At 45.8% G+C, this 143,402-nt stretch overlaps 2 protein-coding genes, 1 long non-coding RNA gene and 2 other non-coding genes across 7 annotated transcripts; 4 read left to right on the top strand and 1 right to left on the bottom strand.

Annotated features, from left to right (window-relative positions):
* The first annotated feature begins 54,242 nt into the window (after positions 1 to 54,242).
* On the top strand, positions 54,243 to 131,516 carry CLMP (CXADR like membrane protein). The gene is made up of 7 exons (XM_031443469.2): positions 54,243 to 54,631; positions 112,960 to 113,117; positions 125,340 to 125,541; positions 126,244 to 126,411; positions 126,890 to 127,012; positions 127,819 to 127,960; positions 128,501 to 131,516. The coding sequence occupies exons 1-7, from the start codon at positions 54,604 to 54,606 to the stop codon at positions 128,799 to 128,801; spliced, it is 1,122 nt and encodes a 373-aa protein (XP_031299329.2). The 5' UTR covers positions 54,243 to 54,603; the 3' UTR covers positions 128,802 to 131,516.
* LOC116150185 (uncharacterized) lies at positions 115,535 to 127,912 on the bottom strand. 3 transcript variants are annotated; one of them, XR_004133859.2, is made up of 4 exons: positions 127,792 to 127,900; positions 118,531 to 118,603; positions 117,300 to 117,433; positions 115,535 to 117,137 (listed from the first exon to the last, which is right to left on the bottom strand). It is a non-coding gene; the product is annotated as an uncharacterized LOC116150185 (long non-coding RNA). The 3 variants fall into 3 exon arrangements; XR_010378940.1 differs by lacking the exon at positions 118,531 to 118,603 and having other exon boundaries at positions 127,792 to 127,903; XR_010378939.1 differs by lacking the exons at positions 115,535 to 117,137; positions 117,300 to 117,433; positions 118,531 to 118,603 and adding an exon at positions 122,545 to 125,482 and having other exon boundaries at positions 127,792 to 127,912.
* A 2,892-nt stretch (positions 131,517 to 134,408) lies between the features above and the next one.
* Positions 134,409 to 138,937, top strand: HSPA8 (heat shock protein family A (Hsp70) member 8). Its single transcript, XM_010986554.3, has 9 exons — positions 134,409 to 134,548; positions 135,210 to 135,419; positions 135,737 to 135,942; positions 136,178 to 136,330; positions 136,413 to 136,968; positions 137,174 to 137,376; positions 137,611 to 137,809; positions 137,990 to 138,222; positions 138,502 to 138,937. The coding sequence occupies exons 2-9, from the start codon at positions 135,215 to 135,217 to the stop codon at positions 138,697 to 138,699; spliced, it is 1,953 nt and encodes a 650-aa protein (XP_010984856.2). The 5' UTR covers positions 134,409 to 134,548; positions 135,210 to 135,214; the 3' UTR covers positions 138,700 to 138,937.
* LOC116150259 (small nucleolar RNA SNORD14) lies at positions 137,014 to 137,100 on the top strand. The gene has a single exon (XR_004133975.2). It is a non-coding gene; the product is annotated as a small nucleolar RNA SNORD14 (small nucleolar RNA).
* LOC116150260 (small nucleolar RNA SNORD14) lies at positions 138,300 to 138,384 on the top strand. The gene has a single exon (XR_004133976.1). It is a non-coding gene; the product is annotated as a small nucleolar RNA SNORD14 (small nucleolar RNA).
* Positions 138,938 to 143,402: the final 4,465 nt, after the last annotated feature.

Below are 143,402 nucleotides of genomic sequence, written 5' to 3'. Positions count from 1 at the left end.
TTTCCTTTAAACACGGAGGTGAGGGTAGTCCTGTAACATTTTTTTTTCCCCTGGAAATATTTAAATATTCTTCTAAGACCTGAGGACCTTCTCCTATGTAACTATATTAAAATGATCACTTTTAAGAAATTTATATTGATAAAATGCTATGATTGAATATAAAGTCTATAGTCAAAATTTTTCAATTGTCCTAATAATGTACTTTCTTCCTTTTTGAGTCCAAAATCCAGTCTAGAATCACACATTTAGTGGTCATGTCTCTGGTTTTTTTTCACCTGGAAAGTTCCTCAGCTTCCTTGTGTCTTTCGTGACAGTGATGTTTTGATGTTTTTGAAGCACTTAGTCTAGTTGCTTTGTACAGTGTCCCTTGGTTTGGATTTGTCTGGCTGCTTCCTCATGATACATTCAGGTTAAACACTTCTAACAGGAACACTGTATATGGGATCCTGTGTTCTCACGGCTCACAGCGGGAGTCAGATGATGCTCTTTGTCTTGTTATTGGTGATGTTAAGTTGAATCATTTGGTTAAAGCAGCGTCTGCCAGACTCATCCACATCAAAAACATCCTTTCTTTTCTCTTTGTACTTAACACTCTGTGATGTGATTCTCTGAGACCGTGTGAGTATCCTGTTCCTCCTCTCAATGATTTTAGTATCCACTGATGACTCTTGCCTAAATCAAGTATTATTGTGATGGTTACAAAGTAATGTAACACTTTTAGAACTAAAATATCTTACCTGGTTGGCAAACAGTCATTGTGGAATCTCTGTAATTAGAAATTCTACCTATTCTAAAGTCATCATAATGATATGTCTCATAGAATGTCTCCTTAGAAGTACAACTCTGAACTGGAAATGCTTCACCAAACTGGAGAGTTACCTTTCAAAGTTTTTATTGAATGAGCTGGAGATGAGAAATAGAAACCCATGCTATTCCTGAGGTCAAACCAGAATTAGGCTCTAGTCAAAACAGGATCGAAGAACTCCGCATGTTAGGCCTCAGATGTGAATGTGGCGAGACTGGGAAGACACCCAGGAGTGCTTGGACCATCCGTTACCTAAGATAGATGAAAAAGCTGGTTAGTAGAAGTGTGGATGAGGAGACAAGTGTTCTCACCTCAGTTTTCTTCCTAATTTAATTTTTTTCTGATTACAACAGTAATCATTGTATAAATTTCAAACAACAAAGGCATGAATGCTGTAGAAAGTAAAGCAAAAACAAAAACAAAAACAAAAACCCACTGAGCTTTCAACTGTTAACATCATGGAGGTATATTCAGCCTGACTTCTGCTTTTTCTGATTATCTGCCAATCTATGTATTTACCTATCTATATACATGAATATCCATGTTTACACATTTCAAAGGGTTTGTATCACATGTACTCATACATATGTATAACAGATGAACAATGTGGTATGTAAGTAAACATAAAGACCGGCTGCCTTGTTAATTCAGCATTTTTAAGTTAATTATATTTTAAATTAATTATTTTGGTTTTAACTTAAAATTCTAACATTTTAATCAATAACTCGTGGCTTAAAAAGTCAAATTGTTCTCCAAGGCTTGTGATGGAAACCAGCAGCGCCCTGCGTCTCTTCCCCCTACTGCCCAGGTCCTGCTTCCCAAAGCCATTCACTTTAGGTTCTTTCAGCTCTGTTTCCATTTTTCTAGACAACTTCTTTGCACTATTGTTTTTTGATTTTTTGGCTTTAGATATTTTCTGTTGACTTCCCACAGTGGAAATGAGTACTTGGCAGTCTCCCCCCGCCCACCGCACACACACATACATGCATGCATGCTTCCTTTCTCTTTGTTCTATAGTTACGCAAAATATGCTTATCATCTTGGTTAGATTACAATATAATGTTCATGCTGTCATGACTCTGCAATTATTGCTCACAAGGCTGTGCAGGGGACTATGCTTTCCTTTCTTTTCTTGTACTTTTTTGTTTTGCTCAGTCTCAGTGCTCTTGTTTTTTCCTTTACATGGTTTTCTAGCTACCTTGCACTAATTCATCCCCAGACTCTCAGCCAGCAGTTTAAATCTCTTCTTATTCTATTCATTTGTGTTACATAATGCATCAGTTTCCTGGACCTCTTGGCGATGTACCTCCTGGCCCCTCCACCCTCCTGGTTGTTCTCTAGACCTGCAGCATGGCCTGGGTAATGGAATCTAAAATTTCCTTTCACCACAATCCTGAAAACACCCTTCCCCTCTCTCTGTTGTATCCCCTGTTCACTAGATTCCATATCTGTTTCTTTCTTTGTTTATTCCCTTACTTTGATGGAGAACATCCTCTGGTATAACTTTCCAAGAGAAATGCACATGTTATAAATTTTTAGTGATCTTGCACAACTGGAACTATCGCATAGCTGTTTTCAGCCTCCACCTCCATAATGTGATTGACAGTTTTCCTAAATATAGAATTTTAATTGGAAATATTTTTTCTCTTTTATTTTTAAAGCATGGCCCTAGTGTCTTCTTTCTTCCAGTGCTACTGTTGAGAATTCCCATACCAGTCTGATTTCTTATCCTTTTTATGTGGCCTATTTTTTCCATCAGAGAACTTTTACAATGTTCTCTTTGTCCCCAGTGTTCTGAAAATTTACTCCGCTCTACACTGGTGTGAGTCTTTCTTCACTGATTGTGCCAGGCACTCCGTGGGCCGTCTCAATATAGAAACTCATGGCCTGCATTTCTGGAGAATTTTCTTGACTTAGTCCTTTGTTCCTTTCCCTCAGTTTTTTCTTTCTACAATGCCTGTTATTTGAATATTGTACCTCTAGAACAAATTTTCTGTTATTTCCCCTGTCTTTTCACTGCTATTTTCTACGTTTTGGTTTATTTTTACTGATATTCTACTCTCTGAGGCTGTTCTTCAAGTTGATCTTCTAACCCTTCTACTAAACTGTTCATTTCTGCCGTCATATTCTTAATTTCCAGTAGCTCTTTTTTCTTTGGACACGTTTTATTTTTAAGTCTCTGGGGTACATCTTTTTCTTATTCCTTGGAGGATAATAACCAGCTTTTTTCGAATTTTCTTCTGCTCCTGCCTTATTTCTGTTTCCTCCAAGTCCTTTCTCTTCTTGCTAATATCCACGAGCTATTAGCACCAAAATGCCACATAAAGGATCATTCCCAGACTCACTGGTATATAGCAGTAAGTGTTTATTTCTCATTTATAAGTTCTTCTGTGGCAGGCCAGTGGGTTGGCTGGTATGTCTCTGCTGTATGTGCTTCTCACTTTTCTAGGACCAACCAGCTACCCAGCATATGACCTCCCATTGATGGCAAATTTCACTCCTTTGCTCATGTCACATCCACAAACATCTCATTGGTCCAAGAAAATCACATGACCAAATCCATCACATTTGTCTTCAGTGGAAAGGAGAAAGGGTAAATCTTTGCTGAACAAGGAACCAAACTTTTACATTAATCTTCCGAGTTTGTTTTGGTTTCTGCCTTTCATGTTAGAAGCTTTCCTAAAATGTTTGGTGAGCCTTGCCAGGGCTGCTCGTACTTAAAAATGAAGCACAGAAAAACTGATTGAGAAGCATTATGGGATGGGCTGGTCTTGCTGACTGTGTTGGGTAATTTGGCTGGGCTGTTTCACCACCAGTGAGCACCTGGGTCTTGTGGGTCTTGGCCCTTGAGCAGCTCAGTTTCTGAGAGAAAACTCTTCTAATATCCTGCCTGGACGGCTGACACCAGCTTTCAGCAGTCTGGAATTGAGTGAAAGAGGAGGCTGTGGAATCTCACTGTGTTGGTAAATCCCTACTTTCAGGGTGATTCCCCTGCCCTATGCCTGGTATCCCTGATTCTAGAATGCCTCTGGTTCAGCCTCTTCAGAAGGTATACCTTTAGGCTTTTGCTGATTGGTAGGTGGGAAGTCACCTGCAGAGTCAAGTTGAGGTGGGAATCTGGGGTCTTCTGATTCTTATATAGACTGTGAACAAATGCTCTGCTTTCTAGATCACCCTGGACACTCACCCTCTGAGGCACCATGTACCACCCATTTCTGAACTATTCCGGAACTCCATAGCATGAATGTTCTGACTTCTGGGCTTCTCCTACTACAAATTTAAGATTTAGCTTGACCTGGTATATGAAACTGGCCATCAGCTTTCCAGTCTCCAAAATTTTATTCTGTCATTTCTTTCCTATTCTTTTTCATACTGTAGTTTTGTGCATTTTTATACTTTGATACAGTGGCACTAACACAAGTGTTTCATCTACCATATTTTATCAGAAGTCTCCCAACCTGTTATTTTTCAACCAACCTGTATGTCTAGAATAACTTTCCTTAGCAGTGTGGGGATGATTGTTTGCTTATTTTTATTATTGTTGCATATAACTCATTTAATCAATCCCCTATTTATGGACATTTATATCATTTTGCTCTAAAAATAATGCATGTGAACATTGGTGGACATTTATGAACAGTAGGTCTGAGCGGTGTAATTGCTGGGTGTACATTTCAAGGCTCCCTGCTTTCAGACGTGTGCAACGAGCCTCAGGTGCCTGGGCTCTTGCAGGTGCTGCCTGCAGAGATCTGCTGTCCTAAGGGTTTGTCCAGCCGGTTCTCACTGAAACCCGATGCTGAGAAATAGCAGCCTTTTATTCACAATGCAGATGGAGTCCTGAGGTCATTTTTAGAGCAGAGTATTGATCCCAGGTTTGTGCTCAGATCAGTCAGTGATACACAGCTGAAGGTGAGGCAGAGTCTGCACAGCAGGAGTTTAACATCTTTTGTGCTGCTGAGAGAAACAGTGGCACTGAAGATGAACCAGCTGTACTTTCCTTTTCCCTGCAGTTGGGCACCAGGAGGGAGATCATGTGACAACGTTTGTTCTGACTGTCTTTGTCGGCACCTCTGAACAGACTTCTCACAGAATGAATGGAGAGAAGAGAGCCCTGATGAAGCTACGACTGCCCAGGTCTCAGGTTTGGTGACAACCCCCTGGTTGTCAGAAATGTTGGCCAGTCTCCTTCCTTGCCCAGTGGCACACATGGCAGTCATCTGGTTCACAAAGAGTCCCTTCCTGGTCTGTACCCTCTCCTGCCCTCCCTGCTACTTGTGCATTTTTTTAAAATATTGAGGTAATCAATTCATAATATATTTAAAATAGAAATCACCCGTATAATAGACATCATTTATTGGGCGTTTTCGAGAGCCAAGAGCTTTATGTGCATCACCTCATTTGGATGCTCTTATCCTCGTGGGTGTTTTTATTATACCCATTTGTTTACCCTCTTTTGCAGATAAGGAAGTGAAGCTAAGAGAACGCAAAGATATTACCCAAGGTGTCATAGGCTAGTAAATCACGGGGTTTGAGCCCAGCATTCTGACCCCAGGCCCAGACTATTTACTGCAATATTGCTTTCATTTCTTCCAGTTACCTTCCAGTCTCTATCCACATGCACACGCATATTCACAGTTAAATTGTACAAAATGCTCTGTACTCTGCTCTCTGCTCCCACTTATCACAGCAAATGTGTTTACATGCTTCCCCCATCAGTATAATAATTTGCATCTTAATGGGCTCATGATATTTCATTGAATCATCATAGCATCATTTACCAAACTATTTCCTTCCATAGGAGTTTTCTGTTTTCAATATTTTTGATTAGCATAGACAACACTGTAATGAACTTCTCTGGGCTCTCAGCTTCTGCCTTAAAAACTTGCATTTCCTTAGGATAAATTCCTAGCAGTGGGATTTGCCACATATCCTGTTGCTTTCCAAAGTGTTGTATTAACTCACAGTACTACCAAGAGTGAATTAGTAGACCAGTTCCACTGTATCCTTCATAAAATTAGCCTAATGGAGCACTTTCAAACAGGAATATAAAATAAATGGAGTACTATTATGATTATGGTTGCAACAAAAATTATTCCCAGTAATCAAAACATCCTTGGAGCCTTTATCCCTCATTTCTCTGTGGTCCCCCCCCCCCCCCCCCGCGCTGCTGTAATGTCTTCATCTGAAGTCACAAGTGATGACTTTGGCTCCACTACAGGACACCAGCAACATGGATACAAACTGAAAAAGGAAATCCGTTATTCAGACACCAACACCGGCACTGACATTGCTCCTTCTCCTGCCTTCCCTATCCATCTCCCTCTCATTTATGGGAACAAAAAAATTAGGAACATTTTGATTCCTACCTCCCCATTCTCTCGCCAGTTTCCATAACTTAAACAGTCCCGCTTCCAATGTTGACTGCCCCCCATTCGCACAGCCACTGGGCTGGTGCTGATCTTCGTCATCACTTACCTGGACACCATGTCGTCACAGGGCTCCCTTCTTACCCGAACCGACCTATATACTGCTCCCCTTTAATCCTCCTGAAGCCCAGCCTCTGATCAAGTCATTTCTGTGCCTCAGAGTCGCCTCAGGAGTGGTGTCCAGCCTGTGCCTCTTATGTGCTCCAGAATGTGCACCCTCCCCCGGCCCAGTCTGCTTCCCTCCCCATCTTCCTTCAGTCCCCTGGGTGTGTCATCAGTTCTTCGAATGTGGTCCTTGCAGGTCTAACAAGGCACCTCAACTGCCCAGGAGCTTGAGGTAGTCCTCCCACCTACATTTATTTATGTCAACTGTTTTGAATTACAGTTGGGCTGGAGGGGATCTAGGAAGGGCTCTCATGCATCTTGAAAGTCACCAATGAGTGTTATGACACAGCCTTCAAACAGCCTTTCTGCCTGAAATCTCGCCAGCTCCCTTTCCCCATCTACCCGTGACGCAGCTGCTAGAGTGATCGATCTAACTGTGGCTGGGTCACCTTCCTCCCCTAGTCTTGGTAGGGTGTCATCTCAGGCCTTTGGGAGCTGGCCCTCTCTGTCCTTGTGGGCTTGTCGTCCCAGAGCGCCATCCTCCTTACCCTGTCTCCATCGCTCAGTCCCGGCCTTACACACCTCCTCAGAGATCTTAACAGAGGTGTTCTTGTGTACTTCCGGGCCATCCACAGGCAGTGGCTTCTGCCTGGAGGGCCTCTCATTCCTGCGGTCTCCTGGCAGACTTCTATTTCATGGCTCAAGTCAAATGCCATCTCCTCTGGAAAGTCTTCTGAGACCTACACAGACAGTTAGGCATTAGTGATTCCGTGATGTTTATGTTCATGTTACGATACACTGATTGAATCTCTCCCAGTTAGATGTGGACTCCTCCAGGGAAGGGACCACATTTGATTTGTTTTGACGTTCCTGATGCCTGGTATTATTTCTGGCACAGGTAGTTGCTTCTGGATAAGAGTATAGCTAGAGCCCTGCCTCCCCTGAATGGAGTGGCTACATCTCTGTCCTAGTGATCTCAGAGGAGAGTCCACTATGTACGCTGGGAACATCGAGTTTGGAACGGAAGTGGACTCTATAACTCCTGTATCCCCTCTCCCCTGAGCCCATTACGGAAAGGAATAGAGATGTCTCCAGGAGCCTGTTGGTTCTGGATGGAAAAAAGAGGACAGGGAACAGAGGCTGCCCCGATCCCGTCCTTGTTTGCTCAGTGTTCCTCCCAGTATCACTGCAGCTGTGCTGCTTCAGTTTCAGAAGCAGCTGGTTCCAGTTCCCAGGGGTCTTCCACTCTCCCCGAACCAGCCTCATGGAGCTCCCGAGGTGCCAGCACCTACTGGGCAGTGCAGCCTTTGTGGGAGGTCGAGGGGCCCCTCTCCCCAAAGTTCCTCCGTCTGGGTTCCAGTAGCCTCAATCTCTTTTCCCTCCAGCCTGAAGGGCAGTAGTTGCTTCCTGCAGTATCTGTGTCTGTATTACCTTATTGCTCCCTTTTGCTTTTCCAGTCTTCCAATTCCTGTAACCAATTTCTCATATTAAAGCACCTCTGTTAAAATAGCTGGTCTCTGTTTTCCCGGTTTGACCCTGACCGGTATAGGGGGAACGACAGCTGAGAGGCTGCTACTAAAGTCTAGCTCAGTGACAACTTCAGAGTCACCTCTGACCAGGGTGAGTTATAATAATAATGGTCACCATTTACTGACTCTTTGCATATCATACATCATGCAAGAGGCTTTAAATGCGTTATGAGAGATGGAATGCCCAGGACAATGGCCAGACCACATGGGACAGCTGGACTCTGACCCACAACCTCTGCAGCAGCTAGCACAGAAATCCAAACCACAGCCTCTGCAGTGATGGACCCTCATGGGCAGGACTTAGTCATTGACTGCCAGCTTCCCTAACTTTTGCCTCTGCTTCCAACTCAGGACCAATCTGAGAAAGCGAAATATGCTCCCCAAACCAACCACATAAGATGCCCTCTGCTTCCAGGTGGCCCGCCTCCATCTTCCCTATGCCAACAACCTCCAATCAGAGCACACCCTTCCTTCATGGTGAAGCTCTCCCACTCCCCTGCCTGCCTGTGAGTCTCCACAAACTCAGTGATGGTGGCTGGCCCCCTTGCTGGAGCAAGCTCTGTTCTCATTCGGGGGACCTTCATTTATTTCCACAAGAAGGTTTATTTCTTACTCTGTCTAGCAAAGCAGACATAATTATGTCCATTTTATGGAGGGGAAAACTGACACTCAGGCTAAATAATTTCCCCAAGTATGTAATAATTAATTGACAGATCCAGGATTCAAATCCAAGTAAATCTGACTCCAAATCCTGAACCAGCCCTATTATACCTCTATCATGGTGTCTACTGCCTCCTACAGTCATTATCTCTTAACAAGGCTGTCTCCCTGACCAGCCTGTGCCTTCCCCAGTTAGGAAGTGTAACTGACAGACTTCGTATTCTCAGTGCTTACTCAAGGCATGACACGTGGTTGATGCCCCTAAACATTATTCAGGAATAGTGTGGAGGAAACGTCTCTGACTTTCCTTCCCCAGGCAGGTGGCTGAGAAACACCATGAGACGGAAATCAAATCAATTGCGTGAAGGGTCTGGGATATACTGAACTCTCTCATTTTCTTCCTGGGCTGTGGTGTAGACTGTGGACATGAATATGGAGACGGTTCCGCCACCTGCACGTTGATGGGACTTACACTCAGGTGTCAGTGGGACCAGGAATCAGAGACTGAAAGAAGCAAGGGCCAATGCATTCCTGTGCTCTACCTGCATGAGGTCAGAACTCACATAACTGTCCACGTCCAAGAACCAGTCATCACAGTCACTTAGAATTTTGCAGTTATGTATGTAGGTGGTTGCCTCATTCGTCCCCTCCCCCCACAGTCTCCCTTGTGCTATTGTGAAAACACCTCTGGAGAAGGCAGAGACCAAAAGTCCTACCCAACCATGAGTCTAAAATACAGGGGGACCTGCAGATACCTAGACTGGCCACCAGGTGGCACCAGTGCTGAGCTAATGCGGAGTCTGGCCTTCTGCCCTGCCGGAGAGGCCGCCACATTGATCAACAGAAGCCAGTAATAGGGGTAAAATAAAAAACTGGAGCTGGACGTAGGGCTGCTGTTATAATCCCACAGCGAGCCTTTTATGTGATTGCATCTTTTATCATTAATAGGGCATTTGTTCTGCACCAGAGGCCTGAATTAGCAGTGGTTTAAGAGCTGAAACCAGGCTAATGTTGAGACTACACAAAGCAAGGTCACAAAGGCTTTCAGAGAAATGACCTGAGCAACCTCCCAGCAGGATTAACATAAATGAAGCTTTCTCAAAGAAAATGAGCTTCGTTCTGCTGCCCTGGGCTTTCAAAATTACATGTTTTCTGAGAATCACAGTTTAATCACCTAATTGTACAAAAATAATCCTTAATAAAGTAGCAAGCAAGCAAAAATGATGGCAACATTTTCCAAGTGATTGCCAGCTACTGGAGGCAGCCTGGTCTAGGCAAAAGAGTGGGTCTTGGAATTGATGTTCGTTCCAGTCATAGCCTTACGTCTTCCTAACTGTCTATCTTTGGGCGAGTTTGTTAATCTCTTAGAGCCTGTTTCTCTGCTAAGTTAGGATGGTAAGGTATACGTCCTAGACTTGGAAGGAGTAAATGATGAGCAGCATCTGTAGATGCCTAGTACAGTGCATGGCACGGGGAAGTAGTAAACGAAAACCCCTTCCCCAGCTCACCGAGCAGCAGAGCTTTGCATTGATAATTAAAGTGGATACGCTGCCCTTTTGCAGCCTGCGTGCTCCGGATTTTATTCCTTTGAAATGACTTTCCATTCTCCATTCCATTTTGTCTTGCAGGTTTGGGAACACAGCTGCCTAGGGCAGGGAGCTGTGTGGGATGGAGGGTTTTGTTTAAATGCAGGCCTCCACAGTCGGTCTGCACCAGCGCCTCCTGCGTGGCTTGCTGCCCTGCGCTGTGCTGAAGACCAGCTCTCTGCTGAGGCAGGAGGGGGTCGGGGCAATTGCCTGCATACTTCCTGCTTTAGCTTTGTCACCTTGGAAACATGAAAGTTGAATTGTGGATTTGGTCTGGTTTCAGGTGGGCAAAACAAAAGGACAGGAGATGGTTTTGAAATATCTGTGGCCTCTCAAGGTCTTTAGGAGGTCAGAATATATCACAATTTCTCTCTCTCCCAAAAGCACAGCCAGAAAGCCAGGTGGAGAGCCAGGTGCCGGGGGTCTGGTGTAGGGGAAAGCATTTGACCTGGATTCCGCAGACGTGGGATCAAGACCAGGCTCCGCTACTGTTATATAATAAAGAACTTGTCTCTTCTTTGTCCCAGGTTCCTGGGACCGAGCTTCTAAAACCCCTGAAATTTCCTGAATGGTAGGAGTGTCTATTGTTCACGAGCCCCTTGGTTCACACCTGAGTTTATGGTAATGAGATGGCTCTGGATGGAGACAGGTCATGAGAAGGACCAACCGTGTAACTAGAGGGTTGGGGCTTTGAGCCTGGCCTGGGGAAGAGTGGGCGCCGGAGATGGAGTTATCAGTCATGCCTCTGTGATGAAACCCCAGTGAAGGCTCTCGATGCTGAGGCTCAAAGAACTAGCTTCCTGGCTGGTAAGCACACTGCAGTGCCAGGAGGGTGCTGTGCTCTGATTCCATGGGGGAGGACACAGAAGCTCTGCATTCGGGACCCTCCCAGACCTCACCCCGTGTGTCTCTTTGGTTGGTCCTGATTCACATCCTTCCGAATAAAACTGTAATTAGGAGCATAGAATTGTCTTGAGTTTTTAGAGTCATCCTAACAAGCTATCAAACCCGAGGGAGGGAGTGGGAATCCCTCAGGCTTGTCACTGGTGTGGGTGGTCAGGACCCCGACTTGCAGCTGACATCTGAGTAAGGGCAGTCTTGCTGACGACCATGCCTTTAACTTGGAGGGTCTGTGCTAACGAGTGGTTAATGCACAACTGAATTGCAGTTCACCAGAAGGTGTCAGAATGGCCATTTACAGTTACCTGGCCTCTAGCAAGCCATGCACCTCTGAGGTTCAGTTTCTTCATCTATAAAGTGAAGTTGTCCATGGCAACTGCTGTAACCACTCACAAGGGGACGGTATCAGGGAAGGCGCTTGGTAGTCTGCCTGGTGCTATACATCCTGTCCCTGTTCCTCCTGACTCACTTGGTCGCCTGAGGCAGTCCAGCCTCCCTGGGCCTCAGTTTTCACATCAGGAGGACGGGCTGCTCTGTTCCTATACCTCATAGAGTTTTTACAGGGTCAAACTGGGATCATCAGTGTAGGAAGGCTTTGGTAAATAGTCCATGTTATTTTCAAAATAAAGTTTCTACCTTTTTTTCCTAATTTCTAAATGCATCACACAAAACTACCTGAATTCATTTTTCCTGATTTTGGAGAGTGGCTGGGATAGTCAGACTTAAGATCGGCCACAAGGTGGTAAAGGAAATTCACTCCAGAAAGCTCATGGGATGCCTCAAGGAGCTACGTGGTCATCTTCCTGAAACACAGAAACTAAAGAACATGGGAGGCCTTAGCAAGTGCCACCCGCAGGGCACCACTGTCACTGAGATGTCACCTTGGGGAAAATAAACAGGGGTTTTGACATGAGCCCCAAGAGGGGCAGACAGTTAAAAATGACAAGCGTTGATTTGCAGTAGACTTGTTTTTCACATAATGGTTCACGCTTCTTTCCAGGACCTCTGGGTAGGCCAGCTAGGAGGTGGGTGTGACTATAACCTAGTTACAGATGCAGAGAGACAGGTGAGAGAGATCTAGATGAGATGCCTCTGGTCTGCCAGGATAGGGGTTAGGGACGTGCCTCTCTTCAGTTCAGGATGAAAAAGCAGATTGAAATAGGCTGGTTTGTCCCAAGATCTGTGTTGGGACCTTAGCATGTACAACGTGGAAATCCTCTTCTAACCCCCACCAACCTGCTCGTCCTGTGGGAACTTGGCTAAGTTCCCAGTCTTAGTGGGGTCTTCATGGAACCCACTACCCATGCTGTTGCCTCATGAGAAAGCTGGGGGGCGCTCTCTTCCTCATCCCCCTACTTCCAATTATTAAGTTCAGCTTATTATGCCTCTTAAAGATACTTGTCAAACCCATTCTTCCCCAACTCTTCGGCTCTGAACATTGATCAGGTCAAGGCAGGCCAGAGTCTGTGAGTAAGCTCCAGCTAGATGCAGATTTGTTCAGGGAATTGAAGGGCTGAGACTGCAGTTGGGCAGGAGGCATCAGTGACTTCAGCTTGAAGGGGTGAGGAAAGCAGAAGCTACCAACATCCCTGACTCTTTGCCAAACATGTCTTGGTAAAGTGTGAGGCTATCATGAAGTCTTGCACGAGCTCGATTTTGTGTCAGTGTTATGCAGAACGTATCACCTTTGCTTTATATCCAGCTATCTCTAAATCCCCTTCAAAGAATGTCACCACTCCCTAGACTTTGAAGGCCTGAAGCCATGAAAGAATAGGACACTGACAAACTGGAAATAGTTCAGAAAATATGAGAGTGGAGAGTGGCCAGGAACCCTGCCCCATGGATGCCTGGAGGGAAGTTAAGAAGCAAAAGGGGAAAGGAGATTGAAACCTGGAGATGGGATTGATAATAAAGAAGAGGTCAAAAAAGCAGGAGGTTGCGCTGTTGGCTTAGGTGGTGGTAAATGACCAGGCTGAACAAGGAGGGGGGTGTCCCAGTTCATGATGATCCGCCCCAGTGCGGAGAGTCCGAGGCATGGATCAACATTGTTTGCTTCCCGTCCTTGTCTCATCTTCCCTCCACGCTTCTCTCTGTTTTCTTGTTCCTGGAAGAAATGAGTAGAATCAAAGAGGGCCCCGGGAAGAGGACGAAGAAGTCGGGGTGTCGAGGAGGACAGGTGTGTGGAATGACACACAGCACAACTTATCTGGTGAGTGATAGAAGTGAGAGTGGGAATTTCAATTTTTCTAAAGCAAACCTAGATAATTTTTTAAATTAAAAAAAATATTTTTTAAGGTATGAATGTTAAAATGTATATTAAAAGAACCTCGATGGGAAGTACAGCATACGTATTTGCAGCAACCCACGAGTTGTGCCAAATGTCACACATCCAGGGCAGTGAGCAACTGATTCGCACCGCTGCAGCGGGTCCCTCTGGTGGTAACGGCTTTGCCTCTGCAAATCAGCTTGGGGTCGATGAGAAGTCAAGTGGCCGCTGACGCTCAGGGCAGGAGAAAGGAGTAGGAATAGAAAGGCAAGTCTTAGAAGGTTCACCTAAGTGACCCTAAGGAATCAAGTTACAGGCTTCCAGCTTCCAGGATGCAGGGAGACGGGTTGCCCCCAAGGGGGCAGAATCAGTGGATTGCACAGCTGTGGGACCCGAGCATCACTTCGAGGGAGACCGTCAGAGACAGATCTCTAGCCACTGGTTAGTCATATACACTAACCCATTTGCACTCATTTTGCACTCATTTTGACCCAAAATTCTGAAAGGTAAGCACCAGTGCCCGTTTTCAGAAGCCGCTTCTCATATGAGACTAATAACCACATTTAGTGTCAACTCTGATGATCTCTTCGCCCATCACACACAAAACCCAAATTAGGCCTTATTTCAGAGCCACAGGAAGATGGAGAAACGACCTGTATTAAAAAAAAAAAAATTCACCTGAATAGGGGGTGGCCTTCCAGTCCTAGTGACATCTCAGCCCCACGTCCCTGCTCCAAAAGGAAGAGAGGCCCCCCTCACCCCACCCCGCCAAGATGAAGGTGCCCATCTGAAGGCAGCAGAGCTGTGACTTCTGAGGCCAGGGTTCAGGACAATGTCAATTCTCAGATCTCAACAGGACACATGAATCAAACTCTGTTTACTCCTAAATCCCTGATCCCCAAGACTTAGCCTGACAAAGAAAGAGAACAAATAATGTGACCAGACACTGGAGACCAAATCTAAATAATTTAGTTACTCTCCAGCTCCACCCCCGTGGCTTCTTTCCTTTAGCTGTACTTGCGAGTAATGAAGATTGACACACCAGCACCACACACTAGCAGGGACATGTACCCACCTTTTCCCTGGTTGTAAAACCACCAGCACACCATGCCGGCCTTTACCTAGAATCAGAGGTTCTCAGATGTCAGCGTGCATCACAATCACCTGGGCGGTTGTGACAGCACAGACTGCTGGGCCCCACCCTGGAGTTTCTGATTTAGTAGGACTGAGGTGGACGTTGCTGATGTGTGGTTGGGGGACCACGCTTTGAGAGCCACTGTTGCCCTTAACACAGCGCAACAGAACTTGTGTCTCCCTCTGTTCACTACATCATCTTAAAGTGCTGGGATTTCAGGAACAAGTACCGCCAAATAAGGAAAAGAAACTAAAGTTTACTGAGGTCACCGTGTGCCGGAAGCTTTGCCTACATTATCTCAGTTTATTCGGTCTGCACAAATCCTCGGAAAGTAAGGATTATCACCCCCACGTTCACATGAGAAAACAAAGGCTCCAGAGGTATTTGATCCAAGTCATGGACCTACCAAGTGGTAGAGCCCGGATGCAGTCAGGCTTTCAAGTTCATGCTGAATGTTCCGTCTCCCGTGTGAAAAGTGCGATCTAAAATGAACAAAAATGTAAAAATATGCAGGTTTTAACAGAAGTAGAAAAGGAGACCGTGTAGGAAAGTTTTGCAGTCACAGTGAGCATCTGCAGCAGATACGGGGTTGCCCCAGTGCCCCATGAGATACACAGCCCTGGGGACAGAAGGCCAGACCAAGCAGAGAGCTGGCTGCCGGAGAGACGACGGCGGGGGGGGGGGGGGGGGGCCTCCAGCCGTAACTGCCTCACAGAGCAGAACACCATACATTATTCAGAACAGAAAGTCGTTTCTATTTTTGCATTCTGAAGAGAAGCGAGATTCATATAAAAGGGTGTTGGGGATGTTTGTTAAAAAGCTTTTTACAGATCAGACATCCCCAAGCTGGAGGCTTGATGGATTTAAAAAGGGGAAAAACAAAATATGATGAAATGCTTAAATGCCCAAGAAACTGATTAATGCCGTTCACAGCTTTTAGGTTTCTGCCACAAATGGAAGTGTTTGCTTCCTTAAGCATTTTCTTTCTGTTTTATTAAACAAATAGTAAGCATTTTGATTCTGAGTCTTTTGATTGTGTGTGGGGGTGAGGGAGGAGTTTCTATTCAAAGTAATATGCTGTCAGGAGATAGTAGCTTTTGCATCAAGTAATCTTGATATCCAAACAGACTTATAGTTGGTATGTCTGAGAAGACAGCTAAACAGGTTTTCATTAATAGTAATAATCAGTGTGGAAAAAAATCTGATTTCAGTATATTAGGTCAAACACAATTTAATTCAACCAACAGAGCCCCCTCTGCATACAAGGCATTACCTTCCAGAAAGTTGCAATTGAATCAGTAGTATTATAGATACATTAATAATTATGGTAATGTTTATGGACTGAATGTCTACATCCCTTCCAAATTCACACGTTGAAATTCTGACCCCTCGTTGTGGTGGTGTGGCCCTTGAGGGGGAATTAGGTCCTGAGGTTACAGTCCTTATGAATGGGATTAGTGTCCTTATAAGAAGAAACACAGGAGAAATGATTCTTCTCCCAGCCGTGTGCGGAGACCAGGCAAAGACAGCTGTCTGCAAATCAGGAAGCGTGTCCTCACCAGACACCAGATCTATTGGCACCTTGAGCTTGGACTTCCCAGGCTTCAGAACAGTGAGAAATAAATGTTTGGTGTTTAAGGCCCCCCATCTATGGTATCTTGTTATTACAGCTCGAACTAAGACAGTAACCACAATCCAACCGGGAAGGAAGCCAGCACAAGGACTGCCTCTTTCTTCCTAACTCCTCTCACGTGCCTTTTTCTAGTCCCGTCCCAGCTCATTCTCTGCCAGCTGCCATCTAAACGATTCTGACTCTCCTATGGCCTTGTCGCCCCTGACTCTGGCTTACGCAACACACCAGGTTTACTTTCCTTCCTGCAAAGCTGAAATGATCCCGGCTATCAAAGTCCCCCACAATTCAGCTGCAAACCCCATGCCAACACTATTCCCTCCAACCCTCTCTGAGCCGCCAGCTCCAGTCAGACTGATACATAATCTCTGTCCTTGAACGCGCGGCCAAACTTCCCACTCAAAACCCAGTGGCGCTGACTCATCCAGCGTTTGCACGTGCTGCCCTGGGATAACATTTGCTTCCATGTTTCTGTCTTATGGTTTGTCACAACTCCTAAAAGTAGGAATTGGGTACAATTTGTCTCCATATCATCGGCACTCAGCACAGGCTAGGTATACAGCAGGCCCTCAATAGGGCCTTGACTATTTGACTCAGCTTTGACTGGGGTTTTCATTAAAGATATCAAGCCTTGTTTACATGATCCACACTGAAGTCCACACTGACTGTACAGTCATCTCAGAATCTCTTGAAGTGATGTAAAACGATAGTCGAGATTTAAGACCCCATAGACTTTTCAAGTGGACACATCTGTTGTCCTCTGATTGGATAATGCACTGTTCCTTTCAAAGTCAATATTAAGTGTCACACAGCAGTATTGCAGCTCGGTAAGCACTCCTTCGTCTACTTACATTTATCGCTTAGGTTGGGAAGGCCTGACCTTCTGTGAAAGGGACCGAGCTGGGAGTCATAGGACCTTGACAGTAGGATGTCTGAAAGAGTTCTGACCACCTGGGTGTGAAAAGCCTTCTGATGACTCTGCTCGGCTCTTCAGACTAATTAGCGGTTTTTCAACCCAGACCTCAAGTCAGATGTGCCTTCTGATTATACGGCATATTTCTCCTCCTCTGCCACTTGGTCTTCATGCTGTTTGGGCCAAATGGCTCCTTTTTTCTAACTTGAACAAAGGTAAAATAAGACCTTTAATTTCCCCTGATTGATAAACATAGTGTGAGGTTGCTGTTTAAGATTAATAACAATAAGTTAAAATAGAATGCATATATATTGTAAAATCCTTCTCTCATTCCTCTTCCTCACCACCCCTCCATTCACCAAAATGGCTTATCAGCTGTTCAGTTCTGTTCAGAGAATGATTACATGTACCTGTTACTCTGAGAACAACAGCCACACAGCCCTGGCAAAGTGTCCAGGCAGGTCCTACCAGCTCACCAACAATAGATATATACAAACAATATATAGAAAATTTTTTTGTTGTTGTTTAAGAGCTTATGAGCCAGAGAAAACTTCAGCTGTTAATCAGTACTTTTGCCTAGAACCGATTTACAACTTGGCAAAATTAGAGAATCACTCTCATGCCGGGTTTCTGGAATGCAAAACAGTTGAATGATTCAGAGAGGAATTGCTCAGACTTGCTGGCTCTTGAGAGTGCTGGAGAGATCCTCATGGATTTTCAGTGTTTTAAATTTAGTGTTTCAGATTCAGATTATTTTAGATTTTGGGATTTTAGTATTTCAGGATTTTCTTATTTTAGAAAACTTGCTTTTACATAAGCATTTCTCAAATTGTTGGAGACAAAAACCTCACTCACATGGGCATAATGACTGGAGTCAGAGACTCAGCCCTCTCCTGCACCCACCACTTCCGGTGCCTCTGAGTGTGCACTTTCCAAATTAGGAACTTGCAAAATCTGCTTAAAAAATTGTCTCTGCTGCCCTGTACATCCCAGCCTACTGCATAAAGCCCTAACCCCTATGCAGACATCTAAGACCTCAGACAGGTGACTTACAGGGAAACTAGCGCCCCCTCATCATGTCCCATCCCTCCCTCTGTGTCCCAATTAGAGGGTCCTGTCTCCTGTCCCACACACTTGCTTTGATCACTTTGGACGGTTGCTATAAAGCTAACAGGCAATTACTGATCACCTATTGTGGGTCAGACACTACAACAGACATCTTCATACTTGAACGATTTAATCCTCATAGCAGTGCCATGGGTCTTTTTCAAGTAAGGAATGAGATTCCCAAACCTGTGGTGTAATAGTAAGTACTGGATTATCTGTGACTCTGACACTTCAGGTCTTCTCAGTACAGATTGTCCCCCTGTTCCTGGTGTATCTTCCCTGTTCAATTTCACCGTTGCAAATGCTACTTATGCGCAAGGCCCGGAACTAATGTGCCTCCTCCTGAAAACCTCCCTACTCCTTAGAGACATCGCCCTCCTTGGAACTCACAGCACATGCTGATCCCTTAGTGTTGTACATAGGGTCTTGAATTATATATGTATTTCACACATGGCTGTAGGATTTCTCCAGCTAGACTGAAAGCTCCTGAGAGAGTCACGAATTGCCAGACATGTTTACTGGGTGCAGTGCACAGAGTAGGTGCTGTATAATTACCCTTTCAGGAACATGACACTACTGGGTGTGTCTGATACTGTGCTTGCTGCAGTCTGTCTCCTGCACTTGAACTAATTCAGGAAAACACCTAACTAGCTTAAGAGAAAGCAGACAGATTCCTAACAAACAAAAGGAGTCTTTGGGGAAGGATAAAGGAAAAGAGTCAAGGTTTGGAGATGTCCAGGAGCCTTAACCCATATTTGGCAATGATTATAAAGGACAGAAAGTAAAAAGAGATCCGTGATTTTCATCAAACATGACATGAGATTTGGGCATGAGCAGTGTGGCCATAAGATTGGTCAAGTCCTCTGCGAAAAGTGCCCATAAAAACAACTCTCTGAGAGCATCTGTCTCTCTTGCCTACGAACACATACTTAGCACCTACTCTGTACGGGACACCACTGGGGCTACAAAGTGGCATTACAATCTGCTCGAAAACCATCTACAACGTAGCTGGCAAGAGAGGACAAACATCTACAGAGAAGAGCAAAAAACACCAGGATATGTGTACCAGCTACCGAGTTAAGTACATTGAGAAAACTCCAAGCACGTGAGCTTCAAGTCGTGGGGGAGACTGGAATTCCTAGCGAAGGCACAGCGACATAGGAAGGGGCCAGGTCCCAGAACATCCGTGCTAGGCTGCTTAAGTCTGACACATGTGACATCTACCTAATCCTGTCACCTTTTACGGTATTAGACAAAGGCAACACAAAAAAGCCAAACAAACAAACAAACAGGTTCGTGGGTTACTACTTTGAGAGAACAGATCAGTGGGAATCAGTTGATGTGTGTCCAGCTTGATACAAGTGACCACAGAGAAAAAACAGGACAAATTTAAAACGTGGCCCTTCCTCTCAGAAAGCTAAATACCTACTTTGAAAGTGAGACCAACTCATATGGAAATGTATAAATATACCTTAAGAACCAGTATAATCAGTGCTAAATTATACTCTTCTGACTATATAACACAGAAGTATTTTGGAGACTAAAAATATTAGGATGGACATAGGTGGTCATAGAGGTGAAGTTAAAGTAAATTCTCTGAGACGGCCCATCAAGATGCGGACTTCCGTTTATGCTGGGTTTGCCGCAATATCTTCTCTCACAATCAGGCTTTTTCCAGCCACTGAGAATCTCTTGCGAGAGTTTGGAAGTGTTCACCTCTAACCTGAAGCCTTTACAAAGGAGAACAATTTCAAGGCCAGGCAAGAGCCATCTGACTTGGCAGCTTGGGAGGTGGGAGAACCTGGTGACACCCCTCTCCTACCAGATTCCACTTCTGGGGAGATCCACCAAGTGAGAGACACCCGGCCAATCTGTGGGATATTAAAAGTGACAGACACCGTCACCCTGTGAGGGGTGTTGCAACTCCTAGAATTGAGTCAGTGGATTATTCATGAGGCAGCTTCTAATTTTTTACAGTTATAAAACCCACAAACCCAGCCCACTGCAGAAGCAGCTGTTTAATGCTGCCATTTAGAAGTCTGTCGGAAGTTGTACATGTGTCTTATTTTAACAGTTCCCAAAATGTTACAGCAACACCGAATCCAGCCCTTGAGCTTGCTCAAAGCTCCTCCCACAAGGTCTCTTCCTTGTCCCTGTGATCCATAGGGATCCAACAGCCCAGCCAGCGTCTCCAGGATGAGTCAGGCGCGTAGGAGCAAGACTGCCTCCCCCTGGGAGCACAGCGTATCCCTGGCAGCAAGTTGACCGTCAGCTCCAGTGACCTCTGGAGGAGGAAGCAATTATCTCTTCCAGTGGCTGAAGGGAGTGCAGGGCCAGCCACAGAAGCAAAATGAAGTCAACCACCTCGGGGAGTCAGTGGGCCGATGACGTACGTTGCTCACTTCCTGTGTGAGTACAGCAGCTGCGGGTGAGTAATGAATTAGTGAATAAACGAAGTCACACTTCTCTACAAACTGGGTGCCGGGTTGAGATGGTGAAAGAGGCAGCCATAGTAACAAAGGTACCGTCGCTGAGGATTGTGATGGGCCAGCCACTCTTCCAAGCACTTGTCCTGTGTTATCTTATTCCGCCCTCCTAAGGCCCTGGAGGATGTGCCATTTTATCCTCACTGTACCGAGAAATAGATGAATTACCTTTCTTGGCTTGACCTAGTAAGAGGCAATGGTAGGACTGAAGCAGAGGTATTCTCACTCCATCGTTCAAGCTCTCTAACTCGTGCTCTGCAGACAGGTTTACAAAACGTTTAGGACACATGCAGAGAAAGGAAACAGCATACTCATGGATGGTCCCTTGAGGGCAGGGAACACAAGATGGCTTGGATGGAGTGGGGGCCGCCCAGCAGCTGTGCCATGACCGTGTCACAGTGTGAGGAGAGCTGTGAGAGCTGTCAGCCCCGATTCAATGGGAGGACAGAGGAGGGGTTAGATAAAGCTTCCTGGAGAAAGTACCGCTCGACTAAGTTTTGCAGCATACATGTACATTAGACTTGGAGAAGGAACCTGTGACAAATTGATTGTGAAAACACCCACAACTTTTCACTCCTCCCTGCATCCTCTCCGCTTGCATTACCTTTGCCGCTTTTCTCATGAGAAGTAAAGTCTGTTGTTCATGCCTTGAATCTGGGAACTTGCTTTGGCCAATAAAGTGCGGCAGAAGTGATGTGCCAGTTCTGAGCCTTGACCCCAAGAGGCCTCACACGTTTTCTCCCTCTCTCGCTCACTCACTTTGCCACCAACATGTGAAAAGCCTGGGCTAGCCCCCTGGATGATGACATACCACGTGGTCCAGTCTCTCATCATCCCAGCCAACAGCCCACCAACCATCAGACATAAGAGTGAACCCATCCTAAACCAGCCAGCTCCCAGCCAAACCACCAGCTGACTCCGGAGACCTGGATGAGCTCATCAAGGTCACCCAGGCCAGGCCCAGACGAACAGAACTGCCCAGCTGACCTCCAGTCTCGTGAGCAAAAGTCAGAGTGTGTTGTGTTACGTCGCTGAGGTTCTGTGGTTGTTTTTCACACAGCAGGATTATTATAATAGAGGTAAGCAGGTCCTCTTTTACAAGACTAAAACCAGCGTGGTACACACTGAGCTGTAACCCTGCCACACTTTGCTTGTTTTAGAGAAGAATGTAAGAGTTGACCCAGGACTGGGTTTCTCAAACTTGACAGTATTGGCATTTAGGACCCAATCATTCCTGGGCGCGGGGGGGACTGTCCTCTGCATCCTAGTATGTTTAGCAGCATCCACGGCTTCTACCCACTAGATTCCAGGAGCACCTCCAGTTGTGACAACTGAAGTATCTCCGAATTGCCGAATGTCCTCTAGGGGGCAAAATCGCTCCCCGTTGAGAAACATTGGTCCAGAAACCGATGCAAAGAATTTCAGTTACCAAATACCCAAAGTCCTCCGAACTGGGCAGTCTTTTCTACAGGATGATTCCAGTGGTAGATCAAGTTCAGGCCCCATGTGAACACAAGTGCCTCTGTGGGAACGTGTTTATTGGAGTGTCCAGAGCCAGGTGGAGCTCAACACAGAGGCCTCTCTGAGCTGCTCCAGCTCAGGGTAAAGCTTGCTCTGGGCAGGGCAGGTGCTGACTCAGCACAGTGTGCTACACACACAGTGAAGTTGAAAAGAAAAGAAAAATTTAAATTCAGGACAAGAGGCAGGGCCTACTAGTCACCACGTAGATCAGACCACTTGTGTCCAGGGATTTCTTCCAGTTCCCCTCTGACTTAAACTCTTGTTTCTAGTGCATTGTCTTTCATTCTTAGACCATTGTGGAAAAGAGCACTTCATCACTGCATTCCCATTCGTACTTGGGAATTCTACACGAGGGTTCGTGTATTATCAGAGAGTTTCTTAGTTTGGAGTTAAGAAAAATGGTTTGCATTTCTCTCTTACTCCAAAGCTAAAGTTTAAATCAACCTCTCTACTCATAATTCCACTTCCCAGGAGCTAATTCTACCTCATGAGAGAATGCCAGGTCCAAGTCTGGGAAGAACTTGGCTTTTCTTAACACCACACAGTTTAATGAGACTATTCACTGGTTCCGGAAGATGAAAGACTGTGAAAGAAGAAGGCTGAGCATTTGCTGACTTCAAGCTCACTATTGGCCCACCCGTTTCATTGATAAACATATTTCATTGATAAACAAACTTGTGGTTTTGGGGGCCCCAAGCAAATTGCTTAACTTCTCTGGGCTCCTATTTTCCTATAATAATGATGATGATGATGATGATGATGATAAATGTTTTCTTACTTTACAGGAAAAACTGGTAGATTCAATCATAAATGATACGTATTTTACAAATCCGTGAAAACTAAAGAGAACATCCATTAAGAAAAAGAGGGCAATTCGAAGTTGGAGCTATCTTGAATTCTAAATTCTCAGCATCCCAAAGCAACCCTGTCTTCCTGATTTATTTAGTTTCCCAGTGGATCTGTGCCCAGTCGTGCATTTTAAGAATGTGTCAGGAAAAAAAAGGTGAAGTCATAGATTCTTGGCATCTCAGTGTTGGACGCAGCTAGACTATGAAAATGGACTATTAATCACTTTCTGCATAACTCAATTGTTATTTTTCCTGCAGGGGTTTGTGGTGATGGTTCAGCTTTGTGAACACATGAGTCTATTGGGGTGGAGAAGACAGAAGAGGGTTTGAGAGTTCGGGTGAGGTTCCCCTAAGATTATTTTTGGAAATTTGCATTGAATCTAGATGTTAGAAATGACCAACTAACCATAGATTTCAACAAGCGTGACTCTTCTGGCAGAACAAGAAATGCAAAGCTTGTTTCCGCAGGCCACGGACACAGGATGCTGCAGACATCATCAGAGGCAGCCAAGCATCTGCAAGGCTGGGTCACAGCTCCAAAGTGTGCCCTCCCACACGGGTCCACCAGGGTCCAGCAGGTGCTGCTCCAGAGCACGTGACACCCAGCCAGGCCCACGGCCCACGCCCCACGCCCCACGTCCGTACAGAAGCTGCGACATTAAATTGGAAAGAGGAGGTAAAGCTTCGGCCCATGATGCTCACAGCCCCAAAGCCTGCTTCTCTGTCTCTGCAAACCTAATCAATCCACTAAGGACAAATGGCCATTTCCACGGATATTGTGCCTTGCAGAATTCATAGCACTTTTCCATGAATGACCGTGTGTGACCCTCAAAGCCTCGGACTGTACATAGGAGAGTGATCATAACCCGGATTTTTTAAATGAGGAAACTGAGGACACTGAAGAACTGGCCCCTGATCAGAGGGAGGAATGAGGATTGGAGTCCGTTTTTTTCTGACTCCAGACCTTGAACTCTGCCACCACGTTTGCTTCTCCAGGCAGATCTGGAACATTTGGAAACAGAGCTTCCGGGGGAGGTTTCGCTGACCCCAGACTCTCTGCTTGTACAACATCCCCCAAACACACACTTATTCCCAAACCAGCCCTAAGGAACGCAGCATCCGTGGCTGTGATCGTCTCAGGAATTGATAACAGGTGAGGCAACAATGTTCCTTTTGTTGTTGATAACTTTGTTACCCACCCCGAGTCAGCCCAACAAGGGTCCTCCAGCCCGGTGTCCTAGGAGTCAATAGAACGAGACTGAGTTGGGTTCAGAAGCAAAGGAAAGCTTTACTCTTTGATCAGAGAATGGAGAGGTGCGAGCTCTAAAGCACAGGCCCTCCCCGCACCCGCGGGCGGGGCTCCTGCACAGGATCTCCCAGCGGGAGGCGCGCAGGTGTGTGGCTTTGGCTCCAGGTCGCAGTACGAGGCGGGGTCTCTGCTCACAGCCCCCAGCTGAGGTGTCGGAGCAGCCATTTCCCACGAGGAACTCGCTTCTGAAGCGCTGGTGCGAGGCCTCCGCACGCGGCTCCCTGTGAGCAAGCGGAAGTAGACTAAGCAAAGGTGGGACTTGATCTCACTACCCAGGTTCTATTTTTACTTCCCAGGAATTGTGAAGGGGCTCTGCCGGTGACAGTATGAAATCTTCAGTCCTTTTAGGCTCCTCTGTTTCCCTGGGTATTGATGAATGTACGGAAAATAGCCCTGACAACAGTTAACAAGCAGTGGCTGATGAAATGTGGTAAGTAACACGGGTAACAGTTCTCACATCCTAACTGGTCCGGCCGGTCAGCTGTGCGTGTGGGGGCGGGGGCCGCTGGGGGCAAGGCGGCCTTGTAGTCCAGTCTCCCCCCGAGCCGGCCCCGCCTGACACAGGGTGTGTTCACCTGGGGAGGCGCACGGTTTTACAACCCTGTACACCCATCCCCCAGGCCCCCGAAAGGCAGCATCACTAGGAGGGGCCTCTTCCTCATTCACACCGGGCGTCCAGTGAATGCCTACACCTGTGCTGTTTCACACGTACCAAGACCCCAGGGGTAGAGAACATTCTGATTGTCACCTCACAGATGGCACAAGCAAAGCTTCAGGAGGTTAAGTGATTTGATGGAGGCCTTATGGCTGGAGCCACCTGCTGGGTCCCAGGAGGGTGACCACGCACTTGTGCTGGGGTCCTCAGGATGCCCAGTCTGCCTCCTCTCACCTCCGAAGGGTCAGGACTGTGCCCCCATGGCCAAGGGGACATTGTGAGTGAGCTTCAGAAACTTAATTCAGGGAGGCAACCACAAGATAATCATCAGAAAAAAACTATTTAAAATGCCTTATGCTTGCAGATCTGAGCCAAGATCCTCAGGCGACAATTTTTCATAGATGATAGGCATTCACACTGTTCACACTTGAGCATCCTATTTCCCAGGAACACTAGAGAAACAAAACTGGTGCCAGTTTTCAATGCCATAAGGAGGTTTGACTTTAAAAGATTTTATTTAAAAAATTAAAAGAACTTGGAGAGGCGGAACAAGAGTGTTTCTTGATTTGAAGCATTGATAAAGCCAGGAACGCCCAACTCTTCCCCCTAGACCCTGTGGTCCCCTTTGTCCCCACTCCATAATTAAATACTCTTCCTCCTCAGCTGTTGTCACAGTAACAGCCTGAGTCACGTGGCCATCAGTTTACAATCAGCTTATGAAACGGCCTGTAATTCTCACTCCAAGGCATGGTGACAGCTCATTTGGAATCAATCAAACGTTTATTAATAGAGAGAGAACCAAAGGGTACAGTCTCTTGATTGAAATTCTCTGGCTTCTTGGCAAGGGCAAGGGCAGGGGGGAAATAACTCATGGGTGGGGGATGGGGGCTCTGCATTGTGTCAGGGAAAGGGTCCACTCGTGGACGTCAGACAGAGGAAGGCTCAAAGCCCAGCTCAGCTGCTTTTTAGCTGTGAGTTCTAGGCAAGTAATGAGACCCAGCTGAGCCTCCATTTCTTTCAAGAGGTTGTTGTGAGGCTTAAAGACAATGAAAATAAAAGGCCCGACTCCCAGGAAGGACTTAAACCAGCAGCCGTTCCATATGAGAGGATTACAAAGATGGAAAGTGGAGAGACACCAAAGGAGAGTCACGACTTAAGGCTGCTAACGAAGTGCGATTATTTAACCTGGCACCTACTTTCAAGCAGAGGTACTTGTAAGCGCAGAGAGGATGGGTGGTACCAGAAGAAAACAGAGAAAGGCGGAATGGCAGAGCTGTGGGGAGGGGCTTGGTTCAGTAAGCTTTGTTTTCTGGTTTTTGTTTGTTTCACTTTGTGTTTTGTTTTGTTACCAGAAACGTAACCAGGGAAATATCTTGCAGTGTCTTCTCCAGTCTTTTGTCCAGTGGGTGATCTCATCTTTATGGCATAGGTGACCCTGCCAGGAGCCCAACCCCATAGCCTGTCTGGTGCCTGGTGTATCACAAGCCCCTGTTAAATAGTTGCTGAATGAAAGAAAGAAAAGTAAGTTATGTAACAGACCTAATGATTTCATAAGAACACTTAGGGTTTATGAAAAAGGGAGAGATTGATGCTAACACCCTATTTCTTCCCTCTGTGTCCTACTTTCTTCCATCTCAATGTGTTAAACATTCTTCCTGGCAAAGGCATTTAGAAAAAACAAAAACAAAAACAAGCCCAGAAATACCCAGATGGATCTGACATGGGTGACTATCCCCAGAAGTGAAAAAGCTCCAAGATTGATGAACTGACCTCTTCCCTCCAAACCGAGCCAGTAGAGTCTCATCCAACATTTGAATTGTTTGCAGCCAGAAAGATGAAACCGACTGCAGTCCTGCAGCCTCCGTCTCCGCTCGGCCAGCTCGGGCGCCTCGGGCAGCGTGGGGCATGGCCACCGCAGGCAGAACTCGTCCTTCTCTGATCTGCCCCATATTTTTTCTTTTTCATCTCTTCTCTCCAGCACCTTCCTCTTTTTCTCCCTTTTCCCTCTCTTTCCTTATTCCTTCATTTTCCTTTTCTTTCTCATCTTTCTTTACCTGTGCTCAGGGATTGTAATTCGACATCAGTGTTACTCAGGGCCAAAGAACGTGCTGCTTTTTTGCTGAAATAAGAGCACTTTGTCACCTTGGGTCCCTGAAGACTCTGACTGTCCATGTTCAAGATCTTAGCATAACTAATCCATTTAAACTCCACAGCAGTGAGAGCCGGCAGTCCTTACGTGTATCTCCCTCCTCCTGAGAATGTATCCTGTCATCCTGTCCTCCCCCGCCTACCTCAAGATGACTCCAATCTCTCTCTTCCAAGACTTTTATTAGAGATTAGTGTTATGAATGCAGTCAGAGCAGCTGTGTAGAATGATTTCAGGGATGCCTGCTTCAAAATCCATCTCTGAAATTTGTATCCATCTTTTCTCTGAGTTGTCCCTACTGGTAACTTTTTCCACATCTTGCCCGATAGAAATTTAGGTTCTTAAACCTTCACTTCTCTGCTCAAAACCTCTGAAGGTTTCCATAGGATAGAATCCAAATGCTCTGTCACTTGGAAACTTAAAAATCCTGGCCCCAGTTTCCCTTTTCAGTAGTGTCTTTACCCAGATAAAGCTTTCTCCTTTCTACTGCCTCAACATGCATCGCACCTTCCTGCCTCCTGGTCTTTGCTGTCCTCTTATATGGCTTTTTCCTTTCCCCATCTCAGCCTATCAAACTGGGGACACTCTTTCTAAGCCCTACTTAGATACTCTTCCTTAGCAATCCTGCTGCAATACCCCAACACGAAATAATTACGTGTTCTCTTGCTATCCTGTAGATCCAGTGTGCTTGCCATATACTGCCCACTTTACAGACAGCAGCTAGCACCCGTCGGGCACCTGCCCTGGGCTCTGGACTGCTCCAGAGACCTCATGCAAATGATCTTCCCTCCTCACAACAATCCCATTTGACAGAAGAAGTAACAGAGAGTCTGCCCAAGGTCACAGGGCTGGGAATTGAACCCAGGTATAGTGGACTTCGGATCTTTCTCTCTTACCTCAGGCTGTCACACAAGAGATCAGGCCTGGGCACTCTTATTTACACTGATTTATTCAGAAGCATTTCTGTGTGTAGATCAGGCACCAAGCACGATGCTGAGTCCAGTGTGGGAGGCAGACAAATAATGCAAGGCTTAGGTGAGACCCCTGGCAGCAGGTATGAATTACTGTCTTCAGCAACATTTACTTCTCTCATCTATGAGATTATGAACTTTTTTAATGTATGTGTGTCTGTGTGTCTCACAACTTACTTTTTACTATATGAGCAAATTTTATTCCCTTTAAAGAAATGGACTTAAGTTTATGGAGACACTTCCTGGGTTTCAGACATTATCTTCTCTGAGACCATCTCATTCTTCTTAACAGCTCTGGAGAGGGTAAGCCGTCTGCCTGGAATCACCCAGCGAGTGAAACAGTGGCAGGGCCAGGATGAGAAGGCAGGTCCTGGACGCTGGTGGGGCTGTTTTCCACTTGCCCAGAGTAGAGGCAAAGACCCGCCTCCCTTGGCTACCGTCACGCTGAGGCATTTTACGTGCTTTCTCTCCCTGAGTTCGTTGTCAACATTTAGTTCTGCATTGTTTCCAGGCTACAGCCTTCACGTCCAGGTCAGCAGAAGCCTGTGAGCTGCAGCGAGAAATTTCCAATCTGACACTTGCCAGTTCCCACTGGGCTCCGGGTGAGAAACGTCCCTGGCCTCGTCCACTTTTAATGTCACAGTCAGCCTAGCGGAAGAGATCACCTCCAGGTAAAGTCACTTAGAACAAAGGTTTGTCATTTTAGTGCCATTCAGCTGAGATGGATCTCAGGGCCACTTTCGCTCACCTCGCGGGACTGGTGAAAGAGCGAAAGAAACCTGGACTTCCCAGGGGCTGGGGGTTGGGACAAAGGCCAGTTTTCCCTGCCTCTCTTCCCTCCCCACCCCAGGGTGGTCAGACAAATCCCCACGATGACAAAGCCCTTGACAGAGCTTCCTGGGGCCCAGCCCCCAGAACACTAGGCTTGAATTCTTGTCCAACTTTGAACCACTCAGCCTCTCATGTCCCATTTCTTTCACGTTTAGAAGAGATTGATAGCACCACATCACAACCTGACTTCTGAGGACTGACTGAAATAATCGTGAAAGCACTTCGTAAACTATAAATCACTGTAGGAGCCTAAAGTGCCAGATTTTCAGGTTATATGAGGCAAAAGCCTGATGCTAAGGGGTGGGGTGTTTAGTATCCAGAAATGGAGAGAATAGCCCTCTTCGCAGGTATCTGTCTAAATATGTCCCATCGCACCCAGGAAACCTGCCATTCTCAGAGGGATCTGCTTTTCTTCATCCTCGCAAAGAACAGAGTAAGAGGAAGTTGTTGTCAGTCAAGAAACACCACATGTTCATTTATTTATTCCTTCTGAGGACATTTATTAAGCACTAAAATGTAACAGGCAATACTCTGAGCCAAGTGCTAGGAATACAGAGATCACTGTCAGCTTGCACGTACAAACGTTTAGAAAAAAGTCTTGAAGGGTGTCCCCCAAAGTTTCCTTCCTGCTTTCCTTCCTTAAGTGAAATTAATTTCACAGAACTCTAGGTCCTGAGTCAGGGTAACACAAAGCTAGTTCTGGCTCAGTGACGTCTATGCTGCCGTCCTCAGGTAGCTCCCCTTGCAAAGACAAGACAAACACAAAGACGGGCATCAACTAGCAGAAGCAGAATAGCTCTGTCTTCCTGGGGGACCCTTTTTATCTTTGAGGAAACTTTTCCAATTGATGAAAAATTCCCTTCATTTCTCCTTTGTCTGAATTGGGTCACCTGTCCATCCTAAATCACTGGGAAAGGGAACAGTATCAATGGTTTAAACCAGTGATTCTCAAAGTGGGTTCTGGGAATCCTGTGGGACCCTGACCCCTATCAGAGGGGTCTATACGGTCAAAACTACATTCATATTAATACTAAAATTTTTTTCCTTTTTCATTCTCATTCTCTCACGAGTGTATAGAAAGTACAAAAGGTGTACAGATGTGAAACTACCACTTTTTAAGGGTTTTTTCCTATATATTTTTCTTGTTTTATTGAGGTATAGTTGATGTACAGTATGTTTCAGGTGTACAACATAGTGATTCACAATTTTTAAAGGTTATACTCCATTTATAGTTATTATAAAATATTGGCTCCATTCCCTGTGCTGTATAATATGTCCTTGCAGTTTATTTTATACATATTAGCTTGTACCTCTTAATGCCCCTCCCCGCTTCCTTCTCCCCATTGGTAACCACTAGTTTGTTCTCTGTATCCCACTTTTTGAGTTTTCATGTAGTACCAAATCAGAGTATTAACAATTATCTAAAAAACAGGGTTAAAATACTAAAAAGAGTATTAACATAGTCCTCCCTTTTCTTACCACCTATCTCTGAGACCACGTTTTCTTCCTACATTTTTTAACCAAAACAACACATCACAACAGATTGAATATAGGATCAGATATGAAAGTCCAGCTGTCTATTAAGCCAGACACTAAAAAGATCTGCAAAAACAAAACAGTGCCACATTTCCCACCAAATATTTTTGCTTTGGAAAATATATTATTTTTTCATAAAAGTTATATGTCTTAATCTGCAACAGATTTATTATTGTTACTTTCAAATAATATATATTTTTAAAATTTGGTTTTAACATCAAATACAGTAAAATCAACAGACATAACCTAACAAACTAAAGCTCTCTGGGTTTTCCGTAATCTTTAAGAGCGTAAAGGGGTCCTAGGACTAAAAAGTTTGAGAACGCCTGCTTAAACAGGATTAGACAGATCGCCGATCAGATGCGGGGCGAGGTCAGCGTCATACTTTGCCAGGAATGCAGATGTAGGAAAACAGCTGTTGGTGAAGAGCCCAGCAATGCAGGTTGTTGGGTTTGTTGTTGTTTCTGAATTCTGCAGTTATTGGTTATTGTTATTTTTATTTTCTTTATGTATTGTCTGAACAATAAGATGAAATGAATTAAATGAACGTATGCCGCTTTTAGTAGCAGAAGAAAAATCAGTAAGATATTTTTTACTTTGAAATAAACAAGTAAAAACAAGGGTGACTAGTAAGATCCCTAGTTGCAGAAGCAAAGAAGTGAAGCACTGAGGATGGGCCCACTTCCTCTCCCAGAACACTTGGATGTGAAGAGAAGGGGGAGTGAGTGGGGAGGTTGGAGGGGAGGGAGGGAGGAATTCTTTTAAATAAGAGAAACAAGAGCAGCATAAGCTTATGCTGAAGGAAGGATCCCTTGAAGGAGAGGCGGGAGAAGGTAGAAGAGGTCGAAACAGCATGAAAGGCAGATGAAACACGATCCCAGAGGAAGTAGCTGCCCAGGAGCAGAGGAGGAGGCACCAGCTTTGGGCAAGAAAAGGAACCTTCCTCCCAAGATGGGGTGAAGAGACCAAAAGAGTGCAAGGCGAAGCGGAGAGAGGTCTGATCCTGTGTCTTTGCACCAGAAACGCAGAGGTTAAGAAGCAGGAAAGATGTAACCTGTAAGTCTTCAGGGAGCAAGCAGCCTGGTGACAGTGTGCCACATCGGAATTCAGTAAGCACAGAACACCACTTCCTTGTCATTCTGCTTCTGATGCCTGACTGCTTGATGTGCCATGCTGCTTATGTCGACAGACCGTTTCAATCTTGTCCACCCTTGACTTTCAAGTTACATGGGATTTTGAGCTTTGGACAATGTTAACTCAACAAAGGAAAAAAAGTAATAATCAATGCTGAGTTCTTCCAGTAGCTCTGAAGCAATATAAAATTTAATCATTTATTTGAAGGATGTGTAAATATGATGGATAATTTAACGCAGGGTTCAGAAAACTAAGGCTGCAGGACAAATCCTGCTCACGACCTGTTTTTGTTGAGCCTGAAAGTTAAGAATGGTTTTTATATTTTTAAGTAGCTGGAAAAAAATCAAGTGAACATTTTGTGACATGTGAAAGTTACATGAAATTCAGATTTCAGTGTCCATAAATAAAGTTTCATTGGAATACAGAAAATCCAATGGGAACATGCAGATATGATTAAAAGTAAGCTAATTACAGTGTATAGAATTTTTATTAATATATATCAACGTCTGGGAGGGCTTCCAAGGGAAAGTGCTTTTCATGTTTGGAAGAAGATAAGCGCCACAATTTGGCGGGAAATGGGAAGGTCAGGCCAGGAAAAGTGTCCTCTGAATGTTTCCTTGATGCCAGGGATGCTGGGCATCAAGGGCAGAGAGCCTCCCTGATAGTGGTGTGGCTGGTAGGGTGCAGAGGGCAGAGTCCCTTACAGCGGCCATGCGGGCGCCTTCAGCTGAAGTCATGCCTCCTCCGTTTACCCTGTCGTCCAAGTGCATGTGGACGAAGTTGTGAAGCACTGCAGAGGGAATACAAGTGAAATGTAGGATCCTGGACCTTACTTGCAGGATCCCGCAGTCTTCCGGGGGATGAGATTTACTCAAAACAAAAAGTTAGGAGTCATTAACTACAGTTTGATACAGATTGTATATGCAATGGGATGGACTGGGTTAACTATGAAGAATGCCTGAGCTACATAAAGGTCTCCCAAATGCTCTTTCAGAATTGTCTCCCAAAATAAATGAGGGAAACTTTTGAATGGACATCTTACCTTTTGGCCCTGCTTAACATTGTTCAGACATCACAGCTACTTTCAGGCCCAATCCCTCTTTCCACATTTTTTTTTCTCTGTCTTCACCTCTTTTCTTTCTCCACGCCTCCCTTCCAATCTACCCTTCCTGCCATCTTTCCCACTTCCTTCCTTTCTTACTCTTTTACAGGCATTTCTCTCTGCTATGTTTCTGTTTAGTTTTTCTTTTTTCATCATAACAATGAAATATAAAATCTTCATTTGCAATAAGAGATTACTACTAAATGAAGAGACAACTCCCGCCCCCTCTAGAAACAACTTTAATAATCTCTAGTCTCTAACTGCTTTCAATCCTATTATTTATGTGGGCATAATTTTGCATAGTTGCGATCATAAAGTCTTTATCAAAGCAGTTTTTGCTGAAGGCAGAAATTAGAGACGTATATGCACCCTCCGTGGTTTTAAGGGTCCACTGCTCACTTAACCCAGAGTCAGAGCTGTAATAAACAGACACTTTTATCGCAATAGGATGCCATTAAGCTCTATAAGGAAAAAAATACAAGGAAAAAAATCATCCACTTTCTAATAAACAATGCCAGAGGGTAGGAATGTTCTTAAGACTCCCTCATCTTCCCTACACAGAACCAACCTGCCAAATTTAGAGAGTCCCCAGAGCTAGATAAAGACCCTCCCTCACTCTTCCCCCTCATCCCATAGCATGCTGGAAAGTAAGCCTGTTCATTTCAAGGCATGGCTGCTTTATATATCTGTACGCTATCATTTTAGGTAGGTACCAATTTGGGAATCTGTGATTAGCAGCCTGCAAAGTCACTTAACCCAATTTTGATGTTCTTTAGAGAAAAGTTACGTACTTAGCCAGCCAACCCTTCCATTAGATGCCATCTTCTGGGGGCTACAAGTTTAAGAAACAACCAAACAAAAATCAACTCCCATGTGAGCCAGCAGGCACTTTTACATGAATCTTGAATGAAGAGTCAGTCTGGACCTGGGGATTTTCTGATTTAAACTTCATCATAATTCTGTGGTACAGGTAATATAATTATCCCATTTTACAAAGGGAAAAACTGAGGCTTAATCAGCATGTCAGAATTACACAAGTGGTTCATGGTGAGATCAGATTCTAGTTGAAGCAGTCTGACTCCTGCCTTGTCAGGCGGACTCCAGAGTTTGCATCCTTAACCCTCACATCATGCTGCTTTCTCAGACCTCACTGGAGGACCATGTCCTCTATGAACCTCCCTGCCCACCGAGAGGCACTGGAAGTTCTTCCTGGCTCCTCCCAGAACATCCCCAGATTTTTGTAGAACCCTCCTCACAGCTCATATTTGTTCTGAGGCTCCCCAAAGTCAGGAAATCTGCCATTTTGATCTTTGTTATCTCAACCTGTAGCTCAAGATATGTTCCCAGTAGATGTTTGTAGGATGGTGTACAAAACTTCGTGTTTGTTACCATGGAGGGTCTTAGAGGGCTAGTGTAGTTCTGTTTGGTGCCAACTTGTATTCTCAAAACTCACCTTTCTTTTCATCATTCCTTCTTCCCTCCTTCTTGTTAGACCTTGGAACTCTTCCCTAAATGCAGCCTCTGTCACGGTTATCCTTCATTCCTCTGACACATAACATGTATTTATTTTTGATTTTGGTTTAATGTGTTTCTGTTGGAGACTCTGAGCTCTTTTCTTTGTTGTTCATATTTGTTTGATAGAGACCACAAATTCTAAGAACAAATTTTGTAATAAATCTTGGAAGAAGACCTTAACCCTAGTATGTGCTCAATAAATTAACAAATAGAATTCTCCTGGCACGTCATTCAATGTAGCACCATAGGCAATTCAACATTCTCTCACAATTTGTTCATTCATTCATTCCGTAAATGAAAAATGGCTGTTACATACAAAGTTACATGTTATAGGCTGAGAATACAAAGATGACACAGGAACTTAGCCTTCACAAAGAAAGAAGGGATGTTCCACAAAAAAGAAATGGAGAACGTGCTATGACCATTTCAAGCAAAACAGGTTAGAGAAGACTTCACGGAAGAAAAGGACTTTGCACAAGGCCTTAAGGATCAGTAATATTTAGAAATTTGGCAAAGAAAAAGAAGGGCATTCCAGATGGAGCAAAGAATGTTAGCAAAAGCAAAAAAGTGGGAAAGCCTGGGGCATGTACTTGGAACAGAGAAAAGTTCACTTGCTGGGGCATGGAGTAGGGAGAGAGGAAGGGTCAGAAGCAGAGATGGAAATGTTTGTGAATGCAGATGATGAAGCAGTCCAGAAGAGGCTCCAGACATGAAGCCACCGGAAGTCCTCCCCTAGCAGCGTAGCCCTTGGGTGCCATCTCTGTACCAACCAGTGAAGGCCTTACAGGGCCACTGGCACCACAGTGTTTGCTGATGTGTATTTTCTAACAGTCACCTCCTAGCAGATTTTTCCCTTCTGGAAATATAATCCACATCTCTTAATTATATTTGTAAGTGGCTTTTGTACTTATGTAGCACGCAAGGATTCCATTAACACAATGTTAGGAGCTTATGGCACCTTCTGAGGAGACTGCCTCCAGGTTCTCCTTCCCACCACCAAATGCTTCCCATCACTGCCCGAGGAATGAAGCCCAAGGAAGGCAGTTTGAACAGCAAAAAGTAGAGTCAAGGTACCCAGGGACTCAACCTCCTGTGCTGCAGCTGGAGACGGTATTCCACATACAGGAAGATGGTGCCATGGGAAGAATGTATCCAGATAGGAAAGCATCATTATTGCCATAGAAATCATCATTACCAGGGCCTGTTGTGTGTGGCACAGAGCTGACTGCTGTACAGAAGAAACCTTCTCTGTGAGCTTGAGTAGATTTCTTTGCCTCCCTAGGCCTCAGTTTCCTAACCTGTAATATGGTGGAGAGGGGAAAGGTTACCACCACCTACCTTGCAAGAATATTGGGAAGGTCTGCTAGGTAACACATACAAAAAACTTAACAGTTGCTGGTGTATAAGGGCGGCTCAGTGAATAGTAACTAAGGATGTATTGCCAGAATTTTAAAGGTTATATATTTTATTGTATGTGTGTATTTACATATACATATACCCACACATATACCTATAACTGCACAGTGATTTTTCACAGTATCCTCATGAGATAGGGAAGGAAATTTCCCAGAGAAATGAATTCCACAGGACAAGTGAGGCATTTGTCCCAGGTCACACAACGAATGGATGGCTTGGATCAGAACCCAAGGCTCCCTTTTCCTAGGACTAAGCTCTTTCCAGCACAGCACGATGCCCACATGCACTTCGAGACCACCTGTGTATAATTATAAATGGGAATCAGAAAGTGATCTGAAAGGATTCTAGGACCAGAGAAGGCAGAGGAAGCAATCTGTCAACTCTCCTTCAAGTTGCTGTTTTTTGATGAAGTATGTCTAGTTTTTCTGCACCTTCTACATAGAGGCCTCTTTTTAAGCAATCAGTATCTTCCTCTTGTCTCTTCCGGGCTTTCTTACATTCTTGGTAAGGTTCCTTCAGAGATGGGAGCCGCAAATTGGGTTCACCCTTTGCAATAAAGTCCTGACCACGCTGCAGGCAGCGCCTCTGCGTGTTCCTCACGGCACATCGTTTCATCTCTGTCTTCTTGGTACCCTGCACCTCGCGGGCTGTGTATTCTCAGGGTGCCTTGAAGAGCTGTGGTGAGGCTAGTTGTAGGTATCAAGGGCCCAGGTCCAGTCATTCTGGGATTGGCTGGAGGACAACCAGGCAGCAAGGTCAGAGGATGGGACAGCGGGCAGGCAAGGAGGAAGTGGGTCCATCCAGGCTGATCTGGAGTAGCAGCCGGGAAAGCAGAGAGGCCCAGGCTCAGGGCGTTTCTGAGAAGCAGAGAGAGCAGGGGTGCCCATGCTCCAGGCCCGGGACACTGCCAAACTGCTGGCCGCTCCAGCTGGCTCTCTTCCTCTTACTTCATCTTGGAACGTTTTTGTCCAGAAGGGTGTAAATGGAAAGGCGTGATGTGGATGTCTCAGAACACCGAGGCAAATAAACCCAGGTAAGAGAGGGCCAGAGTCTTTGGTTAGATGGTTTGACCGAGCTGATGCTGCTCCAGTGGGCGGGAGGGCGCCAGGTGGACGAGTTGGCATGCTTTTCTTTGCAGCAGTCAGTGGGTGAAAACACCCAGGAGTGACAACACTGTGGTTCAAGAAACCATAAAGGAGAACTAAAAACGCCATATTCCATGAGCTGGAAAGATTCAAGCTGAAGAAAACCAGGCCATAGACTTAAGGGAGTTTTACTTGATCTGTTAAACTTGCATTTCTTTTTTCTCTTAGCTAGACTTGTAACAAAGGGTAGGAGGTAAGAGAAAGTGATGGACAGAGGCCTTGAGACCTTGTATCTGACTTTGCTCCCTGATGCTGCAGTGTGAACCCCAGATTCTCAAGCATCATTGGTGAAAAACAGGAAGTCAAAGCACTCTTGTGTTTTCTCAGGCTAATACCCACCAAAGACGCAGGTGGAATGGAGGCCCCAGGGCCCCAACAAGTAGCCCCACCTCCACCTCCAGGGCGAGAAAAAGTCAGAGGCTCAAATTAAAGTGTTATCTCACTGGCAAAAGAAGTGTGAGAAACTGCTGTGCCCTTTTCTAGCAATCCCAATAAGCTCATGTATTTTCATTTTGAAGTGTTAAATGTTGCCAGAGAGAGGGCACTCTATGGGTATTTATTTAGGTCAAATGCTAGGATTTCTTTTAACCCTTTAAAATTCCAGCCAAATTCCAAAGATACTAAATTGAGATCCTAAAGCTGGAACCTTAACAGAGTAATCACTAATATTGTGGGGCCTTTTTTTAAAAAAAGTCATCTGATTTCAGACAGCTGCAGTATTTCTTTCTGTCCCACTAAAATGATCCCTATGGGAACTTCCATCCCATTGTGCAGCGGTCCTTCCCTCCCACTTCTGGTTAAATTCAAGCCGGATCCCTGACAGGAGGTGGGAGGATACCCTTCCTTACCTGGTGACTCCTAAGAGAATTATTTCAGGTTTTTAAACAAAGGGAAAGCCATCACTTCCAGGCATTTTCACCCCAGCAGGTCTCTGCAGGCTCTGGGAAGCCCTAAACCTGGCACTAAAAGACAGCTTTCAAAAATGCCAAGCTCAGAAGCAGAGAGTAAGATGGTAGCTGCTGGGAGCTGGAGGGTGAGGAAAATGAGGTGCCCGCTGAAAAATGTGCACAACCTAAATGCTGAGAGTTGTGTTTTACTGGGCGGACTTCCTGAGGACTCCAAGGCCGGGAGGCCTCTCAGATGGCTCTAAGAGACTGCACCAAAGATGCGGGGAAGGTGCCAGAATATATAGGGAGTTCTGCCGCAAAGACCAGGTCGTTGGAACATCAAAAGATTTCTGTTGGGATAAATTTAGGAGTTCAAGATTTGCAGATATCAGCATTAACTGAAATTTAGCTTTGTTTTTCTCCACTGCTCCCACTTTTTTTAAAAAAATATTTTGACAAACATTTCTAATGCTTCAGTTAAAAAAAACTAACTAATATATTTAAAATAGATAAACAACAAGTTCATATTGTAAAGCACAAAGAATATATTCAATATCTTATAGTAACTTATGGTGATAATATGAAAATGAATATATGTATGTCATGTATGACTGAAGCATTATGCTGTACACCAGAAATTGACACAATATTGTGAAAAAAAGTTACTGTTAATTAAAGAAAACCGGATATCCCAAGTTAAGGAATTTAGTGCTATTCTATGTATGGAAAGGTACACAAGTCTGGGCTCATTGAATCATTCCTTTGATATACACCTAGCTCTCTAGGGCCAGTGTCCTCTTCTTTCACATCCTGAGCCTCCTCAGGGGGCTGCCTGCTTGATGGCCTAAGCATCCTTTGTTTACTGATATGGCAGGCAATATTTTTCATTCACAGGGGGAGATGTTGGTCAAATTCCGAGCTATAAGATAAATAAAATCTGGGGGTCTAAGGCACAGCATGGTAATTGTAATTAACATTATTGTATTGTATATTTAACAGTTGTTCAGAGAGTAGATCTTAAATGTTATTACCACCACCCCCCACACACACTCAAGTCTTAATTACATGAGGGGCTGAAGGTGTTAACCAACCTTACTGTGGTGATCATTTTGCAATATATGTAATCATCACATTGTACACTTTAACAGTACATGTGTTTTATGTCAGTAATATCACAATAAAGGAAACAAACAAAGACCAGAATTGAGACAAAGCCTTATAAGTAAATGATGATTCCTAGGGTTTCTTTCTAAGGGTGGTCAGTGCAGAGAAATCACTTAAATTAAAATATATCACTTGTAATTAAAATATGTAAAGCAGAATGGCTCAAGGGGAGCCCCTGGCTTCTGGGAAAATACGTTAGTAATCCCGGGGGCATTTAATCTAAGAAGTGGCTGAGCCTGAAGTGTGATAGAAGGTGTGCACGTGTGTGTGCCAGCAGCCTGTGGTGGTGACAGGGCACACGCAGGACATGCAATCTTTTAATCATCATTAAAAAAAAAATGTCCCTGAGAATGAACGACTGTGTCAAGAAAGCATTAACAATCTACTCTTCATCCTGGAAAGATAAATGAAATTGACTCTCTGTTCCTCCCCGAGCATCAACTGTCACTAACTCCTAAGAGGCTCCAACTCCCAAGAAGGCACAGGAGTATGGAAAAATAAATATGTAAGAATATCCTGAAAATGTTTTAAAGGAAGTAGAATGAGAATGCAAGCCTTAACAGAAATTAAATGTATTCTGAAGCTACATCAACATAAATTGTGCAGTGCTCATGCAGTGACTAGATGACATGAAATAGAAGAGAAAAATTAAAAAACACACACACACACAAGAACATATGGCATGTTGATGTATAATCAAGCTGGGGTCTCCAGTGCCCTCTGACGTTTATGTAGGGAAAGACATATTACTGAATAGATGGCTTCAGACGATATGATAACCATCTGGGGAAAAGATTAAGCTGAAATCCTACTTCATAGCTAACACCAGAATAAACTCAAAATGATTCAGAGGTTTATATGTGAAGCATATAAGTGTATTAATAACATAAACTTACCAAAAGAAACCTGGGAGAGTTCTTTCATAATCCCAGTTGGGGAAGAGCCTTCTAACTGTAACACTCGAAGCCATAGAAGAAAATATTGACAAATTCAACAACATCAAACAAAGAGCCCATGTATTAAAAATCACCATAAACAAAGTTTAAAAAGATATGCTAGGGAAAACATTTGCAACTTATGTCTTAGACTAACAAACCAATAAAAAAATTAACAGAAGATATGAACGTGCAGTTTCCTCCAAAAGAAATGTACATTATTCTCAAATATATGAAAAAACGCTTTACCTTATTATTAGTAAAAGAAAGACAAATGAAAACTACAATGAGATACTATCTTCCCGATCAAAGTTCAAATTTCCACAGCCCTGCTATCATGTTGGCAAGGGCTCTCATATATTATGGCAAGAGTGTAAATTGATCAAACACTCCAAAAGGAGAGTAATTTCCAAAAACTTCAAAAAATATAAATGCATATGTCCTTTGACCAACCAATTTCACTTCTGGGAATTTATCCTACATAGATATATAAAAATTTTCAGTGCATCATTGCTTGTTGCATCAAATGATTGGAAACAAACTAAATATCTATTAATAAGAGAATGGTTAAATAATTATGGCAGATTTATCCAGTAGAATAGTATATAGCCATAAACAACAGTGAGGGAGCCCTTAAGGCAAGTTGCAGAACAGTGTAGAATATCCTATCGTTTATTGAAAAAACAAACAAAAAAGAATATACAAATATACTTGATAGTATATGTAGAAAATAACACTGGAAGTTATACAAGTTGAGTTTGGGGAGGAAAACTGGGTGTCTGGGATCCTGGTGGGAGGTAAAATCTTCATGATATATTCTTATAACTTTTTGAATTTGAACCAAGTGGATGTATTACTCTTTTTAAAAATCAAATACAATTTTAAAAGAATTTACTAGGGTGGGGTGGGTATATCTTAGTGGTAGAGCACATGCTTAACATGCATGAGGTCCTGGGTGCAATTCCCCAGTTTCTGTTTCGAGAATCAGTTCTCTTAACTTGACCAGGGAGAGCTTGCTGGAAAAAAAAAAAAAAAAAAAAAGGCCTTAAATAGCATTATAAGGGGAAGAAGAGATGTGATGTGGCTGTCAGGAGGTAGGAGGTTGTCCCAGACGTAAGTGACGGTTTGGACAAAGGCTCAGAGAAAGGAAAAGGTGAGCCCATCCCAGGAGACCATGGAACTGCCAGCCTCACAGGCTGACGGGAGCTGAGAGCTGACAATCAGGTGCGCAGACATGCAAGATCATAACAACTCACCTCTCCCAGGAAACATCCAGGTGGCATCTGTCAGAATTCCCCCCAAACACCTCTAAAGACAGAAGAAAGAAAATAACTCTCCAAATAGGCCACTACAATTGGGACACTTTTAAAAATTCTTATGTTTTCATCATAAATTCATGAAAACTTTGCATTCTATTCCATCACATTCCCAAGATTATTTTAATATTAAGAATTATAGTCCCCCCACCAAAAAAAAATCTTTGGTAAAACTGAATTCCACCAAGATGTTCCATATTCTGTGGTTCCCATAACCCAAGAGGCTTCGGTATCCTAGTCTGAAAAGGCACTGGGTTATCAGCACCTGACTGTGCTGTGGTTCATGACATCTCAATGATAAAGGCTACTGCATAGAAGATTCCACACTTGCCTGAGGTCCTCTTGGCACTTAAGGAACTAGAACTTGAAATGGGGCCAAAAAGAGGGCATGCCATGGGCAGAAATTCCACTCCACAGCCACACTAACTTCCAGCCTTGTCTGCAGCCCTCCTCCTCCGGACTTCCACCACCCACTAGCCCCCAGCCCAACCCTCTCTTGACTCTCGGAGAACTAACTTGTTTAGGGAGATTTATGACTACTTGAATTTTTTCCAAAATTCCTCATTCTTTTGCTCCCTTTAGTTTTTCTGCTCCATAATTGGGTGTGGAAGGGGGCAGGGCAGGGAGGGCAGCGCTGTAGACTCAGAACAGAGACTGATGCCCCCACCAGGGAAGAGCAGCTGGAAACCTGTGACTTAGAGACCACCCAGGCTCACAGCTCCCACCTACTGCACGGAGCCCCTTGAACCATGCACATATTTCTGCTCTCTAGAGCCTCACCCCCAGGGCAGAATTACTATTTGTTGATTAGGACCAGGCTGCTGAATGCAGGAAGAATTCTAGTAAACTCGGATTGCAGCCCTTCTAATTATATTTCCCTTTGTTAGAGGCCGCATGTTTTGCTTGGAGACGTGGTGACAAAATTCATCACTGCCTTTTTATGTCTAAAAGAGGAATTAGGGGTCAGCTGATGATTCTTCCTTGATCCCTTCTTCCCTCAGAGCTTGTTTTTATGACCAGCAAAGGGGCTGGTGGATTGCAAAATAGAAGATCAGAAAAGCATCTAAAATATCTTTCCCCATTCGCTTCAAGGTGGGGGAGGCTGGGCAGGAAATGCCAGGCGGGCATAGACAAATCAGTGATTGTTGAAGTTGGGTGTCAGGAACGTGGGGGTTCTTTCCTCTTTTCTACCTTTTTTCAGGCTGGAAATGTTCCATGAGAGATTGTTAAGGAATTCCTGCCCTCATAGAGCTTCTGTTGTCTTTTAAAAAGGAGGCGTGTGAGAGAATCAGCACACAGCAGGATGCGCGCTGCTTGTATTCAGTTTTCTTTTTCTCTTTCATCCTTTGGTGGCTGGTCCATGACCACAGATTTCACAATCGCTTCTCGGCAGAGGGCTCCCTGGCAGGGCTCTGCCTTCACCTCTCTGCAGAGCTCTTGCCAGTCTAAGGAGCAGCCTCTCTAAGTAGCTCTTTTCTCCCGAACTGGGGATGGGAAGGGGAAGGAGAAGGGAGAGCGGAAGACCAGGACCGCTAGGTTCTCACCTAGGAGATCAGCCCCGCGGTGAGCAACTAAGACCCATTCTGAGCAGGGATGAGAGTCACTATTCCTCGCTAGACAGATACCTGAGAACCAGAATCCAAAGTGAAACTTAAAAATACAGACTTCTAGTCCCCACCCCCAGTCCCCCTGGGGTTGGGGAGGTAGGAATACGTCATTTTAAAAGCTCCCCTGTGATTCTGCTGTATTGCCAGATGTGGGAACCACTGCACCAGGACAGCACGTAGCACCAGGCTGGTGGGGCTGCTGGTGTAACCTAGAAGATTTGGCTCTAAAACTTCGGTTCAACCTGCTGTTCTGTCACAGACCCCCCTGTTGCCTTACTGTTTGTCCTGATGGTGCCTGGAGATCTCTGTTCCCCCTTATCTACCCTGTTTGCTCATTCGTTTTCACTGTCTTTCTTTTAGCAGTCTTGTCCCAGGGGGCAGCTCTGGTTCTGCCTGGGTACCCTCTTCTGATGGAGGTAACTAATAATCCAAATTCAAGCTAGAACACCAGTGACCATCCCATCAGGTGTCTGTTGGTTCCTCAAACTCAACATAAATGAATTCACTGGTTCTCCTCTCTGAACCGGCTCCCTTTCCTGGCTTCTGTGGATCTTTCTAGTCTTAGAACCATAATTCTTCTTGTCTCCCTGGCGTGAAATCCACATTATGACTGACTTCTCTCCATTCCTCCCCATCCTCCTAGCTCCTCGCTAATCAATCACCAAACTTCATTACTCTATTCAAAAGTTTTCATTTATCATCTTTTCCTTCTAGGCACATGGCCTCTGTCTGACCTCAGCCCTTTTTAACTCTCACCTGCAACACCGAATGCCTTAAAGGTGAACTTTTCACCTCCAGCTGGTCCCAGTGCCCTCCCCCACTTCTCCGCTTCCAGTCCCACCTCCTTCCTTAAAGGTGTTCACAGGGAAATCCGACCAACCTTCATAAAGACTATGTTGCTCTCCAGATCAAAAACCTTGAACAGCTTCCTTTGCTTACTGAATAAATCCTAGATTTTTTTTAGTGATTTGGCCCAACACCAGTCCCTTATTAGGATTCTATCCACTTACATGTGTTTTATGCTCCCATGAAATGCTGCCACCCATGGACCCTTCAAAATCACGCCCATTCATATCCTCTGAGCCTCTGCTCTAGCCATTTCCCCTGTCTGGACTTCTACCCACTTCTTACTCATGTATTGAAATGTTACCCATCCTCCAAGGCCCAAGCACAAAAGTCACCTCCATGAAGACTTCCGTGATCTCCAACCAGACAGGAACCTCATATATTAAAATATACCCAGTCACTAACTTTTTTTAACTGTAAAAATATTGCAATATTTTTTCATAATTTTACTTTAAAAATTTGGCGTAGCAACGATTTCTTGGCAATCACCGCACGCAGTTGGAAATTCTGCCAGTGATAAAAAACTAGCTGGCAAATTGTTTTCAAACAGGTAAAATCTTGTGATAATAAATGTAACAATGAAAGAAAATGACATCATGATGTCACTGTAGATTTAGTGATGTACTTAATATTCTCATTTTCACGATTTTCTTTTTATATTGTGAAGCTGATGACATTTTTAGATCTTCAGCATTTTTAGTTCTCCAGCACCAGCCTTAGGATAAACAGCCCTGGTTGAATAGGTTCACCACCTGTGAACTTAAAGGGGACACTTGAATCAGTACCACAGAAGTGCCATCAGTCACCCCCTCCCCAAGGTGTCTTCTTGCATCTTCACAGGGGTCCAGACCTTTGCTCCATGTGGAGTTCATTCCATCTCCCAGGGAGCCTCTTCTGGAAGCTCCCTCCCCACTTTGGATCTGGTAGAGCCAATGGTACACCAGGCTGGAAATTGTGCAGCCAAAGGGCTTGAGGCTGGCGGGTTCCCTGCCCTGCCCATCCCTGGGCCCAGAGAGAGAGGCACAGAGCGGTCACCAGTGAACACTGTTTACTTGGGCCAACCTGAGCACATTCCCAGCCCTGGCTGCAGTCAAAAATGATGCTAAACAGTCCTCCTTTACTTTTGGGGTTGCTATGACAGCCAGGAATTTGCAAACCAAACTAGATCTAAAGAAGAATTCTGTCCTTGGCCCCAAAAGTTAGTGGCTCCACACCGTTCTGCTTACGGTTCCTGCCATTCCCTTTGATACCTGCCAGATGGAAGGACCTCTAAACTGGGGATTTGGAAATGTCCTAACAGAAAGGTTATTTCCAAGCTGGCTGAAGCTGTGTCAGAAGGAATTTAGGTGTGATTGAAGGAACTTCTTGGCCAGAAAAGTTGGAAAATATTACGATGGTCTCAGAGAAAACCTCATCATTCTCTTGAAAAATCTTTTCTATTTGTTTAGTGTTCTGTGTTTTGCTAAGCACATTCACATCCAATTAACTCACTGGATCTTCACATCTGCCCAGTGAAGGGGTCAAGGTCAGTATTTTATCCCATCAAAGACAAGATCAAGTAAGGACAAGATCAAGTAAGATCAAGATCAAATACCTAACAAGCAGCAGAACTGAGATTTGAATCTAAACTTTCTGATTTGAGATTTAGCTCTTTGAGTTAGACCACGATCTCCAAAAGATAAACTAGTTCACGTCTGATCTGGACAATTTAGGAGCAGATTTTTTTTAAGTGATATTATAGATGTACAATTTTTTAAACTGTGGTAAAATACACGTAACATGAAATTTATCAGCTTAACCATTGTGAAGTACACAGTTCACTGGCATGAAGTACATTCTTATTGTTGTACAACCATCACCACCACCCATCTCTAGAACTCTTTTCACCTTGCAAAACGGAAACTGTATCCATCAAACACCAACTCCTCATTTCTCTTGCCCCCGACCCTGGGAAATCGCCATTCTACTTTTTGCCTCTATGACTTTGACAGCTCTACATACTTCACAGAAGTGTAATCATACAGTAGTTATCCTCTTCTGACCGGTTTATGTCACTTAGCATAATGCCCTCAAGTTTTACCCATGTTGTAGCATCCATCAGAATTTCCTTCCATTTTAAGGGCAAATAATATTCCATGTGTATATAAGTCACATTTTGTATATTTATTCATCTGTTGTTGGACACTTGGATTGTTTCCACCTTTTGGCTGCTGTAAATGATGCTGCTATAGACATTGGTGTACAAATATCTCTTTAAGTCCTTGCCTTCAATCCCTTTGAGTATTACCCACAAGCGGAATTGCTGGGTCACGTGGCGATTCTATGTTTCATTTCTTTCAGGCGTCATCATATTGTTTTTCACAGCAGCTGTAGCATCTTACATTCCCACCAACAGTCCTCAAAGGTCTTAATTTTTCCACATCCTCACCAACAGTTGCCGTTTTCTTGTTTTTTGATATTAGCCATCTTCATGAGTGTGTAGATGGACGATTCTTAAACATGTGGCTGTCCAGGGTGGTTTATTCAGAGAAGTTGAAGAACAGTCCTAGTGAAACCAGGCTAGCTTCCATTTGACATGCCAGCCCCAAGCCCAGCCAGGAATCCCACAGAAGCATTCATTCCACTGGTCACCAGGGAAAGCACCTGAATAACTTGAGCAAATCCATGGTTTGTTCTCAGGGGTAATGAACCGAAGTCCAGATCCCCTCATAGGAATTTCATATACCTTCGCTAGGTGTGAGTATTTGTTATACGATGCACGTTGCACGAGAGGCACCTCCCCGCATAACAGAGGGTGGGTGCGGGTGTGCACCCATGTGAGTGAAGGTGAAGATGGAGAATCCCAAGCAGGAGGTGATGGTCAGGGGGACTGGAGAGCTCTCGTCCCAAACAACTCTGGAATCTTAGGATGTCACTTCATGTCTATGAGCATCCTTCTTTACTTCTTATCCAGCCCTGCCCACTTCAAAGGGCTGAGTTGTATCATGTCTTTAAAGGACTTTGAAGAAAATGCTCTGTGAGTACAAGATGTAATTATATCTAATCCTGTCCAGAGTTGTAATTGCCTCACCTGGCAAGAACTGTTGGATTCCCTACAACTTGGTTCAGGACTGTGGGGAAGCTCAGGGCTGGTGAGACTGGGACTGGAAACTGTCTGAATTTCCCACCGTTGGGTGTTCAAGCCCTACCCATCTCAAATGCCACTTTCTCCGTGAAGCAGTCCCTGGTCACTGTATTAGGAGGACATATTTTAAATTCAATAGCATTTCACCTATGCCTTTCTTAGGCTGATAGCTGTGCTTTCTTAGGCTGATAGCTGTGCTTTCTTAGGTTTATGGTTATTTAAGAGTATATTATATATTCCCCCTTTAAACCGGATGCCCCTTGGAGGGAAAATCCAGTTCTGGCTTGCACGTAGTATAAACGAATGTTTACTAAAAGCTCCCCAGCAAACTTTTCTTCTTCCTGACTCATTGGCTGGAACTGTCACATGGCCTTCCCTGGGGCAAGGGAGTCTGGGAAGGTGTTTTGATTTTTCAGCTTCTGTGGTGGAGGCTTGTAGGGAAGGGGGCTGGCGAGCCAGTGAACAGGGTCTGCCAGCCCTGCCGTTGTGCACAGCATGTCCTCAGGGAAGTCAGAGCAGAGGGTCCCCGGCCCTGAGTCCCCCTGTTTCTCCCGCAGGCTGTGCTGCATCTATGGTGGGAACACAGTAAACAGTCCTGGTCTTATGGGTTCTCTACTCCAGCCGAGAAACGGGAACCAGAGAAGAACGACCAACTCAAATTAGGTCAGGCCCCTTCCTACAATTTGCACTCCTTACAATACTTACCTCACATTCATAAACCACTTAAAAATTTACAGTGATCTTGCATCCCTTTTTTCTTCAGACAAAAAACTGAGACTCAGAGCAGTTAAATAACTTGTTCGCGATAATTCATGAGTGACAGTGCCAGGAAGGGCTCAGTCCTGGTCTCCTGATGTCACACTTCATGCTCCGTCCACCACTCCCTGCTGCTCACAGATGGTGGTTTCAGGGCCCAGCTGTCCTATACCCTGCCCCGCCCCTGGGGAACAGTACAGTCAGGGCAGATGCGAGACAACACAAGCCAGTGGCCCGAGTTGGTGTCACACATTGGTGTGTGTGTCGTGGGTGGGGAGGTGGGAGGTGGGAGATGTTCTTGCCCTGTGCCGGCCCCTAAGCCCAGCCACCACAGACATCGTCTCACTGAGCAGCTGCAAACAGCTGCCGATGCTCCCAGCAGCTCAGCCCACAAAAATACCATTTCCCTGCTGGACACGAGTGGCACATTCAGGCTTTGGATATGTGGTCCTCTGTTTTATTCCATGGCTTCAGCCGTCTCATCCATCACTAGGAGAAAAATCTCAGCTCTTCCCCGGGGGGGCGTGTCACACCTGTTTCTGCCAGCAGACGTGGAGTTCCCTGGTCTCATTCCTGGCCTTTTAGGAAGAGGCAGAGCCACTCTGTATGATCATCGTCCTCACTGCTGGAAAGAGAACAGGCCAGTCTCTCGGCAGCTGGTCTCAAGCTTGGCTCTGCCTCTGACTTGAGTGTGACCCTGAGATAGCACATCCCCGACTGGGTCTTAGTTGACAAAGCAAGGAAGTTCGGCCAAAAGGAACTCTATAGGCCCATCCGGCTTGATAGCGGAGACGGCAGCTGCACAGAGGTGGGACCAGTGCAGGCTCACAGGCTGGAGCACTTCCTGCAGGCCCGAATGAATGAAAGCACAGGGGAGCGTGTGCCAGCTGGGAAGACAGGAACCGTTTCTGTCTTCTAGGTTGGCCATGTGATTCTATGTGACAGAGTCAAACATACTGCTGGAGTCTCGGGAGGATCACCTCTGTCTCTGTCTGGCTGCAGAATGAAGCCAGGCATGGGTCTGCTCACCTGCCTGGTGATCAGAACAGGCCCGCGGGAGACAGTGGCCAGAGCGCTGAACTAGGCATCAGACTAGGGCTCTTGTCACTTCTGTGCCACTAACTGGCTGTGTGGTTTTAGGAAAGTCACTGCTCCTCTCTGAGCTTGAGTTCTTTTCAGGAACAGATGTCCCAGTAGTCCATTCCATCCAGTGATCTGAAAGGTACTGCTTCATCTTACCCCTCTCGTATGGCTTGTCTTGTGGGACAAGGACAGCTTGTCTTATGGGAGATTCCGAGTATTATTAACTAAAGGAGAACCTTTTGATTTTCATCTCAGTTTAGAGATGGGGAATGACATGAGGAAAGGGGAGAGCACAGGAACACTCTCACTACTCCTTTTGCGGTGTGTTTCTAAGGAAGTGCCTAGACTTCGGTTCTCCCTTAGAAGGAGATGCTCTCTCCCCCTTCTTTGAGAGGTGGAAGCAGCCCTGCAAACCTGGTTACAAGGTATCCTGGGGGCGCATGTATCGTTGCATTAATTAAGGGGAAACAGACGGGAGCTGAGATGTGCTGAGCACCAGGTTGCCCTGTGCTCGCTGCTTTCTCTGCCTAGTCTTACAGAATCATCTCAACAACCATCTGAGAACTCTTCTGGACGAAGAGATGGAGGCCAAGGGAGGTTAAGGCACTTGCCCTGGTTAGACACAGTAAGGAGAGCAGCAGGAATTCAAAATCTGTCTGTCTTCCTCCAAAGCCTGAACTGCACCTCTGAGGGTGTCATTTTAGCAGGAATTGGAAGCGGGATACAGGGAAGAGCTGGGAGACCCCAGATGTAGCTGGCCCCAGGGAAGGAGGTGGCCTGTAGAACAAAGAATCTGACTGTAAAGCCTCAGGCTTAGCCACTATATAAACCTTCTCTGTTTTGTCATCTTGCCTCTTGACTCTCCCACCTGCGCCTGAAAACCCCACTGGGGTCGAAGGACAGACCTATGTGTCCTGGGTCCTAGCAGGCAGGTGGAGGCAGAGGTCATTTCTTCACTAACAGACGTCCTACCGGAAACCCGAGCTCCACAACATCCCTGCCTCCTCCTTGACCACACAGATCAAAGCTTGGGACTGTCCTCTGGGGGTGTGGGATGGAGCAGAGCCCGCCTTCTCCCCTTTGCCTCCGCTCCCAGGCCAGCTAGGAGAGAACAGCTGCTCCCTCTTCCTCGGTGAGAACTCGGCATTCCTGAGCCTCCATTAGCACGCAGGGCTCCTCAGACGCAGCCTCAGTGAGGTGCCTGGTCAAGATGCGACAGCCAGCTGAGGCCTCTTACGGTCCAGCCATAAAGAGACTCCGCACTGATACAGCCAAAGCAAGAAGTGTCCTTGCGGGACAGGAAAGATTATGTAAAGATAGCTTTTTTAATAGAAAAAGGAAGTGAGACAGAAGTTGGCTCTTCTTCACTGCAGGGAATGGAATCCTATGAACTCGACTTAAGTTTCAGTTGGAACAAATATTGACTGAGTCTCCCATGTGTCAGACACTGTGCTGGTCACCTTCGTCATCATCTCATTTCTTTTTCATAACAGCGTCAGGAAAAGAGAAAAAGGCTCTGTGAAGTCAAGTGGCCTATTCAAAGCTACTAAGAACCCAAATCGTCGCAGACCCCAGCTCCTTCCATCAAACCGCAGCTACCTGCTCCCAAGTGCCCTCGGGAGCACATGTCTTCCTCTGAGAGAACGGCCACATTTGGAGACTGGAACTCAAAGGGATGAAAAGATGGTTCATGGCTCCCAGGTGTCCTGTGGGATGAGACAGCAGCACAGATCTCCTTCCCCTCCTGCTCAGGGCGGCTTCCTTGACCCACGCTGGGTACAGGGTCCTGCCGTCAGCTCCAGAGCGCTCCGCACTTTCCCCTTCAGAGTATTTCTCACTGTGCCTTGTGATCGCTTGTTTGTTGTCCATCTTCCTTGACCCACCAGCCACTTCTGGAGAGCAAGGACAACTTCTGCTTTCTTCACCATTCATTTCCCAGTGCTTGGCACATAGTCAGTATCTAACAAAGATTTACTGAATTGTTGATTCAAATTAAAATTGGAAAGGTGGATGGATGGATGGATGAAGATGGATGGATGTGGTTTGTCATCCTCTCCAAGGTACTGTGTCTCGAATTAAATGGATATTTCCCTTCCTGACAAGTTAACTTAATTTGACTTCCTAGTTTGTGAGTATTACCCTCAAAGGACAGTGAGGTATGAAGGTTTTCCACCTTCTAACTTTAAATTCTGGCTCGATCATTTACTAACCGTGGAATGATAGGCAATGTATTTCTGTCTGAACATTTGTTTCCTCATTGTAATGTGGTGTTGTGAGGCTTGCCGATGACACTTACAATCCCTGGGATGTACTAGAAAGTCTGTAACTAGCATTAATCTCAGCGTATAGAACGACATATTAGATGACATACTTATCTTTGGTGCCTCTTGTCTTCCACTCCCCTCCCACCCACAGTGACCATTGGATATTTAACGTGTCTCATCTTTCTCCCAAGCACCTTCTATGTTTGTTCTACCACCCTCACTTCATCTCCCCATTTAATGCAAGAGGTTCTAACCAGTCCCTCTGCTTTTAGTTTTTCTTCTGATGCTTCATGCACCCCCCATGGTGGCTCTAGAATTCCTGAGAAGGTTAGAGTGGCTCTCTTTGGCTCTGCACAGAGTCGGGGAGAATAGGGACTTGTCCAGAAGCTGCGTGTGCACATCCCTTTACAAAGTGTTCAGAAAATGTCCATTGTTTATTTTGAAGCGTGGGTTGGGGAGCGTGACAGATACGTAAGGGTACTAAAGCTCTCCACCCTTGGCCAGCCTGTGGGGTCACCTCTGGGCAGAGCTGCCAATTTATATCTCCTAAAATATGGTTCTCATCAAGGTCCTTTTTGCTTACATTTTTTTTAGCGAGTCTGGAGAAAGTGCAGAACAAATTCCAGAATCCTTTGCCTCGCATTCAGGACTCCTCACAATCTTGCTGCAGGCTAACTGTTCCAAGGCATTTTGTGCCAATATCAATTTTTCATTTCATGGATTTCACTCATTCGATGCCCCCTGAATACACCGCAGCTCTCCCTAAATTCTGTGTCTTTGTCCAGAGTGCCCCCTACCCCCACCAGTGGTCCTCCCCACATCCCCTCACCTAATGAAATTCTCTCCACCCTTCAAGGCCTGGCTCAACAATTGCTCTCCCAAGGAACCTTCGCAACCACCCCAGCCTACAGGGCTCCCTCCTTTCTTGGAATTCCCAGTGTTTCTTATTGTCAGGATAATTTATTCTGGCACTTAACTACATAACTTTCGTGTTTGTTGTGGAAACGTTTCACATATTGATGTTTCTTCTCTCACTGGACCAAGAGGTCCATTTAGGGTAAGGACTGCCACATACCTCTTTGGATCCCCATGGCCCGCAGCCAGTCACGTGGTACACAGTAGGTAGGCAATGCGTTTCTGAATTACAAAGCTCTTCTGGCTCACAGATGCTTAGCAACAGAAAAGAGTCTTTGGACTCAGGGACAGTCAGGGACAGAGGCCCAAGCATTTTCCCCAAAGAGTATACGCCAAATGTATACTGGCTATAAGACTTTGAATCTGGGAAACCCGAGTGTTTATGACTCAGTCTCAGCCAAAATCATAAGAAATAAGCATTTCCTGTACTAGTGACTGACTAACAACATGGAGCTGAGGGCGTCTGGTTATCTTCAGCTGGTGAATGTAGGTTTACGTGCACATCTGTCTACACCCACACACATCTGTCCTCATGTGCACATCAGCTCTCACGCAATACCTGGTGTTACCAGGTTCTTGAGAAAGGCCACCAGTGGTGGAGGAGTAGAGATGGGGCTTTAAAACTTTTGCAAAACTATTTCCTTTAGAAAGATATAAAAAGTAGAAATCTGGGTGAAGCGTATCCAAGGATTCTTTGTACTATTTTTGCAACTTTTCTATAAGTCTGAAAATATATCAAAATATTAAATAAAATTTCTAGATAGTAATGACAAAAAGGCCACTTTCTCTATATAGTTTCCCTCCTACCTTCCTCAGCCTTTAGGAAAATTAACATTTGTTTCAGTACGTTCATATATGAATTATAGTTATGAATATTCCTATTTTCCTATTAGACAAAAAGTATAAAATGGAAAACAAAAGGCTTTAAAATGTTTTTAATAGAAAAACAATATATTAGAATTTTAATATTGGAATAGAAGAGTTTTAATATTTTGTGATCTGGGGCAAGACATTTAACCTCTCTAGGTTATAGTTTTCTCGTCTTTAAAATGGAATAAAAATTGCCTATCCCTTAGCATTATCATAAGAATTAATAAAAAGATAAATATTAAATAATATGATTCTTGGTCCATAGTTGATGCCAATTCCAAATGTTTAAAAAATATCAATAACCAAGTTCTGTTGCTTTGTGTCCTCCACACCTAAATAAGCAGGTGCATAATAGTTACTGAAGAAGGTGGGGAAAGGAGAGGGGGAAAATGCTAGAATTCAACCAAAGCAACTCAAACAGCTGATCCCAAAGCCCCAAGAACAGCCCTTGCTTTTGCCATCCCTGCAAGGTGACCTGGTGAGAGTCCTGTGACCTCTCCGGGCCTCTGCTTTCCTCATCTATGCTATGCGGGTGGTTTCATTACCAGTGGAAAGAACTAGCTGATTAGAGAGGACCATACCACTCCTGGCATCTAAGGCTCCTGGAGAGAGGACTGGAAAAAACCGGGTTAAAGAGTTACTGAGCAGCCTGCCAGGCCGGGAAGGGTTAATCTCTCTAGCTCAGGGAAGCCCCCCGCTGCTGGAGGCTGGCTCCAGCACCCCACGAATGCACGGATGAGGTCGAGCTGGGCGGTTCCTTGTGCCTCCGTGGGGCCAAAGAGCAGCCACTGCTCCAGGGACATCCAGAGGCTAGGGCGCAGCGATTGCAGGTCCAGCCTTTCTCAGAGCCCCAGGACAACTGAGACCTGAACGAAGCCGTCACTGCCCTTTCCTTCTCTAGTCCCGCCGCCCGCTGAGCTGCAGCGTCCTGGTGGGCAGAGCCCCAGAGGCCGACCCGGGAGCGCGCGAGCGGACCCCCACGGACCTCCTTGTCGGGGTCCCTGGCGCCCAGAGAGCGCCAGCCCTCGCATAGAGGGAGTTCCATGCCTTCTGCCTTCTTTTCTGAAAGGGCTGGTGCATATTTTGGCCAGGGCTACGTGCAGTGTGATTTGCTCCAGGGCTTCCTAACGAACCCCTTTCCCCCGAGCTCTGGACCACGCTTCCCCAGGACTGTGGCTCGCTTAGCTCTGCTGGATCCGAGGGTGGGAGGCTGTGGTTACCGTGGAGAGAGAAAAAACTAGGGCGAAAAGCCGAGGGAAAGGCCATGGTGCCAAAACAGGTAGGAGCGCCCCGACCAGACCTGCTGCTTGACGGTCCTGTCACTTCCAGGATGGATTGTCCGCAGGGTCGGTTCGGAGTTTCATCCAGACACAACCAGGCAGGGAGGGCGGAAGAGAGGAGAAAAGGAGTAAGGAATAACGCGAATGTGAAAGAAATGGAGAGAGGAGATGGAAGAGGGAGAAATCGTTGATTTGTGCGAAACGGAAGCAGTGTGTGTGTGTGAGCGAGAAAAAGATGCTAGGGCAGAGAAGGACGAAGTGAGGACGGAGACCGAGGAGACTGACAAGGCCTCATCCTCGCTGGTGGCTCGGGTGTCACCGGTTCTGCCCTACTGAATCGATCCCCCACCCCGCGCCGAGCACGACCCCCAGCCCCCGCGCGGCCGCCTCCCCTCCGCCTCCCTCCCGCGGGCCCGACCCCCGCCGCTCCCCGACCGGCGCCCCGCGCGCCCGGAGCGCAGGGAGGGAGGGAGCGAGCGAGCGGGCGAGGGACGGAGGGAGGGGCTGCCGGTGGGAGGCAACCATGTGGTTCCAGCTCACTCTATTTTTTTTTTCCTCTCTCTTTCTTCACTCCTTTTTCTTTCCAAACAGGGAAAAGTGTTCCACGAAGCGGTAGCGTCTTTTCGCCTCGCCTTTTCCTCGCCGACCCGGGTCTCCGCTCCTGTCCGGGCGCGAGCCGGTGGGGCGCGGGGCAGGGGACGCAGGGACCCCAGGCGGGGCTCGGGGCGCGGGGCCGCTCCCGCGCCCGCACATGGCTGCAGCCGCCCCGCGCGCACCCCGAGACGCCGCGCCCACCTCGTCCAGGGGCCCTCGGCTGCGCCCGGCTGTCCCGGAGCCAGGCAGCGGCTGAGCGGGAGGGGCCCGCGCCCCGGGATCGGGATGACCCTCCTCGTCCTGCTCGGACTAGGTGAGCGCCAAGGGGAGGGCGGGAGGGCGGAGGGCCCGGGGTTCACACTGTCCCGCGCCCGGGGCTCGCCTGGGGCTCCGAACCGTTGTCTCCCCGGGCCCCCGGAGTGAGCCGGACTCCTCGGTCCCTGCCTCCGGACCGCCGAGGAGCACATCTGGCAGCCGAGGGCCGCCCAGTCGGCCATCGAAAACGTTTCACACATCTGGGCCCCGGAGCAGGCTTGGGGGTGGGGGTGTTTCCTGGTCGAGTTGGCCGAGAACCGCTGGGTGTGGAGGGCCCTTTCTGGGGTGGTGTTTAGTTTCAGGAGGATCTGGGCAAACTGGAGACTTGAGGGAGAGAAGGTTTATTCAGGAATTTTCGTGCCAGGTTCCTGAGGTTTGGTGGGGGGAGCTTTTTTGTTTCAGACGCCTGGAGGGCCCAGATTAGAAACAGATGTGTTGGAGGGTAAGCAGCGGGAGGAGGGAGGAGGGCGGGAGCAGGAGAGGGGAAAGGGCAGAGCACCGGGAGAAGCTGGAAGGTGCAGAGGAGAAGCCTGCGAGGGAAGAAGAGGGGAAAGGGAAGGGCTGGAGGGAAAGAGAAAAGAGGGGGATGTGAGGCCGAGCAGCCAGACTGAGGGGGACTGAGTGAGGAGTGTGAAGACGGAGAAGACCTGAGCAGAGGAGCAGAACAGAGGGAAACAGGTTCTGGGGCAGAGAGAATTGTTGCGTGTGTCCCTTCTGGGTGTCACCCAGCCAGGACTCCTGAGGCCTCCCAGGCCCTAAGGCACAGACTCCCTCAGGGTTGGAGGCAGGCAGGTTTACAGGACAGGGCAGGACAGTGCGCATCAAGGATGTGTGAAGCCAGGAGCTGGCAGGAGGGAGACAGCTCCAACAGGAGATGCCAGGGCGGGGGATACTAGCGGGGGGTCGGGGGCGGGGGAATGAGAAGTCATGCTAGGCACCAGGAAAACGGCTACACCTGGGGCCAGGACCAAATGTGAGCCCAAGTTCAGAGAACCAAAGAGCCAGAGGGCATGGCAGAGTGAATGCTGCCCTGGAGACCAGGCCAGTGGAGAACTAATCCTGGTTTTGAACTGACTAGCTGGGTGACCTTGGATGGCTTACCCACCACCCAGGCCTTCGGTTTCCTTAGCTCCAAAACTAGCAAACCATATGGTTCCTAAGTCTCTTCTATCTCTGACAGCCTAAAACACCTGGAGTGTGATGGGGGGCTGATGGGTAGAAAACCCCCAAACAGAAGTGAAGAGGTGCTAAGATATAGATCTCTAGAACTCTGTCTCACTTTGAAACCTCTCAAACCAACTGGGCCATATGTGTGCCTGCCTGGGCCAGCCTCTGGCCAATAATAACCCATCACCCAGGTTAGAGAAATAAAAGAGGTGGATTAGCCTAAACTCTTGCTCAAGTAGGACAGGTGAGGAGCCACTATTGTCTAAGCTCTTTTAAATACCAGCCAAGTATTGCAGTACTGCTCCTGAGTACAGCGGGCATATCTGGGCGGCACCTTCCTCACCTATACTGGCCCCTGCCCCTAAGCTACCAATCACCAGATGTCAGGACTCAAACGTCAGAGCAGCCTTATTAAAAACAGCTGGAACTCATTAAGTACTTATCAGGCTGAGTGTGTTACGTGGGCTGTCTTGTTAACTCGTTTATTTACTACAATGCTATTGGCCACCTAATATTATTATCCCCATTTTACAGATGAAGAAGTCAAGGTGTAAAGAGGTCGGGTAACTCGCTCAAAGCCAGATGCTCATAATTAGCAGAGATGGGATTGGAATGTAGGTTGTTTGCGTCCAGACATTGCTCACTAATCCGCCATGTATACAGCCTTCTGGCACTGCAGGACTCTTACCGATGTTCTCTGCAGTGAAATCCATGTCAGTGTGATCCTGCCCTGAGGAAGGGGCCTGGGGAAGGGACACAAAACTGAGTATTTGAGCACCTGCTCTATACCAGCCCCATTCCGGCACAGTATCTGGTGGAAAGTGAACAGTGACTTTGGTCCACGTGGTCAGTTGAGATCAGCTGGCCTTGATGATGGTCAACCTCTTAGTCCATGAAAAGGAGGAACTGACCAAAATAAGGATCAAAAGATGTCCCTGATTCCTTGGCCCTTCCTGATTGAGTGCCTGCTATGTGTAATCATTCCTCTGGTGAGAAAACAATCTGTGGCGTTGACGCTCTGTCTTTCTCGTAGAAGCTGTCTCTCATGATTTTGGGGGGAGAGGGGGGTTGTGGGGGTTCGGTCTTCATAAAATTGTTACAAACCAGAGGACACGTAGAGTAGAAAAAGGGGACCACTCACTGACTTAGAATTCTGCAAAATTGGGTGTTCATCCTTCACACCTACTGTTAAGCTTCTGCCACACTGATGACTTTGTCAGACTCATGATATCCCAGCTATCAATTGAATACACTGTTCAAGGAAGAAGTCACAGAGGAGATGAGCAGCAGGATCAGGGTGAGGGACAGGGTAGGAGACCCGAGATGAGGCTGGTGAGCCAGAGGCCAGCATCTGAGGGGAGAAACGCTGAAGGAACTGACCTCCCTGCATGGGTCAGCAGCCCCTGTGAGCTGGATTAGCCTTATTTGCGAGTGGTTTTAAGCCATGGGATACCTGGACATTCTTTAGCAAAGCCAGAAAGAAAGCCCTTAGAGTCGCCTAAATCCTAAAATCTCCTGCCTGCTCCCTGAAAGCAGCAGTTCCAGGGCTGCTTCCGAGCACTGCTGGCATGATCTCTGGCCTCTTTTTTTCTAGAGAAAGCACAGTAGTGAAGGGGAGTTGGGAGGGCTAAGAGTTCATAGTCTGAACAATGATGGACCAGTTGACTCCTTGCTTTCTGGACCCACCAGTGAGGGTGAAATCAAATGTCCCGCCTCTCTGACGTGAATGAAGAAGGAATGCTCTGAGTTCTACAGAGGGAGGAGAAAGGAAGGGGACCTCGTGGGCTCCCCCAGCCCCTCCTCTGACCACCACCCCTCCCCCCTCCCTAGATGCTCAGGTCCTCATTATCCCACCTGAGCTTCTTCCTGGATTGCTGTGTCAGCTGCCGGGTGGTCTCCTGCCCGAGCTCTTTCCTCGCCATGCTGCGTACCACTACTGCCACCCGAGTAACCTAGTGAAACAGCTTGGGTGATGCAAAGAATTTGGATTAGGAATCTGGTGAGCTCTCTATGTTCTGGTTTTGACTCCCTTGTCTGGAAAATGGGGGTGGAGGAATCTTGAATACAAAATTTCTCTAATTCCAGGGTCTTAGTCTGTTCTTCCATAAACCTTTAGTAGTCTCCATTACTTACAATGTCAAGTACAAGCACTTCATCCTCATATTCAAGATTTTACACCATGTCACTCACAGCCCCCCTTTTCCCTGCGCCTAGATGATTGTCCAGGAGACCTGGATTACTTCCTGTACTCTAAACATGCTGCATGACTCTCCACCCCTTCTGATCAAAATCCTGTTCATCCTCCAAGTTTCACCATGAATACCACTTCCTTCATATGCCCGTCCACGATCTCACTGATGGAACGGACTTTCTTTCCTTCCTTTGAATTGCAATAGCCTTTCTATCACGCTACCTTGTATTTTAGTGATTCAAATGCTTATCTAACACCCCAGTTCAAGTGTTAGCTCCATGCCTCATTCATTGGTGTACCACTTTCAGAACCTTGCATAAAATAAAAGCTTGTGAACTATTAAGATAATTGGATTTTTGAAACATTTAAGGTCAAGAAAGGTGAACGATCTGGAGTGTTACTACTCTTTGACTGTAAGACAACACAATTGTGAATCACCCAATTTTAACTCAGTTTACTTTTGTGTTTCTTTGTCCATTACTGCAAATACAAACAGTACTTTTTTTTTTTAAATTATACATAGAACATCACACGGACAGGAACCAGGTAATACATTTGTTAAACAAACTTACCTTGTTACAGCGAGAGTGTTAGTACCATATTAATAATAGACTTCTTCATTGAAATTTTTGCCAGGATTGAAATTTTTGCCAGGATTTTTGTTTCCCAGAAAATGAGTTTGAGGAAGGCTTCAATACGTAGTCCATTGGCCTGTGGTTTAATGACAGGTCTCAGTAGGATTTCACGTCCTTCCCTCATCTTCCCACGTTAGTGATGATGGTCATAATAAAAATACATTCCTGGTAGGCTGAGATCTTGTCTTATCCTGTTTTTGCCTTGTGCTCAGCTGGGCATTATACATGTGAGTATATTTCATGAACGTGCCTAATGATGATGAACTAGACAGACTTTCTAATTTTTAACTTTTTAATTTTTTTATTGAAGTGTAGTTGATTTACAGTGTTAGTTTCAGGTGTACAGCAAAGCAATTCAGTTATACATACATACTTTTTTTCAGATTCTTTTTCATTATATATTATTACAAGAAGTTGAATATAGTTGAATATAGAAGTGAATATGTGCTATTCAATAGGTCCTTGTTGTCTATCTATTTTATGTATAGTAATGTGTACCTGTTAATCCCAAACTCCTAATTTATCCCACCCCTGCCCTTTCCCCTTCTGTAACCATAGTTTGTTTTCTATGTCCAGAGACAGACATTTTTAAAAGGTAGAGTCAAAGACTGTCAGACATGGGGAAAAGCTAAGACAGTATCTAAATCAGTAGTCCTTAAAATTTTAAATCCCAGACCTCTCTGAGAATCTGTTGAAAACCCTGAATCCAATTCTTAAAAGACACATACACATCAAATTTTCCTCTAACTTCTAGGGATTCATTGACCTCCTGATACTGTTCCTTGGAACTCAACTAAATCCTTGATCTAAACCTATCCCTTCTTCTATGATGAAGAAAGAACCAAAGTTCACAGAGATTTGGCTAAAGTTAAACAAGTAGCTTAGTAGAAGGGCCAAGACTAGACCTCTTAATTTCATAATCTGTCCTATCACACAGTCTCAAAATAGAAAAATCTCTCTCCCTCCTTTTCAGGTCATGTAGTTAAGCTCCAAGATCACAGTTCCTCTTCAGATGCTTCAGTTAAATGAGCTAAATGCTGAATAATTGGCTTTTATGTTGAGAAATTGCCTGAAAATAGGGCAGATGTTGTAACATTTCAATTTAGCCATCATAACTAGAATTCCTGGGAAATTCTGTAGTATCTTGTATAATGTCTTGATGTATTTGGGAAAAAGGGATTTTACTCAGATTCCTAAAGCTGTAGGTGTGCCTATAAGGAATAAAATGGGAAATCAATAGCTCTAACTCCTTCATAATTTTACTGGGTTCTTCTGGGCAAGACATACACTCAGAGCCTCAGTTTCTTCTGTAAATGAGCTTATTAGACTTGGGTTATCTCTGTGTTTCCTTATATCACTAACGTTCTCTGGTTTTATACAACTGAGAATTTGCTGGCTGGCCTAGATGTGGTTGTGATCAGAACACATGGGTGTCGCCATGTTTATCTGATTTTTTTCAGGCACTGTCCACCCATGGCAACTGGTAGCACATGATTATGAATCCAGAAGGGCTGACTGCTTAAGGCGAAGAGAACAGTCAGGACTCTATCCTGGGTCTGCACTGAGGCTCTGCTGGCCAGGCAGCATCATCCAGGGTCAGGGTGGCTGGCCAGAGACCTCTGAAATACTCACCAAAAGGACCTCATCCTAGACAGAGTTACCCACAAAACAATCCCAAGCATGGACACCCAGGGTAGACTTCTGAGTAGGGAGTCTATTGTATGAAACTATTTGTAAGCATTAAGTATTTTCTTCAGTTTTTAAGATTAAGGCATAATTCACATACAATAAAGTGCTCCCAGTATGTGTGTGACTCAATGGCTTCCTTGCATGAGTTTGAACTTGTGGTTGGGTTTTGAAATGCGAACTGCATATTTTTAGCTCACCTGTAGCACCTGTGAGAGGACTATGTGGCTAGGATGATGATGACAGTAGAATTTACTTCTAACATTTGTACATGGTTTCATAGGTTACAAAATACTAACATAGCTTATCTTCAAATCACTCGAGAGTACATGCCATTATTACGCCATTTTACAGATAAATAAACTGAGGCCTAGAGAAATAAAGGGAGTTTCTCAAGATTACCTTCTTAGTTAACAGCTGAGCCAGGACACTAACCCAGCATTTTGGAATTGCTTTCCAGTTATCAGGAGGCAAATAGTTATTCTGAAATCAAGGCTTCTGTGTTACCAAGAAGAGAGGGTCTCAGGCTGAAGCAAGGCTTCATTTACAAGATGCCAAAAGAAATCCCACAGTGGAAAATTCAGTTAGAACATTTATCACCCACCCCTCCCCCGCCCACTCCATTCAAATGGTTAGGAAATGGTTTGTTTGGGTTAATGTCTCTTGTTTGTAACCCAGAATTACTACCTTACGTCGTGCATGGATTATTAGTTCCATCTACTTAATTAGAAGTTTCGTGTGGTTCTCAGGGTTACTGTTGTGGAGACCTCGCCGTGCTTTGGGGTCAGACTCAGGAGCGCCTTACTAGCACCCAGACCTGAGGCTGTGGGTGGTGAGGTGTATGATTGGCTATGACTTACCCTATATGTTGCTTTTTCTTGCTAAATTCCTCTTTTAAACAGTTTTGACTGCTTTGCTTCCCCTCTGCAGAGAATAGTGCAGACTAACCCCCCCCCCAAAAAAAAATTCTGGTTATCTGAGCTTCCTCACTGTCTAGATTCTGGGAAAATAAGTTTGGTACCCTATTGACCAGAATGGGGAAGAACGCTGAAATCAAATGACTTCTGTTTTGTGAGTGGCAGTAGTTGGACCACGGTGTGTGGAGCCTCAGCCAGAGTCCGGTGGTGATGAGACTGTGGGCTGCTTTGTTCAGCAGAAAGCTGGGGAGAGAGTGCTTCCTCTGTGGCCACGCTCAGAGAGGAAAACCGGCTGTGGTCCTCCATCCTCCAGTGCTGGTGTGGAACATGGGAGGTTTATCTGAAGCTAGTGGCAAGGGGATGGGGAGAGCTTATGTCACAGAAGGTGACAGAGGAGACAAAAGGGGAGCAGGAGGGAGAAGAAGGCATAGAAATAACAACAGCATAGGATGCCAGAGCTCAATGCCCAGCCCTCTCGGTGTTTACAGAGCAGCCTCTATGAGCTTGTTCTACTTGTCGGAGGAGCTTCCTGCAGCATGCCTGTGTGGACCATAACATCCATCTTCGACTTCATCCACACACCCTCACTCACAAAACAAGTAGAGGAGGGAGGCTGTATTTCAGGCCCCGAACTAGGTAGGCTCTGAGACTCCAGGGACACAAAACACCGTTTCTACCGTTTCTGCCATCTGAGAACTCAGCCCAGAGGGGCGACACAGTCGTAAACAAGGAATTACAGATAGATGTAGGCACTGTCTTCTAGGAAAGTACCAAGGTTTCTAGGAGTCCCCAGGAAGAAGCAGCTCAGTCCTGTGCTATTGTATAGAGACAGCGTGTTTCTTCCCCTGTGGGTCTTCGGGGCCGTGGCTGATGCTTCCCTGTTGCTCGCAGCGCCTGCACATTAGTGGGGCTGGTGGGCTGATGGCTGACCCTCCATCATTAGAAAGGACAGATTCAGCGGGGCATTCAGTCTAGTGCTTCCTGGAGGGACTGACTCTCCCGATGGCCTTACCTATTGAAAGTTATAGGTCATTTTTCATCACAACCTGCCAGTTACATAGCTCCCTCTATTTCTTCATCCCTCACGGGATGTAAAAGAAAGGAAAGAAAAATATCCCAGTGAATTTGGATCTCTTAATTAAGAACAGGGGTCTGTTCATCTGCGGTTCTAATAGTATTTGTCCACACGGAAGGCGAATAGGATCAAGCCAAGAAGGAATTTTTTTGTTCCAGAAGAAATCCATGGTATTGAACAGACTCTGCCCCTGACATAGCCTTGCTCCTTTTCTTCTTGTTGGGAAGGTTGGGGGGTGGGGGGGTGTCAAATCCCAGAGAGGGAAATTGCTCTGCGACTTCATTGCTTAAATTTAGGTTTGGGTTTGTGGGGATCATTCAGACTCGGAGCAATAAGCCTTCTAACCCAGCCTCTGTCACTTCTCATTACTTCCAGTGACAGTTCCAATTATTTCCAATCACTCTTCAAGGGAAGAGTCAGGGAAGTCACATAAGGCTTCCCTGTAGATCAGCAGTGTCGCAACTTCTGCAAGAGCCCGGCCCTGGGGGCCTCAGAAACTGCTCTGAAGCCCAGACGGGCCACTTCATAACCAGGTGACCTTGGGCAAGTTCCTTCACCTTCCTGACCTTAGTCTTCTCACCAGTCATTGTGTCTAATAACAAGTGCATAGGTTTGTGGTGAGAATTAAATGGGGCTGTACGTATAAAGAACTGTAGCATCCTGCTTGGGACATGATCAGCTTAATAAATGGAGAATGTATTTACCATGACTGTGCTTGCTGGGAGAGCCTCAGCCTGTGGATATTTGAAGGATCTGCTTGAAGTCAGCTGACACCAGACCAGCAGGGCTCCAGCCACTGCTGGCCCTCCACCCTGCAGCTGAATCCCCAGATGTTCTTCTGGGAATGTCACTCTGCTCCGGGACCCCAAGAGGTGCATAGACCACCTGCCTCCCTCAACTGCCTGTAGACAGTTCCTCTGGGAGAGTAACTTTTTGTGTTATTTAGCCCCGGGCAAGAGGCGCCCTTCCTTCCGCTGCTCTGCAGACTATTTGCAGGTTGCTGAACCAGCATCACGGGGTGCCGGCCTTCTCCTCCCCTGCTCTGCCCTCCCTGGCTCTGCCCTCTCCACCACACACTCCCCAAAGCCCTTGTTGGCTTGGGCTGCCCAGCCCGGGCAAACACTGAGTGGCTTATTTCACCTACTATGTACCAGGCATCATGCTGGAGACTTTATTCATATAAGGAATTTCTGGCATCCTCACAACAACGGGTGCTTATTAGCCTGGGATTATTATAAACCTGGGGTTATTATCACTATTTGGGGTCAGAACAGTGAGACTAAAGAGGTAAGGTGTTCTGTCGTAGGCTGTACGGCTTGAATAGAGCAAAACGGGAGACCAGAACTTTTGCTTAGCACTGATCTGTTGAAGATGGGAGTGGAGAGACAGATGGATGACATACTTATGAGGACACACGGAGAGGCCACTCAGGGACCAAGACCCTACCCCCGTCTTTGAGGATTTGGCCCAAGAAGGAGGTGCAGGGCCTGGCATCTTCCACTTTTTGTCCTGACTGAAATTAGGTCCCGTGAGCCCAACACCCCCATTCCAGACATGTTGAATTCTATTTCCTGTTTAAATTTGGGAGGAAAGGAAAACCTCAAGGTGGAAAGAAAAATGACTGTTTTTTTCCACTGACCTGAGCAGCAAAGAGTGTGATTTCCCTCCCTGTTCAGGAGGGCTAAAGTGGGTGTCCCAGATTTCCACAGACCCAGAAATCCCCCTCAGAGGATTCCTGGGCCAGGCAGGTAGAGGCTGGGTTTCCAGAGGAGGCCTGGTCCCCATCTGCTTTCCTAGGCTGGAGTGCCATCCGCCACACGCTCCAGCCAATAGCCAAGGGCAGGCGCCCGCCCTCTGGCCTCTCCACCCTCAGAGGAGGAGAACTGGAAACGGGGCCACCTCTCCGCAGCCACCGTCTCTGCTCTGCTGCCCCTCACTCCCTGTTCCCGGAGTCCTGCAGCTTCCCAAGCCCCGAGGAATCCAGTGACCGTCCCTCACATGCGTGCCACCTGAGCCCCACCTTCTCCTTGCTGTTCCTCTCTCTCTGGGCCCAGGATGGCCTCTCTCGGATCTGGCACTTAATGAGGCAGAGAGAGACAAACAGGAGAGACAGAGAGATAGAGAGGCAGAAACAGACACACACAAAGAGACAGTCACACACATACAGAGATAAAGAGACAGACAGAAAGAGATAGAGAGAGAGACAGACAGACAGACAGACAGACAGACAAAGGGGCAGAGAGGGAGGAAGAACAGGCAAGTGTGAACTCTGTAAAGCTCATCTTTCCTGCATCGTTGCCTCTTTTCCTCCCTATGCCGCCTCCCACTTCTCCCAATTCACACCCCAACCTCTGCCAAAAGGGAAGTTTTGCTCTCAGCTGATCCCAAGCTAATGGAGGTGCTCTGCCCCGCCGCCCGTCTGCCCTCCGGCCTCCCAGCGGGACTGCAACCCCTCCTCACGTCGCTTACGTCAGCTTACGCCTCCCAGCTCGACTGTAATCCCTCCTTACGTCACTTACGTCAGCTACGTCCTCTTGCGTCACGTCTCTCTCTCCGCCGGGTTGCCTCTTGGGCTGTCTCCCTGCCCAGCGCCCACCCGTCCTTGAAGACCGCGGGCTCGGCCAAGGCTCCCGGACCCTGCCGGAGCCTGCCGGCGGCGGGAGAGCGCGGCTGCCCGGCTGCCGCCCACCGCCCGTTAGCGCCTTTGGACCTGCGTATGTCACGCTCTCTCTAGCCTCGGGTTCTCTGTCCTTCCTGGGTGACGGCGAGCAGGGGACAGTATCCTATTGTCTGGAATACCAGGCCCCGTGGTGGCACACAGTAGGACACTTGAAGAATGGATGAATGAGTGAACAAACGAGCAAACTGATGACTGATCACGTTAACGAATACAAGCTTATGAAAGTAAAGGGAATACCTCCTTACTAGACTTCCGAGTACCTGTTACCTCTCCCTGGAGTATCTTTAATGGGGATTCTTTATCATCAAAAGACCCCAAAGAAGAAATGGCAATTTTAGTCACGGAATGGAAGATGGTGGAAATATTTGCAGGCAGAGAGGCCTGTCCAGCACGCCTTGAAATCCTACCACCGGGCAGCCAACCACAGTAGTGTCTCCCAGAAAAGAACCGCCACCCCTCACCCCACCCCGTGGTCATAGCGGGTGGTTAGGGCTGAGCGGTGAACAGGCCCATGGATGGGAGGCACACTGCCTTCCTGATACCCTCTGCTTTAGGTCTGGTCCAGCAAGCAGTTCAGCCCTTTTAGACTTTGGTGACTTAGTTCACATGTGATGATTTTCAGGACATGTGGCCTCTCCTCCCAGCATATTCTGAACTTTAGCTTCACTAGTGGACGAGGCCAACCAGCCTGCTCACTGACTCCGTCCCTGGCCCTCGTTAGGTCCCCTGGGGGTGAATGGCAAGTCAGGGGCTCCTTGCCTGGCACGTGGAGTCAAAGATCCTCTTCTCTTCTTCCCTCTGTCTGGGAGGATTCACCCTGCATGTCACCAACTCCACCGCAGGACGAGCGGAGGAAACACAATTCAAAGATTACAGAGTGTTGGTGGGATTTAAAAAATACTGCTTCCAGGCTTAGTGCTCATGTGTACGTTAGTCCACTTAATCTTCATGACAACTTTGTGAGGCAGGTATTGTCAGCCTCCGTGTATCAAAAAGGATCAGAAAAGTTAAGACATTTTCCTCATGTTGCACAGCTAGTTGGTAGTAGAATCAAAACGAGAAGCCAGATCTTCTGGCTCCCAGACTGTTTGTTGCTCATCCCCCTTCCGCACTGGACCAGGAGCCCTCATGTGTGGCAGCAGCTCTCAACAGGTCTCCTCACTGGCTTCCACCCTCTGGTGTCTTGTTGCCACTCCAGCTCATCGAGTAGGTACTGAATGGGCTTCCTTTGAAAGGTCGTGGCCGGATATGGCTGCTGTCTGCTCTGGGAAAGCTTGTGATTTGTCTGATAGGTAAAGTGACCAACCGTCCTGATTTGCCCAGGACTGGAGAGGGAGTGGGGTGAATCTCAGGACATGGAACAGAAGATATTCAGTGCTAAAACCCAGACAGTCCTGAGAAAACCATTTGCTTGGTCACCCGAGGAGTAGAGTCTGTCACCACTTGAAGTGTGGTCCTCAGACAAGCAGCAGTGGTAGCACGGGGAGCTTGCTAGAAACACAGCATCTCAGGCCCCGCCCCAGACCCACTGAACCAGCATTTGCAAGATCCCCACAGAACACGAGACAAACCTGAGCGCCCCAGAGCGGGACCTGAGGCACCTCTGGCAGGAGCTGGGGACATGGAAGACCCGCACCTGAATTCGCTGAGCTGGGACTGTCACCTGCTGTAACCTCAGGTGATATGCATTGACTCAGGCTTAGAGGCTGAGGAAGAGAGGAGTCAAAGGTCCTTATTTGACCCCACTGGGGTGAAGGGCTGGAGGGCGTCTTGATGCCGTGTGGGCACGAAGTGATCACAGGTAAGCTTTTCAGTCTGGCCTTGAAATGATGATGTTGTTATAAGGGCACTGAAGTTTCTTGGATTCGCTTTCCCTTTTACTGGAGCAAGACTGGAGCAGGGCAGGGTGTGTGCGGGGCAGCAGTGGGCTATGCTCCTGGGGTCTGGGGACACCAGAAGTAGAGCACAGAGGGCGAAGCAGTTGATAGGGCCATGCTTGCCAAAGGGCAGACTTACTGAAGGAATAAGGCGGCTGTTCGGGCTGTATTCCACACCTGCGTGTTTTCCTGTGTGATGCCTGGCTCCCCGTCACAGGAACCTAACCGAGCTCGGCAAACAAGCTGTCAGTGGTGACCAGGCCCATCCTCCCCTGCTGGGAGCACTTTGCTTGGACATGCGCAGGAGTCACTGAACCTGTGCTCCTGTCAGGAGGGGCTGGCCAGCTCCACGTAGGCTTCCCTGGCTCTGTTAAGACTTGGCTTATCTCAGAGTAAACCTGGGTCAAAGCAGCCGTGCCGTCCTTTGAGTGATGGTGGTGGTGTGTCCTCCTCTGTTTGTCTTTTTGCTCTCAAACCTAACTGTCACATGTTAAAATCACAGGCACCAGGCAAGGTACGAGGAGACATTTGTATGTCTGGGGTGGGAGAGCCGCCTCAAACTAGAAGAAGCATAACCCACATTTGTCAACTTTCCCTCTGTTCCAAGTCACATGCCCAGTAAGGACTCCGAAATAAGGACAGCCCAAGGGAGGGGATGACAGGCAGGCCTGGAGATGGATGTGTTCATCCGTTCAGTGAGAGCTGTTTCAGACAAAGCTGATTTCTGCTGTGATGTTAATCCCACCCTGACAACCAAGAAATCAGACCATCGCTTTTCTTGTAATAGGGAGAGATGTCTCTGATCCAGGTTGGTTTAGTAACAATTCCATCTGTGGGTGGTGTTTTCCCTGGGATCTCCAAGGGCTTCTTTGTGGGTGGATTTTATAAGAAGATACAGATTTCCATTATGGAGCAATTCCTGTGCGCTGGGGACTGTGGGTGGAGATAGTGTCATGGGGGAGCCAAGACCCTGCTCAGCACAGTCTGCTCGGGGGACCAGCCTGACCCAGGAGAAAGGACATGGTGAACGGTGGCAGACAGAAGGTATTAAATGCCAAAATGTTTGGTGCGGACAGGAAGTGAGATGCAGGTTTCAGAAAAGGACAGTGGTTAAGGTGTGAGATTTTCCTTCGGCTAACAGTGGAGCGGGAGTATGTGTCATGTGAGGTGAGGGGGCAGGAGCCTGGAGACGCCGAGCTGGAGCGTGGGGGCGGGGAGGACCACGGAGTTGATTGTGAAATTGGTATTCAGCCTCACTCTGGAAATTACGCACACTCATAGTTTACAGGCCAGTTTGGGGACCTACCCCCTGCGGTCTTGGGCAACTCACTCTCTGGGTCTCAGTGGTCACCTGGCACAAGAAAAGGTTGGAGGGGGCAATTTCTAGGGCCTTCCGCTGCACAGCAGGAGGGTTCTGCCGTGTTCCTTAGGGGAAGGCGGCAGACACAGTGACCCTTCGTTGTCCTTCTGTGCAGGCAGTGTGAGCTGGTGCTGTCCTGTACCCTCCACCCCAGCTTCCCCAGCTCGGCGCCCACTGCTGTCTGTGGCACTAGAATAGTCCCACACAGCCTGACCTGCCCAAGCCTCTGCCCCCGAAGATGCCAAAGTCACTCCAGTCCCACAGGCTTTGCACAAGTCTCCCCCTCGCCTAGAGTGGTCTCTCCCTGGTCTTCGCAAAGCTGGCTCTTGCCTTACAAATTTCAGTGCGAATAGTGAGACCCTTCCTGAGCTCCACCCAGCCTCCCCTCTAACCAGAGCCTCAGCCAAGTCACCTCACATCACCCTGCTATGTTTTCTTCCTAACGTTTGTCACGATCTGAAATGTTCTTTTTACCTCTGCTCATCACTTGTCTATTGTCTGTTTACAAAAGTCAGGGTTTTTGTCTGTATCACTGACATCTATATCCTCCATGTGAACAGTGCCTGACACAGAAGTAGATGCTCAGTAAAGAGATGATGAATAAACATGTATGCTTTTTCCTCTGTGGTGTGCATAGCAACTGAAATGTTTTATAAATGAAGAAAAGTCATTTAATGAGCCCTTGTTATGTGGAAGGCTCTTTGTATACATTATTCCCTTTAATCTTAGTAACAACTCTCCCCAGGGGGGACTATCAGGATCTCATTTACCCAGGAAGACATGGAACATCATAGAGGTTAAGTCCTTGCCAAAGATTACAAGGCTAGTAAGCTGTGAAGTCATGGTTGGAACCCAGGCAGTCTGACCCCAGAGCTGGTACCATAAGTTCATGTGCTATTCAAGTCACCTAAGCCAGCACTTCTCAGACTTGAAGGTGCTTATGAATCACCTGGGAATCTTGTTAAAATGCAAGATCTGATTTAGTAGGTCTGGGTGGGGCCTGAGATTCTATGCTTCCGACAAGTTTCCAGCCAGTGCTGCCAGCCCATGGCAGATACCTCTCAGGAAGGAAGGGAGAAATGGAGGGAGAAACGCGGAGGCTCGGAGAGGTCAGGTGGCCTTCCTTAGTTCATATAGCTAGTTCATGGCCAGCCCAGGGTCCTGGCTCCTAGCCTGAAGCTCTTTCAACAGCTCAGCAACCCCAAGGATTTTGAAAGCATGTGCGCATCTTCAAAGACCATTTTAGGAACAAAGCCACCTGAATTAGAGATTGTGAAGGGGGCCCATGATACTGTCCTGTGCCCACTGTTGAGCACAAGCTGGTTGCTGCTGGGTTTCCTTACTGGGCATGACAGTTCTTGTCTTGCGAGACAACAAATTCCGCAAAATTTCCAACCCTCCTCCAAAGCATACACACTCAGCTGTCGAGCTGTGTGATCTCCAGCCTACACCCCCCTTCCTCTGCCTCGTGGACAGAAAAGGCCGTTATCTCAGGTTCACCAGGTTCCCTCCCTGCTGCAGGGCTTGCCGTCTTTGCCATCACAGTGTTTATTACTATGAGCATCAGCTCGGTTGTGCGGCCGCCACCCTTCCCCAGCCATCCCTGTTCCTGTCCTCCTGACACAGAAGATTAAATGTAGATTTGGTGAACATTTTTACACATCTGTCTGTCCCACCTCCCACCCAGCAGATGTCCCTTTCCGGAAGATAATCACCCATCCTCTAGTGGAATACACAACAGGGTACTCAGGACTTGCTGAGCCGTGTCTGCTCTAAGACAGCTCTGAGCTGGAGTCACTTTTCCCAAGAAACTGCCACGAACTGAGGCTACAAAGATGAGGAACTACCGTATTACCTTACAAGTAAAGAGCCCTCCAATTTATAAAGTGATGTTTTGAAAACATTCATCTGTGCTGGGTACCGTGCTAGACACGTTCATATACACGTCGCCTCATGCAGGACTGTAAGCACACCCTGCGGTATGTAGTTATCACGCCCTTTACATGTGGGCACTTGGGCTCAGACGGAAGTGACTCCCCTCAAGACAGACGGCCGATGTCATATCAGCCACCCAACCTCGTTCTACTCAAAAGCCCTATGGGTAGTTGAAGAAAGTTCTTTAATGTTGTCTCCTGTCCTGCTCTCCCCTTTCACAAACTAAACCCTCCTGTTTCCTTTAACCTTTCTCCCCAGTTATCACAACTATCACTAATTGAAGCCTGGGGAGGGTGTAGCTCAAGTGGTAGAGCACATGCTTAGCATGCATGAGGTCGTGGGTTCAATCCTCAGTACCTCCACTGAAAAAACAAATCAAATTAAACAAGCCTAATTACCACCCCCCCCCAAAAAGAGTATTTTTAAAAAAGTGATTATGCAACTAATTGAAGCCTATTATGAGCCAGGCACCCAACATGTAGACTGAATTCGTCGCCATAAGAAGACACTTCCATTTTATAGATGAGCAAAACGCTGAAACTCAGAGAAGTCATTTGTCCAATGTCACTTAATTAGGAGGTGACAGAAAGCGAGGACTAGAGCCTGGGTCTCATAGACTGTGAAAATGAGAAAAGTGCGGGTTGAAGGGATGGCATGAGGACAGTGGGTGAGAAATGACGCAAACTTGGATGTTCTCCCGTGGTGACACTCTTTACTGTGTTGGCAGGCACGGCCTCTCTTACAGAACAACCTCGCACTAAGCAAGGCCTTCGGGAAGCCAGATCTGTGCGGGGAGGAGGGCCTTGAGTTACTGAGGGCCTTATCGTTGAGGAGCTTATTTTACACCAGTTCTAAATACTTTTTTAAAAGAAGCCAGCTTTATTGAGGTATAATTGACACACAATAAGCTGCGTGTATCTAAGGTTTATAATTTGTTAGGTTTTGAAATATATATACGCCTATGGAACCATCACCACAATCAAGATATTTTAACTATATGTCATAAATCCAAAAGGATAGCATCTCTAGTAATGGATTTGGGGGTTCTGATCTTCAAGGAGGGGTGAGTGTAAGGACCCAGGAAGGATAGAAGCCATCTCCGATCCCTGGAAAGCCTTGGGGGAGGTTTAGGCCCCTCCAGCCTCCCTTTGCTTCTAAATATCCATACTACTTTGCAGTTTTCTGGTTTATTTTGACCTTGAGGCCAGAGCCCACATCTCCAGCCCTGTTTGGCTTCTCTGGATTCCTGTGAACCTCTCAAGAATAAGTTAACTATCAAGTTCTTAGGGTTGAAAAATTAAGTAAAATGGAACCCAAGGGGCTGGTGCTGCAGTTCAGGGACCCCTCTTTTCAGGGATCTCAAGTCAGCAAGGATGAGGTGGCCCATCAGAGTCTCCAAGAGGAGACAGGAAATAGGAGGCCCGGGGTCAATGTCCACTTCCTGTCTCCCAGCTGCCCCTTTCCATCATTCTTGCTTCCTGAAACCCCATCCCCAAATATGCACTGCATTAAAGGGAGCAAAGACACCCAAAGTCATGAGGATTTCCAGGGAAGGACTCTGAATGCAAAGACCGAGGCTTGCTCTAAGAGAGCTAAACGGCTTAAATACCATCTTCGCCCTAAGACCTTTCTCATTCCCCTCAGTTGACGTAATCTGTCTGCTCTAAACTCCCATAAACTGGCTGCTATGTCACCAATCACCTTCTACCCTTTGCAGTATAATTACTTACTTTCTGGGATGTAAGCTTTCTAAGGCATGATCCCAGTTTGACCCATCTGGGCATCCCCTGCCTGTCTAACACATGGCACACATGGTACCTGTTGAACAAATGAATGAATGACCCACCTTGTCCTGCCCTTCAGGGAAGAGCTGTGTCGCTCTGCTTATACAGGACTCAGAGCTAAGGCTCATGTCACCCCTGTGTCTCTCACACCAGATGTCACACCTGAAGCATTGGTGTATTACACCCAAAATGTGACTCTCACTCGGGTGATATAAACAGAGGCAGGAAGATACACACACTGTCTTCTTTGCACACGCCGTTAATTCTCATCAGAGGGGAGGCCGAGCTTGACAGGCTTGGCTCATGAAAGGAAATGGACCGCTGTCACTGTGGAGGCCACTGTCACTGGTGAGGCTGTCGTCACTGGTGAGGCCGTCGTCACTGGTGAGGCCGCCTCCCAGGGAGACATAGCTCCCGCCTCCTGTTGTTCCAGCCCGTGCTGATGACCAGGGGAGAACAGGTAGCTGAAGGAGGAGAGGCTAGTTCTGAACCAGAGGGGAGCAGGGGGTGCAGCAACTAAGGTCCGATTTGGAAAGAAGTGTCCAATCCTGGTGCCTGTGGGCTGCCAGTCTAACTCCCCGTTGAGAGAGAGGGCTGTTCCCTGTGGACAGACGGGGAAAAGCCCCAGTGATCAGGCATCCTGGGTCACTCGGAAAGGAATCCATTTATGGATTCGACAAAATTTGATTTGAGTAAGCACGCCTAGGTTACTGTTTGTTGGACTTTTAGATTTCAGGGACTCTTGAAATTTCAAAAATAAACTTGGGCACGAAACCAGGTGCCCACTTTTTAAATATTGCTGACTATCGATGTTAAGTAAAAATGCAAGCTACCATCCTACTATTACAATTATTCCTTAAAGAAATGGCATTTCAACAAGAAGAAAAGAATAACAAAAAGGCAGTCAACAACCATACCTGGCACTCTGTCTACATCAGCTAACATTTACTGAGTACTAACAGTATATCAGGCAGCATTCTAAATATTTTACTTTTCTCTCATTTTACATCATATGTATTGTATTATCTACGTTTTTCCTTCCCTATGAAGCTATGAAAATTTCATCATGGACCAGCAGCACCAGTGTATACCCAAGAGTTAGGGAATCACTAGATGAAATAACTTCTTAGAGGTAACTCACAGCCCTAGGCGTCAAACTCCTGGGAACCTTAAAGTTTCTGCCTGATGCAGAGGCCAGGACATGACCCTTCAGGGCAAGCTCCTTGTGCAGGACCTAGATGGCAAAGATCTTCCTCTGAAGTTTTGTTCTATATGTGGGACGCAGTGAGTTCTGTCCCCAGTTGCAATGGAGACTCACAAGCTTGTAGCTTTTGATGACCAATGCAATGACCCAAGGAAATCACAATCCAGCTGAAGAGAAAATGCTTCCAACTACATTTCTGGGTCATGAAGATGAAGGAAAAGCTACCATTTTTGCTCAAGATAGAGCCTTTTTTCCCTTTCCCTGCCTGTACTTTGAAAAGCTTAACATCCTATCATATTTCACAGTCAACACAAACCAGATGGCTTAAGCCAAGGGAAAAAATGCTGGGTTGAGTAACAGGGTATGAATTAAATAACCCTTAAACAACCATGTAAAAAAAAAATTCCTAAGTGTTTCCTAATTTCTGGATTAAAGGAAATTCATGGAGGCCTGAAACAGAGGATATAAAGGACCTTAGGACGCTGCCTCCAGACAGAAGAGCCTTCTTTAGAAGACGGGCCGGCCAGCAAGGTCATCCATGGCTAAGTCTCCCTGGAGACCAGACACGTCTTCAAAAGGAGGAAGCAAGTGGGAGGCCCTGCTATTTATTTTTCCAGTGTTTAGCAAATCAGCCCAAGGAAGCCCAGTGTCAGGCCTAGATGTGAAATATTGCATTTCGGGAGATAGTGCGTTTCATATCCAGATGGAAAAGAAGCCAGAGTCAGGACAGAATGTGGTTTAAGTCCAGACGCTCTTTCCTTGTGTCGTCCGTTCCCCCTAACCATCTTGCCTCCTTGAATAGGAAAGAAGGACAGAGTTAGAACTTCCCATTATACATTGGATGCGACAAAAAAATTTCAAACTGCTTCTTATTCCCAAAGAACTAGATTTGGAGGGACATATGAGGAAGTACAATGTAGTAGAAAGAGCATTTAAGTAAGTGTAGGAAGAACTTACGCTGAGCGGCAAGTCCTAGCGTCTATATCAGGTAAAAGCTTAAGGTTCGTGGAAGTGTAGACTCACAGGGCTGGAATTTTTAAAATCTGGTTGGGGAATGGGAGCCCTGGAGAGCTCTATTTCCTACCAGCTATGTGACCTTAGGTAAATCACTTATCCTTAAGCTTCAGTTTCCTCATCTGCAAAAGGAGGGTACCAACTCCCATTTCACAAAGGAGGAAGGTAAGGATCTTAGAGATCCAGAAAGTTGGCCAAAGTCCCAGCCTACTGTCTGTCTTCTTGCAAACCCTGTGCTCTTTTCCCTAACCACACCAGGATGAGGTCATATGCAGTGAAATGTTTGTAATGAGCCAGGCACGGTGCAGTCATCCCCGTGGTTATTAGGCACAGACTTCCATCTGGTGTGTCCGCAGACGTGTCAGCCCACTTCTACATGTGCCTGTGAAGACGTTCGTGTCAGACTGTGCTTTATAGATAGAAGCAAGTTTGTGCTCTGACGCATGAGAATACTTTCAGAATAAATGGACAGAACCAGGGACTCTCCCAGAAATCCAGGTTTTGCGGTGGCTCTCGCCAGAGGAAAAGCCCTCCTGGGTCACAGACAATTGCTCGTGCTCTGACTAAGGCCAGCTCTGATCTTCCCAGCGTGAGTGACTCTCCTCTCACTCTGGGATGATCCTAGTCCAACCACCCTGTTCCAGAAGTGAGTTCTTTCTAAGGGGTTGAAACATAACATGTCTGCTCTGACTGATTGTTCTTCCGGGGAATTCTGGGAAGAGAGTGTGGACTTTGAGGAAATGAGAAAGAGGGAGTGAACTCCTGGGCTGGACCCAAGGGTGCAGCGTTCACGTGTGATTAGTAGGGTGTTCACAACACAATTATCTTAAAGAGCAGTTTAAAAGTTGGCTTCAGGAATTTTAAAGACATTCATAGACTTGGACCAATACTTCCATTGTTAGGAACCTATGCTAAACAGATGATCAAATAGAATGTACCAAAGTTTATGGGTTAAAATGTTTACTGTGGTAAAAACACCAGCACAAACTAAATGTCCCAGAATGGGAGAGTTACTACCTAAATTACGATTCTTGGCTCCAGACAATTGAATATAACGCTATTAGTAAAACAGGTAACAAAGAACTTTCATGATTTGGATAAATGCTCATGATATAAAAAGTAATAAAAAGACTATATAGAACTATGTATATAGTACAATCTCTATTGTGTGTGTGTGTATATATATATATATATATATATATATATATATATATATATATAAATGCATAGAAAAAAGACTGGAAGGAAATTTTAGGGGTGATTGTTCTTTTCTGCATTATTTTTGTCCCTATTTTCCAAGTTTTGTATAATTAGTGTGTATAACTTCCATTTTTTTAATGTTACTTTTAAAATTGCTTAAATGTCTAAGTGCCACTTGTCCTTAAATGGCTCTCTCTTTTGCTTGAGTAAGTACAGGAGCCTCCCGACGGCCTCCTCTCCTCTGGTCCCACCCCCTCCCCAGCCCAGCCTGTGCTGTCTCCAGGGCCACCTTCTCTGACTCCCAGACGATCAGGTTGGTTTCATACAGGCTCTGGCTAAAAGATAGGGTTCAAACTCCTTTGTATGATTTGCTGTTCCCCACACAGACTCTCAGCTCTTCGGGCCTACATGCGTGGTCCTTCCTCTGCTTAGAAGGAAGCACCCTTTCCCCTCCTTCTCCACCAGGGAAAGGCTTGCTTGCCTTTAAGGCCAAGCTCAGAGGTGAGCCCCTCTGTACATTCTTACCCATCAGTCCAAGAAGAGCTGGTTGCTGTTGGCTCGCTCCCAGAGACTTTGCCCATAGCTCTGTTGTAGCAAATATAATTTATCATAATAAATATATTTTAATATCTCTTGCTCCCCCCCCAGCTTCCTCCCCATATAATTGTGAGGATGAAGTTTGAGACTCATCTTGGTGTGCTCGGTGCCTAGCACAGAGCTGCTGCCCGATGATGGATAGATAAGGAAACTAGTGACTGAGCTGGGACAGAGGATGCAGCAGGGAGTCCTAATGCCAAGGCGATCATCTTTGTGAGAGGGCAGTGAGCTGACCTGCATTCCATTGCAGCAGAACAAATTTAAGTTAGCCCAGAGGGCTGCACAGTGTGCCATCAGGGGAGTGGACGAACGACTAGGGTAGGGGGATGCCTTCAGATGAGGGTAAAAACCTCCCTGTGTGAGAGCGATTGGACACTGTCCTTCCTGGAGACTGGATGGTGGACAAGGGGACCTCAGCCAGCCTGAGGCTTCAGCATATTGTCCGTGAAAGCAGGGTGGGGGGCTCCACCCTCTCCCTGCGCCCACTGTTGTTCTGCCCTAGGCCTGGGCAGGCAGGTCTCCACGTCAGCTGCACTTCCAGACCCAGATCTGCAATTTGAACCTAAAGCCCTGCAGACAAAGAAGACTGTGTTGAGAGTGGGGCAGATTGCTCCCGAGCCCAGCAGGGCTCTTGGCTCCAGAACACTCATTAGCATCTTAAGTTCACATAAATATATATGAGGCCTGTGGATTTCCCCGGGAGTCCCAGAGGCCTTCACAGCCAAAGTAAAATCTCGCCCTCTTTGCACCTCCTCCTGGGCCTTCTGAGCCCAGCTGCCTCTCAGGAGCCCAGTGTCATGTGGCTCCTCCCTAGCAGGGGCCCGACAGCTCATTTTCCGGGTACAAAAACAGATACTTGGTCCTTTGGGAGATTGGTTCTGTTCTGCCCCCTCCTCCTTGTGGTGGTCCAAGGACTCTGAAGACTAGGAGTTTCCTCACTGTCCCTCCCACAGCCCCGATCCTGGATACTTGAAGGCCAGTGAATCCCAGGATGGACGCAGCATAGCCCTGTGCAAAGCCCACGCTGGATGCTGCAAAACACAGGACCTAGGGCATAAGGACACCCAGGGCTTCTTGTCCTTAAACGGCTCCCAGTCTAATGGAATATACAAAACCCAGCAGGAAAATCACAAAGCAGAAACCTGAGACATAGCACCAACCACAGGGAAATGTAAATGAGAAAATAATCAGCAGTGTGTGGACTCTGTAAATTCCATGGAGAGGGGGCGGGGCCAGAGGGAAGTCTGGCTCCATCCAATCTCAGAGCTTCCTAGAGGAGGTGAATTTTGACAGGAAAAGGATGGAGTTGAGAAGGGTATGGACTACTGGGCCAGGGCTCTGCAGGGCAGTCGGAATGGCAGGGAGAAGGCAGCTCCAGAGGTTCTCAGACTCCCAAGAACAGCCCTGTCTCATTTCAAAGTAGCGAGCCCGACTACCGCAACTATTTCTGAGTCTGGAAGGAAAGAAGGGCTTTCAGAGAAAAGCCACAGGATGAAGACACTGGAGTCCTGATGGACATGGGGGAAGCCTGGTGTGGGTGGCTGTCCCTCTGGCTTTCTGGCCCCAGCTCTGTCCTGGCCACATAGATGACTCTCCCTCTGCAGCCTGCTCTGCAAAAAATAAGAAAGAAAGAAAAAGAAAAAGCACACGTATCACGTAGAGGACTAGAGGAGGGTAGTGGATGCAGTAAAAGGGGGAAATTTTGGTGGCAGATTTCCAAACTCTGACAGCATTTTCAGCTCAGATTCTTTAGACAAGATTTCTCCAGTCCCACTTCCTTTGCTGACCTGGCACCCCTCAGTGAATCTAAGAACAGGCATCCTGCTCTCTGATATGCCTTCCACCCTAGGAAATCTGTCTTTCTTCCCTGGGCCTGATAAGGAGCCCAGGGCTCTCCATCTCCTTCTCATGGACTGCGATCAGCTTCCCCCCAACAGCGTCCATCTCTTAGACGGGGAAGGAGGCAGTCGAGCTAGGAAGGAGCTCCCCTGGCCCTGATGTTGTCAACTTGAAGTCACAGCAGGTTACACTGAAAGGATTCTTGAAGGTCCTTAATTTCAACTCCTACCTCATGAGAGCCCAGAGTGAGGAGGTGACTTCTTCAGAGCTGGGCTGTAGTCTGTGGACATCTCCTTGCCAATACGGTAAGAGGTGGCACAGAGCGGAGCACCGGCCCTGGCTTTACACCCCATCTTTCTGCCTTGATGGTGATGAAACCTGGAATAGGTTATTGAACTTCTCTGAGGGTCTGTTTCCGTAGCTGCCAAAAGACAAAACAGAAAAAAAGAAAGGATAATAATGAATAATAATACATCTTTGTAGGATGATCTGTAAGGTTATTGATAATACGAGCTCCTGCTTATGGAGTACTTACTGTGTGCCTTGTGCTGGGCATCACCCCAACGTGCCTGGGAGACAGTCACGTCTCCTCTGGTCCCCAATTTCGAGAGGTCAGGAGGACCTGAAAGCAGGAGAGCAGCTGATGTTCAGTCCGAGCCCTCACTTGCTGACCTGCCCTCTGGCACTGGGGAGAGGTCCCCAGCCTTCCGGTCCAAACACAGCCTGCTCTCATCTTGTTTAAACAAAGCCAGGGAGGCAGGCAGGAGGCCTGTGGTTGGGGAGGAAGAAACAAAGGTTGTTTGGGATTTTATGTAGACTGGGCTATTGAAGCTGTCAGGCTGATACACAAGCTCCACCAGGCTTGTAGCTCTTGGCATCCTGGGCGCTTCCCCCTAATGACCATTTATAGTCAATCCCTCTGAAGCGAGTGTAGCCCTGGGGTTGGGCGAAAGCGATGAAGCTGGAAGAGAGGCACCTGGCAGTGGGAGGCAAGCACTCAGGACAGACACCTCCCGATCTCCAAACCCTACGCGTTTCCCAGAACTTGGGCTCAACTACTCCCCCTTCAGGCCTGAGATGTAAGAGCAAGCCAGTGCCAGAGGGAGGTAGGAGGGTGGAAGGGATGGAAGGATCGTGGCCACAAATCATGAATTTTTAGGGGCGTTTTGATGTAGGACAAGCCCATTTGGTTTTGTGGTAGGGAATTCAGTCCCTTAGCCCCTTGAATCATTCTTTGATTGTCCCTCGTAATGTAACTCAAGATCCTTTTATTCACTGGAACTAGCACACCTTTAACAGGGCTCAGGGTGGGGGTGGGGGGGAAGGTGACTTGACAGACCTTCTCTTGCTCTTGCCATCCGAGCTCAGGCCATCCTTATCCTGTCGTTAGACCCACCCTCCTCAGGGGTCTCACTGCCCATACACTCCACTTCCACCCTACCCTGCATGCTTCTGCGAAATTCATCTTCCTAAGATAAACTGCCCCGGGTTGCTCCCCTCCAAGACACCTTCCTTGGGTCCCCACTAACTAGCAAACTGGACACACATTTCTCCAGCTGAATTTCAGACCCTCTCGGATTTAACCTCAGTCTCTTCATTGTGAGAAATCTCACGATTCCCATTAATTTATCCTACTCTATCTACACTGCTTCCTTGCCTCAGGGACTTTGTGGGTACTCTTCTTTCCACTGATGCACCTTCCTGCTTCCAACTGTGGCCCTAATCTCAGCAGCCAAACCCTCCTCCTCCTTCAAAGCATGGACACCCACCTCCATAGCTGGAAGTGATCTCGAAGGTGCCATAGCTCTTGGCTCAAATATGGTTATTTATGTGCACTTTCATCTTCCTTGGTTCCTTCCTTCCTTCCTTCATCTCTCTCAGCAAAGCCCATAGCACCTCTCACGGAGCCTTGCTCCCAGGCAGCCCTCAGTTAATTCACCCCAGGGGCCTGAAAGATCTGTTCCTTTTAATGGGACTCTATTCCATTTGCATTATTTATGCTCCTGTGTTAACGTGTTTTAGCACTGTAAACCACCTCAAATCCTTTTTGGAAACTGGTGAGCTATAAATCATAAATAATCAGCTGCAAGAGTAGACATTCAGGAAGTGTTTGTTAAATGAATAAACGAATGCTTTCTTTAGGGCCACGCTCTTCTCACTCCTTCCTGCCTCTGGCCCTTTTGCTCATCTGTCCCTCTAGAAGGTCTTCCTGCAGCTCTTTGGAATCACCCTGCTCAACTTTAAGATGCAGGGTGAGCTCCAGCTTCTCCAGGAACTGCCCCCCACCCCGCGTGCCTCCCCCAGAGAGGAGCTGTTCCATGGCCTTCAACAGCATTCGGTTTAATACCATCCGCTGAACTATGAGCTCCTTCATGTTGGGGGCCATGCTCTCAGCATCCCTGCATCTCTCATGCTGCCAGCCCAGTGGTTCCCAAACTCGGCCGTACATCAATATCTCTGTGCAGCTTTGGAAACATTCAGGAGCCCAAATCCCTGCATCACACACCAGGCCTGTTGAATCGGATGGTTCTCAGATTTGAGCGTGTATGCACCGTGAGCAACCTGGAGGGCTTGTTAGTACACGGGTTGCTGCGCCCTGCCCCAGAGACTGTGGGATGGACCAAGAATTTGTTTGTAACAGGTTCCCAGATGATGTTCATGCTGCTCTGAAAATGGCTCCTGGAGGACCACTGCTCTGGGATGAGGCCCAGCCATTCTGTATCTGAAGAGAAGAAACCACAGAGCTTCTCGTGGGCAGGCTGTGCATGACTGGTTTAGCACAGGGTAGGGACTTCATAAACATTTAATGGATTAAATGAGTTGCTCCATCTAGCTTAGTCCTACCTCCCCAAATAGATTATAAATAACTTGCAGTCAGAGACCAAGTCTGCAACTAGTTCTCTTGCAAATTCCATCAGGCAGAGCCGAAGCCTGGGCACCGAGCTTGCACTCTGTATAGACCTTTGAATGACTAGCAGCCTCTCCTGCCCCTTTTCAGTATCTCTATTGGAAGAAAGCCAAGGAAACCTAAAGTTACCCATTTCAATCAATAAATAGGAGGAGGGCAAGTTCCTTGTCAACTCCTTGGGAGCATTCATGCCTGGGCTGTTTACAGGGGAGGAGATGTCTAAAGACGTGAACTACAGCAGGCCCGGGGAATCAGTAAGTCAAAAAGACCTGTCTCTAGCCCACGCCATCCCAAATAATTCAGCACGACTCAGCCCCTGTCCCCAAAGTTCTGGCGTTGCCTGTCTGCTGTGCCCTCTGATTTTCCCTTAAAATAGACAGTCAGTGTTGACGTGAGCCAGCTATTAGGAAATCATTAAAATGCATAGAGAAGCCACTCAGCACAGCATGCTTTTAGAAAAGACTGTCCTTCTCAAAATGTCAGTAGTTATTTACCTTCTCAGGAAAAAAAAAATAAGTTCATGAAGGTAATAGCTGGATTACTGAAATAAGTCCTTATCACCAGGGTCTGTTTTGTGGTTCTCAGAACATTTAATAACTTGTTATGAAATCACCATCATCACCATTAGGCAGGAGGTCTTAACAGCAAACAAATGTGGTACATTTAAGGGGAAGAAAAAGGATGAATTCCTCATTTTTTCCCTTTTGGGCTAGAGATGGAAAATAATTTTTTAGAGCAACAATTACGAATTGACTGAGAATATTTGCAGAGAACTATGGAAATACCTGCCCCTCCCTGCAGACTCAGGGCATCCCAGCCCTCCTCTGGGTGTCCCCACACCACGCCCCTCCACGCGCCCCGGGCACAGTGGGGCCTCTCCCTGCCCCGGTAGCACTTTCCTCGCTGCCTTGTAACGTCAGCTGACCAGCCCTGTTAAGCGTGAGACAGTTATCTCCGTAGAGAAGCTAATGCAAATTATAACCGAAGCAGCCCACAGATTTTCAGCATCTCTTGACTCCATCCAGCACGCTCCATGTTCCCATTCAGATTCGACACACACTCAGATGATCTCCACACCGGCTTGGAGGGCATCACTTGTGGCCTGCAGCACGGGGCCCACAGGCAATCTGGTATGAACACTTTCTGGAAGGTTCTTAGCCCAATGTTTATTTTCTGGTTGAAAGTAGCTGTTAAATAGTTCCCAGGAGATACTGTTTTTTGCTGGTCTTTCCAGACACTGTTTCATCATTTTTTAAAATAACAGGCACACGTCCATATTTAAGCACATTCGTTTTTTTAATGCTTTGGCAGATCTTTGGTTTTTCCACATTTTCCAAATGTCTTAGAACCAGGCCTGCATGGCAACTACTTCATGAACTTCTTGAGGGAACAACTGTCTTTTCTATTTGAATTTCCCAGTGATTAGTGCAATTCCTGGCACATAAGGAGCTCAGTGGATTAGACATAGAATAGCAGTAATCACACTTAATACTCAGTGGACATTTCCTCTGTGCCAGACATTGTGAGGGCCTCTGTGTGATGGGCTTGTTTATCCCCACCCCACCCCGTGGGCTGCGGATGACTAGTTGACGTCATGCTTTGGAGATGGAAACAGCAGAGGGCTCAGAGAGGTGAAGCAACTTGCCCAAGTCCAACAGCCAGGAAGCGATAAAGCCAATTTTTGAATCCAGGTCTGTCTAGTCCCAAAGCCCCTGTGTTTGGCACTGCACAACATGAGGACAGCAGTTGAATTAACCCTGATTTTAGGGGCTGATATATTTGGGTACCTCTGGCTTTATGATGTATTGAGAAACTAAAATAATATACCCAACGGCATAACCCGCATGAGAAAATAACAAGCCTTTTAAGGAGGGAGACAATGAGGCCCAGCTAGGTGGCTGGGTCCACCCAAAGCAGGTGTGGCCACGGTAGCGCTGTCCCTGAGACCCCAAGGCTGATTTCTAGCAGAGGAGACCAGCACACCCCACTTCCACAGTGCCTGAATTCTCCAGCATTGTTCTTGCTCTTAAATGGTCTCCTCCAGGAAAAAGGCATTTTATCAAGACTGCAGCCTCCTATTACGTAGGCATGCTGACAGTTAGCTAGCTCATTAAAAGCGACAGCTTCTCTGATTGATGGGGCGGCAGGCTATAATTGGAAGGGCACTTAGAGGCTGAGAAGCAGTGTGTGACTTGCCTGAGGTCCCAGGGCAGATCTTCGGTGGCCGATTGATGTTAGGGCCCCGTCTCCCCACCCTGCTGCCCAGGGCACTTTCCCCTCCCCCATCCTCCAACCTGAGGAGGCTGGCTGGTCATCAGAGTTCTAGCAAAGCAGCGGGGGGCACTTCCAGGTGGGCTGAGTGATCTACGTGAAAAAGCCTAGGAGACCAGACTTGGGGGGGCGGGGAGTGTTGTGTGGAAGGGACCATGCAGGAAGGAGCAGGAAAAAAAAATCATTTAATGAAGAAAGGGCTGCAGGGAGGGCAGTCGTGCAGAGCTGAGTCCCATCAAGCTCTCCCTTAGCAGAAGGCAGTGGCTTCGTGCTCTCCTCCCAACCCTGGAAGGTGCTAGACCAGCCTGCATGAAAATCCAAAGGCTTTGTTCCATCATCCACACACACATCACTTATACTTGAGCAAGTGACTCAGCAGCTGGGCCTCCATTTCTCCTTTATCATGAAATAGAGAGGTTGTCCTGGGTGATTTCTAGGATATTTTAGCTCTGACATTCTAAGATTCTCCTGCCCTGGGATTATTTGAGGTCAGGCCTGATGTCCTAAACCTTCTCAGAATATAGCACCACTGTGACCACCTCTCCCAGTTCCTCTGAATTTTATTTTGAAATACAGAGCCAGCTGTTAAGTCAGTCCTGGGTATTAAATCTCTCCAAGTCCCCCATTCTCCTGGAAGTAACTGTATCCCTCAGTGTTTCTACTTCTAAAACTGTTAAACATTAATTTGGTCAGAAGCTTCAGCATTCAACAGAAATACTAACCAAAATAGTTTGTTAGCAAAGTAAAAGACAAGAGTCCTGGAAAGAAAGTGTCTAAGTGGTGATATTTGGGGAGATTTCCCCTGGAGTCGTATGCCCTGCTGTCGGGAGGCTTAGCAAGTATTTCTGGGAGGAAATTTGAGAGATGTTCTCTGGGCTGGTGCATAGCTGGGCGTCTCTCCACCATCTTGCGTCGCTAGAGGAAGGAACATGGCCTGAGACTTTGCCTGCGGGATGACACATAGCTGGGCTCTGTCACACTGATGATGCTTCCTTCCTCCAGGTGTGCAGATGCCCTGTGGGTGTGCTGCCTTGGCATAAGTGGCCCTCTCCCTCACGTCTGGCATCAGCTGTCCATTGCTGCATACAGAACTATCCTCCCCCAAATTAAGTGACTTAAAACAAGAAACATTTATTATTTCACGTTTTCTGTGGGTTAGGAACTCAGAAGCAGCTTAGCCAGGTGGTTCTGCGTGGGATCCTGAGTTTGCATTCAGGTTATGGCTACACTCACCTGAAGGCTTGGCTGGGGCTGAGGATCTGCTGCTTCTGTCTTAGTCTGCTCAGGCTGCCGTAACAAAATGTCACAGGCTAGATGGCTTAAGAAACAGACATTTATTTTCTCACAGTTCTGGAGGCTGGAAATTCATGATCAAGGTGCCAGCAAATTGGTTTCTTCTGAAGGCTCTCTTCTTGGCTTGCAGATAGCCCCCTCCTTACTATGACCTCACATGGCCTTTCCTGGGTGCATGGGTATTGGGGGGGGGGAGTTCTGGTGTGTCTTCTTATAAGGACACTAAATCCTATCAGATTAGGGCCCCCCGTATGACCTCTCTTAACCATAATTATTTCCTTAGAGGCCCCATCTCCAAATATACCCACTCTGGGGGTTAGAGTTTCAATATACAAATTTGGGATGTCGGGGGACACAAACATTCAGTCCACAACAGCTTCCAGGATGGTGTATTTACAGGATGCTGGCTGTAGGCAGGAGGCCTCAGGTCTTCCGCATGTGGGCCTCTCCATGAGCTGCTTTATCTTCCTTGAGCCATGGGGCCTGGCATCCCCTGGAGAGAGCGGTCCAAGCAGCAAGGTAGAAGCCCCAGTATATTTGTGACCCAGCCTTAGAAGTGTAGGAAAGGACAACACAAAGACATGAATGCCAGGTGGCAAGGGTCATTGGGACCATCTTGGAGGCTGGCGCCACATCTCTGGCTGAAAAGACATTATAGTATCAAAAACAGAACATATGTTTCAAAAACCAGCAGACCTGGAGCTGGAGTCAGATCCCAGCTTCACTACTTGTGAGCTCTGCAAACCTCTCGGAGCCTGTTTCTCCATCAGTAGGCTAGTAATACCTTCCTCATAGGATGGTTGTATTACACAAGAGATAGATTTGCTGAGTCATAAGTCATGGTCATCTGGTAAATGCTCTTTCCACCCCCAGCCTTCTCGAGTCTCCCACCACCTTGCTATTCCTGCTTTCAGTGTCTGCCCAGTTGCACATACTCTTCTTGTATGATGACAATACAGACGAGAATTCTAGAATGTCAGACTTTGAGGGACTTCTGTATCATCCAGTCTAAGAATCCTCAACTTTTTAAAATACGAAGGTCCTTTCTGTTTTTCACCCAGTGAGACCCATAATTTAAAGTACTTTTGATCTCCAAGCAAATTACATTAACTACATATCTCATTTCCCATTAAATTCACTGAAGGCATATGTAACTGCCCATCAGAACTTCTGATCGGTGAGAGACCATCAGTGTTCCCACACTGAGCTATGATCATTTCAGTGAAAAGCAAAGCAACGGTCATTTTAGAGGCTCAGAAAGATGGAAGGGATTTATCCAGGGTCATTTAGATGAGTTAATGATAGAACTAGGACTCAAACCAGGGCCTCCTAATTCCAAACCAACGATCAGCCCCTACTTCTAAGTTGTCACCTTATCTGTTTGATACCATATTTGGTGATATCTGACATCATACGAGATCTACCGGTGTCTTTCAGTCTCTAACATTATAAAACTCCAGGATAAAATATCCACCTTCTCAAGGCCCATGTTTCATGGATTGCACAAATGGGCAAGACCTCCAAACCCACCAATGTGGGCCCATAAATACCCAAGAGCAGGCGATTGCCTGTGTGGCCTCCATGGAGGGCAGTGCTACTAGCCGATATGCCTGTAAGTTCTAGGGCTATTTAGTGAGAACTTTTGGATGGGAGCTAGTGTTGCATCTTCAAGTGTGCTGGCCTGTACTCCAATCACAAAGAGAAACTAGCTTTCACTGACAATAGAAGTCAAGTCAGGGGCGTCACCCTTGATACTACCTGCATAGAGGAGAGGGTGGGAGGGCACGGTTCACGGGGTGCCCCCGTCTTGCCTCTAAGAAAGAGAAGGGGGAGGGGCTCTGTATTCATCCAGGGTGGGCCGTCAACCCACTTTTTCACCAGAAGGTCAGTATACGACAGCTGTTTCATTCCAGTATCTTCTCTGAAAGGGAACAAAAAAGAACCAAAGGAAGAAGAGCCGAATAATTAAAGAGGAATTTCCTCAGCCTAGAGGTGGGAAGAATAGTGCCTGGGAGCAGGTTAAGTGGGCGAGTGGTTTAAAAACAGATACTGCATAAATGTTGTCAGGTTCTGTATGCGTGTTTGTGCCCCCTCCCTTTTTGAAGTTCACAGAAAAGTTCCTTTCAACTGTTCCAGCCCCCGCTGCTTTGTTAGAGAGCATAAGGAGGGAGGATGTTCTATTTCCATACCTGGGCCAAAATATTAAGTGGGAGAGGGAAATCTCTGGGGACAGATGTGGTCATGGCAGTAGGACTCAGAGGAGAGAAGCTGGCAGGAGGAAAAACAGGAAGTTCAGAGAAAAAGATCAGATAAAAGTTTTCAGTTGCACGTTCCTGCATAAAGGGAAAATAGCCGTAGCTCTTATTTGCTCAAACGCTGGAGGCTTATCTGTGCCTGGGGAGAGGCGAGGAGTTCAGTGTTCCAGACGATGGGCAAGCTTGAATGTCAGTGCTTCGTGCAACACGAGCCCTGAAACCTTGGGGAGCCTCATCAACAGTGGTCCAGGGAGATGCTTTAATGTCAATTACAGTTAATGTCATTGCTCTGTACTCTCAGCCAGATGCGTTTCGTGGCAAGAGATTTCATTTCCTAGAGAAAACCTTTAGAGAAAAAAATAAATGTCCTCAGTGAACTTCCTCTGAGGACAATCTCTATCGGCCCAGTGGCTGGAACACTTTTCTCAGCATACTTCACATTCAGGCATTTCTTACACCCCTTCTGTGCTGCAAGCCCCTTCTTGGGCCCTCCTGAGTCTGTACAGTACAAGACATGGCCCTGAGCTTTCATCATTTACAGTCTGGTTGGAACGTATATGATATACAATATGAAAAGGTACCAAGGGAAGGGAGGAGGGTATAGCTCAGCGGTAGTGTGTGCCTAGCATGCATGAGGTCCTGGGTCCAATCCCCAGTACCGCCATTAAAAATAAATAAGTAAACCTAATTACCCACCCCCCAAAAAGAAAAACAAAGAAAAGATACAGAAGGAAATATGGAGGCGAAGGGGGAAAAAATGACCAGGTACTCTGTAAATATTTTCCCATTTTGAGTTTTGGAGAAAATCAGAAGTGGCTGCCTTTCAGGGACTCCTTCAGGGGACTATTAGTGTGCCAGGGCTGTCATGACAAAGTTCCACGGACTGGGTGATGCAAACAACAGAGATTGACTTGCTCACAGCTCTAGAAAGCCAGAAGCCGAAGATTAAGGTATCAGCAGGGTCGGTTTCTTCCGAAGCCTCTCTCCTTGGTTTGTAGATGGCTGTCTTCTCCCTGTCTTCACATGGTGTACCTCCTCCTCTTATAAAGACGCCAGTCATGTTGCATGAAGGCTGACACTAACAACTTTATTTTAATTAAACTGTCTCCAAATACCTTCACATTCTGAGGTAGTGAGGGTTGGGACTTCAACATATGAACTGGGGGTGGGGGGTCATGATTCCACCCATGTCAAGGGGTGTTTAGAAGAGGAAACGATTCTCACCCTTGTGAAAAGTAATGTGAATCTATCAGTAGGGCTGCTCTGCTCCCTGCTAAGTGTGTGGTACTACGGGAAGGAACTCAGGAGATGGAGAAATTGCCATGAGCCAGAGTGGTTTGAAGAGGCTTTAGAAGAGGTGAGAATGGAGAAGAAAGGGAAGTAGGACTTAGATGACAATAAAGGAAGAGAGTCGGGAGGAGGAGAGGGCATTCCTGGAGGAAAGAGTAGCGTGATTCAGATGGAGCTCTCAGAAGACACGCTCGGAGGATGTTGACTGCACCGATCTTGTAAGATCGGAGCGTTCATTTTGTAGCCTTGTAGTCGAGGAGAGGAGGGGACGTGAACTGAAACTCGAGTGTGGGGGGCTGGGCTGCAGAGACGCTGTCTCCCACTGAAGGCTTTTAAACTTGGCAGTAAAATGAGAACAGTAATAACATATGTGAACAGCCCCTTAGAATTATTAAGATTTTTCATCAACGTTATCCCATTTCCTCGCCGCAGATATTTAACGGAATCAGCAGGGCATCATTATAACCATCCTATAACAAGGAGATTGAGGTGGTGAGTTTAAATTGCTTGACTAGCAGATATAAGGGCTATGATCAGAACTGCGCTGTAGGCAGATTAATCTGACAAGCTGTGAAGAATGCTTTGGAGATTGAAGAGGCAGGGGGCAGGGAGCTATTAGAAATCAGAACAGGAGTGAAGTGATGAAAGTCTGAATTAGGGGAGTGGTACCCGAAGTGGAAAGATTTAAACAGACATATTATGTTGGTTTTGGTTAATAAACATGCTAAGAACAAAGATGCTCTGAGATTAGCAAAAATGCCCCTGGGAAGGGTAACGCATTTGGTTCTCACCAGGCTTCTGCATCTCAGTGTGAGTTAATTGATCAGATTCCTCCCTGACTTTGGTAAATAGGAACAGGGAGAGCAGAAGTGCAGCTCTGTTCCTGTGTGTCTCTTGCAAGCACTTAGTATATTGCACTGTAATTATGTATTCATGTAGCTGCCTCCCTCACCAGACCACGAGTTCCTCTAGGAAAGCGACAGTATTTTATTCATATTTTGCATACCCAGCACCTTGTAGAACGCTGCAGTAGTTGTAGTAGTTAGAAACTCAATAAACACCTTATGAATGAATCAGTGAATGGATGAATGAATGAATGAATGCATGAATGGATGAATGCGAGTGAGCAGGCAAGAACACCGACACAGAGGAGGGGAAGAGCATAAAAAGCAGAGGTGAAGGGCCTTAAGGACAAGTGTCAGTGACTTCACAAGGGCCCCCAGGACAGCCTCCTCTGCATGCAGGTAAACTGACCTAACAGACATCTCTGGAAGACCAAGAAACTTCAAGTAAGTGGCTTTGCCCACCGGGTCATTGCAGGCAGCAGCCTTTTTCATGCATGGACTTTACAGAACTGCTGGGGAGATGGCACCGATGATGTGAAATAACTTATTTCAAAGAATAGATGTATAAGCATAAACTGGTGGTTTCCTCTCCATGGCCTCACCCTGTCAGTGCTCCAGGGTCCTTTCCCGCAAGCTTCTGGACGACCACCTGTCCTCTCTCCTGCTGCCCCACTCCAAGCTGTGTCTCTGCCTGGCACGTGGTGGGGCCCCTCCAAGCACCTGTTGAATGAACAAGTCTGCCTGTAAGAGAGAGCTAGTGAAAGGTACAAACGTCCAGTTATATAATAAATAAGCCACAGGGATGGAATATGGTCAATAATATTGTAATAACTGTGTGTGGGACAAATGGTTACTAGACTCATCATGGTGATCATTGCATAGGTATGCAAACATCAAATCATTATGTAGTACACCTGACACTAACATAATACGGTACGTCAATTATATTTCAGTTAAAAAAAAAGAAAAGTTGTGAGATAAGAGGAAAGAACCCAAATAAATCAGCGTGACTTGTTCTCTCAGTGTCTATCGGGAGGCCCAGGTGGGCTGGACTCACTTGACCTCCATTCTTTTATTCCCCTGGGGTATACATAGGTCTTGCAAAAACTACAAAGATGGGTACTAGATAGTTCCTGCCTTCCAGGAATTTACTCTTTCCATGGGAAGAACAGTGTCTTCCTGACTGGTGTTGGATTTGTCCCACATTGAGCCAATCTCATTTGTTGGTTGGTAGTATCACCTCATGGTTAAAAGCAAGGACGCTGGAATTAGACTGCATGTGGCAAAAAGCCTAAGATTTGGGGAAGCTAAACAACACTTTATAATCAGGGCTCAGTAGGCTCTTTGGATCCACATGTTGTCATATATACTTTAGAGTCATCTCCTCTGGTGATCGTTTAGATACTTACTTCCTGAAAATTCAGGGCCCCTGAAATCTGGCCCAGCTGCACCATATCCTAGCTCAGCTAGCCGCCCTGTGCCTGAGCACATGCTCTGATTACACGGGAAATAGAATATAGCCCTTGCCTTGCAAAGCAGTGAGCAAACGCTCTGTAAGGAGAGGAGGTCTGGGTGGTGGGGCTAGATTAGGAAGTTAAGTTATTAGCATTCAGGTGTGTGGAAGCTGGCGGTGACCAGAAGACCAGGGGAGGGTGGAGGGAGAGATGGAGAGAGCTGGGCCCTGGGGTAGCGCCAACAATCGCGGGTCGTACCCATTTTACATTTAAAAATTGAAGAGGGTCGATCTCATGTTAAGTGTTCTCACCACAATAAAAAAAAAAGTGCATGACCTTTTTATCTCCATTTATAGATGAGAAAAATGAACCACAGAGAAGTTAAGAAACAAAATCAAAGTCACACAGCTATGAAGTTGCGGGGCTTGATTTCAAATCCAGGCAATCTAACTCCAGCATCCCTGCCTTTAACCACAAGGTGATACTCCCCACCAACAAACAAAAAGCCAACAGCTGAATCGATTACACCTCCCAGGAAAAAAAAATCCTTAAACCTTTATGAATGGCTGTCTAACCGGAAGAACTGTAAGCCTCATTATTAGAACTGAGATGAAGTATTCCGGAGGTTTGCCGGAGAGCCTCTCCTGGGCGTGGTGAGTGCGCATTGAAAGAGCAGGAGAAATTAACGCAGCTGGGAGCTACCTGCGCTTGGCCCAGAGCTGGGGTTGCTGGTGCCATGAATATTCTCCTCCTGGGAGGGCTACAGGTGTGAGCTGATGGGCAGGAGGGGATATGCAAAGTGACAGGGGTGATGCAGTAGGTTCTGTTTCCCGGTGTGTCCACTGAGCTCACTGAGGCTTGGAAGCACGGTGTCACCCTGCATTACATGCTCGGGAGCACAGCTCACTCAGCACATTAAAACCATCAGCAGAACCGAACCACTCACTGAGCAGCGCGTGGTGTGCGAGGGACAGGGTGTCCTCTAACTTCTAACTTGGGTTTCCCGTGGCCCAGACCAAACAGAGCCCTTACCTCTGGCAGCAGCCCTCCACCAACCCATCACAGTCAGCTGTCAGGGGATGGATCAGAGCACAGTCAGCCTTTCATGTTGCTCTAGACCAATGCTGTCCAATAGAAAATACAGAAACAGAACTCAAGTCTGCCTGTAATTTAACATTTTCTAGTCGTCACGTCAAAAACCAAAGAGAAACAGGTGAAATTAATTTTAGTACTATATTTTATTTAGCCCCAAATATACAGAATATGATTATTTCAGCTTATAATCAATACAGAAAATTATTAGCAAGATATTTTACACTCTTTTTACTGCGCTAAATCTTCCAAATCCAGTGTGTATTTTACAGTTCAGCTCCATCTCAGTTCCAGTCAGCCACATTTCAGGTGCCCAGTGTGGCCAAGATGCTGGCACAGCTCTAAAGTCTGTAAGTGTAGGGGGCTAGGTCAGCAGGAATGATCAGGGTCCCTCCAGGTTCCAGTCAGGCAGTGGAATGGGGACAGACACCATGCAGCCAGAGAGACAAGGTAGAAAGAGACCCACCAGCTGGCAACCTGAAGGCCACGTGCAGTCAGTCCAGAAATCTGCAAGGTGGAGGACTCCTTGCACTGGAAAGAAAGCTCCCAGCCTGTTGCTCTATACGACTTCTTTCCTGTCATGATACTCACCTGGCGCCCGTTTTAACTTCGTTTTACCAAGAACATCATCATCCACAAATAGTTCCTGGGAGTACAGGGTGCCTGACACCATGTTAGATATTGGATCCAATAATGCCTTCTGCATGTGCGGTGCCCTGCAGGTTACAAAGCCCTTCACACACAAACCAAAGGGAGAGGTGTATTAATCATCTACAATGTGAGGAACAACACACATTTATTATCTCGTTATTTCTGTGGGTCTGGACTCCAGACACGGCTTAGCTGGGAACTCTGCTTAGCCTCTGAAGGCTGCAGTCAGGGTGTCAGCCAGTGTTGGGTTCTCATGTGGAGGCTCAGCTGGGGAGGGATGTGTGTTCCCTCCAAGTGGTTGTTGGCAGCCCTCAGTTTCTTTGTGGTTGGAGGACTGAGAGTTTCCGTTTTTTACTGGCTACAGACTGAGACCAAGCCCAGATCCTGGGGGCCCTGGGGCCCTCTCCATGGCAGCTCACAGCACGGCAGCTTGCTCCTGCAAGGCCAGCAGGAGTGCTTCTAATGCCAGTCTGCTAGGAGGGAGTTCTTTGTAATTTAACGTAATCATGAATGATAGTCCATCATCACCTTGGCCATGTTTATTGATTAGAAGCAAGTCACAGGCCTCACCTGCACTCAAGGGCCGGTGATTATACAGAAGCATGAACACCAGGGGTTGGGGACGTGCGGGCACCTTCGGGTCTGTCCACTGGAGTGGGATTGTCCGCATTTAACAGAGATGGGCAGCGAGGGTCGGGGAGGATGACAGACAGTAGTGACTCGGCTTGTAGGGAACAAAGGTCCATGTGTTCTGATTCCACGGCCAGTATTCCTTCCACCACAGAGGGACAGTGAGACAGGAGTCCTGCCTGTAGGCAGCTTGTGAAAAAAGTTGGGGAGTAGGAGCTAGAAAGACCACCTAGAACTCAGAGGTGCCCCCACCCAGGGAACAGGTTGTCAGGAGCCTCCACTGGGTTCCTGCTGTGCCCCTCCCTCGATCCATGGAGACACCAGAGATGAGATGTGGGACTTCAGCCTGGAAAGAAAGAATCTAGAATATTCATTAAATTAACAATAGGAAGTACTTGGGGGAGAGGAGGAGAGAATGGGTGGAGGGAGGCCTTGAAGTGTTTCCATTTTTTTGTATGAGACTATAGTTATGTATTCGTCTTAGAACTTCATAAAGCTTTCCGTTTTAAAAGGGTTGATGTGTATCTTATACTACTTTGATAAAGGTGCCTTACCACCCTCACCCTAACCACCAAATCTCCCTCCCCCTCCCCCTTCTCTCTCTCCCTCTCCCTCTCTCTCCAGCCCAGCCCTCCTTGCTGTCGAAGCTGAAGGAACTGAGGTCTCCCATAGGGAGAGAAATCCAGGGGAGGGCTCCCAGCGAGAGGCGGAGCTTGGGGCTTTCTAGTCGTTTGGGGTGGGGGGCGGAGGATGGAATTACATCACTTTCATTACATTTCGTTACCTTTAAAAAAAAATGGGAGGGGTGGGGGGAAGCAACTTACTGCTCTTTCTGCCGGGATACTGGGGGTCTAGAGGCCTTGGAGTACCTGGCTGTGAGGCCGGAGGGAGAGGGGACCACCCCGCTCCCGGGGTCCAGCCGGGGCGCGCAGAGACCTGCAGCGCCTGGGGTTTTAACCGCCCAGCCCTGCGCCCGCCGCCCGCGCAGAAGCCCAGCAGCTCCAGCTCCTGGCGCCCATCTGACTTCTTTGTTTGCGACGAGCTGGGCCCCGCGAGGGTGGCCGCCCCCGGGAGCCTGTTTGGGGCTCGGCCTTCCCCTTCTGTGAAATTCCGGAAGTCGCAGGGCAGCCCCAGGCGACAGGCTGCAGGCCCGGGCGGCTGCTCGGGGAGCCGGGCTGCTGGGTCGGGGCCGCCCCGGATCTCTGGGGAGAACTCACCCCGGGACCTCTTGGCCGGCGCTGTCCAAAGCAAACAGCCAGCAGATGTCCCCGGCGCAGCCTCTGGTGAAACTGTTTATTCTTAGGAGATGGCCATCTCCCCCCTGGGACCCGCCGGCTCCACCAGCCCTCCCACGCTTTCACTCCCTCCGCTCTTCCTCCTTCCGAGCTGCTCTGCTCTGAATTTGATACCACTTTGTGAACTTTTAAAAAGAAGGTCTGCGAGGAAAATTCGACATTCCAGCGTGGAAGATTCACTTGGTTTTCTAGAAAAGAAGGGTTGCTAGAAACTTCTGTGGGGACCTGAGCAGGGGAGGTTTACTGACCCAATATGAAATGAGGACAGACCCTGTCAGTCTATGTTGGCAGCTTGTCACACCTAAAACCAAAGGCTGTTAGCCAGCACATAAGCAAGATTCCATTTATGGTGAGTTATTATCAGTTAAGTGACATTCTGGGCCTACGTGTCAGAAGTATTGCTTTAAAGTACTCTTCTAGGTTCCAGCCATGAGCTGTGACCTTGGAAATGAAAACCTGTGGAAAATCATCTTACTTCAAAGCACTCAATACCCAGCCTACACTCCTGAAAAATACCTAAGACAGACACTTCATTTGGGATTTTTTCCCCCCATTTTTTCCCTCTTGGGACATTAATTTTCAGTCCTTGGCCTTGACCTTACATGTATATTGTTTACGGACTCTATAAACCAGGATCATCATTTTCATAGAAACACTTTACTTTTGAGATCATCAGCACAAACGTTACAAGGATGCTTGACAACTTTCTTAGGTGTTCTGCTGTCCTTGAGGAAATAAGGAAAAAGGAATAAGGAAAAAGGAAATATTTCACACAGTCGAAACAGTTGATTTATTTATTGCTGCTCCCGGATTTATTGCACCTGGCCTCCATGAACCAAGCCCTCCCCTTACGGTCCACTTGTCACACAGCTGAACAGAGCTCTCATGCTCAAGTGTAAACCTAAGCATGAAGCACTCCTGCTTAAAACCTCCTGTGGCTCCCCGTTAGCTAAGCATCAAGGATAAACTCTAATCTTAGTTTGTCTTGCAAACTTTTCCTGGTCTGGCCCTGTCCTCCTTTTCCAGCTCATTTCCAGTCATTAGGTCTGGTCAACTCTGTGCTGAGGTTCCTGGAAATTTCTCATCTTTCCCCAAACATATCTCCACGTCAGCCCTACGATCCTGGAATCCCCTTCGTCGGCAGTCCTAACTGGAGAACACAGAGAAATAGGAAACATCGGAGAAACTGTTATTCAGGAAATAGCCTTCTCCATAGCAACCCTCCAAAAAGCTTTCCACCAATTCCACCAATAAGTAGCATCATAAAGTAATTGTCTTTGACAATTGCCCATAGGAATCGTCCCTTTGCTGATCCCTTAGTAAGAGCTGCTGCCCACTCACTGGCCATGTGCCCTGGCGTCGGACTGAATCAGCCCAGAAGAAGATAAAAACCGTATCTTTCTGCAAGTGGCTCAAAAAAGATGCTGTTTGTGCTAGCAGGGGCCCTGCTCAGCACTTAGGGTCAGTTCTTCTCCTTCCTTAGAGGGTTCTCACATCTATGTCCTCCCCCTTCCTACGATGATTACTTTCTTTGTACTCCTTGTAATAACAGCTACGATGTATTTCATACTATGTGCTTTAAAACAAGCGTTCCTTTGTTTAATCCTTTCAAAAGCCCTGTGACATAGGGATGACTACTACTATGCAATTTACTGGTAATAAAACCAGGTTTAGGCAAGTTAAGGATCGTAAGGCCACACAGTAAATGGCAGAATCTGACCCAAGCCCACTGGGGTGAGCACTCTCCACACTGTTTTTAAACCTACTATTTAAGAGTTTAGAGGAGGTAAGCCTGGGATTTGTTTTGTTGTTACTGACCATTTGATTGTTTTGCTCCTAATCTTAAGTACATAAAATTAAACTAAGAGGAGTTAAGAATTCCCTCCACGACTCAAAGTATTCTTTTCCATATTTATTTTCTAATCTCTGCGACTACCAGGAAACATTTCTTAATGAAACTGATGGGACAAGTGAAGTTTCTCTGCCCTTTATGTTTGAGGGAGGAGAACAAAGAACTAAAAACTAAGTGATCAAACTATTTTGGGGGAAGGACGAATGATCATGTGTATCCATCCTATTTTGGAATGATGTATATTATTTTTGAAATCCACCTGGAGAAGAAAACAAAGATGTTGCAGGTCTTAGCACACATTTTCTGTTCTATGCGAAGCCCATCTGCACACGCGCACGTGGTGTGTTTAGAAGCACCTTTCAACCAAGTTTTAGATTCGTGAATATTTTCTGACTCCTGAACTTTTTTTTTCCCTGCAACCATTTTCAACTCTTATCATTCAAAATGCTCGTGCCACATTCCTCTACGTGGTCGGGACACAGGAACGACGCGGCTCACGACGGGTGCTGGCCAGGGAAGGTGGGCTCCTTTCTGTCTGGGCGAGGTCACCACTGAGGGGACTTCAGTCTATGCAAAAGAAAGGCTGTTGACATGAGTCTTCCCCCTCCTGACCTGCTTAGATACCATCCAGCCCATGCCATTTTTCTTCTCAATTCACAGTACTCAAATTGCAAAGAATTTTTTCTTTTTTTTGACTTTGCCAAAACTTTCCAGAAGTTAGGGAAAAGGTCCGGAGCCTTGATGCCTCTGGGACCACTTCCCAGTACCTCTCAGGTGGTTCCAAGAAGCCCTGGGGACTGTGAGTAGGAAGATGGGAACTGACCTTTGTCACAAAGGGGCCAATCTGAGGCCTCCTGGGGTCCTTACACCCCCTGTATTCCCCTGTTTGGGCATGAGAGTTTCCAGTCTCCAAGAGATGAAAACTATACAGCGTTCTCTACCCTCATTGGTAACTTTCTCTACCTCCTTTTCCTTTGCATACTTTCTTTTCTCACCATCTGCATTCCTAGGAAGGGAGGAGTCCACTCAGTCCTGCTTCAGGATGCTCTTTTCTGAGCATGGGCAGCGTCTTCTGTGTGGCTTAGTGGTTTTGAATGCTAAACAGAGCAGGAGACGAAGTGCAATCCTTGGTTCTCCAAATTATATTTATTTTTCTAGTATTCTGGGCCTGGAGCTCCCAAGGAGGAATAATGTGTTTGTTGAAAAGGAAGGAGTAGGAGGATTAGATGTGAAAGTAAGACATGGTTTCTGGAGAAACTAGTGCCCCAGGAGTCAGAAGGCCTGGGTTCTAGTCCTAAATTTGCTGTTAACCTGCATCAGTGTGACCTGACACTCAGTCGCCGTTAATTTATAAGGTAAAGTACTGAGCACAAACTTGCAACGACAGACCTATGTTCTATTACTGGCTGGGTCGTTTACTAGTTGTGTATCCTTAGGCCATTTATTTGATTTCTCCTGGCCTCAGTTTCATCATCTGTAAAATGGGAATCAAAACTGAAACTATTTTATAGAGTGATTGTTAGGATTAAATAAGATAATATTCATAAAGTTCTTAGCAAGTGCTCAATAAAATTAGCTATTCGAAGTTCCACAAGGTCCCTCCCACCTCTGTACATTTTATGACTCAATTTGCAAGAAGATCATTGATGATTGAATTTTTAATTAATTTTCACTCTTTAACTTGTAGTTCTATTTTGGTTTTGTTTCTTATTTTTTTTAAGAAGTTCCCTTTTTCCTGGTTTGCCGAGATTTTTTTTTTATCATAAATGGGTGTTGAACTTGTTAAATTCTTTTTCTTCATCTACTGAAATGATATTTCCTTTCTCCTTTTCTATAAATATGGGTAACTGCAATGATTGATTTTTTAAACATTAAATCAATCATGTGTTCTGAGGATAAAACTCACTTGGTTGGATGCATTATTCTTTGTACTTACCGCTTGAATGGCCTTTGTTGAGAGGTGCCTGCCTTTCTGTTCACGAGGGATGGTGGTCTGATTTTCTTTTGCGTGTGTGTGATATCTTTATCTGGTTTTCAGGACCAGAGTAATTCTGATCAAATATGTTGGGAAGTGTTCCCTCCTTCTCTGTTTTCTGAAACAGTTTGTCATTTCTCCTCCCTGGGAAGGTTCGGCTCTGGTTTTTAAATGTGAAAGAGACTGTTCCTCCCAATCCTCGCCTTGCCTGCACAAGAGCCTTAATTCTGAAATGGAAAAGAAGTCATTATCTCAAGAGGTAGAACAGTCCAAAAATACTGTTCAAAAAAGGCTTGAACAAGTTAAGGAAAAGTTTTAAAAGGAAGAAGAATTCTACTAAAATCCAAATGACATAATCGCCTGGAATGTTAAGAACTCAAAGTATATTTAAAGATGGAATTCTGTATGTTCATAGCCTCCTGTACAGATTTTATTTAATTATATTTAATTGATCCCATTTAATATAATTTAAAACTTACCATTAAGTATTTTCCTTTCTTCTTGGGAGCCTTCTTCACACAATTATAAGCTTCAGGAGGAAAGAGACTAACTCTGTTTTCCTTACCGTTATCTTCATAAACCTGGCTCAATAGTAGAAAGCTGACAAATGTTTAATGAATGGACAGATGATGAATAAATTAATTAATGCTTTCAGATGAGCTTCCTGGAGAATGTGTGTGTCCCTCTGAAAAATTAATTAGCTCAGCTTCCGTGTGTTGAAGGCCTATTTGGTGACACACATTGTATCCAAGGATGGTTACAAGACAGTCTGCCTGAGAAGCTTAACATCTAGTGGGAGGACAGACGAGCAAATACATACGCACAACAAAATACAAAGACTCATGTCAAATAGGTGTATATTGAGTACTATGGGAAACGGATAAAAGTACTATGGGAAAACTCCGGCTGTTCAGGCAAAGCCACCTACTTGGGTTGGCTCCTTAAAAGAAGGAGAGAGATTTTCCAGGCAGGGAAGGTGAGGCAGTAAAGGGTGTGAGCAACTCCTCGTGGGTCGTGGACAGGAGTGGTTTTTGTTGGATACAAACCCTCCTCACCCCTGTGCCGAGCCTGGTGGGTGTTGGGTATGTGTCATATGTGACTGGTGTGTTTAGGAACGAGTCGCTTCTGCTGTAGGAGGAGGTGTAGGAAGTGGGAGAGTGACTGCTGGGCAGAGTGGCTTGGACCAGACATGGAAAGCTGGAACCTAGCGAAGGAGTTTCCACTTGATCCTGTAGCCAGGCTGCGTCCCCTAGAGTTTGTTAAGTAGAGCAGCACTTTGCAAACTTTTCCACCAAAAATGCTCCTAACAGCAAAGGAGCGTGCACCTCTGGGGACTTGGGGACGCAGCCCAGAGCAATCTGCCATCAGTGAGATGTTTCTTTAAAGTCTTACTTCAGCTTTAAAAATGCATGTAGGGGGAGGATGTAGCTCAGTGGTAGAGTGTATACTTAGCGCTCTGGGTTCAATCCCCAGGACCGCCTATGAAAAATAAATAAACAAACAAACAAACAAACAAACAAACAAACTGAATTACCCCCTCCAAATGTTTAAATGCATACAAATTTAATCTTCTACTCCATATATTTTAAAAAACACAGGGCATTATTTTCAATTTCTTACCATTTAGTAAAATGACGCCCCAAGAAAATACTGATCATGTGACTATTCTGTACTTCTATGTGACCCCGTCACACTGCCCCTGAGCCCCCCAGGAGAAGGGCATGTCTTTCTGAAAAGCGCAAAATGAAGGGACTATCCATGCTGCTCACTGCTGTGTCTGCAGCACCGCCAGCAGGCTCGGACACTTCGCAGGTGCTTGGAAAGTCTTTACTGAATGAATGAATGAATGAATGACGGGCATGATATGACAGATATTCTCAAAAGTGATATAGGCAGGTAGCTGGTATATTATTTCAGAGGCACAACCCAGGAAAATGGAGATTGCACACTTCAGACCTCTACTGCCAGATAGGCCTGTGTGCTAAATGAAAGGTATCTAAAGTCCTTTTTAAAAATGTTTTTATTTTTATTTATTTATTTTTAAATTGAAGTACAGTCAGTTACAATGTGTCCATTTCTGGTGTACAGCACAGTGTCCCAGCCATGCATCTACATACGTATGTTGGTTTCCATATTTATCTAAAGTCCTTTTTGTCTCAGTTTTCTCACCTGTGCCACCACAGCCAAGAGCCTGGAGATTTAAAAGGTGGTGATGGGGTGGGGGAAGCAGGCAAAATTAAGTGTCCATTTGCTTCTGGGTTAATCTCAAAGAATGGTAAACCAGACGCGGGGGAAGACTGTAGATAAAAACTGAGACTACTGCTAAACTAAAAACAACAACCACAAGGAAAATTAGAGCTGTTCTCTGAGAGCCAGCTGAAATAGTGTTTCTCTAGAAGCTTCTGTCTCCTAAATCTCGCCTCAGATGACTCACTCCTCTTCTCTTTCCCTTGCAACCCCGCCTTGAGTGGTCACTTTGCTCCCACCCAAACATCCGGCCCTACTCCTGCGTCTGTGTCTGGCGAAGTTCCCTCTGCCTGTCCCCACCCTACCTACTGAAGCGCTCGGATTCTTCAGACCACGAGGATTACTTCCTCCACTGATGCTCATCGCCCATGGGGTTGCCTTCTCCTCTGAGCTCCTGTGACTTCACAGGATTTGCCAATTTTATACTGTCGCACGCTATTCTCAGTCCATCACACCACTTACAACTGTACTGGATGCTCCGTGAGGGCAGGAATCAGGAATCCCGTGTTAATCCTACTCCCGTCTCATTCACAGAACCCTGCGCACAGATGGGTACGGTACCCGCGCACGGGAGCCAGGGGTCGAGGAGATCCACCCGCGTGTCCCACGCAGCTCCTCGCAGGGCTAGCCACCCATTTCTCACCAACAAAAATCTTCTGATCTCTGCTAGAGTTCTGTAGAGGTCATGTCCCCAGAAAGGTCACAGCTGGGGGCCAGCGTGATATGCCCAGAAAAGCTGATTCCGGGACTAAAAGCCACAGTGGCTTTTAAAGACCACAGAGAAAATGAACACTTTAAACAAATATTTTTCCTAAGAAGGCTCAGTCTCTTGTAGGGTTTCTAAGCTGCAAACACAGCAAAAAGATGAGGGTGGAGGAAGGAGGGTACTGGGCAGAACAGGGCTGCATTTATATCGGCAGGATGGCTTCTCCCCAAGGTCTCTGTGCTTCTCTAGTGCATTTTGAAAACCTTGATTCATTTCTCCCCAGTCTGAACCAAAATAGCTTAAATACAACATGCCTGATGAACAGAAGGGAAAGGAGAAAGGAAGGAAGGAAGGAAGGAAAGAAAAAAGACAGTAAAAAAAATATGTATCACCCCCACTTTTTCTCTGTGGATTCCAAAGTTCAACAAAATGATGACAGTTTCCTAATTCCAGATGAGACTTGCTTTCATGTGGCTCTGGTACCCTTCTCTCAGGCAGGGTCCTATGGAGAAGTCAGAAAGGTCCTTTCTCCTTTTCTCTCACGCTGAACAAAGGAAGCCGCAGCAGGAATACTCTCTGTAGGGATGTGACCACTCTGTCTCCAACATGAGCCACCTGAGGACAAGGACCTGCAGCTCTGTCCCTGAAGGACTGTCCTATCAGGCACAGGATTAGACGGCAGTGTCACAGCTGAGGGACACATCCTGCAAAGAGGACTATCTGTTGAACAAGACAAGTGGGAGGAAAAGAGCCACAGGTGTTATCGAGTTGTTAGTTGTTGTCAAAAATGGAGCAGAGAAAATGTCTAGGGCGTCGAAGATGATGCCGGCTCCCCTCCCCCAATCACTTATTGGTGGTGGATTGAACACAAGTCTCCCCAAATCCCATTAAGATGAAAGTAAAGGAATAAAACAGTTGTGAATCCACAAGGACAAAATCAAGGGGAAAGAGAAATGTCTACAGACGTTTGGATGAAGGGAAGCAGAGGGAGAGAGAACTGACTTAACAGATCGCGGCGGCTGAAACCCGCTGCTGTGGGAGGGAAGCCAGCTCGTGTGGAAAGGCTCCCGTGGAAAGGCTCGGGAACTGAGGCTCCACAGGTAGAGCAAAAGGATGAGCTGAGGAGTGTTCTTAAAGCTGGGGGATCGGGTGAAAATCTGTTAAAAAGATCAAAGTTTCTCCTTCTGCACCCTCCACAGAGAAACCCCAACTCCCCCCTCCCCACCCCACAGGAGAGAGGAGTTTGGGAGGACCAGACTCGGAGACGTCGGGCCCAGCAACGAGCAAAGAGCCACACTGTAAACGTGGGGATTCCCAGTCGGGGTCGGGAGGCCTTTGCTCTGAGGCTGTTTGATTTGCATTCTGAACAGGACCCTGCTGGCCACTGGCAGTCATTACCCACCTCCCACTGACAGATGGGTGCCCTGAGAATTCTTCTCTGGAGAAAGAAAACAGCTTCAGGGGGAAAGCCTCCGGATGCTGACATTTGGAAATCCCACAGCGGAAAAAGCCTACAGCGAAATCCGAGGTGCAGAAAGCCCTGTTCACTTGCAGCACTGCCAGAGAGCTTTCTGGTATCTCTCTCTCTCCAACAGGAGACATTTGAGAAAAGCAAGAGGAAAACAGAAACAGAGACCATGCAGGGAACCCTATGATCGATATCCTAAGGGACACAAGGGGAGAAATTGTAGAATGTTATACAAAAGGAACCAGTTCATAATAATAGCAATATTTACTGAACACTTACTGTGTCCCAGGCATGTAGTAAAACTAACTTAATCCTCATTACATGCTTTAATCCTATGTAATGCCCATGAGTTGGTTACAGTTAGTTCCCCCATTTTATAGATGAGGAAACTGAGGGACAGAGAGAATGGAACTTGTCAAAGGTTGCACAGCCAGAAAGGAGTGTGTACTAAATGTATTTGAATCGCTGATTTTAATGATCTCTAAGAAATCCTTTGGAAAAAACTCTTGGAACAACTCAAACAACACGAGAAAAAGGTAAGAAAATGAGAAGATCAACCCTGGAGGTCCAACATCTATCACATGTGTGCAAAGAGGAAGAAGAGAAAAATGGAAGGAATTATTTTAAAATTATATACTAACTTTTCCTGACATTTAAATGAAATGAGTTTTCAGATTGAATAGCCTAACAATAAATGAGTGGAGGTGGGGGGAGACCTATAACCAAAAACCCATTTTAGCCAAATTTGACATCTCCAGGGATGTAAGATAAGATCCTAAAAACTTCCAGACAGAAAAAAAGAGGTCAGTTATGAAAGACTGGGATTTAAAATGGTATCAGACTTCTCAGCAGTCACTCTGGAAGCTGGAGGTCAATGGAGCAATGCCTTGTGGAATTTGAGTGAAAACTGTGTTCAAGCTAAGATTCCACAGCAGCCAAAGCGAGAGTCAGGTGAGACATTGGATGCACGGGAAGTGGATACCTGTAGGAGGGAAACCAAGGTATAGGTGTGGGGGAGAGACTTACCTTTTACTGTTTACTGCTTTGTTCTGTTTGAATGTTTACCATATGCTTACACTACATTATTCCAAAAAGTTTCGAATCAAAACGTCACTTCTTAAGTGATGCCAGTAATTAATTAGATTTGGGAACCACCAAAAGCCCTTGGGTGATTTCCGGTTCTTCACTCGTCTCCCGTAAGCGTGAAGTAGGCAGGGGGAAGGGGCGGTCAGCCAGAATCTGCTGTGCTGGTGAAATGCGAAGATCATCTGGAAGACAATCCTCTGGCGAGCCAAAGCCAAGACTCAGCTCTAGGTCATTTGAATAAATACATGAGTGAATGAAAGAATAAATGAGCATGAAGCAGCCATTTGAGTCACTTGGGTGTGGGTGAGTGACGGGAAGGGAGTAAAGCTAGGGGAAATCATTTGGCATTACAAATCCTCCTGTGCTGAGACCTGACATTGTCTGCAGGGGTATATACTGGGTGGAGGGAACCAAACGGCAATGCTAGGTCTGTTCTTGCCGCCTTAAGGTGAGAAGCTGAAGCCTGGTTTAGCAGATTTAGCAGCACCCCATCATTAAGTCGCGTGCAGATCAAGGTCCTGATTTTCAGTTGCCATTCTCTGTCTCTGGAAGGAGAGGACTTCTGAGATGTTTCTTGTGAAGCACGAGCTAAGCCCAGTTATTGTTCTGCTCACAAACATGCTGTAGAAAACATAATAAAGCTTCCTGCAGACCTTAAGTACTTAACACACTAGTTACTTTTAAGCCCTTTTAAAGGAGTCTGTGCTAAATGAATGGTACGAATGGTCATCTTTTCATGAACATATTAGTAAGAATATATTCCGGCACTTTGTCCAAATGATAATAGGTCTGTAGCATCAGCCTCCTGGAGAAAGACTATATTCTTGGATGTTGGATACAAATGCCATTTGGGGGGATTACTGTCTTTCACATTTGACCTGCCATAATCTTGGAAGGTAATTTCTTTTTTTTTTTCCCTCTGTGATATTAGCATGGCACGGCTTCTGTAAAAATTTCCCCACATATTCCAGGAAAATGTATTACCAGAATGATAGGAAGAGTATAGTTTACATCATTTATAAAGCATGGGAGGTCTGAAGTCAGACGGAGTTGAAATTATTAGCTCTGAGATCGTAGCCAATTACTTAACATCTCTGAGTCTTAAGTTTTGCTCTGCAAAATGAGGTAAACTCTGCTTCATAAGGTTAAGTGATTAAATGAATTTTTATATATTTAAAATGTATACATATGTGTATATCCCTTAGCATACAGTAACTGGCATATTGTAAGCACTCAATGAATGTTAGATATTGCTAATAATATAAAGCATTTTTATAATTTGCAGAATACTTTCAGATAAACTAACACTAAGTTACAATTCCCACATTTTCTGCAGAACAAAACTCAAAATATGTACTGGGGAGGAGGGTATAGCTCAAGCAGTAGAGCGCATGCTCAGCATGCACAAGGTCCTGGGTTCAATCCCCAGTACCCCCTCCAAATATAAATAAATAAACCCAATTACCTCCCCTTCATAAAAAAAAAACCAAGAGAAAATATTCATGGGAAATAAATACAAGTCATGTAGTGCAATGCTTTGCACGTAATAGGCACTCAGAAATTGTTAGCTATTAGTGATAAATATTTCCATAGGGGATTTTGAAATATATTGGATGACAAATTTGTACTACCATTTTGTTTGCTTCCTGGCTCTTCTGTCTGTCCCTAGAGAGGGTGATAGAAGCGGAAACAGATGAAATTCAGACCGGTCATCTTCTCTTTGTCGTTAGCTCTGATGGGAAGGTGGAGGGGGAAGGATAAAGTTAAAGGCTGAGCTGAGGCTTTAATTTATCAGTGGATTTTAATTATCAACATAATCTCAATTCTCCATTGCCGTGAAGCCCTAAAAATTGACTACTGCTCTCTCAGTAGCCAGTCTGTGTCTATTTTTAATTTCCCTCCTCTGGTCAAATCTCTCTGCCGAAGGTAATAAAAGATTTAGATTTAGGAAGCGACTTAGCATTTGGAATGAGATAGAGGCTATAAATAGGCATGTCAATGAACTAGGTTCGTTCTTGGAGCCTCAGCGTCCGAGGCGTATGTTCCCGTCTGATCTGCATACTGATGCAGGCAGGCTTGTAGGGGTCTCTAGACAGGTGTGTGTGCATGTTCCTGCACATGTGAACTTGAATACATGCATGGAACATGGATGAGCTTGCTACTGAGAACAGAATTCTGAGGGGTAACTGGTATGTTTCTCAGTGGCAGAGTGATCCCTGTAGACCAGGTTGGTAGCCTTCCTCCGACAATTATTACGGAGAAATCAGGATAATACGTTACTCCCAGATAGTCAGCCCCTAGGCTGTGGGTCAGTGGTGTAGTTTACATGCTGATTCTGTGACATTACTGACCAGCCTGTGAGAACTTGTCAGGACTGAGGGTCCATGATGATGTTCTAATCTGCCGAGCATGGAGGTCGCCTTGGCAACTTGTTTCCTAAGCAGTCAGGCTGCCATTCCCAGTCTTTGGAATGTCATCACCTATCGATTACAGCTGCTAAACGTCCAGCCCATTCTTCAGGCCCAGGTTAAATACTTCTTTTTCTGTGAAGCCATCCTTGATCACACACTGCCTTGAACTGGATGTGTTGGGTGCCTGTTTTGTTTCTCTATGATCGGGACATCTTCATAGACAAAAGATGATGTCATTCCTCTTTGTTACCCCGGCATCACCCAGGCTGGTAACAGGAGTGCGACTCATATTCCTTGAACAATTGTGTGCGCCTGGTTACTTCCCTCTGGGTGCCAACTTTTTTGTCAATGTTCCTGTTAGTCTGTGGCACCCAGAATCTGAAGCATCCTGGATAAGGTGTTTGATTAAGGAGGTCAGTATTCCTGAATATCTTATGATATACAATAATACACAATTTGATACTAACAGACCTGTCAAGATCTTGTAACAGTTTTGCTGTGGTTTCAGATTCTCATTGATAATGAAAGAATGTGAATAATTTAGTATGTTTTAGCAGATTAGTTATGAAATTGGCCTAAAGGCAAAACAATGACCAAGATGACCTTCTGGGAGATTCTAGATTACCAGTTACAGAGGATCTAGATTACAGAGAAACAGAGCATTCCGGGGTTTTGTAATTCAGTAAATTACTGGCCAAGAACAAAGGCTTATAACTAAATCAAAAGGACCTGGAGGTTTCTTCTGCAGATTCCTTGTCCCTCTACGCCGCCTGGATGGATTCTTGTTTCTTCTCTCTTTGCCTTTCATTACTGACTCTGCAGACAATACTTTACAACACCCGAGTGACTAATTTGTTTCGTAAAAAATAAGTTTTTTTGGTCTTAGACAAAGTAAACATCCATTCAGTTGGAAAAAGTTAAACCAGTGACCTTAAGTTATTTTTAAAAAAGCGTATGTTTCTATTTCTTTAATGAAGTTCCTCTCAAATGCCTGACCATGTTTCCACGTTTTCCACAGCCTTCGGAAACTAAATGCATACAGTTTGAAATTTAGCATATAACCACAAATGGCAGCAAAGTGCTTATCAAACTTAAATCCGTGGCAGTCTATAATTCTTTGTCAGTTTTAATCCTTTTTACTAGTAATACAAGAGCTATATTCAAGGTCAGGCACGGCTAATCCTCTCTAAGTAAATGCTGCCCCCTTGTGGATTAAAATATCCACAGATAGCAAAGAAATGCTCTAGACGTGTGGGCCAGTTCCTTTCAGTTCTATGAAAGAGCCCTTCCGTGATCTATAAAAGTAATGTTACAGGGGAACAAAAGTAGACCATTTGTACAAATTGTATAAGCTGATTGATGCTGACAAAATCAATTGACAGCTAACAGTATACATCGGTAACCTACTTTGTATACTAAGACAGTGCCTGGACTAAAGCAGGCACTCAATAAATATTTCGTAGAATGTTCTAGTTAGAAAGGACATGAAATACTGAGCTCAACATCCACATGTAAGGATCCCTTTCACAGCTCCTGTCATAACCCCCACCTGAGTGAGTCCACTAACGGGAAATTCACTAAATGATGCAACTCATTCTCCTATGAGGCAGGGGCTGTCAGAAGGTCTTATCAACATATTAAGCCCAAATGGAATAAATCCTCTGTAAGAGAATCATGTTGTTTCACAACTGGAAAGAGGTGTTGGAGATCTCTCAGCTTACCATTTTATGGTTGACTCTGTTATGCCACTGGGACCTAATTCTACTCTCTGTAACAACACCCAATAAACCTATTATTTGTTTTGCAGGGTTTTAAATGTTGGAAGGTAACTACCATGTTACCCCTTAGTCTTCCATCCTCCTAACTTTTCACCCATAATTGTGTCAACTATTCCTCCCACGACATGTTTTTTAGATTCCATCGTCCCCTAGTTACAACCCTGGATGCCAACACTTTTCGTCAATGCCCCTCTCATGCGCCGCTTCTAGAACTGAACACACGTGTTCTGATGGGCTTGTTTGACTAGGATAGAGGACAAGGAAGTGGTTGTTCCCCCTGTTTGGGACATCAAACCTCTTTTAATGCAGCCCAGACTCCATGGGCTTTTTCAGCAGGTTTTCACGCTACTAGTCAGTATAAATCTTGTCGCTCCCGGGTCCTCTGGGTCTTTCCCACCCTCCGCTGGTGTCGAGCTATAACTTCTAACAATTGTCTCTATTAAATTTCATCTTGCTTTTGGCTCAGCTAGCAAGATAGTTATATATCTGACGTGGGTCCACTCAGATTAGGTCTGCTACCTAACTGTGTACCATCCATAGTTAATAAACATGATCTCTGTGTTTCCAACCAATTTCAAGGCAAAGGCAATGAACTTTGGTATGGCAAAGAGAACAGAATAACAATTCTATTGTTATTGGAGGTTGGTGCCTGTCCCCCCAATGCCACCCATCAGCTGTGGCCTTGAATGGGTGATGTTCAGTTTTCTCTTCTCTGAAACAGAGCTAATAACATTAGCTCATAGGGCTCATGTGAGATAATGCATTTGACTAGGCTGAGTTAATTGTTATTTGCTAAATAAATGTAAAGTGTTATTAATCATTAGCTTTCAGATGGTTTGAGGAGGGAGGAGAAACTTTTATCATCTTCTGTATTCCCTGTATACCTGGCAGGTGAAGAGCTCCATACAATTTTTTAATGTGGATAAATACACACGAAATGCATAGTGAGAGTTTTTCACAGAGGGGAAGGGAGGTGAGATCATCATTTTTAATCAGCCTGTGTTTAGCCTGGAAACTTTAGCTAACATCTATCAGCACAAAGCTCTCCCTTTTCCCCTGTCCTCTCCTTCTTCTAGCCCTGCTCCCTCCCTCGCATGCCCCCTCCTTCCACTCCCCCTCTTACTTCCTACTCCATCTTCCTCATCCCACCTTTCCCCTCCTCCTCTAAAACCAACCCTCAAGCTGGGAGGCAGGAGGAAGCAGGAAGCTCACCGTCCCCCAAACCGAAGCCCAAGGCTCAGGCTGCCACCTTGGTCCTTGCACCCACACCACTAATTTGAGGATTATAGGAACAAATATTCACCTCCTGAGGGGAAAAAAATAACAAAGCACCGCACCAATTCCCAGACGTCTGAAATTCCACTGAGACCCACAGCTGCCTTCCTTCAGCTCCAGGCTCTCTCTAAATATCAAATAGACGTTTGTCTTTGAGAAGACAGTAAAATGAATCAGTCACTTAGCAGCTCAGAGTGAATCTGGTTTTCCTTTCCTGAAGACCTCGTAAAGAGAGCTGACTGGAGAGATGCTGGGACTGGGATGGATGTGGGGCTGGGAAGGCAAAATAGAGAGAAAAGAAACTTCCCTGGATCCCAGTGGGGGCGCTCGAGGGGGCTGGCAGAGAGGACGGGGGCTGGCAGAGAGGACAGGGGCTGCCTTCTGCTCAAGCTACTCCCTCCTCCAGGACGGCTTCCTGCCTTCCCTCAGGTCTGCGCAGGAAGAGCCTGGCTGTCTTTCTAGAACCCCATCGTAACTCTATCACTCATCGGAGTCTTCCTTAACCACTCTTGTCAAAAATGACTGATCCTCCATACAATACTACTAATTTTCCTAGGTGTGATCATGATGTTGAAATGTATCAGCAGAAAAAATATATGTACACACGTGGAGAGAGAGAGCAAATGTGGCCAAATATTAACAGTTGCCCAGCAAAATGACGTTCAAACTCCTCACAATTCAGCTTCACCTCCTCAGCACGTTCTTCTGGTTTTTCTCATCTTTCAAAGTACCATGTGTACAATTATTAATCACCACTGGTTGAGTATGTACTGTATACCCTGTGCCAGTGGCAGACCCTTTACAGACGTCATATGTAATCCTTACACTAATCTTTCATGGTTGATGTTTTTATACTCATTTTACAGAGAAGAAAAATGACTCAGAGCGGCCAGGGAATTAATTGGTCGTAGGGCCACTTAAGTCCACATCTGGCTCCAAACTCATACTCTCTGTTGCATCCTGCTCTATCTTGAATTATATACAGTGTTCCAGAAACGGTCTGGAAGGTACTTACCTGCGTGTACACACACACACACCCCCTAATGAATTTTATATATATTAGTCTAGAAACCAGGTGGCCTTTGGATGAGCCATTTCTTTCTAAGCCTCAATTTCTTGATCTATAAAATAAGTTTATTTTAAAATTTCCAAAATCCCTTTTATTTTTCTGAATGACATTTGATGCCTTTGATTCTCCTGAGGCTTTCTTGAATATTCTATGTAAAGGGAAACACAAAATTCTCCTGCCACTCAGGTGAGTGAACAGGTCCATTGAAAGGAATGTATCCCCACTCCTGTGTGCTGTCACCAGGTGCTTTACCTCCGTGTCTTACTTAATTCCCATTTTGCAGATGAGAACACTGAGGCTTGGAGAGGGCAGTTCTCCCAAGCTCCCAAGGGTCCTTTGCTAAATGCCTGAGTTGTACGCAGAGGCTTCAGCTTAGGGGGAGCCTGTGGCTTCCCTGACTGCATTTGCACGTGGAGGCATCCTCACCACTGCCACCTTCCCACACCTCTCCCCACCACTGAACGCCACCAGAGTCCCAGACACACAGTAGAGATGATCCCTTTACTTAGAGTTCTGTCACCAGCCAGCTTTGTGACTTGACATGTCAATTCTCCAGACTGCAGTTAAATTTTGATGACCCCTAAGGTCTTTCTCAGCAAAGATGACTCTTTCAATTCCCGGGGAACTAGAGGTTGGCCAGTAGGTGTTTGGATTCCTGCTGACCCCAGGGACAGACCCGTGCTCAGCAGTCCCCATGAACACTGCAGAGCCTGGGGGTCGTACGCAGAGCCCAGGCTCTTGTCTGCGTAGATTGTAAAACAAGGGTATATACAGGTTAAAGAGCAGAGGAGGACCTGAGAAATGCAGGGATCCTGAGGAACTGAGGTTCAGGGAGGAACAGAGGTGCATGCGCCCTGATCTTGAGGCTCCCTGCCTTGGTAAAGTCATTTATATTCACCGAGTGGCCCCGTCCCTGCACCGCTGTATTTAATTCTGGGTATGGTATAAATAGGCTTGGCGCTGTGGCAGAGCACACCACCCACCACCAAGTTTCCTTTTGGGACATCAAACCTGAGCCTTTGATTCCCTCTAGTGGCTCAAATCCACAATGTTCGTTCGTAACTGATTCTTTGCATTTATTTATTTGATGTAGAAAAAATGCCTACTGTGTGCTCAGATTGGTGCTGGGTCCTCTAGCCTTGCCGGGGCTGTGGGACCCTGGCTTCATTTGCGCACTGTTGTGTCCAGTGGAAGGCGATTGAGGTGGAAGCCAGAGGTCTTCCTTACAGGCACTGCTCAGTACAGTGCAAGCCAGCTCCTTTCCCTGCTGCTCTGTTGCTGCTTTATGGAGGCTGAGGAAAGATGGGTTTTTACATGTTATTTCTGTCACTAAATGAGTTTTCGGACCTTGGGCCGACTCCTTTATCCCCAGATCTGAGTTTGCTCATTGGTAAAATCAGTGCATGGGTTTGATTCAAATCAATCCAACAGGTATTTTTTGAGTATCTGCAGTGTGTGAGAGCCGGCCTGAGTGCTTTGGGCATGCAATGCTGAATGGAGCTTAATCTCAAGGAGCTTATGAGCTAATGGGAGAACCAGACATCCAGGAAGCCACATAAAACAAAGGGCCCAGGGTGGGGAAGGTATAGCTCAGTGGCAAAGTGCGTGTTTGGCATGCGTGAGGTCCTGGATTCAATCCCCAGTACCTCCATTAAAAAAAAAATTTGTTTTTAAGGTATTATATCTACTTTTAAAATTTTTTTTAAAAAGGCACAGCAGCATAGCATGGCTGTCTGAGTGTGAGCTTCGCAGTGAGACAGATCTGGGTGGAGCCCTGCCCTGCTTCTTCCTAGCTGTGTGATACTGGGCAAGTTGCTAACCCGCTCTTCTCATTTCCTCAGTAGACTTGGGTAATAATCCTTTCTGCATAGAGTTGATGCTCAGCGTAGAGACATACCACTGGAAGTGCTCACGACACAGAAATAACAGAAACCTTCCTGAGAACGTCAGTGAGACCCCACGATGGGCTTATCCTGTGGGTTCTGAGCCCTTTCTTAGGCTCAGCAGACTCCTTGTCTCCTTTCTTTGCCACGAGCTTGGGAACCCACCTGCTGCTTCTCTCAGAGCCTCTGAGGGCTCTAACCCTGAAAGAGAATCACAATCTCCCCTGCTCCCTTCCTCCTTATTTCTCTCCCCTGCAGGCAAGAAGCTGGCCCTTTTCCTTCCCACTGATTGGCTGCTAATCGGTTTCGGGAAATGAACAGGGAATAAGAGAGGGAGTTTGTGTGCTTCTGTTAGTCACGATCCATCCTCGGTCCTCAGTGCTTAAAGCCCTTCTGAAGTGACAGAGTGAGTTCTCTGCAGGAGAGAGGATGTCACACAAACCCTGGACCTTGGGGCTGTTCCAGCTTAGAGGCTGTATGATCCTGTTACATTGTGAATGGCTTGAAAGAGACCATTTTTCACACTGAGCTTCTTATTACTGTGTAAGGAGGTGGAGGAGGATCAGGGCTAAAGCACACCTTGAATGCCAGACACGTCATACCGAGAATCAGGTGAGGTACCATCATACCAATTCATCAGTCATCAATACAGTAGATTTCATAGTCAGGGACTGAAAGAGATCAACAGGAAGGAGAGAAGGTGAACTTAGAATCTAAAGTTGCTGGGAGAAGATGAAAGTTAGAGGTAAAGAAAGCCAAAAGTGGGACTGAATCCCTATTGGCCAAAGAAATATTGGATGCAAGAAGGGACAGGATCCAAATGTGGTAACTCAGAATTTTGCTTTGGATAGAAAGTGCTGCTTCCTATTTTGAAGCCATATGATATGAAACTACAGAGAACGACGCCAGAAGTTGGGGGGATAAGAGAACATGTGTTTGAAAGCAGGAAGTGCCTATAAGAGCCCACTTGTTCCTGGAGGCACTGCCGCATTGACTCATAGTTCGGTGAGTGTAGCTTGTCTTTAAGAAGGATCTGAGGAGTGAACTGGTATCTGGAGCCTGTCCTGGGAGGATGCCAACTCCTGTCTCCCCTTGTGGTTTCCGTCCTTTTTGGAAACCGTTGCTAGTCAGAGAGCAAAAGGTCAAAAGACACAGTTGTTGACCTGAGTGATTTCATTGTTCACAAAACCCCAGTCAGGTAGGAAAGAGGGGTGTTAGTAAGAGTGTAATTTGGGGGGCGTTAAGGAAGAGATGATGGATTCAGTTAGTGGAGGATCCAGTGTGAGACCTGGCACTTGCGGTACTTCTGGTCTAGGATTCTTCCAGTACCTTTGCCCACAGAAACATCCAATAATTATTAGTTGTAACATTTGCTTCCCACACATTGCCATCCAGTTTCTGCATCACTCATCAGAGGTTTTCCTCTTCCAGTTTCCTACTGTGTTGGAACTTTGGGGACTCACACTGAGATCAAGAGAGTGGCAGAGGAAAAGGTCACTTTGCCCTGTCACCATCAACTGGGGCTCCCAGAAAAAGACACGCTGGATATCGAATGGCTGCTCACGGATACGGACGGGAACCAGAAAGTGGTGAGTGTGCACTGGCCAGGGTCCCGCCACCTCTCTTCTCGTCCCCCACGCCTCCCCTGGTCCCCCAGTCTCTCTCGTTGTGTCAGAAAGCGACAGACCTGCTCTTCCATCTGGCTTACTGCTGACGGACTCCAGACACAAAATCATAAACCAGAAAGGTAGTGGGTGGTGAGGATAAGAGAGTCTGCGTTCCTTGGCCAAGCAAGAGAGCCATCTCTCCTTTGCCCAAGGAGGGAGCTTGAACTAGTGGTGTCTTTCCTCTGAAGGGGACTGAGATGCAGCCGCTTGATTGCCTAGTCCCGTGGGCCAGACTGTATAGCCTGCTCCTCTTCCTCCTCTGAAACCATCACCACCTGCCAATGCTTAAGCGTCGCGCGGTCATGACTTCTGTGTAATATGATGAAGAACATATGATACAGAGGAACAAGTACAGGACATGAACGGAAATGCTGAACACATGTATAATTGGTTGGCAAAGGAACTGATACTGATTCTAGAGGTGGAGAGTAAAGGAGCTGGCCCTGGGTCTCCGTGCTCAGGTTCGGCAGAGCCACCATGACGGTCTGGTGGTTTCTGTGAGCTTCTGGCTGTGTGAACAGAACTTGGAGCGCCCTGCTCCTGATGACCCACTGGGCTGGCCTTGATCAGCCAATGAGAACTGAGGGGCCTACTGTCACTGTCCTTTCTGCCTCGGCTGCACGCAGCCTCTGTGCCTTTCCTCAACCTAGGTTTTCTCTTCTCACTCCCTTTACCCACTGACTTATTTTTAAAATCTCTTTGTTGAAAGAGGGGGGGAAAAAAAAGACCTACAAAAGATTGCTTTGGCAGTTTGGGGTCTTTTATGGTCCCATATAAATTTTGGAATTGTCTGTTCTAGTTCTGTGGAAAATGTCGTGAGTATTTTGACAGGGGTTGCATTGGATCTGCAGACTGCTTTGGGTAGATGGCCATCTTGATAATGTTGATTCTTCCAATCCAAGGGCACAAGGTATCTTTCCATTTCTTTGTATCATCTTCAATTTACTTCGTCAGCCTTTTTACAGTTTTCAGAGTATAGGTAACCTCCGTGGTTAAATTTATTTCTAGGTATTTTGTTGTTTTCGATGCAATGGAAACGTTTATGCCAGTTACACAATTCTGGTTTTTGAATTGAAAAGAAAAAAAAAAGTGAACGAAGGGCCGCAAATGGCAAAATATCCTTCTTTCTTATGGATGAATTGTATTCCATTACATATATATGCTGCCTGTTTATCCATTCATCTACTGATGTGCACTTAGGATGCTTCCGTATCTTGGCAATTATAAAGAATGTTGCTGTTAATATCGGGGTGTATGTATCTTTTTGAATTATTTTGTGGTTGGCTTTATTCCTTTAATAACTATATAAGTTTAAAAAGCTAAAGCTCTAAACGTTCTTAGAAACAATGAACAGTACATATATGTAAATTTAAAAAATATGTGCAGAAAAAAATCTTTTTTGAAAGTTTCATGATTAAAAAAAAATCTATAACTGAGGGAAGGTGACTTTAAACTTTCCTTCTTCTTCAGAACTTTCTTCTTTTCCTACTACAAAGTGAAAAGTTGCCCTCTCCTCTCCTCTGTCTGTACCACTAATTTCATTAGAGGGTTTGTGCGGAAAGACGTGCAGGTTTTCGCTGAAAATAAAATTCAGGCTCACTGTTGGCGCTGAACTTGCTCCAGTGGTGGCCTGCATCACCTTGTTATTTTGATACCACTTGTCATTTTGTTCTTATAGTTCATCACCCCGCGACTCACCCTATTCTCTCTAAAGCAAGGTCACCTTAACCTTAGCCTGTTTATTCCAGCCACTTTGTAATCAATCCTAGACATGATACTCTCAGCTCTGAATGAAGTAAATAAAAGCCCAGGTTCCTCTAATAAAAACCTAAGAATGATGCCACTCATCTAACTTTTACCCAAGTGTTTCATTTAAACTAAAGAAAAAAAGAGTTGCTTGGTTATGTAGCCAAGTGGACCTAAGGGCTGATTAAAGAAGGCGACTGATACAGCTTCTGGTAGCTCTTTGATAAGCAGTCATAGTTCCCTACTTTTATCTTCAGTTAATGACCTGATGTTAAGGACTGTCATTTAGTCAGTCATTCAGATGATGTGAATTTACTTGGCACTTACTGTATGCCACGGTAGGCGCTGAGGTGTAATAGCGAACAAAATATCAGAGTCCCTGCCATTTTGAAGCTTACCGTGGAATGACATTCAATAATTAAAAAAAAAAATTTTAAGTACAAAGCAATAAATATTAGCTACATGCTGGGCACAGATCTGTTTGGCACATATTATCTCATTTAACTTAATCCTCATAACTAGGATTATTAGTGCCATTTTACAAATAAGGACCCGAGGCACGTGCACATACACATACAAGGTTAGAAATTGCTTAAAGTCACCCATTTTTGACATTAGGCACTATGACATCAATACCTGGGCTATTAACCACTAGCTGCATTATCTTCATAAATAACTTGAAATCAGAACATGTGCTATATATGGAAATAAGAAGAGGATGGGGAGAAAAGTATTCCAGACAGACCTAATTGTGCAAAGACCCTGATGCTGGGAAAAGTTTGGCACTATTGGAAGTTCTAAAAGATCAAGAATCAATTTAGTTAAATTTAATAAATACTGGATTCCCACGATACACACTCTCTCTTTTATAAAGGAGCTCCTAGAACAGATACATATCACAATAGAGATACGCAGAGTATTCTAGATGAAAACAAAGGAAAAGCCACTGGCCAAGAAGAGTTGGAGGAAGGGCGAGGTCAAGGTGTGCTTCTTGTAAGAAGGCATGGTTGACCTTCACGTTGCCAGAAGGCTCTGCCCTGAGGAGCTCACAAGCTGGGAACTCCTAAGCAGCTGGTCTGGGTGGAGTGCCAGTGGGAACCTGTGCAGGCTGCAGGACCTGAAATGGAAAGGTCTTGCCTACCTACTAGGGAGCTTGGAATTTTTCCTAGAATGTCATGGCGTTCTTGAAGGATTTTCAGAGAGAAAAGGGCATCTTTGCATTGTAGAGTGATCACTCTGGCACTGTGTGGCATGCTGTTTTAAGGGGGACTCGTGTAAAAAAGCAAGATCAGTTGAACAGTTTCAGGCTTAAACACCAGTCGTGGGTAGCTGGGATAACAAGCAGTGGGTAAAGTTGCCAAAGCTTGTTAATTGCCAGGGTGCTGGGAGTAAGAGTGAGAGGGACCGAGAAAGAAAATACAGGAAGGGTTGGAACAGATGTGGTGCCTAAACAAAGACCTGGATCCCACGTCTGAACAGAAACATTTTCACCCCTTTTGTCTCAGATGTGCAGATATGCAGGGAACATTTAGGGGTAGGTATGAAGCCCCAGGAATATTTGAATTTCAGCCTAGACAGCGTGGCCATTAGAACTCGAGAGCTTTCTTCCTGGTTCTAGAGATGGAAACAGAATTTCCAAAGTAAGAGTGAACAGCTCCCCCAAGGTGAGTCATGAACACACAACAGAAATCTTTCCCCTCTATTTTCCCGAAAATATGGAGAGATCAGGACAGAGATGTTCCAGTTCCCATGCTAACCCTCTTGGCCACTCTTTCACCTCTTCCCTTCCTCTTTAGCTTTGAGTAGGAAAAATCTGGACCTAAAACATAGAGTGAGGGGTCTCCATCCATCTTCTTCAAGGCAGTTTCACAATTGCTACACAGCGCGTGGCACGGGGAGCAACTGCCAGGAAGTTGAGCGGATCCATCTGTTCCATCCTAACAAATTGTCCTGCCTTCTCTCCCTAAAAATGCATCCGGAGCAGGTCCACCAGGAATGTCGTAAGACAGGCAGCCCCACAACAGCTGTGATTCATATATTTAATTTCTTGTTTGTTTGCAAAAGGATTAAATTTAGGTGCATTGTTCCCCCATTGCACTCAGATTGATCAACGGCTTTGTCTCAGCTCTATGTTCCCTAGAGTTAAAGACAGAGTAGAACAGAGAGACACACAAGCAGCTGAGATTCAACGTAGATCTGAAAAAAAAAAAAAATTAGCCAAATTGCACAGCTGTAACTAAGCCCCAATCCATGTCAGAAGTGTTGTGAAAATCTCATGTTTAATAAGGGTTATTTAATTATATAAAGATTATCTTGGAGTTGAAGAATCTCCGCTTTCCAAAGATGTTAACTACTTACCTGTAGTTATTGCTTTTTCCTTCGTAAGATATTAGGACAGGATTTGGGGGAACGGGAGGGAAAAGCAATACACCAGGGAAGCCTGTAGACACTGAAGGTGACCCTCAAGCTTGATCTTGAGGTCTGAGTAGCTACTGTTGAGGTGAAAACAAAAGAAGGAGAGGCAGTTCAGAAGGGGGAAGACTGTGTGATCTAAGACAAAGACACATCAGAGGGCGCTGTTCAGAATCAAGGGCCTCGAGTTTGGGCCAAGAAGAGGCGTGGTCCCACATTCAGAGCATCAGACTGCAGACCACAGGGTGCGCTGGTGATGGGAAACAATGGAGGCTTTTAGCCAGGCAAGCTTTGCTGTACAAATGGATGGAACGGTGAATATTGTGGGGTAATGGGATGGACAGTTTTGGAAACCTACTGGGCTTTCTTGAACCCAGAATCAGTCTAATAAAAGTGATCCTGAGCACTTACTATCTCATTCCCACAAAAATGCTATGAAGTAGCTTATCCGCATTTGACAGTGAGGACCTTAAAGTTTAGAAAGGTTCATTACAGACAGCTGTACGTGGAGGAGCTCCTGTTTGAATACAGAAGGCCATTAACTTCAGCTCTCTTAGTCACTGTGCCCTGGTGTAGCATTTTTTCAAAATTAGGACTCTGAGTGGGGAGTGTAGAGCTCAGTGTTAGAGCATGTGCTTAGCATTCATGAGGTCCTGGGTTCAATCCTCAGTACCTCTGTTAAAAAGTAAATAGAAATATTTTTAAAAACCTAACTATCTTCCCACCCCAAAAAATGTTTTTTTAAAAAAACACATCACCAAAATTAAGCCTCAGTAGTGGATCGTAAGCGACCAGATGTTTTGTTTTAACATAGACTAGAAAATACCAGAGTATATTGCACATACAGTGTTTCATGACACTTATGTTTCAGTTATCTATGTGTATGCTCTGTGTGTGCTGGGTTATGAAGAAAAATCTATTTCTTAATTGAACCTGTTCAAAGTTTGAAAGCTTCTAGGGTGATGAACTTCTAACAGCCCAAAGCAGACAGATTCAACTCTGGACCACACCTCTTAAGGCTCTCCAAAGTCAAAAGCACCTTTGAAGACAAAGGTATCCTCGGATATTAATCTAAATATTAAAATGGACAAGGAAGGAATCCCCTAGACCACAAAGGTCACCAGCCTCCCACAGCCCACAAAACCCCAAAGTCCCTAAAAATCCCCCAGCTCCTGACTGATATCCAGGTGTAGAATCTCTTCATTCTTCTTCAGAAGCACACACTGCCTTCCTCATAGGTGATTATGCACCTACATAAATGTAGATAAACATGAGAAAGTCAGAAGGAAAGAAAATCACATTAATTGAGTGCCTAATAAGAGTTCCATACTTACTTGTTCTACCTCCAAATATCAGCCCCCCACTCTCTGTCCTAGAGACGAGATAAGCTCTGAAACTTCCAGTTCTTTCCTGGTGCTAGTGTATTTCTTCCTCTCCCCATTGTCCCACCGGTTTGGCATTTCTATGGCAGCTCCTTCAACCCTGCGGGGAACCTATTCTTCCCACCAGTGAAACAGGATGTGGGGCCAAGCACACTGTTTGTTGTTTAAAACAAAGTACCCTACCGGGAAAAGAAGGCTGGGCGCCTAGCCCTTCCTGGTCTCCGTCTAAAGCACAGGGCTTTAAGCTGCACGCTAGGAACCCTATGGCATTATTTGCAAAATAGTATGTTCTGTACATTTTTCTAGGTCAGAGTTCATAGGTTTTAATCTGATTGGGAGAAAAACAAAAAGTGGTGAGGTGGGACTAAGAAATTATTCAGAAATGGTGCTGGCCACGGCCTGGCACAAGAGGCTGGTTGCATTTTAAGGGATAAGAATAGGACAGAAACCTCTGCCTGGCCCTAGGAGCTCCCCCTGGATTGCCCGGCCTCAGTGGCAAACGCAGTCGTTAATTAGTGACTACAGGAGGGCCCCACAGAGCTACCCCATTCTACGGGATTAAACAGCAGGGCCCCAGTTTCAGATTAAGATATATGTACCCAGCTTGTAGAAGGCATTCTACAAATAATTATTAAACCAAAGAACAGCCTCAACTCTAAGCAGTTTGTTGGCGAGACTACTTCCGTAATCTTAAACTTTTCACTGTCATCATGCTGCCTTTTTTTCCCCTAAACGCAGGGACTTAATATTTGTTAAGTGTTTAGAACGGTGCCTACAACAAAATAAACACCACGTAAGTGTTTGCTAAGTAAAAACAAAATCCCTGACTGGGTGTATTGTATTGTGTTGATGGTTTTTCATTTCTACATCTAATTCGTTCAATTCAGTTCAACATTGCAGTTCCACACCTCCCTGAGCACAGAGCGGAGCCCTGTGCTGGCAGGGGAGTCGCTCAGCGGTCGCTGAGGGAAGGAACAGTGCCCTTCACAAACATCGGCTCTCAGACTTGACTCTTATTACAAGCCTGAGAAGTTGGGAGGGTAAGGACTGTTACAGTAGTTTTCTTTTAATACGTGGCGGAAATTAGACCTAATTCATCTCCAGATGACTTGGACTCTAACCCTTTCAGACTTGCAAAAGTGAAGGCCTCGTCCAAGATGGATTTCAGAGCTCGGATCTGAACTCAAGATTCCAGGAGCTAAAGTCTGCTGGCCCTCCTCCCAGAGCTTTCGGCTTCTACTGAAAAGAATGCAGAAATTCAAGACAAGGGGTGGGGGTATATAGCTCAGTGGTAGAGCGTTTCCCTAGTACCTCCATTAAAAAAAAAATTCAAGACAAAACATGGGCCTGTGTGTCAACACTGGCCATTTGACTGAAATCATGCATTTCCTGTACTTCCCAGAATTTTTCTCAGCATGAAGACGATGCTCAGGAGGCTCCTCCCTTTGGTGTAAACGGAGTGGGGCAGGAGGGAGTTTTCAGGCTGGGTTGGGGAGACAGCCTCAAGGCTCTGATAACGAGAAGAATTCCATCTCTTGAAGGCGGTTTCCCTGCCCCTACTCCTCCGAGGCCTCCTCCCTTGGTTTGTAGTCTCCCTGAAAGCTCATCCGGGCGACCCACTGAGTCTCGGAAGAGAAGGCAGGAAGAAGGGAGTTGTCATCCAGAGGTCAGGCTGGACATGTGAGCAAAGGCTGGACTTGAATGTTAAGCTAAAGGGTGGGATCAAGACAAAAGTCTTCAGGAAAAATGAGTGAAACTGGAATGAAGTTGCAGCATTTAGTTAACAGTAAAGTGCTGGTCCTGTTTCTTAGCTGCGAAAAACGTATCAGAGTAAAGTGAGGTGTTCACATAGAGGAAGCTGGGGGAGAGGTGCAAGGACTCTCTAAACTGTCTTTGCAACTTTCCTGTAAATCTAAAACAAATCGAAAGTTAAAGGTTCGTTTCAATTAAGAAGAAAACAAAACCAAGATGTCATTTATTTCACTCCAAGGTTGGTGGTATTTTACCCAGATTCGCTTACAGACCTCCTACACGCATGGTCTCACTTTCCCGTCTGTGTTCTTGGTCTCTGTATTCATGCACTCGGCCCTCTTACCCAGTCTCCTGCTTTAAAGGCCATCCACACGCTGATAATTGCCAAATGCCTGTTTCCAGTCCAGGCCTCACTCCTGAACAGCAGACCCTTCCATATGCACCTGCTGACTCCACACCTCCTTTGGGTGTCTAACGGGGATGTCAAAGGGAGTAAATCCAAAACTACACTCCAGACCCCCCTCCCAACTCAACACACTCTGACCCCAAGCTTGCTCTGCTCGGTCTTCCTCCCTCTTGGTCAAGGGCAGTTCTCTCCCTGCAGAGTCTCAGGCCAAGAACCTGGGAGTAGTCCCTGACCCCTTTCTTCTCATGCCCTGAACATACATTTAAATAAGGTGATCAGTCAGTCTAATGGGAAATCTAGTTGGTTCTATCTTCAAAATACTTTCAGAATCTGATCACTTCTGATCACTTCCATTGTTTTCACTCCAGGCCGTCTTAGATCTCTCACCTGGATCTTCACTGTGGTAGCTTCCTGACTCGTTTTCCTGTATCCACTCTCAGCCTCCTACAGCCTATTTTCAAAACATCAACCAGTCATGATACTCTTCTGCTCAAAACCCTCTAACTGCCCTCCCCCTTTTTCCCTCAGAGTAAAAGCCATCATCTTCACAGTGGACCACGAGCCCCTTAGGTGACGTGGCCCCACTGCCTGATGTCACCTGTCATCCGCCTGGTTCTCTCCAGCTCCCTGGCCTCTTTGCTGCGCCTCAGACGTGCCAGGCATCCTCCCACCTTAGGGCCTTTGCACTGGCTCTTCCGTCTGCCTAGAACTCTGTTCCCCTATGTAGTTCCAAGACTGGTTCCAAGTCTCCTTCAAGTATTTGCTCTAATTTCATCTTCTGGTGAGGTCTACCTTGATGACCTTAATTAAATTGCAGTCTCTCCCTGGCCCACAGTCCACCTTCCTGGCTCTATTATTTTCATAGTATTTCTCACTGTCAAATCTGCCATATAATGTTCTTCTATGTCTGTTTCCCATCACTGGAATACATGCTCCTCAAGGGTTGGGATTTTTACATGTTATGCTCACTGATACCGCCAAACCCCTAAAACAGGTGCTGACACATTGTGGAGGCTCAAAATTGGTTGAATAAATGACTGTCATCTTGGATCCCTTTAGCTTAAGATTCAAGTCTGGCTTTTTCCTGCTACCCTCCTAGATTTTCAGGGTGCAGCACTGTAAACTAGATGGACAAAAGACAGGTTAACAAGAGGAGAGCTAACTGTTTATTAACCCATGCATTGTGTATGTATATAACACAAGGGAATACCCGGAGATGAGTAACTCAAGGGGGTGGTTAGAATTAGGGCTTTTTATACCTTACTTATTAGACAAAAGGGAGGGGTAGAAAGGGCACTTTTGGAAAAGAAAATGACTTTTTCAAAAGATAAATGGGCCCTTAGAAGAACAGATGGGAGATATGCTAGTTTGTGACAATGTCTGTCTGGGTGTGATGCCAACTTCTGGTCTCCCGGAAGGAATGATTAGAGTTGCCCTGGGAAAGGAGATTTATGGACACTTGAATTCTTCTGGGAGGCTCTGCTTTTATGCTGATAAGGGATTTCAGGAGCTCAAATGCCTTCAGTTGAAATTAATCCTATGCATATGTGAAGTGGTGTATTTTGGGGTGACGTGCTAGTCCCCAACAACACTTGTAAAACTCATTTCTTTGTATTGCTATCATCTCTAGAACAGTGCCAAGTGCAGAGTATGTTTTTAATAAATGTTTATTGAATGAAGGACTGTGAGGTTGCAAAATAGCCTAGCCAAAGACAGTCAAGGGCAACTAATGTGTATTAAAATCAGAATTAGCCCGAAGGGTCTCCTGAACCGTGCCCAGAATCATAGAAGGGGGATCCAGGAAACTGCTCAAAGTCTTGTCTTTCACAATTTCTCCTCACATAAAAATGATGCCAAGAAATGCCATGGATGACAGTAAAGAGAAGAGACCATTCTTAGTCTGAGTATCATATCAAGGAAGGAGTTAACGCTGATTTGGGGTTTAAAAGAATGGATATGAATCCTTTATGTGGAGAGAAAAGGGAGTTTCTAAGTGAAAAAATGTTGTGAGCAAAGGTGTATGAGTACAAAGCAAGCACAGCTCACAGGAAAGCAAGGGAAGGAACGTAATGTGGACGCACCCAGGGATGTGAGGGGGACTAAACAGGAAATGAGGTTGGGAAAGTGATGCAGGGGTCATCTTGATGACCCTGGACTGAATCTGGTCATCATTCAGAGGTGGTGGGGAGCCATGAAAGGTTTTCAGTCTGGAAAAGAGCTAGTGTGAGTTTTACATGAGTATTAACTTGGCATTAAGGTACACTGTTATGTAGGGTAGATTGGATAGGACAGACATCTGCAGTGGCCAGGCAGCTGGAAATATAACACTGGAGCTCAAAAATGTGCTGGCGGTAGAGATAAGGATGTCAGAACAATCACAGTGGTGGTGTGGATTGAAGTGAGGGGGCAAAACTGAAGACCTAAAACGTTTGAATGGTATTACTGGTTACAGGGTCTACCTCAATTTTCTCATACTCGCTTCTCCCCCATTTTACCCCCCACACTACTGTGAGGTCCTCAGGGTAGGAACTGTGTCTTACTCCTGCTGGTTCTCCAGCATGCAGCACACTATGTGTGCTCAAATATTTGCTGGAGAAGAAAAAAATGCAGAGAAAGGAGAAAACACTTTTCTCAGAGAGGTGCTAAGGGCAAAATGGATGATACTGAAAAGTTTTGCTATACTGGTGAGAGAATTTATGGCCATTTTATAGATGCTTCAAAGCTTTTCAGGAAAGCATTTCCTGAGCTGTAGGGAGTCATGTGATTGAGGATGGGTTACGGGCTTAACAGCCGAGTGAAACAATTTGGAACAGCTGCAGCTGAAAGTGTGCTGGGGGCTCCCATTGCTCGCCTGCCTTCTTTTTTAGTGCCCTTCTGTGTATCTGGAATGCTCCCTCTAGCGACCTTCTCCCTGCCTCTCGCATTTCTTTTTCAGTCTACTCATCTTTCAAAGCCTAGCTCAAATGCCACCAACTTTTCTGGGACATTCTCTTGGATACTATTTCAAGTTAATCATTCCTTAATTTTCTATGTTTAAATTTCTCCCCTTGTTAATCCTACTAGATAATAAGTTACTTGAAGATAAGAAGAGGATTTTATGCATCTTAATAGCCTCCTCCTGACCTGATGGGGAGCAGTCATTCCATAAAAGTTTGCTGATGTTTAAATCAAGTAAGTTTAGGAATATGACTAGTAAGTGGCAGGGAGGGCAAAACTGAAGTTACATAGCTTCAAGTCTTGGCAGACTAGATCAGCATGGTTTTGTCTGTGTGTGTGTGATTAACAGGAGGTGTTGGACTAAGAGAACCAGGAAAAGGTTCAAGAACTAGAGGTTGTGATGCAGGCAGATGAAAATTCAGTAAAAATCATGATTTTTTTTTTTTCTGTTGGGGAATCAACTTTGGTCTCCCCACCTGGGAAAACAAAGATATGGAGCTTATGTGTATTTTGTGGAAGGAAAGGATATAATTTTTTCCCACCTAACTAACTCTTATTAATCCACAGTGAAGCCAAAAAAAAAGGAGGGAAGTCTAACAGTGAAGCCTTGAGTAACAGACCTGGATTCTAATGATTAACTTCTGCTCTTTAACTTCAGCTGAACTCTTTATTTTCATAAAGACAAAACACATTTTTTCATTTCACGTTTTCTCCTTCATTTCCAAACTTTCTGAAAGCAGTCTATGAGCAGCACAATAAAAGGAGAGGTCACGGTGGTAACCAGAACAATGAACTGGATGGCTTTAGATGGCTGTGTCAAACCCTTCTTCTGCTGCCTGCCTGGGAAATGGGGATAGATAATGCATACTTGGAAAAACTGTGTGAGACATAAACCAGATGGAAAAGCACCAAGCACATGGGGTGTATGTACTTTGACCCGATCACATGCAGGTGGTAGGAAACTCAAAAGTTAGGAAGGTATGTGGGGATGGGGGGTAAGTCTCTGTCCTTCCTTAGCCTCCATTCTCTCACTTCTCCTGAGTCAACTCTGGAGACCATTCCGTGCATTTCCTTCTTTCCTGGACTTAGCTCCGAGATCTTCAGCCTCTAACTCACATTTAAAAGTCTTTTTTGGGGGTGGGTGGTACAGTCGGTGGCAGAGCGCATGCATGGCGTGCACATGGTCCTGGGTTCAATCTCCAGTGCCTCCCTTAAGGTGGGGGGCAAAAAGAAAAGTCCTTACCTATAAAATGGAAAGGTTCTGAGCACTTACTGAGACAATTACTACTTTATAGTTAAAATGCAACACAAATATGAGGTGTTCTTATTCTTAGAACAAACATACTGGATTTAACTTTGTTTAGAATAGAGGTCTCTTGGATTCTTAGAATCAGCCCCAGGTTTGACTGCTTTGTTCCATTAGGAGCATTCCCTTTCCTCATCTTGAGCTCAGCAGGAGAACAAAGCTGAGAGCCACCCTGCTTGACTCTGCCTCCATCTGTCCCTCAGGTGATCACATACTCCAGTCGTCATGTCTACAGTAACTTGACTGAGGAACAGAAGGGCCGGGTGGCCTTTGCTTCCAATTTCCTCGCAGGAGATGCTTCCCTGCAGATTGAGCCTCTGAAGCCCAGTGACGAGGGCCGGTACACCTGCAAGGTGAAGAATTCAGGGCGCTACGTGTGGAGCCATGTCATCTTAAAAGTCTTAGGTAAGACAGAGTGAGTGTCCTGGTAATAAATGCCTGGATCTTATAAATAAGGTCTCTGCGAGGGAGAGCCAGATGCGTCATGGTGGCGCAAGACTTCTTGCTCAACACTGTACTATACACAGGCTACCTAGTTCAGTTCCCTGGGGAGAAGTGTGTATGTTTTGTATTTTAACCATAATGAAACAAGGACAAATTACCACAATTTTCCATGGTAGCCCATTACTAAATTTAAACATCCTCTAATGTTTAAATGGCATCCTCAAACTGAACAGATCTCTCAGATCTGATTCCAATTTATTTCTGTTTTTTGACAGCAGGAGCTACCAAGTTCTATTTAATTGCTTCCAAGTTAATGAACTTCTGTCCCTGTTTCATTATTTGTAAAATCATACTCAATTTTCCTAAAATTTCCTATTATAAAAGTTTCTCTTCTTTGAGAAGTGGTGAGGGAGTTTCTGAGGCAGCCTCTGAAAATTACAACAGCACCACCGGAAGTAGCTAGATTTGGGTGTATACGTGTGCAGGGGATGGAAGTGGGTCTATTTCTGGGGGTGATGTAAAGCATGGCAAGGTAACAAAGAGCTATTGAATCTGCACTCAACAGTTGACCATATGGTTGGAGAAACAACTTAACATGTAGCTCTTCCATTGAATCAGGTGTTTGGAGATCTTTGATATTTATTTGTTTGTTATTTTGGCCAGTGAGACCATCAAAGCCCAAGTGTGAATTGGAAGGAGACCTGACAGAAGGAAGTGACTTGACTCTGCAGTGTGAGTCATCCTCTGGCACAAAGCCCATTGTGTATTACTGGCAGCGAGTCCGGGAGAAGGAGGGAGAGGATGAACATCTTCCTCCCAAGTCTAGGATTGGTAAGTCATCTTCCTACCAGTCTACTGAGACAACAGGACAGTCCTCTCTCTATGAATTCTAAATCTGATTTTTGTCAGCAACTCACAATATGACCTTGAATACACTGGTGGACCTCTTTGAACTTCCATTTTTCATCTCTAAATGAGTACAGAAAAATCTCTTTTCCTTTCTCAAATGGCAAAAATAAAAGTGGTAAAGAGATTAGATAGAAAGAGATTAGATAGAAATATATTATATGAATCCATTATATCTAATTACTGTTAGTATCCATTAAATATTCAGAATCTACAGTGACTTTTGAGCATGCACTACAATTTAAAAGCATGTTCACCTTTCTTCCCACATTCCAAAAAGGGATCGACTCTCTTGTCTCATCCTTACCAAATGTATTACAGAATCTTAGGTCAATGTTGCAATAAATTAAATGATAAATCTCAACCCTGCCATGGGGATTAGTCATTCTTTTTCCTTGTGTAGACTACAACCACCCGGGACGCGTCCTGCTGCAGAACCTCACCATGTCCTCCTCTGGGCTGTACCAGTGCACAGCAGGCAATGAGGCTGGGAAGGAGAGCTGCGTGGTGCGGGTGACAGTTCAGTGTAAGTACCCGAAGGGCTTGTCTGCTTTTGGTTTTGCAGGTGGTTCAGTGTAAAACATTTTTAATCACAAGTAAGGTGAAAAGCTTTATTTCCAGGACATGGCTAGCACTGAAATAAATTCAGTAGCTGCCAAGGTCTAGCCAACAGTTGTAGCTAACTCTATATTTATGAGTATATGTGATTTTCCAGCCCCCTAAAGAAATTATTATTATATCCAAAAGGGGACCAAATGGAGGTTTCCTTTATAAATGTAAATTTCCCTTACAAAAGGGTAACTTTTACTCTGTTTTTAGAGCTTCTCCTGTGTCTGCTGTTTCCCAAAAATAATCAGCTTAAAATAATCCTAATGTCAAAAAGCATATTTTGAGGTAGCATCCTTTTTTTTTAATTAAAAATTTTTTATTGAAGTGTAGTCGATTTACAATGTTAGTTTCAGGTGTACAGCAAAGCCAGTTATACATATACATATTTTTTTTCAGATTCTTTTCCATTATAGCTCTTTATAAGAAACTGAATATCGTTCTCTGTGCTATACAGTAGGTCCTTGTTGTTTATCTATTTTATACATAGTAGTGTGTGTCTATTAATCCCAGACTCCTAATCTATCCCTCCCTGGGGTGGCGTATTCTGCTCCCCTTCACTATCAAGAGGGACAGTCGTACACCAAGAGAGGGCACGTGGGGTACTCAGGAAGAGCGATACAAAGATCTGGAAACACTCATCTTGTCCAGAGCTTGTTTTTTAAGTCTGTGTATTTCTTAGCTTATGTTTGGTTTTACCTTTTGCTTTTGTTTCTGAGAAAACAGATGTACAAAGCATCGGCATGGTCGCAGGAGCGGTGACAGGGATGGTGGCAGGAGCCCTGCTGATTTTCCTCTTGGTGTGGCTGCTAATCCGAAGGAAAGACAAAGAGAGATATGAGGAAGAAGAGAGACCGAACGAAATCCGGTGAGCCTCCCTCCAAGCGCTCTCCTCTACTAGGCTGCCTTTCCAGGGCCAGCTCCACAATGACCAGCCGACGAAAATGCCAACCTCCTCTTAACCATGAATCTGTTAAAAGGATGATTCTGGTGTAAGGAGTTCCAGCCTAGGACAGACAGTCTGGTTTACCTTGACTTCACTGTGAAACTATCCACAACAGACTTAAAAGATAAGCTTCACATTACTTCTGATTCACCTCCACTTACAAAGGGCGCACAGGAAAGACCGGCCTAGCCGATGGGCCATAAGAGGGTTTATGCAGACAGACTCCAGATCTAGGCGAGGGCCCATTCTCCTGCTGGGCCAACAAAACACACACTGGCTGACAGACCACGAGGGCCCAGGAAATGGGGATGTTCCTATTTCCCTCAGGGGCTTTCCTCCAATGCTGATTCCAGCCCTCCAGCTTGATGATTGTACTGGGCCACCTCAGAAGGCAGCAGCCATGGTGGAAGTGCTCCAAATCCTGTAGTACTAACATTTATCTTTGCTGTCTTTTCTCTTCAGAGAAGATGCTGAAGCCCCGAAAGCCCGCCTCGTGAAACCTCGCTCCTCTTCCTCGGGCTCTGGGAGCTCCCGCTCGGGCTCGGCCTCCACTCGCTCCACGGCCAACAGTGCCTCTCGCAGCCAGCGGACCCTGTCCACCGAGGCAGCGGCCCGGCCCGGGCTGGCCACCCACGCGTACAGCCTAGTGGGGCCGGGGGTGAGAGGTTCCGAACCAAAGAAAGTCCACCAGGCTACCCTGACCAAAGCAGAGACCACACCCAGCACGACCCCCGGCCAGAGCAGAGCCTTCCAAACTGTCTGAGTTCGAGTGGACTGGACACCGTGCTTTCCCAGGAGTCAGGATCTTAGGACTCTTCTAGTCCTGGAAGCTCATCACCAGCCACACAACCCCCTCGAACCAAATGAGAGGTCACTGAAGGAGCCGCGACCACTGCACGGAACAGATTCAAATGAGCACGTTCCTCGTGGGACACCAAACAAGGAGAAGGATGAGCTGATCATCTCCAAAAGGGCATCTCACTGTGCCTTTGGACCAGAGTGGGGGGGAAGGTGGGGGCCTAAACTGTGTATCTGTGGACCAGGACCTGCGGTGAGAAAGGCTGGCGAAAGGGGAAGAGAACACACTTAGAACTTCTCACTTGGGATGTTTTGTATCAGCACTTTGATTCACCATTGTCAAGAAGCAATGAGGTGTTGTTCATTAATTTTCTATGCATTTCTTCAAGCCAGTTGGATTACTGTGATTACTCAGAGTCAAGCAGAACACACAGCCTTATATTACACCTGTCTGCACCATGAGAAACTCCAAAAAAGGAAACAAGTCTTTTCTATCCTGACTTCATTCACCGTAAAGTTTGGATATTAATTTCAAGAGGAGTTGAAATAGTGGGAGATGGAGAAGAATGATTTTGTTTTTCCCACTCTATCCACTACTTATCTTATTATATTGAACCATAAAGGAACTAAAAATGGAGTCCAAAATGTGTGACAAAGGACTGAAAAACTTTCCATCTTAATGACATTCAGAGGGTCAATGACAAATATCAGAAATAAATGCTGGAATAATTGTGGATTGTCTCTCAAATGGATGTCTCTAAGGACTTCCCTGCTGGATCTCTCTGGAGCAAGAAAAGTCACTTAACAATGTCTTTAGAAAGAAGTCTTCTAGAGAAAAGAGACCTTTTAAGGATGCTGAAAGATCACCTGACGTAACCATCACAGCTCCTCTTTCTGAGAACGAATGCAATCAGAATGGCAAGACTGACTAAAGAGGGAGATCAGATCAATTTTCTCTGAATATATCAAGGAGTGACATCAGAGGTTCAGTTCTGCACCGAACTTGGAGCTTCCTCCATTTCTTTCATTTTAGGGGAGGGATGTGAATCTGGGACTTCTGTTGATTCTAGGCCTTACATTATCAAAAAGATCAGGGATCGCCAATATTATCCTGATGGCACTGCCACAGTCATTCCCTCCTGAGATGCTGAGACAGCAAGAAAGTCAGTATTTTCCCAGTTTAGTCTCTAAGGAAGCCGAGCTCTGGGCTGGAAGGAAAGGGAATTTACATTTAGGGACGAGATGAGGATAATTAGTGGGTGGCAGGAGAGATCCGGGTTAGTGCTTGTTGATATTGTTGCCATGTTGGAAAGAATTAGCGGAAATGATTCACCAGGAGAGCTCTCAGAAGAGCTGACTCATGGGAGAAGGTGTCTGAGAAATAAAAAGAAAGCAGCCTCCAATACAATAACTTGCCTTTCTAATAGTTTTGACTATTGTGCTAGTCAAATTCATCCTATGTCAAGAATGCCAAGCCTGAAATAGCCCTTCAAGGACCCTAAACAAATGTCAAGAGATCACCACTGGTAGAGCAAAATGTTTATTATTGAAAGGGAAGCAGGCTATAGGAAAGAAAAAGTAGTGCTGAATATGGTGATGAAAGCCGTTTCTATAAAATGGTTATCAGGTGCTCAAAGAGAAAATGCTGATCTGGGATTTTGTCCCATTTCTCTGGTTTCCATGTCTACATCTAGTTCTCACATAGTGCAAATGCATTTCCTTCCAAAGTTCTTTAAGAAACAGGGATTTATCCTTGAGTGAAAGTTTCAGCTTGAGCTTTATCTTCCTCTAAAAAAAAAAAAGTTGGAAAGAGACATGGAGGCAGTATTGTAAAGAACGTCTGCCATTAGTTTAAGAGGGCTGGCGTATTTGGAATGCTTCTTACGCTAACACTGCCTCACTCTAAGATATCAACTCCTTACTTACTCCACTTTTTTATTCTTCTGGCAGTGTGGTATCCAGGCAACATACCACTTCTGCTATGTTATTCTGAGAATTCTCATTCCTAGAGTACCTGAGCCGAACAAGTACGCTATGCAGGCTGCAGCTGTACCACCACTAGCAATTTGCTCTCAGTATTTATTACCTTTGAACCTAAGGTTTCCTGCCTATGCCTCTGAAAGCAGGAGTCAGTCCCCTTTGCATGAAAAGGTATAGGTTATTTAAACGTGTTAGTTATTAGAAGACCAAAATAACAGTTGAATATTCAGATTATTTTGAAAATCTGTTCACTCTGGAAATCTACAAAAATGTCACAAAACAAATCAGTACCTGAAATCTGAGAAATTCTAGAAACTGAAGATCTTGAGGAGATAAGGTGCTGAAGTCTTAGCAATGACAGTGTGTCAAACTTTCAGATTCAGGTAAGACAGGCTCCCCGGCTTAAGATAAAGTGTACGCCATTACAGGTTTCAAACCACATTCCATTAACTTTGCAAGTCAAATAAATTCGATTCTTTAATATAAAACAAACAAGGATAAAATAAATGGTGGAAGAGAAAAAGTATTTGTAGGAAGAAGACAGAGATGGAATGATGGGGATGTTTAGACAGTAACTATTTTAATAAAATGCATACACTAAACTTAAACTGTCAAATAACCAAGTTGATGCCTCTGTTGTTACACTGTATAAAAACAATCTCAGAACTGCCATTGCAAAGACATACATAATTTTGCTTCATTTTTGGTGTTGTTTATATTTCAACTTTAATTTCTAAGTTGCCTTATAACTGGGATTCTGATCACAAAAATCAAATATTTATTACAGATGCATCTGTGTCAGCAACTTAAAAATAAATAAGTAAAGGTGATATGTAGGAGAGGCTGAAGCGTATATAACCTGCATTGGAAACTTGTTTATTAGCTTGCTGACAACTGAAGAACTCAGACTGAATATGCGCTATTATTTACTGACTTCGGTCACAAATATACTGAGTACTTTTTTCTCACAAGGCAATATACTAAGTCATGCTGGACATACCAAGTGAGGACAAAGTTCACGACAGAGTTTCTGCCCTTAAGGACTTTATCAAAATAACATTTACCAAGCAAATATTTTATGTCAAGGTGAAGTGCCTACCAAAAAGTACACATTAAGGGGGTCAAGGAAATCTAAAAGGTAAACACTATGAGATTCAAATAAATCTGAAGACATTTCAGAATTAAATGAGGTAACAAATGCAAAGAAATCAGAACAGTGCTTGACATGTAACAAGCACAAGTTATGATGGTAATCATAACCCTATTCTCTAGTCAGAAACCTAGGCCTCAGACTCCTCCAATGCAGTCCCAGGCACCCCAACGTGAAACTCTGTGCACTTAAAGTGGAGACATTTATCATAATCTGAACCCCAAATATATAAACTCTGACTCATCCTAGTTAATAAGAACATAGTCCAAATTTTAGAATGCATTTTGAAAGAGATCAGAAACAAAGGTTATCTATTCAGCTTTCTTTAATTACCATTAGGTGAGAGACCCCAAACCAGTGGATTTGGGCCCGTTCTATTTTCCACTGGTTCAATGGTTTAAATGTCGGTAGTTCAGAGCTTAGTTACAAAAGCAGCAAAATGCAGGGTGTAGTTCAGAGATTGTACTCGATAAACTGCGTGCGGAGAGAAAGACTGCAGATACTAAAGAAAACTGAAAGAAGCCTCTGGCGGCACACATCTTCCTCTTTCCGCAGTTCGAGATACACGTGTTGCCAGAAAGGAAATTACTAATAATCAAGACCAAAGAAAATGGAATCAAGAGCTAGGTTCCACTGTAGCTCAGGCAGCTGTCTCTCTTCCCACAAATAACATCTCTGAAAATCATTTTTCCCTAACCCAGGAATGAATGATAAATATCTCAGAGAATTGTTTTGATGATTGAATGGTATAACAAATGAAAGCACTCTGTACCCTGTGAAAACATCACATAAAATGAACTTCTTGGGAGCTGGGGAGAAGTTAGGTATTTATCTCGACGGACTCAAGCCCAAATTTCCCCTGAAAAGGCAAATAAAGAAAGAAAATCCTTTCTTCAAATATTCGAATCTGTCTCTAGGCTTTACTGACTTTGAAAAGGACAAGGTATCCTCGCTTTTCTGACAGCCTTTCTCACAGTCTGCAGACCTAATTCCAACCACGCCACTAAAAGTTCTGTTAGGCAGTCTTAAAAAACCTTTTCACCTATCTATGCACACTCATCTACTAAATAAATAAGAATATTACCTGCCCTGCCTGTTTGAGTGAGAATATTGGAAAGCATCCCAGTTACTGAGACGAAAGGCCCTTAGAATGACAAGGATCCAAATAAATACCTGCCACCATGCACCACAATTTAAGATTCTAGATTCCGCTGTTTTGTGCACGCATTTCAAGGCGTCTCTGCCTGATCTCGTCCTTAGTTTTTGATGAAACTTAAGGTAGGAAAGATACTACCTCATGTTACTGAAAATAAGGAGCTCAGGAAGTCTAAACCAAGGACACAGGGCTACCGGAACCGACGTTCCTAACGCCTGGCTCACTTATAAGGGAAAAGCTAGGTACCTTTTTCTTTTTTTTTTAAGCAAATAACTGAGAAGTGCGGGGTCTGAGCGGGTGGAGGAGGGGGCGAGCCAAGAAGCCGAACCTATTCTAGGCGATGGGAGGCGGGGGGTGGCGGAGGCATCTGGGCTCCGAGAAGGGAAGTTCAGCCAGTTATTTCGCCGAGGGTCGGGATACAAGATCGGATGCTGGGAAATAACAAGTCGGGCCCCTCCAACCTCTGCATCGGAGTCAGCCGGCTTCCACCTGCCAGAGTGGACTGAGGGTCTCGGGGGCCTGACCGGCTAACCTGTCGCATCCCGCGCAGAGGCGGGACCCAGAGGTGGCCTGGCAGCTCCTCCCATCCCCAGATCCGGGTGCCCCTAGCAGCATGTTATCTAGGAGCACCCCGTGGTCGGAACCTTCGCCCCAGGCGCTCGGGGTCAGCCCTGGACCAGAGCCACGCTGGCTACGAAATGTGGGTGTGTGGAGTCCGGGAGGGCCTAAAGGGCCGTCTACAAGGCCGGGGTGGGAGTCGGGGAGGAGAAATAAGGACCCGGTGGGGGAGGGGCGCAAACAACCTTCACGGCCATTTTGTCCTCGTTCCACTTCCGTCTTCTCTCCAGGGCTGCCGGGGCCGGACCCCTCCCTGCAGGCCCTGCGCTCTTCTTCTCCAGGTTCCGCATGAGCCGGATCTCGGCTCGCGCTGCCGTCATTGGCGGGTTCCACGTTGGCCCGCCCCCTTCCTCCCGCTCCTTCCGTCCCCTCCCGCCCGCGCTTTCTAGGAGCGCTTGCGCAGAGGCGGGCTCTCCCTTCCCCCCTCCCGGGTTGACTGAGGACTCCCGCGCGCGGGCTCCGTCGGCCCCACCCTCCCTTTCCCCGGGGCCGTTCGGAGAGAGGGGGCGACAATGAAAGTTCCAGAACGCTGCGGTGAGTGCGTCATCGCGAGGCGGGGCGAGCTGGGGCGGGAGGGAGAGGCCCCGTGAGGTAGAGCCAGGTTCGTCATTGGGGATTGTGGAGGTGGCCCCGCGCCCATTGGCCGGGACGCCATGATGGGCATCCGGCTGGGGCGGGCCCCTTCTGGAAGGTTCTGAAGCAGAGTATAAGAGACAGGGCGGCGGGCGGAAACCGGTCTCATTGAACGCGGCGGAACCTCTGTAGCTTGCTGTTTTTTTCCTCAAGCAGAGCTGGGCGCACGTATCAGGTGAGGCTTCTCGGAGCATGCACCCCCGTGCAGGCTGCGGGCATGTGCTGCGGCCGGACCTCTGAGCGTCTCGGGCAGGCTGGGTGTGGCGAGCTTTCTGCCCGGCGGGGTGTCTTTGTTCCCGAGGGGAGGCAATGGCCCCGATCTGCGGACAGGAGGGAGGAGCGGGGCGCGGAGGGCTGGGCGGTGACAGTGATTGCGAGCGAGCGGACGGGGACTGGGGCCGCACCCGCTTGCGGGGCGTGGTGCCAGCGCCTTAGAGACGGCCACTTAACTGTCTTCGTAGATGGGTGTTTCTTAAAAGACGAAGTTTTGCATGCGCCCGAATTGGGGGAGGGGGCTTCTGAGTGCTCACAGGCCGTGCTGTGTTGATCACAGTTGCAGGGAGGGGACCACGTGCTCTGCTATGGCGCAGACCCTTTTGGCAGGTGGCTTCTTGGGTCTGCGGCGGGCTCTGCGGTTGGCACGGCAACCTCGACTGCAGCATTTTCTGCCTGTTCTGGCCCTCCCACGTGGTTACTGCCGGCTAGGGCGGTGTTTCTAGGGCGAGGTGCTGAGTATCATTAGACCGAGCGGTCATACCCGATAGTGTCGATTTGGTAAATCTTCCCAAGGCCTTAATCGGCTTTTTGAACAACGGGCTTTTCTCTCCCTTTCTTAGCAACAATGTCGAAGGGACCTGCAGTTGGCATTGATCTTGGCACCACCTATTCCTGTGTGGGTGTCTTCCAGCACGGGAAAGTGGAGATAATTGCCAATGATCAGGGAAACCGAACCACCCCAAGCTATGTCGCTTTCACCGATACGGAAAGGTTGATCGGTGATGCTGCAAAGAACCAAGTTGCGATGAACCCCACCAACACGGTTTTTGGTAAGCCACTTAATTTTTAATCAGAGTATGGAACTTATTTAGGCAGCCTGTAATTTTAAACTTTAAAAAACTTGTCTTAAAAGTTAAACGTGAGGTGGCTGTGAAATTCTTGAATAGGAAAAGCTTTGAGGAAACGATGTTGCTTTTAAGGCTGGAAGATTTGTGATAGTTCGGGTATTCAGAAGTTGAATGAATCCACTTACTGTGAGTTAGGGTCTAAAGGCGTTTGGTCTTGGAAAGGTGGGCTAGGTTCTTAATGGACGGATGAAGTGTAACGGAATTCAAGGTGTAATGATGGTATCTAATGCTTTTTAAAGATGCCAAACGTCTCATTGGGCGAAGATTTGATGATGCTGTTGTCCAATCTGATATGAAACATTGGCCCTTCATGGTGGTGAATGACGCAGGCAGGCCTAAAGTCCAAGTAGAATACAAGGGAGAGACAAAAAGCTTCTATCCAGAGGAGGTGTCATCCATGGTTTTGACAAAGATGAAGGAAATTGCAGAAGCCTACCTTGGGAAGGTGAGTACTTACACAATACTGCAGGGGGAGGAGGCAGGCAGAGATTGCAGTTAGGTACCAGGTTTCTTGGTATGTGGGGTTTGGCTGACCTAAGAATAAATAGCTAAGATGATCAAGGGTGATAAAAACCAGAATGTCTTTGAGGCTGTATCTTTGTGTGCTTAAGTAGATACTATTGTGGGACTGATGAAATTTCTAATTGCAATGAGGTTTCAATTTGTTTTCTTTTCCCTAGACTGTTACCAATGCTGTGGTCACAGTACCCGCTTACTTCAATGACTCTCAGCGTCAGGCGACCAAAGATGCTGGAACTATTGCTGGTCTCAATGTACTTAGAATCATCAATGAGCCAACTGCTGCTGCTATTGCTTATGGCTTAGACAAAAAGGTATGTACCATTTTTGATGTATCTGAGGCCAGATTGGTTTAAATTAGAAATAGGTAAGAGTAAATTTGTGTTTTAATTGCAGGTTGGAGCTGAAAGAAATGTGCTGATCTTTGACTTGGGTGGTGGCACTTTTGATGTGTCAATCCTCACTATTGAGGATGGAATCTTTGAGGTCAAGTCTACTGCCGGAGATACCCATTTAGGTGGAGAGGACTTTGACAACCGAATGGTCAACCATTTTATTGCAGAGTTCAAGCGGAAGCACAAGAAGGACATCAGCGAGAACAAGAGGGCTGTCCGTCGCCTCCGCACTGCTTGTGAGCGTGCTAAGCGCACTCTCTCTTCCAGCACCCAGGCCAGTATTGAGATTGATTCCCTCTATGAAGGAATCGACTTCTATACCTCTATTACCCGTGCCCGATTTGAAGAATTAAATGCTGACCTTTTCCGTGGCACCCTGGACCCTGTGGAGAAAGCTCTTCGGGATGCGAAACTGGACAAATCACAGATCCATGACATCGTCTTGGTGGGAGGCTCAACTCGTATACCCAAGATTCAGAAACTTCTGCAGGACTTCTTCAATGGGAAAGAACTGAATAAGAGCATCAACCCTGATGAGGCTGTTGCTTATGGTGCAGGTAATTTCTCAACCCTAGTGTAACAGTCAGGAGGCCTGAACTCATTCGCTATGATGAATGATTTTTAAACATTCGTAGTTTCCACCAAAAGCTAAGCTAATGATGGCACAACTTCCTTGGATGTCTGAGCGATTCAGGGTTGCTAATTTTACATAATGAGTTTAGTACTGTTTTTTTTTTTTAAAACTATTTTCTTTTAATCTAGCTGTCCAGGCAGCCATTTTATCTGGAGACAAATCTGAAAATGTTCAAGACTTGCTGCTATTGGATGTCACTCCTCTTTCCCTTGGAATCGAAACTGCGGGTGGAGTCATGACTGTCCTCATCAAGCGCAATACCACCATCCCCACTAAGCAGACGCAGACCTTCACCACCTACTCTGACAACCAGCCTGGTGTGCTCATTCAGGTATGTTTCTGTGCTGGTTTGGCCTGGCCTACTGCGGTCCTATAAAGCTGGAGAAGACGTGTTCCGCTGTGATGACTGATTCCAAAACCATTCGTAGTTTCCACCAGAAATCTCATGTTGGTCAGTTCCTTCCTTGGATGTCTGAGCGATCAGTCTTGCCTAACGAAGCTTATGCAAATCTAAGCTAACAGGGTAACCTTTCTGATTTGTCAGTAATTTCTGTTTCCTATCAAGGTTTATGAAGGTGAGCGTGCCATGACCAAGGATAACAACCTGCTTGGCAAGTTTGAACTCACAGGCATTCCTCCTGCCCCCCGTGGCGTTCCTCAGATTGAAGTCACTTTCGATATTGATGCCAATGGCATCCTTAATGTGTCTGCTGTGGATAAGAGCACAGGGAAGGAGAACAAAATTACCATCACAAACGACAAGGGTAAGTTACTGTTCTGAGTGTGGCACTGCTATCTGGTCTTAAGAGAGAGAACACTTTATAGATGTTTCTACTGGCCCAAGTGTGTTTCAGGAGGTTGCTTGTGGAGTTGTAGGATGACAGGGTGCAGGACTGCAGATATTCAGTCTTAAAGGTGTAGCTAAAGGATTTATTATTTCACAGGCCGTTTGAGCAAGGAAGACATAGAGCGCATGGTCCAGGAAGCCGAGAAGTACAAAGCTGAAGATGAGAAGCAGCGGGACAAGGTGTCTTCAAAGAATTCACTTGAATCCTATGCTTTCAACATGAAAGCTACTGTTGAAGATGAAAAACTTCAAGGCAAGATCAATGATGAAGACAAACAGAAGATTCTTGATAAGTGTAATGAAATAATCAACTGGCTTGATAAGAACCAGGTTTGTAATTTCTGTTGCTAGAAATTTGAGGGTGTAGGGTTGGGTGCAGAGCTTTTAGCAAAGTCTAATTTTAACGGTCACAGTGATGAATGGTCCAAAACATTCGCGGTTTCCACCAGAACTCCAGATGTTGGCAGTTTCCTTCCTTGGATGTCTGAGTGACCCAAGATTTTACATGTAACTTAAATGTGACAGGTTTTTGTGTCTAGTGTCAGATTGCATCAGGCTTGACTCTTTATTTGAAGAATTCTGTGGCAATAAAATTTTTTTTTCTCTCAGACTGCAGAGAAGGAGGAATTTGAACATCAACAGAAGGAGCTGGAAAAAGTCTGCAACCCAATCATTACCAAGCTGTACCAGAGTGCAGGAGGCATGCCCGGCGGGATGCCAGGAGGCATGCCTGGGGGCTTCCCTGGCGGTGGAGCACCTCCATCTGGTGGTGCCTCCTCTGGGCCCACCATCGAAGAGGTTGATTAAGCAGACCTCATAGGTTTAGCATTGTTCCACACACAACATTGAAGGACCCAAATTTGTAGCAAATTCCATGGCAGTTTTAAAGTTGAGCTGCTATAGTAAATAACTGGGCATTCTTGATACTTGAATATGGAAAATGTGCACAGGGAAAGGAAGTAACATTGCACTTTATAAGCACTGTATTGTAAGTGGAAAATGCAATGTCTTAAATAAAACTATTTAAAATTGGCACAATACATAATTGTCTGACTCTGTTTATAGGGGCAGTAGGCTTTTGAGGTTGCATTTCCTTTGGGCTTACGGTGTCTGGGTTGTAAATTAAAAGGTTTTAATTTTAAGGTAAATTCATTGAGTGTTAGCTGGGCTTGGTAAGAGTACTAGCTTTAAAATGTATAAACTGGAGATAGTTTATGCTTTCCAGTGCTTGATAAGCTGTTGAGAAGTGTTAGATTGGGAGGGAATACCCCAAATGTTTTGAGTCTGGCTTAGTAAAAACATTTTGAATCTAACGCGTTTTGAAGGCTCAAAAGAGGTTGGGTTTGAGGCATATTAGGACAAGGAAACAAGTCAGAGGAAGTAACAACCTGAGGGTTGGTGACTGTTCAGGCAAGCTCCTTTAAAGGCTGGGTGCTTAACATGCTGTAAAGGTGAGCTCTTTACTCCGAGATAACAAACTAAGACAATTGGCTATGATTAAAATCAGAAATCTATGCTCTGTGTAGACATGAACTAAAGGCTGGGGAAGGCAGAAGGTAAACCAAGCCTAGTTACACTGGGCTGCCTTTAAGAATGGTGGTTTTTAGGAGCAAATGCCTTTATTGGAATTTTGTTTATTAGGGTATTGGTATGTTTCAGCTGACAGAAAATCAAGTCTCAGCAGCAAAGGTACTCCACCTTTGAATCCTTTTTTAAAGTCACTTTTTCCGTGATGGGCCTCTAAATCTCAGGCCTAAAAGGAAACGATTTAAAGAATTATTTGTGAGGTGTGAGTGCCAGCCTGCCCCCTGGTGGTCAGTTGAGCAGAATCTCAATCTTGGGACAGTGGGGTATCTCAGGTCATGGTTTCATGGTTTAGGCTCACAGGGAGGCCCAGCCTTAAGTTGCCTTCAGCCCTCCTTCCATCACCTTTGTGGACTGGTTGGTTCTTGGGTAATCCAGCTACCATAGGTTATACTTGGGCTTCGTAAGTAGGTCATCAGTAACCATGAAGGCATTTCTAGATGCCCAAGACACTGTCATTAAACAGCTGAAGTGAACTTTGTCCTAGGTGGTCAATGCATACCACTGACAAAATAGTGCTTTAGGTGTTTGACAACTTAAAGCATCATACCTGATTTGTACTTTTGTTTTCCCATGTTTTCTTCAAGGGCCACAAATGAAAAGTGTATAGTTTGTTTTTTTTCCACCTTTGTTTTTGGTGACGAAGAATCTGACCTAGGTTTTAGTTTTCTTTGCTACATCCTTAATGAGCTGGAGCAAGTGATTTAAGACAACTTACAGCTAAGAAGGAAATTTTTTACATACAGATCTCTGAAATAATGTGGAATTTTGGTAAGAAAATTGTAGACATTAAATGTGACGAGTGGAAGACAGCACAAGACCTAGCCCAGCTGAAGGTTATCAAAGGAGTTATTACTACAAATTGTTTAACAATAAGAAAAACTACACAAATTCCATCAGTGAGACTGAAAGATAAGGTGTGATACTTAAATGAGAATGCATTGCTGGGCCTGTGTAATAGGAAATCGGGGTTTGGGAAGAGTGTAGGAATTAGGTTTTCTCAGTATTAATCTGAAAAGGATGCAGATGAGGACACAGATTCACAGGGGTTGAGTATATTACACAGTGGTGGAGGGGAGCGAGGCATTTGAATTTGGGGTACACTTTGTTCCAAAATACATTTGCTGCCATGTCCCAGCGTAGTAAACTGAAGCACCAACTCATCTCTGCAGAGTGTCTGGGATTCACGTTTACTGACGCACATGCAGTTATGTACTTGGTCCCAATGTTCTTGGGGTAATTCTGAGTTCACTGTACATTGGATTTTTTTAGTCCTTTGGGTATTCAAATTTGACCATTTGCAAGACTAAGCAATCTGGGGATTTGAGGATCCCAATGACAAGTCAATTTTCGTCTTAAATTTTGCCTTATTTTAAGTAGATTCCTGCTGTGGGCTAAGCCCTGACTATAGGAGAACAAGATGACAGTTACAAAATGGTCTTGTGGGGAAACGCTGGCAATAAGCAGTGTAACTTGGTTTATTAGAGCTTGGAGGAGGATGCAGAGAAAATGGGCGTAAGAACAGCATTAACAACTTGCCATTCAGTTTGGGATTAAGTGGCTTCTGCTGGTCTTGCCTTACTTGATTATCCTAACAACCTCGTGAGAGGAAAGATGGTTGGGCGGTCCGGCTGTGCATGCAGAAGTGTATATAGGGCAGCAAAAGCACTTTATTTCTGTGTGGGTTATTGTAACAAGGTTGTGGTTATAAGAGAATGTCTTGGCCCTAGATGCCTGATGCTTAAATTTTGCACCGGGCACCATTGGATTGCGAAGAGGGAGCAAAAAGTTCACTGTCCCTCAATCTCCATGTCCAACTTTCAAGTGTTACATTCTGGTTTCAGCTGAACTTAATTAGCTTGTTTTACTCAACACTAGTTGTACTTTTAAACTACCGAGGGAATAGTTTTTGTCTTTAAAACCACAGCAATATGTTTACTCTCAACAACACTACAGTATTTATGTACTTAAAATGCACTATAAAGAAAACAGTGATGCCTGCAAACAGTCCTTTGCTCAAGCAATCTTGAGTACCTACAGTATACGTTAAGAGGAAAAATCGCCTTTGGGGTGCTCTTAAGGTGGAATGGAGAGATTGGTGGACATAAATAGGAAAGAAAGGCTGAGAATTTTTTTTCTGTGGTCTATGTATGGATGTAAGGACATCTTTATCCACTAGATGGCAGTAAGCCATTTAGAAAACTTCCAGGGTAGCTGGGGAGGCTGCTGGAAAGCTTTCACTAAGGTTTGTGCTTTTTCTTTGTTTCACAAGTTGCCTACCTGGAAGCACAGCGAAGCTGAGGAAGGAAGTCAGCCCCAAATACATTCACTCTCCAGGCAAAGCAGCCCAGCTGAGTAAGTTGAGCAGGTGCTCTGCTTGGGGGTATGGCTTTGAGTAGAGATTTTAGGGTACTTGGGGCAGACGGGTTAGATACATAGAGAGCTTGAAACGAGGGAAGAAAGATGAATCTGCATGGGAAGAGAAAATACTCTTTTAATAAAAATTAAAAATGCGCTTCAAAAGACACCACCATGAAAGTGAAGACAACCCACAGAACTGGGGAAAATATTTGCAAAGTGTTTATCTGATGTAGTACAATACACAATGCATTTAAAAAACTCAATTCAAAAAAACCCCGATTTTTACAGTGGACAGAAGATCTAAATAGATATTTCTCCAAAGAAGACATACAAATAGCTAATAAGCACATGAAAAGATGCTCAACATCATTAGCCATCAGAGAAATGCAAATCAAAACCACAGTGAGACAGTACTTCAGACCCACTAGGAAGTCTATAGTCAAAACACAAGAACAAGTTGGCAAGGACGTGGGGAAATTGGAACCGTCATACACTGTTGGTGTGAATGTAAAGTGGTGCAGCCAGTTTGAAAAACAATCTGGCAGTTCCTTAGGAAGTTAAAATAATTATTCTATGACCGAGGCATTCTACTTCTCATTAGGTACCCAAGAGAAATTAAAACGTACATCCATACAAAAACCTATATACAGATTTTCATTGCAGTATTATTCACCATACCCCAAAAGTGTCAATAACCTAACTGTCCATCAGCTAATGAATGGATAAATCAAACACGGTATATCCATACCATGGGACGTTATTCAGCCGTGAGAAGGAATGAAGTACTGATACATGCTGCAGCATGGATGGTCCTTGAAAACATGGCTACATTTATATGAAATGTCCAGAACAGGCAAATCTTTTGCGACAGAAAGTAGACTGTTGGTTGCTTCGGGCTGCGGAAAGGTGGGTTGGGGAGAAATGCAGTTATTGCAAATGGGTGTGGGGTTTTGTTACGGGATGGTGAAATCATTCTAAATTGATTGTGGTCGTGGTTGCACAGTTCTGTGAGTATGTTGAAAATATTGACTTGTACACTTTATTTTTTATTTTTATTTCTTAAAGGAGTCTTTTTAAGTTTTTTGAGAGTGGGAGGTAATTAGATTATTTACTTGTAGAGGAGGTCGTGGGGATTGAACCTGAGACCTCATACGTGGTAAGCATGCGCTCCACCACTTGAGCTCTATTCTGCCCCCCTTGACTTGCACACTTTACATAGAGGAATTGAAAAATTGTGTGGTGTATGAAAAGTATCTCAACAAAACACTTTTAAAAAGCTTTTTTAAGTTAGTAAAGAAAGAGGCTGCCGAGCTGGCTTCCCCAAAGTGGGGGGAGCAAGCAGCCACCTGAAAAAACACTGGGAACATTCACCAGACACCGTTGTATTTGGTGATTTAGTGTCTCTCGGGTGTCTGGGGCCTGCTCTGCCATCTCCTAGGTGTGTGACCTTCAGTGAGTTACTCTTTCTGAAGCTGGGTATCTTTACCTGTGAGATGGGGATTATCAACCACTAGGCGGGTTACGAGGATTAAGTGAGCCAGTGCACATGGAGCGTTTGGCTCTGT

This window comes from Camelus dromedarius, chromosome 34 (genome assembly GCF_036321535.1).
Source record: "Camelus dromedarius isolate mCamDro1 chromosome 34, mCamDro1.pat, whole genome shotgun sequence".
Lineage (NCBI taxonomy): Eukaryota > Metazoa > Chordata > Mammalia > Artiodactyla > Camelidae > Camelus > Camelus dromedarius.
This window is presented reverse-complemented; position numbering and strand designations above follow the sequence as displayed.

Bases quoted from the DNA above. Each gene is read 5' to 3' on its own strand.
- CLMP (XM_031443469.2), top strand. From the start codon at position 54,604: ATGACCCTCCTCGTCCTGCTCGGACTAG. The intron at 113,118-125,339 runs GTGAGTGTGCAC...TCTGTCCCTCAG, and splicing joins CGGACGGGAACCAGAAAGTG to GTGATCACATACTCCAGTCG. The intron at 127,013-127,818 runs GTAAGTACCCGA...CTGAGAAAACAG, and splicing joins GGTGCGGGTGACAGTTCAGT to ATGTACAAAGCATCGGCATG.
- HSPA8 (XM_010986554.3), top strand. From the start codon at position 135,215: ATGTCGAAGGGACCTGCAGTTGGCATTGATCTTGGCACCACCTATTCC. The intron at 136,969-137,173 runs GTAATTTCTCAA...CTTTTAATCTAG, and splicing joins GGCTGTTGCTTATGGTGCAG to CTGTCCAGGCAGCCATTTTA. The intron at 137,377-137,610 runs GTATGTTTCTGT...TTTCCTATCAAG, and splicing joins AGCCTGGTGTGCTCATTCAG to GTTTATGAAGGTGAGCGTGC.